Genomic DNA, 140,860 nt, shown 5'->3' with positions numbered 1-140,860 from the left:
TATAGGACTGGGCCTGTCCAAGGTGAGTTTACTCATGACCAGTCTCCGTGCTCTTGGGTAGCCCCTTCCCAGGGCATGACAGCGGAGTTTCAGACCTGGAGGAGGGTCCGATTCCTCCAGGCCAGTATAATAGACGGCCCCAGAAAACTTTAAAGCGCCTGATGCCGGGACCGTGATGGCACATGCCTGTAACTATAGCACTCAGGACTTTAAACCTAGCCTTGGCTGCATAATATCCTATTTAAAAAAAACAAAAACAAACAAACAAAAAACCTGCTGAGCATGGTGTCACATGCCTTTAATCCCAGCACTGGGAAGACAGAGGTAGGAGGATCACCGTGAGTCCGAGGCCACTCTGAGACTACATGGTGAATTACAAGTCAGCCTGGGTCAGAGGAGACCTGACCCAAACAAAACAAAACAACAACAACAAAAAACACCACAGGAAACATGGTGGCACATGCCTTTAATCCCAGCACTTGGGAGGTTGAGGTTGGAGGATCATGGTGAGTTTGAGATCAGTCTGGACTACAGTGAGTTCCAGGAAAGCCTAGGCTAGAGTGAGACCCTACCTTGAAAAAACAAGCAAGCAAGAGAACAAACAACAACAAAATTTTAAAATGCCAGGCACGGGCAGGAGAGATGGCTTAGCCGTTGAGGCGCTTGCCCGCAAAGCCAAAGGATCCCAGTTCAATTCTCCAGGACCCATGCAAGCCAGATGCACAAGGTGGCACATCCATCTGAAGTTCGTTTGCAGTGGTTGGAGGCCCTGGTGCTCCCATTCTCTCCCTCTCTCAAATAAATAAATAAAATATATAATTTTTTAAAAATGCCAGGCACAGGGCTGGAGAGATGGCTTAGCGGTTAAGCGCTTGCCTGTGAAGCCTAAGGACCCCGGTTCGAGGCTCGGTTCCCCAGGTCCCACGTTAGCCAGATGCACAAGAGGGCGCACGTGTCTGGAGTTCGTTTGCAGAGGCTGGAAGCCCTGGCGCGCCCATTCTCTCTCTCTCCCTCTATCTGTCTTTCTCTCTGTGTCTGTCACTCTCAAATAAATAAATAAAAAATGAACAAAAAAATATTTTAAAAAAAATGCCAGGCACAAAGAAACAGATTTGTAATCTCAGTGCTGGGGAGACAGATATAGGAGGATCCCCAGGGCTTGCTGACCAACCAACCTAGCCTAACTAGAAAGCTTTAGCCAAGAAGAGACCTTGTTTCAAAAAGAGATGGTTGGGCTGGAGAGATGGCTTAGTGGTTAAGCGCTTGCCTGTGAAGCCTAAGGACCCCGGTTCAAGGTTCGATTCCCTAAGACCCACATTAGCCAGATGCACAAGGGGGCACACGCGTCTGGAGTTCGTTTGCAGAGGCTGGAAGCCCTGGCGCACCCATTCTCTCTCTTTCCCTCTATCTGTCTTTCTCTCTATGTCTGTCGCTCTCAAATAAATAAATAAAAATAAACAAAAAAAATCTCAAAAAGAGATGGTTGGCGCATTCCTGAGGTTGACACCCAAGGTTGTCCTCTGGTATCCACACACATGAGCACAAATACATGTTTTCTACATACACACCACACACACGCAAAATAAATAAATAAACAAAAAATAAAGAACTTGAAAAGGCTGCTGAGAGGCAGCAGTGTGGGGCCTTCAGGCCACCAGGCGTGGGAAGCTCTCCACCATTCCCACAGAGCAGGTACCTGGCTGGAGGAGAGGAGGGTGCCTGCCCTTCGGGAGCTTCTCCCTCTCACCAGGGGAAGAGCCACCCGGCCTAGGAAAGATGCTCCAGCTGATCCTTCCTACTGGTTTGGCCTGTTTATCAGGCCAGTGGCAGGCTCAGTGACTCACGGTTGGCCAATGGCCCACTGTCCTACACCTCTGCCCCAGGTGAAGTGAGAAGCAGATGGGAAACCCAGGCCTAGGGCCTGAGGCAGGACAGGTGTGGCCAGCCACAGCCTCCCTCCCACACCCACGCAGGCCTCAGGCCAGTGTCTGGGCCCAGCTTGGCTGGCTCCCTGCTTCTGAAACACCAGCTGTCTCTCGCCAGGCCCAGAACCAACCTCAGGTGCTGATCTCAGGCTCCTCCTCCCCTGTGAGCACCTGCTTTTGAGTCTGGCAGAGGAACTGGGCCTCCAGCCATCTCCACAGCGCATGTGCCCTCCCTGGACCTCCAGCCACCTCCACAGCGCATGTGCCCTCCCAGGACCTCCAGCCACCTCCACAGCGCATGTGCCCTCCCTGGACCTCCAGCCACCTCCACAGCGCATGTGCCTTCCCTGGGCCTCCTCATCTTGCCACAGAATGGTCTATTAGCTCCATAAGCATCTGAGCGCTCCTGATTCTCTTCTCCTGCCCCAAAGCCCAAGCACAAGCCATGCCTCCCTTACCTGGAGCACAGGGTCCAAAGAACCAGGTGACCCTAGCTCGCCTTCCATGGTGGAGTGTCAGAAACACTCTCAGGAGTAGAGCCCTCTCTTTTCTGCAGCACCCTGCCATGGAGGCTGCTTCAGAGTGCAGTGTGCCCCAGAAGACACCACAGCCCTGTTATGTCCTTTCCTCCTCATTCATCCCACAAATCCTCAGGAAAGGAGACAGTGGTAGCAGTGGGGAGGGCCTTGAAACATTAGAATATCCAGGGTTCAGAGAGCCACGAGCATCAAAGGAAAAGTGGGACAAGGAACAAGTTCCCACAGAGCAAGAGCACAGGACTGGGACCTGGGCCTGCTGCGGGGATCAGGGTGCCGGTGGTCCGGTCCATGGTCAGTGCCTGGCGGCTTGTCTTTGTCCGGCACCTGCCTACCTTCCCTCCTCCCAGAATGCTCTCATTCTTGGGACGGCCAGTGATGTGGTGTTATCAGTTCTGACGGAGAGGGAGGCAGGACCCAGAGGCTGGGGGGTAGAGAAATGTCTCCACCTCCCACCCCCCTATGCAGAAAGTCCTGCTGACAGGTGCCACCAGCACCTGTGCTGAGGCAGGTTCAGGGCATCTGGGTTCTCTGGAGTGATGGACACTCCAGACGAACACAAGTTCTTGTCCTGAGCCTGTTGGCAGCTGCCAGGGGACACGCTAATGAAGAGGTCTTTTGGGTTTTGATGCCTGGGAATAGCCGCACATCCACAGGAATGTTCTAGAGCCCCTAGCAGGACATTCCTGGGACCTGGTGACTCCCCTTGGTGTGGCTATGCTCCCAAGTGGGCAGGCTTGGGGCTAAGGCCTGCAGAACAGGACTTGGCTCCACTCTCTGGCTGGGAGGCCTGGGGCACAATGTCTACCTTCCTGACACTTCAACCTTCTCACTTTCTCATCTATGAAATGGGAATAATTACAATATCACAGATGGTTGAGATGGAGGGTGTGAAAGTAGTGTACACTTAGAAGCTGTGCTCTGAGTTTTGATGTCTTCCTGAGCATTCATTAAGAGGTCAAAGCCTCCGGATGCTGGGCAGTGCCAGTGAGCCAGTGACCGCTCCCAAGCAGCCACACCATCATGAGTGAAAATAGTAGCTCTCAACTGTGTTCTGTACGGCTGAGCTAGGAAGGCTGGTAAGTGTATATTCAAAGTTGTTTTTTGTTTTTTGTTTTTTTTTTTATTTTTCTGCTTGCAATGGGTTTACCGGGACATGCCATCATCAATTGAGCAGTATCTGCAAAAGGTCCCAGTTTTGTGGCCCTGTGCACAGGAAAAGTTATGTGGCCTTGGAGGGAGGACCTTGCAGACAGGTGTGCTTTTGAGGACCTGCCATGGGCCACAGCCCTCTACCACATGAGCCCAGCAAGCCTTTCTTCGAATTGGAATGTCTAGTAGAGAAGTGGTCCTGACGTCCATCCTGGGGCTGTTGCCGTGGAAACCAGCACCGCACCCTCACCTTTCCATCTGTAAGTCCCAAGTACTTGCTGGTGTGGGTTAAGTTAGAGCTCATGTCTGGTGACTGCAGTCTAAATTTAAAAAAAAAAAAAAAAAGTTTTTTTTCAGGGTAGGTTCTCACTCTAGCCCAGGCTGATCTGGAACTCTAGGTGGGCCTCGAATTGACAGCAATACTCCTACCTCTGCTTCCTGAGTTCTGGGATTAAAGGTGTGTACCACCATGTCCAGCTCCAAAAATAATTTTAAACATTTTATAAATATTTTTATTTATTTATTTAAAAGGAGGGAGGCAAAGAATGGCATGTCAGGACTTCTAGCCACTTCCAAATGAACTTCAGATGCATGTGTGGTTGTGTATGCCTTTAATTTCAGCACTCAGGAGGCAGAGATGGAAGATCACCACAAGTTCAAGGCCACCCTAAGACTACAGAGTGAATTTCAGGACAGCTTGGGGTACAGAAAGACCCTACCTTGAAAACAAAACAAAGAACTCCAGATGCATGTGTCACTTTGTGCATTTAGCTTTATGTGGGTACTGGGGAATTGAAGCCAAGCCCACAGACTTTGCAAGCAAGTGCTTTTAACAACTGATCCATCTATCCAGCCCAACACTGTCTTTTGTTTGTTTGTTTGTTGTTTTGTTTTCAAGGTAGGGTCTCACTCTAGCACAGGTTGACCTGGCACGCACTCTGTCTGGCTTTGAACTCATGGTGATCATCCCATCTCTGCCTCCCCAATGCTGGTATTACAGGTATGAGTCACAATGCCTGGCTATCATGGACGTTTTCGAAGCTTCCAGAGCGGAGCAGAGGGATGGGAGAATGCAAGACAGCCTGAGATGTGGAACTCTGCCAGCTTGTCTGATCTACCTCTATCCTCGCACCAAGGGGCATGGGTTCAGGCTGGGCTCCTGTACTTCCAGGAAACACCAACAGAACCAGCCTTTCTTTTCCTAAGAAGATGCTCAAAGAAGATGGAAAGGTCCTGGCTGAGGTTCCTTGGGGCACACTGTGGCTGAGGTCCAGGAGTGGGGTGGGACCTTCCCTTGTTCCACAGCATCCGGAAGGTCTGGGAGGCATCTGCTGCTTCCAAGGTAGGGGATCACAGGATGGGAAAGTGGCATTGAGGGACCTGTCAGTGCCATGACGGGCTGAAGAGCAACTGAGGAGCCTTTAAGTGGCTTCCTGGGAGCCGTCTTCAGTACAGTGGGTCCATGCTTCCCAGTGGAGTTCTGCTATCCAGTGGCCAAGTGGCCTGGTTCTATCAGGACCCAGCAGGCCCACTTAACTGGCTTGCTGAAAGACCCTATGTGGTGTTAGAGGTAGACCCAAGAGCCACAGTGTGAAGAGAGAGGTGTCATGGCATGTCATGTGATGGTAAGATCTGTCATGCCTCTACACAGAAAAGCAAGAAAGCAGCACTGAGTGTCTTGTGCCACAGCAGGGTGCCACACATGCCCTCCTTGTCCCTCTTTTCTTGGGACCTCCTGACCCTACCTGTGCAAATGCTACCTGAGAAGCTCTTAAATGCAGGCTTCAGAGGCCCAACCTGAGTGGTCCACCAGGGTCTCCTGTCTGGCATACAGGAACACATTCCATTGTGGTGAAAGCATTACTAAAGAGCCTATTCCCAAACCCCAGGACTCGGTCCATTGCCAACTCTGAGAACCCAGGGCTGCGCCTGCTCAGGCACCTGTCAGCATCTGCGCTGGTGGAGCAAGAAAGCTGCGTGCTGGCCTCAGCTCCCAGATTTCCCAATAGGCCGACACTGCCCTTCCGAACATCTCCCGGTGCTGCCGGGTGAGAAAGCTATCCTCTGTCAGAGGTGGGGCAGTCAGGCCAGAGAGGGCCTGGGACTGGCAACATGTAAAAGTTTGGGGGGGTGTTTTGTAGCTGTCTGGATTGTCCAGCAGTATGGGGGTCTGGAATAAAGGAGTCAGGAGAGAAAGCCCAGGAAGCCAGAACCAGGGTGAGGTACTGACTCCATGAGGCATGAGACCAGGTGAAAAGATGACCTTGAACAGAAAAGACGCATCACAGGCAGGACCAAGGGTTGCATGGGAGGCCTGATTCAGAAAAGGCTGTTCCCATGTCTTCTGTACCAGGGTCCTACATCCCATGTCTGGGGGTCCTACAAGGGCCCTGGCTAGGACAACTGCACCTACACAATGCCTGTGAGTCCAGTGTCCTTTTTTTTTAAAATTATTTATTTATTTATTTGAGAGCGACAGACACAGAGAGAAAGACAGATAGAGGGAGAGAGAGAGAATGGGCGCGCCAGGGCTTCCAGCCTCTGCAAACGAACTCCAGACGCGTGCGCCCCCTTGTGCATCTGGCTAACGTGGGACCTGGGGAACCGAGCCTTGAACCGGGGTCCTTAGGCTTCACAGGCAAGCGCTTAACCGCTAAGCCATCTCTCCAGCCCTGGTGTCCTTTTTTTTAAAAAAAGGTATTTTATTTATTTATTTGAGAGAGAGAGAGAGAAAATGGGCAAAACAGGGTCTCCAGCCACTGCAAATGAACCCAGATGCATACGCCCCCTCGTGCATCTGGCTTACATGGGTCCTAGAGAATCGAATCGGGTTCCTTTGGCTTTGCAAGCCAACACCTTAATGGCTAACCCATCTTGCCAGCCCCTCCAGTGTCCTTTTGAGATCCAGGTCCTCTGCATGGAGGTCTCTAGTCATCCAGGGCAAAGGATAGGTGAGAGAAGAAAACAGACTAAGGTCTCTGGGGCACTGGAGAGATAACTTAGCAGTTAAAAGCACTTTGCCCACGTAAAGTCAGATGCATAAAGTAGTGCACGCATCTGGAATTCATTTGCAGGGGCAGAAGGCCCTGGTGCATCCATTCTCTCTCTCTCCCTCCCTTAAATAAATAAATAAAATTTTAAGTCCCCTGAGACTACGGTGGTCATACATTCCTAAAGTCTCTGGGGACTTGAGCCAGCATGCAAAGGACCCACCAGATAGGGAGGTCCTATTTGGATCTAACCAGTACACAGCATGGCCCTAAGGAAGGGAAGTGGTTAGAATGCCCATTCCACCAGGAGCTCCACAGCTGCAGGGTGAGGCTCTCCTCTCGGGCTCCTTGAGGGAGGGGCACCTGCCCCACCCAAACCTTTGCCAAACACCCCCCTTTCTGGCTTGCTGGTGCTGGAAGGGGCTTTTCTGAGTCAGTGAGAGCCTGCTAGACACACCCAAGTGGACCTGCTGGACCAGAGAACTGGCAGTCTTGCTACAGGGGCAGAAATGGTTTGACTCCTTCCCAAGTACCCCACCCCTAGCCGCGTGTGGTGGCACATGCCTTTAATTCCAGCACTCAGGAGGCAGAGGTAGGAGGATCACCATGAGTTCGAGGGCACCCTGAGACTACGTAGAGAATTCCAGGTCAGCCTGGGATACAGTGAGACTCTACCTCGAAAAAGAAAAAAAAGAAAGAAAAACCAAGTACCCCTAATGCTACTACGCCTGACACTGAAGTTGCACAACTGCTAAATTGCATGAGGACCCTCACCCCTGGAAGACCTTGTTTGTACGGATGCTTTTCCAGGGCCCTCTGATACACCCAGGCCCCCTCCTCCCAGCTGGCCTGATTAGCAATGAGTGTGACACTGGGAAAATTATTAATTTCCAACTCTCAAGTTTACTTCTGGGAAAGTTTGCCAATTAACTCAGCACGCCAAGATTCCCAGAATGAACGGGAGAAGGAGGCAGAGGCCCAGGCTGGTCCCAGGTGGAGGATCCATCTTTGATTGCCTGGAGTGTGAGACAAAGCCAAGGCCATAGGCCAGAAGAGGAGTTGGGAGGCTGCCCTGCCCACCTAGGGCACATAGCAGCAAGCAGGGCAAGGTTGCCCATGTCCTGGCTCTCCAGGGCTCTGTCGCATTCTGCAAACTTGAAGGGGGGCTCAGGGCAGGGAAATAGGCTGGGCTGGGAGTACTGGCTCTGACGGCATCCAGATACTGCCAAAGAGAAATCTGGTATAGGAGTGAGTCACGAGTCAGAACTGCTGGGGCTGATGGCTATAATGCTGTGACCTCCAGGGCCTGGGTGTTTCTGGGTTCTCAATAGTCTCTAACTCCGGCCCCCTCACCCTTACACATTTTCATTTTTCTTTCTTTCTTTCTTCCTTCCTTCCTTTCTTTTTTTTTGTTGAGGTAGGGTCTCTCTAGCCCAGGCTGACCTGGAATTCACTATGTAGTCTCAGAGTGGCCTTGAACTCATGGCGATCCTCCTACCTCTGCCTCCCCGAGTGCTGGGATTAAAGATGTGTGCCACCATGCCCGCCTCTCTTTTTTGTGTGTTTTGTTGTGTGTGTTTGGTAGTGCTAGGGATAGAACCCGGAGCCTCATCCAGCCAGGCTCACACTCAACATGAGCCACACTCTCAGCACCATCCTCTGTTTTTTTTTAAAGCTCTCTTTCATTAAAGCTCTAAGCTATAATCAAATCTTTCTTTTTTAAAAAATTGTTTATTTATTTATTTGGGGGGGGAGAGAGAGGGAGGGAGAGGGAGAGAATGTGCGCGCCAGGGCCTCCAGCCTCTGCAAATGAATTCCAGGTGAGTGCACCACCTTGTGCATCTGGCTTATGTGGTCCTGGGGAATAGAACTTGGGTCCTTTGGCTTTGCAGTTAAGTGTGTTAACCGCTAACCCATTGCTCCAGCCCCCAAATCTTTCTTTATAAAATTCATTTTATTTTTATTTATTTATGTGAAAGCGACAGAGAAGAGTCAGAGAGAGAGAACTGGCGTGCCAGGGCCTCCAGCTACTGCAAATGAACTCCAGCTGCATGCACCACCTCATGTGTCTGATTTACAGGGGTCCTGGGGAATCAAACCTTGAACCAGGGTCCTTAGGCTTCACAGGCAAGTGCTTAACCACTAAGCCACCTCTCCAGCACTCTCAGGTTCTTTTGAGCAAAGCCAGACTCCTGCCTCCAGCGTCAGGCTCAGCTCTCCTCAGTGGCTCCTCACCTCTGACCTGCATGAGGGGCAGGGGGCTTAGGTTTAGTTGCTGGAGTTGAAATGTTGCTACTACCACCAGAGTTCTTGCTGGGCCCTGAGGTCTGTGCGTGAGGAGGGGTCAGAGATGTGGTGCTCCCTTCCTAACATGGGATCCAAAGAGTGGCCCTGGCACAAAGTGAGGGAGCTGGAGGCTTCACAAAGGCAGGCCCACATGTGAGAGGAGACCACGGTTACCCCAGAAGAGGCCATCTGGGGTAACCAGCCTCAGCATTGCATTGGGTATCCTGGGCAGGTAAGAGCCCCTGGAGGGGACACGGAATTTTCTGGAAGGCTGTGGGAGAAATAAAGAATCCAGTTTACACAAGAAGGTAACCACATGGCTGGGCAAAGCAGCTGTCCCCTCCTCCTCCCCGTCTGGCACCAGACCCAAGAGGGTTCTCACATAATGGGTGTGGACTCCAGCTGTTGAGGGACCTACCCAGCAGACTATTGGGTAAGGGAAGGGGTAAAGGAAGCCACCTTGACCAAGGTCCTAGGGTCCTTGGGGAGCTGTCCTCTCCAGCCAGCTTCTGGATGAGCGGCTGAGGAAAACTCCCCCAGGTCTGCCAGGCAGCGACCCACAGAGAGGGCAAGGCCAAGGAGCGGCCTTTGAAAGCCAACCCGTAACTGTCCCCTCCTGGGCTCAGTCAGGTCCAGAGCTGCCCTTCAAGTCCTCAGCACAATCTGCTACTCTGGTGACCTCTCTTCTGGTCCCTCCTGTCATGCCCCAAGTCCTACTAAGCTTCAATATTCAGAGATGGAACTTAAATGCAAGCTACGCTTTAAATTGCAAATTGGGGCCTTTTAATCTTTTTGTTACCACATAACAATAGTCAGCATCATCTTCCTGACCATCATTCCAGGAAAAGACACATGCCCAAGCAGACCACCATGGACAAGACAAGCCAGTCCATGAAACACAGGTGGGAATAAGCTTATGGGCAAGATGAGGGGCCTGAAAAGACCTGGCCGCTGACAGGCAATGTGAGGAGCTGATGGGCCAGGGTCATAGAATCCTGGGGACACAAAGAGGACTCTTCACTGGGATGAACAGATATCTCTTCCTAGCCATACAGGGAGGACAGAGAGACACAGCCTGGGCTTGGTTGTGTGAGGATCACCAGAAGCCCTTGCACACATACACACCCTGCCCAGAGACCAACCAGCCAGGGCACTCATGGACCCTGGCTTTCCAGGGCCCTTCCACTTTCCTGGTCCCACTGGGGGAACAGCCAGGAAAGCCAGTCCTTCTTTCCACAAGATGTACATGCTGGAGTCCCCAAGGGGTGGACTGAGCCAGAAGCTAGGGTCTGCGCTTAGGAACTAGGGCTGCCAAATTCCGTCAAGAGACAGGGGCCAGCAACTGTCCTCCTGGACCCACTGCTCAGCCCTGCAGGTGGGGACAGCAGCAACACTGGTCAAAGGGGGGAGCTGTGGACAAGAGGCCTGGCTTCTCAGGGAAGGATCTGGGGAGGGGCCAAAAGCTGAGCCAAAGTCCCAGGAAGGGCCCAGCTCCCCTCCCCCAGGCCTCTTAATCTTTAACTGCCTCACAGCTAACCCTGACCCCCAAACAAACATGGGCCGGGAGGGAACGAAGCTTCTCTTTTCCAAAGAGCTCCCCTGGGATGAAGGTTGGAAAGAGATGTCTTTTAAAAGAGGGCTGTGGTAGGGGTCACCTGGAATGGGTTTGGGATAGGGTGTACCCACAGATGCTGGAGGTCACTGCTAACTTCTCCCCCATCTTCCAATTGAAAGCTTCCACCCAGGAATGGTCAAAGGCCAGCAGGCAAGAGTGCCCTGCAGGACAAAGTGGATTTAGGTCCCTGACCTGGTTCCGAAGGTTCTAGCAGCAGAGGCTCTAAATTCGGACATCATGGACCCTGGGCCAAGCATGGGTGGGGCTTCCTCTGGGCCATTGTTGCACTTTGCAAAGCCAGGGTATGTTTCCAGGAGGCTGTGACAACCCCAAATAATAATAATAATGCCCCTCCCCCAGCAGCAGAAATTCTGGAAAAAACAGCTGCTGCCGTTATCGCCCCAGGAAAAAACAAGGTCAGGCTCCGAGAAGATTTAATTTAAGGTGCGCCCCCGCGGTCCTGGGCCACGCATCAACACGCACGCGTCTTTGGGGTCGAGGCTTGTGGGGACCAAGAGGCACCCAGACGGTCTCTGTAGTGGCAGCAGGGCACACCAGGCCTGGCTCTAGACGTCGCAGGCGGTGTGGGAGGGGGGTTTTCAGGCTTGCCTTGGGCAGGAGCAAACCTCTCCCAGGCTGCCTTCTGTCCCCAGCTTCTGGGGGGCTAAACAAGTCTCCAAACAAAGCACCCTTAAATGGGCCGTGTTATCAGAAGAATGGAGCCCGACCTTAATCAGAAGTGACGGGCAGTGTGGGCCTTGGGCGCTGGTTGGCGGGGGCAAAAGACCCTTGTCCTTGTCATGCCGCAGTTTGGAGGGCTGCCTCCGGTCCTGCGAAGGGGGGCTGGAGAGCTCTTGGTGCCGATGCCCACTCCACACGGGTCACACCACACTCGCCATAGGTGGAAGAGGCGCTCCTGGGATGGGGCCCACAGTGCGGCCAAGGCCAGCTCTGGTCACCACTGCCCGCTGAGCCCTGGTGGTGGCCGCAGATGTGCGTGCAGGGCGCCTCCCCAGTACACCGCTGGGCCGAGAGGCCTGGTAGTTACCAGGCTGGGCAGTGGCTTCAGGCTCCTTGGGTACCCTGAGACTCCTGGGCCTGGCGCTGGTATTCCTAATGTTCCTGACTACCAAAGGCGAGAGCCCGGTATGGGCAGCCAGCCGGGCATCGTGCACCCAGCCCCCGCCTGGTGAGCGGCCCTCCCAGGAAGTAACCTACCAACACTAAAGATCCGGGTGTTTCCCAAACTGGGGAGCACAGGGTAAGGAGGGGAGAAGGGAGAGGACGGGGTCGAACACGTTGATTTTTTTTTTTACTTTGAAATTATATATTTTATGTCACAATCACTTTTCGTTAAGACCACAAACATCCAATTTGGCTTGGCGTAATAAAATCAGCCGGAGCTCCTTTAAACGGAGCCATTGCAGAGAATTAAGTTGTGAAATCTAATCTATTATATCCATAAAGGAGAATGCTTTCATTGTAAATTCAGGTTATAAAGAAACTATACCTGGGCCGCCAGCCTTCCTTTCGGATTTGCTACTTGAAGGCTTATCAAATTACTTCAAAATGTTGGGCTCCCCTCTCCATATCTCATGGCAACAAAAATTAAACGTGGCAACATTTCTTAATACCTAAGGTCAGAAACAACTGGCACAATGGGATATAATTTTTAAAAGAGACACCCCCTCTTCTCGACGTTGGGAAGTACCCTATTTCCCCAATTTTTTTTTTTTTTAATTCAAAATGCTCCAAGATTTCCTTATTCTCTCCTACTCCGCGAAGGAGGTGTCTGGAGCGCAATCCCGGGTGGATCGCACGTGGACCCCCACACCCGCAGAGCCGCGGCGAGCGGCTTGCCGCACACCTTGCGCAGTGGGCGCGGTGGAGGGGGAGGAAAGTCGTCTCCAGCACCCTAGCCCCGGCCCGGGCACCCCACTGGCCCGCGATGGCTGAACCAGACAAAGGAGCCGCCAACCAGGGGTTAAGCCGCCCTCACCCTTCCCCAACCAAGCACACCCTCGCGGGCGGCTGGGGGCAGAGGAAACGCAGTGCCCTATACTTACTTGGTTTTAGGGATACCTGCAGTCCTTCCTCGGGTGGGGGGTTGGGCCCAGACCGTCCCCTGTGCCTCCATCACCTGAAGCCTAGTTCCGAAAATTAACTCACTCAGGGCTTGGGCTGGGGAGTCTTGGACTTAGCCAGAGGCGAGGTCACCAAGGACTCACCCTCGCTCCCAAAGAGGGGTTTGGTGGGGCACGTGGAGGAGAGAGATATGTTTCTGAATTCCCAAGGAACCGGAGGACACGGCTTTTGTCAGGCCTGCGAAAAAGATTTACGAGGCGCCGGCGGAGTGTTGGGCCGGCTTCGCCCGGCGGCCAGCGCACCCCGTCTAATCTTTGATTTCCATCTAATTATTATTTTTTTCCCTGCCACTTCCAACTCAGTGTCCGAAGACAAAGGATGGGGCCCCCAGGCAGCAGTGGTTTGGGGACCCCCTTCAGCAAGGGGCTCCACTACGTCCCAGGCGCTAGCTGGGTGCCCGCCCTGGGAGGCCGAGGAGGGCTTAGAGCACTGGGGCTGGGGATCCGCCCCGCCGCGGGACCCAAGTGGGCGCCACGACCCACGACCATCGGGTGCGGCTCAGAGCCCAAGCCCCGTAGGGCTTCTAAGGAGGGCTGCATAGAAACAACCTAGAATGGTAGGAAGGGGGTGGCCAGCTTTCCCTTAAATTGAAATTAAGGGGGGAGGCGCCCTTGGCAGAGATGGCACACACAAGCCAGATTTTTCTTCACCCACGAAAAAAAAATCTGCGCAAGCGGGTGAGAGAGGAGAGAAACTTCCATTTTTCATGTGTGTGGGGGGGGAATCCAAAATGGAAAATGATTTTATTGGTCACTACCCATAAGTCAACTAAAAACAGAGATAATTAGAGAATGGGGAATTCGTGGGACCATAAATCTGCGGCGACTTCTCCATTGGCTTCGGGAGCCTTTATGGCTTGTTGAGTTTTATTTTGAGCGAAACGAAATCCAGGACTTTGGTGGAAGCGGGTCTACCGGCTGGTTGCCACGAGCTGAAACTCAGGACTGGCTTTACCCCAAAGAGGGCCTTCCCAGCATCAGGACCCTGCCCTCCCCAGCCTGGAAACCACTTGAGCCAGGCAGAGGAAGATCCTCGTGGCCATCGGTACCCAGCCTAAATCTAGATGGGGGAAATCACTTTCTTTCCCGCCCAAACTACGATGAGCTAGATATTTGGGGTACGAAGGGTTGGTCTGAGGCGAGAAATCTTTAATAAAACCTGATCCACTCCACTCGGGCCTTTCCGATCCCTTGGTGGCTTTTTGTTCTAATTTATGAAAGGGGGGGAAACGACGACACAAAATCACTCCTACACACACACAGCCACTAAATCTCTTAGTTTCTAATTTAATGGCTGGGAATAGTTTTCACTCCATAGGGGTTTCTGCCCCACCGACCCGAGGCCCATTTCCCACGTAGCTGAGACTCTTCTGAAACGGTCTTCCCACGAAACCACCCATGTAAAACTCCATTAATCAGGCAAGAAAGTGGGGACATTTCTGGCTCAGATGCCTCTAATTTGGGGGGGAGAAAAATTCTTTTAAGAAACTCCAAAATGAAAGCCTTTTTCCCTTTAGGTCTCGCCAATCCTCTCCTTTATTGTAAAGGGGGATTAAAAAAAATCCCTAGGAACAGAGCTGCAGGTCCGCATGCAGAAGCGCTTTCCCTGGCAAAACTAATCTCAGAGGAGTTCTTTTGTTTGAAGTGGGCATGGGGGAGGGGAAGGCGCCCGCTTCAGGCCGGCGACCAGCTAGCTCTGACCCGGAAAAAAAAAAATACCCCAAAGCCCGTGGGCCTTTCCGAACCGTGCAAGACGGGGCTGCCGAGGCAGGAGGGGCTCGCTCCGAGGCAGCTTACTCACCCAGCAGGGGCCACGGTCCGACTTCCTCACGGCGAGATTCCTCCGCCTGGGGCCTCCTAATCCCAAAGTGGGAACCCCAGATCCCAAGAGCGACCCGGGAAACAAAGGCCTGGCCGTCCCCCATACAGCAGCGCTCAGTCTCAAAGGTGGATCCCTTGGGATCGGAGGAAAAGCGACACGCGTTTCCGAGGGGTGAAGGTAGAGGATCGCAGGAGAGGGGGAGTCCCAGGACGTCTTTATGCAGGGTCCACCCCCACTTAGGTTCTAGCACCCCGCATAGAGACACGTTTGCAGCGAAAATCTCTTACACACCAGCCGGGTTTTTATTCGTTCCCTCCCCCAGAGCGCGCTCTGGGCGCACGGGAAACAAGAAAAACGCACGTACCTGGAGGCGCTCCGCGGGCGGCTTCGCGGGCCCTCCGCCGGTGAGGGCCCCCCCAAAAGCCACTCCCCTCCCGGCTGCTAGCCCCTCGGCCGGTCCCTCCCTCACTCCCCGGCAACCTCTCGGCCTAGCCAATTCTCCAGGAAACACGGGTAACCGGAGACCCGGCCCGTCTTTCCGGGCGCTGCATCCATTTTCTGATATTGGGGCCTGCGCCAACTCCCCGCGGTGCAGCCCGCCGTCTGCGCCCCGGGTCCCCGCAGGTCAGGAGCGGGCCCCGAGGCCAGGGCGCGGGGCTGTGACTCCGGCTCCGAAGCGGCCTTCTCCGACCAAGCTCCGGCGTGTCTCGGTACCCAGCCGCTACACGGAACGAACACGGGGCCCTCCGGGAAGGTGAAGCTGCAGCCGCGGTCCGGGCTGGAGCCCCGGGGAGGGAGGGGTGCAGGGAGGAGAGGCGAGGCCGGCGGGTTTCCCGCGCCCCGCGGCCGCCGCCCTCCGGGGGCGCCCGGCCCCACCCACGTGGAGGCGCCCCGCCTCCGGAGGGACGGGATCCCGCCCCGCGCGACACCCCCCAGCGCAGTCGCCCGCGGCCCGCGAGCTCCGCCCAATCGCCGCCCGCTGCCTCGGCTCCCTTTGTCTGGGCTGCAGGCGCCGACCAATGGGATCGCGCAGGGGCGCGCGGCTCGACCAATGGGCGTGTCCGGGGGTGTGGCGCAAGGGGGAGCACTGCGGCCGGGAGGATCCCGCAGACCCTCTGCCTGCCGGAGCCGGGCACGCGGTTTCTACAGTTTGGAGCCGGCGGCCTTGGGATTCTGCGTTTCTGCATCCCCTGCACTGTCAAAAAGACGCCTCAGATGCCGGAGGGAAGTGGGAGGGAACGACGCGCTGCTGGGCTGTGCGGGGAGCTGGAGGACGGCTGAGGCACCGTCAGTCCCGATGTCCCGTAAGATTAGCCTCCGAACCTCGCGCCTGGGTAGTGCCCGGTCACTTAGAAAAGCAGGCCCTAGTGAAGGCCGCTGCTGGCCTTCCCCAAGGTGGCATAGCACCCAGACAGAGGAACTACAGGAAAGATCTCACCTGCGCCCTCCGCCCAGCCCTGAGTGACCGAGAAGCCCAGAGCTGAGCTGGTGCCTTCTATAACGTGCCTACCCAGGCAGGGGCGCTCATCTGCAGTGGCACGGAAGGGCTGTTGACTGCCGACCTGTCCTCCAGGGATGAGTAACAGCACAGTCCTGACTCAGGAAAGTCAGTCACCTGCCTCCATGTCCTGATCCCAGATCTGGGGAACGTTATATCCCAACTTTTCCTTGGCTCCAAGTGAAATCACAAAGCAAAATAAAAACGCCAGTGTGGATACCTCTGCCCGAGGGCCTATGGGAGGACCCAATCTGGTGTGATCTGGTGGCCTCGGGGACACTAGGACAGTCTGGACACAAATAGTCCAGGATCTACTGGGCTCCACCTTCATCGGTCCCTATTATTTCTTTTCTTTTTTTTTTCTTTTTTTCGAGGTAAGGTTTCACCCATCCCAGGCTGACCTAGAATTCACTATGTAGTCAGGGTGGCCTTGAACTCACAGCTGACCTCCTACCTTTGTCTCCTAAGTGCTGGGATTAAAGGCATGCACCACCACACCCTGTTGGTCCTCATATTTCTGATACTGTTGTCACCAAACTCATCATCCAATTCCTTGTTGCTAAAGCTACCAGACGACCAACTCTAAGGCTTCACCTTCTCCAGAGTCCAGGGATTCCAAGGTGCATGTGGCTGTAGTCCAAGAGGCTGAAAGGCAGGCTGCACCTCTCAGGAGTAGCGTCTCATCTAACAACCATGGTTGCAAACCACAGACCTGATCAATATGGCCTTGAAGTTCAGCTCCTGGGGATTAAGCATCCCAGGCTGAAGACCTGAGCTGGTTTTAGAGGCTGAGAGGGATTGAAACAAGATAGTCATCTAAACAATTCATAGCAGCCTCCCTTCCCACCTTCAATCTCTGGAAATGTCCAAAAAAAAAAAAAAAAAAACATTTACAACCAGAGAACAGGGAGGCCTAGGGAGAGGAGTGAAGGGCTTGCTTTTGCTGGAGAGAGCATCTAGAATGAGGAGCGAAAACTGCTCACTAGGATGGTGGTTCCAAGGGCAGCAGCGTTCAGAGGTGGCAGCAGCAGTGTCCCAGGGCAGCTGTCAGGGTGATGGGTGACATCTCTGGGGTGGGGGCTAGCCTCACCCGGACTAGGCTCAGCCAATGCACAGTCTGCAGAGCTGACTGCTTGCTGGCGGGCACACATGACCTCTTACAAGAAGAGGAGTGGAGGGCAGAACCACCACCAGGAGAAGCACCAAAGACGCTGAGCCTGCAGCCTTCCACCCTTTCCTCTTCCTCCTGGTGAGCCAGACTACTCTTCCATCTGCAACGGGTGTGGTCACATAGCTAGATCTTCCCAGTAAGGAAATGATTGGCCACCTCCAGAGAGACCTCACAAGCCTCATGTGGAAGGCAGAGCCACCACCAGTCTGGGGCCCCCAGTGACCTCCAGAGTTGAGACCGAACAGGACCTTGGACACAGTTCTCAATAGAGATCCCCTTGGTTTTTGTTTGGGATGTTACCCCAGGTCTGTCCATTAATACAATTAAAATTATAACAGCTAGCTTAGGTGTATCTTCAGTTAAGTACCTGGCCTTGTTGTTTTGTGTGTGTGGTGTATGATGTGTGTGCACGTCTTCATGGCAAATGCAGGCATCATGTGCACATACGGCAGTCAGAAGATAAACTTAGGGCATCAGTCCACACTGTCTACCTTGTTGGAGGCACGGTCTTTCTTTCTCATTGTTCGCTGCCACGCTGGCCAGGCTAGCTGGCCCATAGGATTCCCGGAAATTCTGTTTCTCTCTCCTTTCTTACCTTAGGCGTACTGGGATTACGGACACCAACAACAGCATCTGCCATTTATGTGGGTTCTGGGTATCCAAGCGCTGTACCCACTGGGCCTTCGCCCCAGACCCTGATCCTCGTTCTTGGCTCTCATGTCCGCATCTTTGCCTCAGGAGTGGAAGGCTCTGCCCCTCCACTTGACTTTGGGTTTGACAGCATGGTGATTAGACGTTACTGGATGCAAAGTGCACGTGGTTTGCAGTGTGCTAGCAAGGTCAGCCTTGTTCCCTTGCATGTTAGGGATCTTGCACGAGGAGACTGTCCCATGCAAAAATGAAGCACAAACCATATGCCAGTGGGACGATAGGCCCAAGCTGAGATCAGCCAGCCTAGGGCCTGTGAGTGTTTCTTCTGCCTCTGACATCAGAAGAAAAGATTGTTGTAAACCACTTTGGGTGGCTCCCTAAGTAGCATTGTTGTGGTGGCAGCTGACTAAGTCGCCTGCCCTGACTACTGCCGAAGCCGGCTCTGGGCAGACGGAACCCTAGCATACAAGGCATCAGCTTGGGATGCCTAGCGGTTGGGCTGGGATGGCTGGGAACCGGAGGAAGCGAGCTGGAAATAATGATATGTTTTCTTTGTTACCCTGTGGTAAACTGGGGCAAACTGGGCAAGGGGAGGGAAGGGCCCGAAGGTTAGCACTGTGGTGCCCCTTGTAGCTTTAAAGTGGTATTTCAGGAAAGCAAGGCCAGTGTGCAACCAGAGGCACCCAGGAACAGTGGGCTCACAGCATGGAAGAGCCACTGTTGATGCCTCAAACAACAGAAGCAAAGATTGTTATCACTCCCAGTCCTCTGCAAGTCAGCTCAGTCCAGGACGAGGGTGAGAGGGCTCGGGCCTGTGGAAGCTCATGGTGAGGATCTGATTGCAGAGGAAGGCAGTGGGTAATTGAATGTGTCCCCTGTCAGCTGGAGTGGCTCCATGCACTCTAGTACACCCAGGCTTTGAGCTGGGAAACAGAGTGAACTATTGCTATGTGCAGACACTCACAGGTATCTGGAGGCCAGAGGGCAGATTGGAAGATGTTTAGCTGTCTGCTCAAAGCTGCCACCCCTTCTTATGGGACCTCTGCTGCACACAAATTCTCTTTCTCTCTCTATCTGTCTCTTCCTCTCTCTCTCTCAAATAAACACCTAAATATATATATATATATATATATATATATATATATATATATATATATTTTGGTTTTCAAGGTAGGCTCTTGCTCTAGCCCAGGCTGACCTATTCACTATGTAGTCTCAAGCTGGCCTCCCACGCGTGACAATCCTCCTACTTCAGCCTCCCAAGTGCTGGGACTAAGGACATGCACAACCACGCCCGGCTTAAAAAAGGTTTTTTTAAAAAAGGAAAGAAAGAAAAGAAAAGTTGTTAGAGCCAGGTGTGGTGGCACACGCCTCTAATCCCAACACTCTGGGAGGCAGAAGTAGGAGGATCACTCTAATTGAGTTCAAGGCAACCCTGAGGCTACATAGAGAATTCCAGGTCAGCCTGGGCTAGAGCAAGACCCTACCTCGAAAACTAAACCAACCAATCAAACAAAAAGGCTGGAGAGATGGCTTAGCAATTAAGGCATTTGCCTGCAAAGCCAAAGGACCCAAGTTCGATTCCCCAGGACCCACGTAAGCCAAATGCCCATGGTAGCACATGTGTTTGGAATTTGTTTACAGTAGCTGAAGGCCCTGGTGCACTCATTCTCTCTCTCCCTCTGTCTGTCTCTATCTGCCTGTCTCAAATGAATATATAATATATAAAAATAAAAAAATATTTTTTTAAAAAGGAATGTGGCCAGCCTAAGTGTTGCATGTCTATAAAGCCTAGGATCATTACTTCAAAGCCAGTCAGTGCTATATAGTGAGTGCCAGGCAAGCCTTGGCTACATAGCAAGACCCTGCCTGAAATACATTAAATAAATAAATAGGGGCTGAGAGTATAACTCAGGTATAGGTAGCATGTGAGGCCTGGGTTCAATCCCTAGCACCAAAGGGGAAAACAATATAAAAAGAATAAAAGAATCTGTACAATTGAATATTCAGGTGATATTTCACTTCCTTCTTTACAAAAAAATCTATTATTTAAAAATTTACAATATATTATTTATATATTCAAAAAAGCAAACCACAAAACCATGTTCAGGTGAGAAGATAAAAATAAGCTTAAAAAAGACACATCTCACAAGTCAGCTAGGTATCTTGGGAAATAAATTTCAGCATCAAAATAAAAATCGCTACTAGTGGGTCACAGAATGGGATAGCCAGAGCCGAGCTGTGGGCCAGTGAGGGAGGAGGACAACTGATGAATTCTCTAGAACGCACAGTGACAGACAAAAGAAGAAGAAGGATGAGGGAAAAGCTGAGCAACATGGAAAATGGGCCCATTGTTGACTGCAGCTGCTTAAAGGGGACACCAGGGAAAGGAAAGAAGGGAAGGGAGTCTCCAAGGAAATAATGAAAACTGCCCAGAGCCAAAGGAGACACACTATGAAACATTACAGCACACAGAGAAGAAAGGTGAAAGTTCCCAGTGGGGAAGACATGCTGTGTGTGTGTGTGTGTGTGTGTGTGTGTGTGTGTGTGTAAGAGAGAGAGCCATGTAAGAAAGGAGCCAGCATCCACATTGGCAACTTGAGATTCAGAGACAGCCCAGTCACCTTCACCATGCAGAGGGAAGGCAGCTGAGCCTATCTAGAACTCAAGGCCTGGCCTAACAGTGGGAAGGAAAAACAGACACATTTTTTGGTTGTGCCACATGTTCAGAGAACTTTTTTCTAGCAAATACTACCTGAAATCATTGCTAGATTATATACTTCAGCAAACAAAGTAAATAATAAATCCAGGAGGAAAGCAAGGGATACAGGAGCTATGGAGACCTATTTTTTAAAAATATTTTATTTATTTATTTGAGAGAGAGAGAAAGAGGAAGAGGCAGATAGAAAGAGAATGAGCGAGCCAGGGCCTCCAGCCAGCAAACGAACTCCAGACACATGTGCCCCCTTGTGCATCTGGCTTATGTGGGTCCTTGGGAATTGAACCAGGGTCCCTAGGCTTCACAGGCAAACAACTTAACTGCTAAGCCATTTCCCAAACCCAAGGCCCACTTTTTTTGTCCATTTTTATTTATTTATTTGAGAGTGACAGAGAGAGAGAGGCAGAGAGAGAGAGAGAGAGAATGGGCACGCCAGGGCTTCCAGCCACTGCAAACGAACTCCAGATGCATGGCCCCCTTGTGCATCTAGCTAACGTGGGTCCTGGGGAATTGAGCCTAGAAACAGGGTCCTTAGGCTTCACAGGCAAGCACTTAACCGCTAAGCCATCTCTCCAGCCCACCAAGACCTATTTTTATCAGAGGAGCTAGATGGAAAAATGTTCCTAGTGGTCTGTGGATGATGTCAGGGGACAAAGTGGACAATGAAACTTTCCACCATGGATTATATAGATTTGATGCAACTCAGGCATGACGGCTCACACGTATAATCCCAACACTCAAGAGGCTGAGGCAGGAGCATCACCTATGAGTTCCAGGCCAGCCTGAACTATAAAGTCAGACCCTGGCTCAAAAAAAAAAAAAAAAAGTTGAGCGTGGTGGTGCACGCCTTTAGTCCCAGTGCTCGGGAGGCAGAGGTAGGAGGATACCAGTGAGTTTGAGACCACCCTGAGAATACATAGTGAATTCCAGGTCAGCCTGGGCCAGAGTGAGACCTTACCTCAAAAAAACAAAAAAATCAGGGCTGGAAGGATGGCTTAGCAGTTAAGGCATTTGCCTGCAAAGCCAAAGGACCCTGGTTTGATTCCCCAGGACCCGCGTTAGCCAGATGCACAAGGGGGCGCATGTATCTGTAGTTCCTTTGCCCTGGATCCCCTTGGATCTGGGTATTAGAAATAAAAATATGATGGGCCAGGCACAGTGGCGCATGCCTTCAATCCTAGCACTCACAAGGCAGAGGAGGCAGATCACTGCCAACCTGAATCTACATAGGTCAGCCTGGCCTAGAATGAGACTCTACATCAAAACAATTGCAACAATATACGCATTATACACACACACACGGTGGTTCATTTCCTTTTTCTTTTATTTTTTAATTTTTAATTTTTTTGGTTTTTCAAAGTAGGGTCTCACTAGCTCAGGCTGACTTGGAATTCACCATGTAGTCTCAGGGTGGCCTTGAACTCATGGCAGTCCTCCTACCTCTGCCTCCCAAGTGCTGAGATTAAAGGCAAACGTCACCACACCCAGCTTTTTCTTTTATTTTATTGACAGCTTCCATAATTCTACACAATAAACCACAGTAATCCCCCCCCCCCCCGACACACACACTTTTCCTTTGAAACTTCATTCTCCATCATATCCGCTCCCCCACCCCAATCACTCTCTCTTTTATTTTGATGTCATCATCTTTTCCTCTTATTATGATGGTCTTGTGTAGGTAGTGTCTGGCACTGAGAGGTCATGGATATCCAGGTCATTTGGTGTGTGGAAGAGTGTATTGTAAGCAGTCTTACTGTTCCCTTTGGCTCTTACATTCTTTCTGCCACCGCCTCTGAAATGGACCCTGAGCCTTGGAAGGTGTGATTGTGGTATTTCAGTGTTGAGCACTCCTCTGTCACTTCTCAGCACCACGGTGCCCTCTGAGTCATCCCAAGGTCACTACCATCTGAAAAGAGAAGTTTCTCTAACCAAAAGTGAGAGTAGCATTAATACATAGGTACGAACATTAAGAAAAGTGCTTACTGGGCAGTTTGGTGAGCATAGTATATACATTTAACCAGACACCAGCAGATGTTACACCCCTAGGGTTCATGACTTCCCTCATCATAGGTTTTCAGTATCAGGAATGTATTCACTCCCATGGGGCAGGCCTCCAGTCCAATTAGAAGGTGGTTGGTTTCCCCTATAACAGACATGCCACTATTGCACCCGTTGACTCATTTGGCCTGACTGGCCAAATTTAAGGCTTGCAGTGCCCGCTGTTGTTTATCTCCATTGGTTATTTCTTCCTCTCCCATGGAACTGCATGCAACAAAGCTTTTTCCAACTTTCTGTCAGCTGGTTTACACAGAGGAGGTTTTCAACTCAGCGCCAGCAGGATTTCTCAGTGATGGCTCATTTTCAATGTAAATATATAAATACTTCACATAAGACTATAGTTTACAAGGGCTGGAGAGATGTCTCAGTGGTTAAAGGCACTTGCTTGCAAAACCAGACAGCCTAGGTTCAATTTCCTAGTACTCACATAAAGCCAAATACACATAATGGAGCTGCCTCCAGAGCTGGTTCTAGTGTACCCATTGTGATGGTTTGATTCAGGGGTCCCCCATAAACTTAGGTGGTTAGAATGCTAGGTTCCCAGCTGATGGAGATCTGGGAATTAGCACCTCCTGGAGGATTGTATTGTTGGGGGTGGGCTTTGGGTGTTATAGCCAGTGTCCCTTTGCCAGTGTTTGGCACACTCTCCTGTTCCTGTTGTCCACCTTATGTGGGTCAGGGGATGATGTCCACCCTCTGCTCATGCCATCGTTTTCCCTGTCATCATGGAACTTCTCCTCGAGCCTGTAAGCTAAAATCAACTTCTTTTTCCCACAATCTGCTCTTGGTTGGGTGATTTCTACCACCAATGCAAACCTGACTGCAACACCCATACTTCTCTCTCCCTCTCTGGTAGTTTGAATGTAAATGTATATCCCCCATAGCCTGAGGTATTTTTTTGTTTTGTTTTGTTTTTAAATATATATAGTTTCAAAGTAGGGTCTCACTCTAGCCCAGGCTGACCTGGAATTCACTATGTAGACTCAGGATGGCCTCGAACTCATGGTGATTCTACTGCCTCTGCCTCCTGCCAACTACTGGGAATTAAAGGCATATGCCACCATGCCCTGCTTTTTAAAATATTTTTAAGAATTATTTTTATTTATTTATTTCAGAGAGGGAGAGAGAGTGAGAGGGTGTGCCAGGGCCTCTAGTCACTGCAAATGAACTCCAGACATATGTACCACCATGTGCATCTAGCTTACATGGGACCTGGAAAATCAAACCTGGCTCCTTAGGCTTCATAGGCAAATGCCTTAACAGGTAAATCATCTTTCCAGCCCTAAGAGAGAGAGAGAGAGAGAAAAGAAGCAGACAGAGGGAGAATGGGCACGTCAGGGCATCCAGCCACTGCAAACAAATTCTAGACATATGCACCATCTTGTGCATTTGGCTTACATGGGTCCTGAGCAATTAAACCTGGGGCCTTTGGCTTTGCAAGCAAGTGCCTTAACTGCTAAGCCATCTCTGCAGCCCTGGTTTTGTTTTTTGGGTAAGGTCTCTAGCCCAGGCTGACCTGAAATTTACTCTGTAGTCTCAGGCTGACCTGGAATTCATGGTGATCCTCCTACCTCTGCCTCCCCAGTGTTGGGATCAAAGACATGTGCCATCACACCCTCCTGGCTAGGACTTAATTTTTTTTTTTTTGAGGTAAGGTTTCACTCTAGTCCAGACTGACATGGAATTCACTATATAGTCTCAGGCTGGCCTAAACTCATGGTGATCCTCCTACCTCTGCCTCCCAACTGCTGAGGTGAAAGGTGTGCAACACCATGCCTGCCCAGGCTAGGACATTTTTGATTGAGCTTTCAATGGAGGAATTGTCACTGGGGGCGGATCTTAAGTCTAGCTCTAAAGTGTCAAAAGGAAGGTTTGTGCTCTGCTTGGCTCGGGTTTGCTGGCTGTTTGGTGGCGTCTCTCTGCTACGATCTAGGAAGCCAGCCAGCTTCTTCCACCATCGGTGGTATTCCCTGGACTCTGTAAACCTGAAATAAACTCTTTCCTCCTCTAAGCTGTTCTGGTCAGATGCTGTCTAGCAACTTGAAGGTAACTGCAACACTCTCTCCTCGCAAATAACTAAAAGTATTCGAAGCCAGGCATGGTGGCACACACTTTTAATCCCAGTCCCTGGAAGGCAGAGGTAGGAGGATCACTGTGAGATCACTGTGAGGCCAGCCTGGAACCACAGAGTAAGTTTCAGGTCAGCTTGGTCTAGAGAGAGACCCTTCTGTGTGCAGAAGGGCCACCTTTTTCTGGGCTGTGCCTGAGATAGAAAACAAATTGCCTCCCTTTCACTGCCTAGAGTCTCAGTCTCCTCATGAAGAGAGGCAGAGCTTCCTTACACGGGGAGGGTACCTACAGCTACCCATGGGCCTCTTGCCCAGCCCCAGGGCAGAGCTGACTCCCTTCAGTATCTAAAGGAGCCAAGAAGCTAGCACAAGCCTTTAATCCCAGCACTCGGGAGGCAGAAGTAGGAGGATGGCCATGAGTTCAAGGCCACCCTGAGATTCCATAGTGAATTCCAGGTCAGCTTGGGCTAGAGCGAGACCCTACCTTGAAAAACCAAAATAAATAAATACATAAATAATAAGTAAGGGAGCCAAGAGATGGAACGACCCTGGGTGTAGGAGATGCTGCTCCACCTCTGGGTGCCAACTATGGCATCTGCCCAGTATTGTACAAACACTGAGCTTTGTCACCACCAGTGCCACTTGGAAGTGAAGTCTCTGCTCCTGGCATGCCTACTACAAAGAAAGTGGCACAGGTGTGGGTCCAAGCAGATTTGGTTCCTTCACTTGGCTGTTCACCTACAGCATGTTCACTATGTGAGTCTGCACGGAAGGGTGCCCTTCAAGTAGGTGCACATTGGGGGGCTGGACATGGCTCTGTGGTAGAGCACTTGCCTAGCACCCTTGAAACCCTGGCCCCATCATCAGCCCCAAAAACGAAACAAACAAAAAGTGCTTTGATGTATGTATGCCATACATCAATAAAAAGCTATGCCACACGAATGCTAACAAAAAAGATTAGCTTTAGTAATATTATAACAGATCAAAGGAAATGGAGACAAAAACATGGGAGGGTCAAATAACCTATATATTCATTTATAACCATCACAGAGATAGGCCGGCTGTGTCAGGCATGTCTAGATATGCAGCTGCAAGTAATAGAACACTTAACAGATGGTGAGCTGCAGAAGTTAATGAGGGACGGAACATGGGAGATCGGAGCAGGGGTTGTCATGAGTTTCAGGCCAGCTGGGGCTACATACTAAGTGTGCATGGGTTGCAGAGTGTAACCTTGTCTCAGGAAACAAAAACTGGAGCTGGGTGTGGGTGGTGCAGAAGTAGGAGGATTGCCATGAGTTTGAGGCCACCCTGAGAATACATAGTGAATAATTCCAACTCAGCCTGGGCGAGAGCAAGACTCTACCTCGAAAAACCAAAAAAAAAAAAAAAAAAAAAAAAAAAAAAAACCAAACCTGGGCTGGGTGTGGTTATACACACCTTTAATCCCAGCACTCAGGAGGCAGAGGTAGGAGGATCACTGTGAGTCCAAGGCCGCCCTGAGACTACAGAGTGAATTCAGCCTGGGCTACAATGAAACCTTACCTCAAAAAACAAAACAGAAAGAAAAAGAGAAAGGAAGGAAGGAAGGAAAGAAGGAAGGAAGGAAGCAAGAAAGGAAGGAGAAAGAAAGAAAGAAAGAAAGAAAGAAAGAAAGAAAGAAAGAAAGAAAGAAAGAAAGAAAGAAAGAAAGAAAGAAGGAAAAAGAAAAAACAGGCTGGGGAGATGGCTCAGTGGTTAAAGGTGCTTGCTTGCAAAACCTGATGGCCTGGGTTTGACTCCCCGTTGCCCACATAAGCCAGATGCACAAAGTGGCATATGCATCTGAAATTTGCTTACAGTGGCAAGAGGCCCTAGTGCATCTATTCTTTCTCTCTCTCAAATAAATAATAAATAAATAAAACATTAAAAAACAAAAAAGGGCTGAAAAGATGGCTTAGTGGTTAAGGCACTGTGGTGGTTTGATTCAGGTGTCCCCCATAAACTTAGGTGTTCTGAATGCTAGGTTCCCAGCTGAGATAGGGTCTTACTCCAGCTCAGGCTGACCTGAAATTCATCAGGTAGTCTCAGGGTGGCCATGAACTTACGGCAATCCTCCTACCTTTGCCTCCTGAGTGTTGGGATTAAAGGCGTGGGCCACCACACCCAACCCTAAAAAATATTTTAATTTAATTTAATTTATTTATTTGAGTGAGAGAGAGAGACGGAGAGAGAATGGATGCTCCAGGGCCTCCAGCAAACACACTGCAACAAACTCCAGACACATGCGCCCCTTGTGCATCTGGTTTACATGGGTTCTGAAGAGTCGATCTGGGATCCTTTGGCTTTGCAAGCAAATGCCTTAACTGCTAAGCCATCTCTCCAGCCCCTAAAAAATATTTTTATTGGGCTGAGGAAACGGCTCCAGTCTTTGTTCCCCTGTGAGACTGGCGTTATAGGAGCATGTGGCCACAGCCAGCTGCTTACAAGGGACCTAAGGATTAGAACTCAGGAAGTCTCAGCTCAGGCCCTTATGCTTGTGCAGGAAGTGCTCTTAGCCACTGAGCCACCTCTCCAGCTCAGAGACTATATGAATCTCACCCTTACGGGTGTTTTTCCAAGTTGAACATGATTGGAATGCAAGAGAGGTCTCAGCAGTTTAGAAGAAGCCAAAACCATGCAGCTCACATTGCCCGATACAGTGAGGTCACTTGGAATTGAAAATAAGAAGACACGCTGAGTGAGTCACCTGAATAGTTTACCAGCACTCTCCCAGGTAATTCTCAGTGAGAAAGAAATCAAACCATTTATTTCACTAAATAAAAACATGTTGTGGGGCTGGAGAGATTGCTCAGTGGTTAAGGCACTTGCCTGTAAAGCCTTGCAGCAGGACCCAGGTAAAGCCAGGTACATTGCACAAAATGGCACATGCATCTGGAGGTCCTTTGCAGCAGCTAGAGGCCTTGGTGTGCCCATTCTCTCTGTGTATCTCACTTTTCTCTCTCTTCTTGCAAATAAATAAATATAAATAAAGCAGAAAAGATGGAAAAGAATTAACTGAATTTCAACTAAAGAAAGGAGAGCAAGCAGCAGACAACTCTCGGGTTAGGGTTTGCAGCTGTGCCCATGACAGGGATGGCGCAGAGGTGCCCTTTCTGTCCTTCCTCCTCTAGTTTTGTAGCCAGGCTGAGAAGAGACTCTCCTTTCCCTATGGTTTTGACCAACAGACATACTATGTTACTTGTTCCTGAGAACCAGGTGTGACTTGCTTTAATGCTCTCTGTGCTTAGTGACCTTGGTACGGGGTGACCTTGACCTCACCTCTATGGAGACATTTCTTCTAAAGTCAATTTTTTTTTTTGGTGGGGGGGGTTCAATGTAGAGTCTCACTCTAGCCCAAGTGGACTGCAAACTCACAGGGATGCTCCTTCCTCAGCTTCCTGAGTGCTGAGATTATAGGCATGAGCCATCATATCTGGCTCAGTTTTATCACCTTTTATCCTAGAAAATACTCTGCACTGGGCTGGAGAGATGGCTTAGTGGTTAAGGCACTTGCCTGCAAAACCTAAGGACACATGTCCGGCTCTCCAGATCCCACATAAGCCAGATGCACAAGGTGAGACAAGCACCCAGGGTTGCACATGCGCATAAGGTGGCACACATGTCTGGAGTTTGAATACAGTGGCTGAAGGCTCTGGCATGCCAATTCTCCCACCCTCTCTCATTTAAAAAAAAATACAAAAAGAAGAGAATACTCTGCATATTTTTTTATTTTGTTGACACAGATTTGTACCTTATGTTCTTGTAACTTAAAAATCGTAAGTCTGGGGCTGAAGAGATGGCTTACCAGTTAGGTCACTTGCCTGCAAAGCCTAAGGACCCAAGTATAATTCCCCAGGACCCATGTAAACCAGATGCATAAGGTGGTACATGCATCTGTAGTTTGTTTGCAGTGACTACAGGCCCTGGCATACCCATTCTCTCTTTTCCTGTCTGCCTCTTTCTCTCATACTCTCTCAAATAAATATATCAATATTTTTAAACAATCACAAGTCTGGGGATGGGGATACTGCTCAATGACAGAGTGCTTGAGTAGCAGACATGGGCCCTGGGTTAAATCCCCAGCACCCCAGAACACCCTCCTAAGTTTATTTATAAAGACATATATGTATATACATATATATATATATATATATATATATATCTTTATGGTTTATTTACTTATTTATTTGAGAGAGAGAGAGAAAGAGAGTGGAAGTACACCAAGGCCTCTTACCACTGCAAACAAACTTCAGACGTGTGTTTACTTTTGTGTGTCTGGCGTTACATGGGTGGCTGGGGAATTGAACCTGGGCCAGCAGGCTTTGCAAGCAGGTACCTTCAACCTCTAAGCCATCTCTCCAGCCCAGTAATTTTAGTCTTCTTTGTTAGTCCCATTCACACCAAGTGGGTAAGCATGTGTAGATAGGCCTAGGTGTGCACGGACATGCACACAGGTATGTATCCGTGTGTGTGTATGGGTGTGTGCCTGCATTGGTGTGTGTACACACTTGCATGTGCTATCTCTTCCTTCCTCTTGTTTTTGCTTCTGTTCACAGCTCAGGAGATGAGTCTACTCCACCAGTTATTTCTTCTCTCTGCTGCGCCCTGTCATCTCTCTCTCAGTCGGCTTTTTTTTTCCCCCTCATCTTATAAACATGTCCAAATGTCTTGGGTCCTCAAAGTAAATAGCACCACCACAAACAACAGCAAACTGGCTAACCCAAAATACCTCCCTTCTCACCCAGCGTCCCTCTGGTTAACGCCTGTCCCTGGCGTTCTGTCTCAGAAAAACATCTGGAAAGAATAGTGTACGCTCAGCTTCTGTTTTGTTTTGTTTTGTTCCCAATCCATTGCAAATACTCTTGTAAAATAAAATGAAAAGAATTACTAGAAAATGGAAGAAAATCCCCAAAAGACATCCAAAGTGCAAGCCCTAATTTTTTATTATTAGATTCAACGAGCATAATTCACTCTGTCACAGCGCCATAAAAGTGCTAACCGTGCGCTCAGTTCCTGCACTTATCTTGACATGGACAAGGAACCAGCAGCTTGGGTGGGCACAGGTCTGAGTCCACACAGCACCAGAGTTGCTCTGTACAACCACGCATGCTGGGCACAAAGCACGTGGCATACCAGGCACATGCTCTGCCACTGAGCTGCACCCTGGTCCCATGCCCACACCCTGCTGGATCCATGGCTGCCTGACTTCTTCACCTGCCTTGCTCTGGTAAACGTCCCTACTGCTGACCCACGACTCCTCAGCTTCCAGCCCCTAGCCCCCTTTTGCTAGTTTCTACTCCTTGCTTCCCCTCAGTTGCTCCCCTCAGTTCACTTCCTGTTGCTTTCATAAAATACCTGCAACTTGATAATTCACGATGTGTATTTAGCACCTGGTCCTGGAGGCTGGCAAGTCCCAAAGCAGAGTGCTGGCATCGGATGAGGCCTTCTCACCGCATATAGAGCAACAAGGGCATCACTCGATGAGACAGGGCAAGCGCAATGGTTTCCTTCTCATTGCTGGGACCGCTGGGTGTGGCGCACACACCTTTAATCCCAGCACTTGGGAGGCTGAGGCAGGGGGATTGCCATGGTTTTGACACCACCGAGACTGCAGAGTGAATTCCAGAAAAGATGTGATGCTCACATCAGTTTGTGTATCTGGCTTTACGTGGGTACTGGGGAATCAAACCCAGGACATTAGACTTTGCAAACAAGCACCTTTAACCACTGAGCCATCTCTCCAGCCCAGGTTTATGTTTTTATTTATTTATTTATGAGAGTGAGAGAGGGAAAGAGGGAGGGAGGGAGAGAGAGAGAGAGAAAGAATGGGCAAGCCAGGGCCTCCAGCCACTCCATATGCATGTGCTCCCTGCAAATCTGGCTTACATGGGTCCTGGGGAATCGAACCAAGGTCCTTTGGCTTTGCAGGCAAACGCCTTAACAACTAGGCTACCTCTCCAGCCCTTGTGGTACATATAAATAGTAGCACCTCATCTGCCTGTCTTTCTGCTTTCCTTAGTGGCTTCCTCTTTCTCCATCCAGCCTTTGCCACAGTGTCCATGGCATCACAAGTCCCTCTCCACAAACCTTTCCTGGAAGATTGCTCTGTGGGATACGTCACCACTCTTATGTGCTGAGAACTTGCAAATTGCTGGCCACAGCTTCTTTCCTTCCTTCTCTGTCCTTTAGTCACCCCCACTGGGACATCCACAGTGTTTGGGGCCAACCCAAGTGTCGTCAGGATTCCTGAGGTTGACATGGGAGGACCTGGGCTGGTTCATAGGTCCGAGGGAGTGCTGCTTACGCAGGTGTCTCACAGACAGGAAGCAGGCATAGTTCTGAAGCCAGGGCATCCTGCTTGAGCTGCACCAAGCTATATACCTTCTGTGTTTGTTCTAGTGCTGTGTAGAAACAATCCCAGGGCTGGAGAGATGGCTTAGCCGTTAAGTCGCTTGCCTGCGAAGCTTAAGGACCCAAGTTCAATTCTCCAGATCCCATGTAAGCAAGACTCACAAGGTGACGCAAGCATGCAAGGTCACACATGCGCATAAGGTGGCGCATGTGTCTGGAGTTCAATTGCAGTGGCTGCAGGCTCTGATGTGCCAGTGTTTTCTCTTTCTCACTCTCATAAACAAATACCAAAAAAGGAAGGAAGGAAGGAAGGAAGGAAGGGAGGGAGGGAGGGAGGGAGGGAGGGAGGGAGGGAGGGAGGGAGGGAGGGAGGGAAGAAGAAAGAAAGATAGCAAGAAACCAACCGCAAACTAAAACTTATGTTGTGTGGCCAGGAGCTTGGGTGAGACCATGCAAGGTTTATCTTCCCTCCAGCCACTGGGAAAGTGACTAGAGACCGGAGCCATCTGGAAACACTCTCACAGCTTCCACGGGGGACCCGGGCCTGGCCTTCCTCACAGTGTAGTGGCTTGACTGGGCTTTGGCCCAGAGCTCTGGAGCTATAGTCTGATTTTCTTTCTTCTTCTTTTTTTAGTTTTATTTATTTGAGAGAGAGAGAGACAGAGAGACAGAGAGAGAATGGGGGTGTCAAGGTCTCCAGCCACTGCAAACAGACTCCAGACACAAGTACTGCATCTGGCTTACGTGGGTCCTGGGGAATCAAACCTCAGTCCTTTGGCATTACAGGCAAGTGCCTTAACTGCTAAGCCATCTCTTCATGCCTATAGTCTGATTTTCATGCAACTATGCCAGCCACTTTGGCTACCTCAAATTCAAGGGAAAAGGACAGACCCATCCCTGAAGTGGAGCACCAGAGAATGGGTGACCCCTGTTTGTTTTCAAAGCTCTGCTGACAGGAAATGTTTTGCAGATTCCCCTCCCTCTGTCACAACCCCAGGGAGGATGGATTCCTGTCACGCATGGGCTTATCTCCAGGAATGCTCCTTTTAAATTCCAGTGTCTGGCCAAGAGATCTGGGTGCTTACCTTGGGGAGCATCCAAAGAGCTTACAGAATATTCCCTGTTCACTGGGTGAGTTGGGTGTTGGTTCCTAGGGTCACCCTACTTAAGAAACATCTTGAGCCAGGTGTGGTGACGCACGCTATTAATCTCAGAACTCGAGAGGCAGAGGGAGGAGGATTGCTGTGAGTTCGAGGCCACCCTGAGACTACATAGTGTATTCCAGATCAGCCTGAGCTAGAGTGAGATCCTACCTCAAAAAACAAAAAAAAAAAGGGGGGGGGAGCTCTCTCTCTCTCTCTCTCTCTCTCTCTCTCTCTCTGCCTCAAGTAAGTAAATAAATAAATCTTTAATTTTTTCTTTCTTTCTGGTTTTTCAAGGTAGGATCTCACCCTAGACCACCTGGAAATCACTGTATAGTCTCAGAGTAGCCTCAAACTCATGGCAATCCTCCTACCTCTGCCTCCTGAGTGCTAGGATTAAAGGTGTATATCACCATGCCCAGCTAAAATTTTTTTTTAATGTTTATTTATTTATTTGTGTGTGTGTGAGAGAGAAGGGGTGTGTGAGGACCCCTCGCCACTGCAAATGAACTCCAGATGTATGCGGCACCGTGGGCATCTGGTTTATGTGGGTTCTGGGGAATTGAACCTGGATCCGTAGGGTTCATAGGCAAGTACCTTAACCCCTAAGCCAACCCTCCAGCCCTAAAAAAATATTAAAAGAAAAAGAAATCTAGTCTAAGCCCTGATTTTGCTCATTGCCTGACCAGTCCATCCCTGATGACATGAGAGGGACTGTAGTGACGTATGACTTGGTAGGGGTCAGGGGCCAGAGGAACTATGGGTCTTCCCTGCAGAGCTGGGGTTCTCCTGGGGGTCTGTCTGTCATGTACTTGCAAGTCAGTCGGGAAATTTGCTGAATGCAGAATCCTGGCATCAGTATTTCTAATTGAGAGGTTCTGGGGGAATCCCAGGAAGCAACTATTTTTTTGTTTTGTTTTGTTTTGGTTTGGTTTGGTTTTGGTTTTTCGAGGTAGGTCTCGCTATAGCCCAGGCTGACCTGAAATTCACTATGTAGTCTCAGGCTGGCCTCAAACTCACAGAGATCCTCCTATATCTGTCTCTTGAGTGCTGGGATTAAAGGCGTGTGCCACCACACCCGGCTGACTTTTTTTTTTTATTATTTATAATTTTAAAGTGTGTTCAAATGTATGGAATAGCAATATATTCAGAAATTACATAAAATCACACACACACACACACACACACACACACACACATATATGCATTTACATGCCATATTTACTTTAAAATAACTGTAGAATCACACTCAGTTGTCAGAAATAGCACAGAAATTTCACGTGCACTTGACTTGATGTCCATCACCACCTCAGCATTGACATAATTCCCTGCAAAATTGCCAACATTTCAGCTACCAGCTGAGAATCTTCTGTGCTACCCTTTACAGCCATTCCCTCCTGCCTCCCTACTTAGCTCCTGACAACCACTATTCTGTACTCATCTATGATTTTGTCATTTCAAGGATATTAAATAAATGGCCATATAGAATATGTGACCTCTTGCTCTTCAAAATATTTGTATTTATTTGTAAGCAGAAGGAGAGAGAGTGTATGCATGGCAGAGCCTTTTGCCCCTGCAAAAGAACTCCTGACTCATGTGCCAATCTGTGCATCTGGCTTTACATGGGTGCTGGGGGATTGAACCAGGGCTAGTGGGCTTTGCAAGAAAGTGACTGTAATCACTGAACCATCTCCCCAAACCCCCTTCTCTTTTTTTACTTTCTTTTTTATTTTTCGAGGTAGTGTCTCACTCTAGCCCAGGGGATCTGACCTGGGATTCCCTATGTAGTCTCAAGGTGGCCTTGAACTCACAGTGATCCTCCTAGCTCTGCCTCCTGAGTGCTGGAGTTAAAAAGGTATGCCACAATGCCCAGCTTCACAGTGATCCTCTTAACGCAGCTTCCTCCTGAGTGTGGGGATTACAGAAACGCACTCTCATGTCCACTCAGCATGTAACCTTTGGGGAGTAGCTTTTTCCTCTTGGTGTCTGGCTCTTCATTCAAGTGAGTCGATGGCTTATTTTCTTCTTTAGTGGTGACATGGAACCCTGGGTATCATTACACGCTAAGCATATGTTGGTCTGAGCTGCTCCTCAGTCAGCCCTAGCTGGTCCCTTTCTTTTGCTCATAGGGACCAGGCACTATGCACCTGTAGAAGGTTGTCTGAATTGTTCCCTCGTTTGACTGTTAGGAGTAAAACTTCTGTGTGTGAGTGTGGGGGGGTGGAGGTTGGTTGGCTAGTTGGTTCAGCATTTTGTGTGAGCATAAGTCATCACACCCATAGGATAGATTTCCAGGAAAGCCATCATGTGGTCATTTCATAGCTGTGTCTGTTTTCAAGGAATCAGTCAAACTGTTCTCCACAGTTATGTCATTTTACATTCCCAGAGCAATGAATAGCTAATTCAGTATCTCCATATCCTCACCAGCATATAGTTTTGTGAGCTTTTAAAAACTGTTTGAGGTAGCCTGGCGTGGGGGCACACGCCTTTAATCCCAGCACTCGGGAGGCAGAGGTAGAAGGATCACTGTGAGTTTGAGGCCACCCTGAGACTACATAGCGAATTCTAGGTCAGCCTGAGCTAGAGTGAGACCCTACCTCGGAAAACCAAAAAAATATTTAAAAAATAAAAAAAGTTTTAGGGCTGGAGAGATGGCTTAGCATTTAAAGCATTTGTCTGCAAAGCCAAAAGACCCAGGTTTGATTCCCTAGGACCCACATAAGCCAGAAGCACAAGGTGACACATGTGTCTGGAGTTTGTTTGCAGTGGCTGGAGGCTCTGGCACACCCATAAATATTTATTTATTTATTTATTTATTTATTTATTTATGAGGCTGAGAAAGAGGGAGAGAGAGACAGAGGGAGAGAGGGAGAGGGAGAGAAGAATGGACATGCCAGGGCCTCTAGCCACTGCAAACAAACTCCAGACACATGCACCCCCTTGTGCATCTGGCTAACGTGGGACCTGGGGAATCTAACCTGGTCCTTTGGCTTTGCAGGCAAACACCTTAACAGCTAAGCCATAACCTCCAGCCCATTTAAAAAATATTTTAAAAGCCAGGCATGGTGGCCTACACCTTTAACCCCAACACTTGGGAGGCAGAGGTAGAAGGATAGCCATGAGTTCTAGGTCACCCTGAGACTACATAGTGAATTCCAGATCAGCTTGGACTAGATTGAAACCCTACCTCAACAAACATACATATACATATACATATACATATACATATACACATACACATACACATACACATACACATACACATACACATATACATATACATATACATATGTATATATATATATACATTTCAGAGCTGGAGAGATGGCTCAGCAGATAAAGCTCTTGCCTGCAAAGCTTGGCAACCCCAGTTCTATTTCCTAGTGCCCATGTAAAGCCAGATTCCCAAAGTAGCACATGCATCTGGAGTTTGTTTGCAGTGGCTTGAGGGTCTGCCATGTCCTCTTTGCCTATCTTTTCTCTCTCTCTATTTGCATAAAACATATATATTTAGAAAATATTTTCTTTATTTGCAAGCAAAGAGTAGGTGTAGATATAAATGGGCATTCCAGGGCCTCTTACTGCTGCAAAGGAACTCCAGATGCATGGCAATTTTGTATATATGGCTTTATATGGGTGCTGGGGAATTGAGCTGGGGCTATCAGGCCTTGCAAGCAAGCACATTTACCCACTGAGCCATCTCTCTAGCCCATTGTTAACATTTTTAAAAATTTATTTATTTATTTATTTATTTTCAAGATAGGGTCTCACACTAGTCCAGGCTGACCTGGAATTCATTATGTAGTCTCAGGGTGGCCTCGAACTCACAGTGATCCTCCTACTTCTGCCTCCCAAGTGCTGGTATTAAAGGCATGAGCACCATGCCTGGCTATTTATTTATTTGAGAAAGATAGAAAGAGAAAGAGAGGCAGAATGGGCATGCCAAGGCCTCTAGCAGTTGCAAACTAACTCCAGACACATGTGCCACCTTCTGCATCTGGCTTATGTGGGTACTGGGAAATTGAACCTGAGTCCTTTGGCTTTGTAGGCAAATGCCTTAACCACTAAGCTATCTCTCCAGACCACCATTTGTTATTTTAATCAATCTGATAGGAATGTGCTGATATACTGCAGTGGTTTTTTTTGTTCATTTGTTTGTTTTTGGGTTTTTGAAGTAGAGTTTCAAACTAGCCCAGGCTGACCTGGAACTCACTATGTAGTCTCAGGATGGCCTCAAAATCATGGTGATCCTCCTCCCTCTGCCTCCCAAGTCCTGGGATTAAAGGTGCATGCCGCCACTCCAGGCCTGCAGTGGTTTTAATTTGCATTTCCCCAGCAAGGGATGTGCTCATCTGCCCAGTGCATAGACTAAAGTAATGTCTTTGCTCATTGTCTAAATTTGCATCTTGTTTTGTTTGAGGCAAGGTCTTGTCATGTAGTCCAGGCTGGCCTCGAACTTGTGAGTCATTCTTTTGTTTCAGCCTCCTGCTAGAACTCGGGGTATCACTGAAAACTGATAAGACAGCCAAACAGGGTCAAAGGGCCTCATATAACTTTCTAATCTGGAAAACAGTTAAATTAGAGGCTGCAGCTCAGCAGGAGAGGGATTACCTAGCAGATATGAGGCCCTGGCTTTGATCCTCAGAAGTAGAGAAAAAAATATGGTAAATAAGTTATTATTATTGTTATCACTCTTACTTTGAGACTCTGTCTGCAGCCCTGACCGGATTCAGAGTTACCACGTAGCTGAGGCTGGCTGTGAACTCCCCAGCCTCCCGCCGCACTTCCTGAGTGCTGCTGGTATTGTAGGCATGAGCCACCACACCCAGCTTGGCAAATCCATTTTTACTTTTTGTGTGCGTGTGTCGTGTATGTTGCGTGTGTGTGTTCACGCGTGTAAATGCAGGTGTGCGCACGCCGTGGCTCACGTGCGTAGGTCAGGGGATTGCAATGGGTGGCAGTCCTTGGCTTCCCCTTGCTGGAGGCAGGGTCTCTCACCCCGTTCACACCCGTTCATGGCTACATTTGCCAAGCTAGCTAGCCGTGAGCTTTTGGGAGCTTTCTCTGTCCCCCCTCCCTTCTTGCCCTAAGTATGTGGGGATGACCATGACCGACGCCTCTGGCTTTGCGTGAGATCTGGGGACCTGAACCCAGGTACTCATGCCTGTGTGGCACGTACTTTAGCCCATCGAGCCTCATTTTACTTTTGAACTTGTCTTTTGGTGTGTCTCACCCCGTGACACTTCTGAGGGCCACGAGCAGGTGATGTGAAACACCCTGAGCTCGGCCAGCCCGCCTCTTCCTCCCCTCAGCTCCTGTTTCTCTCCCGGAGGTGGTGTTATATGCCCCTGCCGCTTGTCAGGAGACCCTGGGTGCCTGCTCCTCCTCACTGGTGATACAAATATTTGCCACTTGGCTGAAGGTGATGTCTGCCAGGTTCCTCCATGGTGCAGTTAATTAATTAGTATTTTAAACTTACTAATTACCAAGTAATAATTAGCAAGTGCTTTGAGAGCAGATATGCAAGGCTAAGTAAATAGCCTCTTTCCTTCGACCTTTCACCAGTAGTTGGAGCATCCGCTGTTGATTCTTCCCTTAATCAATTATTAATATGCTGGTTGCCAAATGGAAGTTCTCTAATCCCATTATTCCTCCTACATTTAAGAGTCAGCTTTCTCTCCATTCACGTATTCAATCATTTATTTTTTACCATGAATTATTTATATGGTAAATAAAGATAGCAATCTATTACTATACTGGGTTGCTCAGATTGTCCCAGGTCTGGTCAGAGGGAAGCCCTTCCAGCCAGTTCCTGCCTTTTTATGCAACTCCATTATACCTTAGGCCCTTCCCAACTTTCTGGCACAAGGAAGCATTCCAGGCTCATCCCCAACATCCTGAGCCTTGCCCTGGGCTTAGCTTCCCTGACAGACCTAGTTTCCTGTTAGCCCAGAATGGGATTTACAAGGCAGGTCCTGGGTACTCGTTTTTCTTGCTACTGGGGTTTCACTGTTCCTGGGCTAGACCTAGACACACAAACCCCATGTCTATTTCTAGATCTGTCTATATTAAGAAACCCTTGCTCACTCCAGTGCCACAGCTGCAACCCAGTACTGCAGGGCTGATCCCAACACTGTCTTCCTGTTGCTATCCATGCTCCTTCTCCAAGGGGGCAGGGGACAGGGGCCTCCATTATCCTGAGTCACTCACTGACAACCAGCTGCCCGTGTAAAACCCTCTCCAAGGCTTGCTATTTCTTCCCATCACTTAGCACATACTGGCTGCTTCCTGAGCTCCATAAAAGAGAAGGGACTTTCTTGGGAGCACAAGTTGGGAGTGAGGTGTAGACAGGGTGGGCTCCTTTGGGAATGGTTTAGAGAGTGCCCACTCTGTGCCCTCTCCAACCTTTGGGTGTAGGAGATGATTCCTGGTGTTCTTGTCTGGCATTCTCAACGCTCCATCTCCATGCGTCGTCCTGAAGCCACTCTTCTTAGTGTGCAAACTGCTATAGCCTTCTGAGGACTCCAATCACAGGACTGGCCCATGGTTCTAACACCAACCAGTTGGTCTGGTGCAGTTTGCAACAGTACCTTCCAGCACTCGGGAGACAGAGGTAGGAGGATCACTGCGAGTTTGAGGCCAGCCTGAGACTACATAATGAATTTCATGTCAGCCTGCACTAAACAGAGACCCTACTTAAAAAAAGACAAAAACCAAACCAAAACAACAACAAAATAACAGTACCACCGTGACTTAGTCATATCACAAAGACCCTGTTTCAAAATAAGGCCAAGTCATAGGTACTGAGGGTCAGCACTTCAACCTTTGTCCATATATATACATATGTATTTCTCAGGTTTTAGTGAGTGAACTTGCTACACAGCTTAGGCTGGTCTCAAACTTGTGACAATCCTCCTGCCTCTGCTTCTTGAGTGTTAGGATGATAGATGTGAGCCACCATACTCAGATATCACTTTATAGCAGTTACTTTCTTGTTACTGAGACAACCCACCCAACCATAAGATGCAGCTTATGAAATGAAATGGTTTGTTTCTGGCTTATGATTTATTTATTTATTTATTTATTTATTTATTTATTTCAGAGAGAGAAAGACACAGGGAGAGAGAGAGAGAGAGAGAGAGAATGGGTGCACCAGGGCCTCCAGCCACTGCAGACGAACTCCAGATGCTTGTGCCCCCTTGTGCATCTGCCTTACTTGAGTCCTGGAGAGTCAAACCAGGATCCTATGGCTTTGCAAGCAAATGCCTTAACTGCAAAGCCATTTCTCCAGCACTGGCTTATGGTGTTTTGTTTTGTTTTGGTTTGGCTTGGTTTTTCAAGGTAGGGTCTTGCTTTAGCCCAGGCTGACCTGGAATTCACTATGTAGTCTCAGGCTGACCTGAATTCACAGTGATCCTCCTATTTATGCCTCCCAAGTGCTGGGATTAAAGGTGTGCACCCCCACACGTGGCTAAAACCTTTTTGTTTTTGAGGCAAGCCCAACAGATTGGCCTTGTTTTAAAATGAGGGGTAGCGAAAGAATTGACACACCAGGGCCTCCAGCCACTGCAATCAAACTCTAGAGGCATGCGCCCCCTTGTGTGCATATGTGACCTTGTTTGCTTCCATCACTTTGTGCATCTGGCTTACATGGGACCTGAAGAATGGAACATGAGTCCTTAGATCTGTGTGCCACCTTGTGCGCATGAGCGACCTTGTGCACTTGCATCACTTTGTTTGTCTGGCTGGAGAGTGGAACATGGGTCCTTAGGCTTCACAGGCAAGCACCTTAACTGCTAAGCCATCTCTCCAGCCTCTGGCTAAAAACTTTAAAAATATTATTTATTTATTTATTTGCAAAAAGAAAATAAGAATGGGGCACTCTAGGGCCTCTTGCCTCTGCATATGAACTCTTTGTGTATCTGGCTTTATGTGGGTACTGGGGAATGGAATCTAGGCTGTCAGGTTTTGTAAGCAAGTGCCTTGATCACTGAGCAGCCTCTCCATTGCTGGCATAAGGTTTTGAGGGGAAGCTTCCTCATGGAAGGAAAAGGGCAGCAGAAGCTGGCGACACGTCTCCCGTCAGTGAGGGGAAGTAGAGCACACAGAAGTGTCTCACCGGGTGAGAACATGACCTCCCAAGACCCAACCCAGGGACACGCCTCCTCTAGCCCCACTTCCCGAGGGCTCCACAAACTTTCAAAACAGCCTCATTATGCTCGCTTAGGCAGCACATATACTAAAAGTGGAATGCTACAGAGAGGATTAGCATGTCCCCTGCGCAAAACAGCACCACCAATGGGGGATTGGGACTCAAACATATGAGTCTATGGGGGACATTTTAAACTCAAATCACCATACACTTCAATAAATCTTCTGGGGGACACTGTAGTCGGGGCTCCTTTTCTGTGGTGAGACCTCAGGGCTTGCAACTGTTGCCTTGTAGGACACCTGGGCTTGGAATCCAGGTCCAACTAGGAAGGGGGAGGCTGTGGGAAAAACCACAGGCAGGTGTCCTCTGAAGGGCAGGAAGGACTGCGGTGCACACTGGCCTCAGAGGCTCTGGAAATAAGCTAATTGGATGATAAGGAACATGGGAGCTCTGTCCAAGGACTTGTCTGCTTATCCAGGGAATGCTGTCTTGGGAACCCTCCTTCATCATGTTTCTGGGTTACCCATTTTATTTTTCCCTTCTTTTCTTTTCTTTTCTTTTCTTTTCTTTTCTTTTCTTTTCTTTTCTTTTCTTTTCTTTTCTTTTCTTTTCTTTTCTTTTCTTTTCGAGGTAGGGTCTTGCTCTAGCCCAGGATGACCTGGAATTCACTATGTAGTCTCAGGGTGGCCTTGAGCTTACGGTGAGCCTCCTACCTCTGCCTCCTGAGTGCTTGGAATAAATGTGTGCACCACAGGCCCAGGCTGGTCTTGAACTCAGGATCATCCTGACTCAGCTTCCCTTGTGCTGGGATTACAGGCCATCTCCATGCCTAGCTTTTAGGCCATCTTAAAACCTGTCCCAGGCCTAAATCTTAAAGAACAGCCTCAGTATGATGGGCAGAGGACCTGCATAATCATGTCGGGCTTGTCCCTCGAGTGCAGACAGGGTTGCTGTGCACTACCACCCCGGAAGAACGTGGGGGTTCCAGAACATGCTCTTGACCCAGCCAGGACCTGAGGGGTTTCAGCAGCTTAAATTGAGCTTGGCATCTGGAAGTCAAGAGGAAACAGATGGTGCAGGGCTCATCTTAGAGGTGGCCTCTCATGATGGAGATGAGGAAACAGCCCCAGAGAGACACAGGAAGCCACCAGGCAATCCACCTCCCCATCAGGGTCTGCAGTAGGCCAGCCCTAGCATCTGCCCAGCATAGTTCTGTTTGGGGCCTGGACTCAAGGAAAAGACTAGAAAGGGCTTGGTTCCCCGGGCTGCAGCGGATGCTCTGACAAAGCACACGGAGGCAAGGCACTGCTCTGTTTGCAGGGTCATGTGTTTGATGAATCTGTCATAACTTGAAAGGAATCGGTTTCTACACTAACTTCCTGTTCCAGTTCAGTTGCCAGCATAACCACAGGCGGGTTAATTGAGTGTCCATCAGCAAGCTCAGCAAGCTCACAGAGCCCTTCCGCCACCATGAGCATGCATTCTTGCAGCCTGGGCACCCTGCTCCCCCATTCCTCTGGGAGGAAGGCCTAGTGTGTGCCTCAGCCTGCAGGAAGCCCACAGCAGAGGGCTGTGCGAGTGACCAGCTAGGCCATTATGAGGGAGCCACTGCCAGTGGTCTTCCTTGAGCTCTAGGTCCCCATTTAGTCCTCTCTTTGGATTGCCCAGACGTGCATGAGGGGCACACTGTTCTCTGGATAGCATGGGAGTTGGCAAGGCTTCTCAGGTTCTTCTAGCAGCATTCATCCAAGAGCAGGAGCAGCCTTACCCAGCAGCTACACTTCTAGGATGTACCCTATGCCATGCCCCACTAAGACCACAAGGGATGGACGAAGGCACTCAGGGACTGGTTAATCACACATGGCCTGGAATCCAACATGGAATCCCAGAGAGATGCTTGCTTGCAAAGCCTGCTAGCCTGGGTTTGATTCCTCAATACCTACATAAAGCCAGATAGGCAAAGTGGCACATGTATCTGGGCTATATTTGCAGTGGCATGAGGCCCTGACATGCCCATCCTCTCTCTCTCCCTCACTCATAAATAAATAATATTTTTAAAGAGTGAGAAAGAGGGGCTGGAGAGATGGCTTAGCGGTTAAGTGCTCGCCTGTGAAGCCTAAGGACCCCGGTTCGAGGCTCGGTTCCCCAGGTCCCACGTTAGCCAGATGCACAAGGGGGCGCACGCGTCTGGAGTTCGTTTGCAGAGGCTGGAAGCCCTGGCGCGCCCATTCTCTCTCCCTCTCCCTCTATCTAGCTTTCTCTCTGTCTCTGTCGCTCTCAAATAAATAAATAAAATATTTAAAAAAAAAAAGAGTGAGAAAGAGGGCTGGAGAGATGACTTAGCTATTAAGGCATTTGCATGCAAAGCCAAAGAACCCAGGTTCAATTCCCCAAGACCCATGTAAGCCAGATGAACAAGGTGGTGCATGTGTCTGGAGCTTGTTTGCAGTGGCTGGAGGCCCTAGTGCACCCATTCTCTCTCTCTCTCATATATATATATATATATATGGTTGTTTGTTTGTTTTGTTTTTCGAGGTAGGGTTTCACTCTAGCCCAGACTGACCTGGAATTTACTATGTAGTCTCAGGATGGCCTTGAAGTCACGGTGATCCTCTTACCTTAGCCTCCCTAGTGCTGGGATTAAAGGCATGTGCCACTACACCAGGCATAAAATTTTTTAAAAAGAGAGAGAAAGAGAATACATGTCCTTTATCCCAGCACTTGGAAGGCAGAAATAGGAGACTCACCATGAGTTTGAGGCCAGTCTGGGCTAGAGAGTGAGACCTTACCTCGAAAAACCAAGAGATGGGCTGGAGAGATGGCCTAGTGGTTAAGCGCTTGCCTGTGAAGCCTAAGGACCCCGGTTTAAAGCTTGATTCCCCAGGACCCACGTTAGCCAGATGCACAAGGGGGCGCACGCGTCTGGAGTTCGTTTGCAGTGGCTGGAGGCCCTGGCACACCTATTCTCTCTTTCGCTCTTTGCCTGCCTCCCTCCCCCTCTCTCTCTCTGTCACTCTTAAATAAATAAATTAAAAAAATTTAAAAATAAAAACCAAGAGAGAGAGAGAGAGAGAGGGAGGGAGAGAGGAAACCCTGCCTCAAATGTATGGAAGGCAAGGACAGACTGGAAAGTTGTACTCCAAACTCCACATGTGCACCTGCATTCTCGTCATGAACATGCACACACCAAAAAAATATTTAAAAAGGAAGAGAAAAGGAAGAGTTAAAGGAAGACAGGAATAAGGGAAGAGCTTAGAACCTGAGTCCTGAGGCTTCATAGGCAAGCACCTTAACCACTAAGTCATCTCTCCAGCCCCTCCTCCTAATTTTTTAAAATTTATTTATTTATTTGAGATAGAGAGAGGAAGGCAGAAAGAGTGAGAATGGGTGCACCAGGGCCTCCAGCCGCTGCATACTAACTCCAGACACATGTACCACCTTGGCTTACATGGGACCTGGAGAATTGAACCTGGGTTCTTAGGCTTTACAGACATATACCTTAACCACTAAGCCATCTCTCCAGCACCACTCCTCCTAATTTTTTGAGACAGGATCTTTCACTAAACCTGGAACTCACCAATTTGGCTTGACTACCTAGTCAGCAAACCTTAGGGATCCTCCTGTGTCTGCATCCTAAGCACTGGTATTACAGGCACATGCCACTACACTGAGCCTTATTCCAGGTCCCCATGTTTGCGTAGCAAGCATGTTACTTACTGAGCCATTTCTCCAGCCATGGAATGAGCACTGGTGCCCTGAGGGCTATTGATCTACCCTATGGGGAATGGAAGGGTTCTGGGGAAGCTGGCGTACAAGCAGCCCTTGTATCCAGGAGCAGTCCCTCAGCAGGCTTAGCAAGGACACTGGGGAGAGAAAGAGATGTACAGTAGCCCTGGGCTTGGGCAGTTGTACAGCCAGTGCCTCCACAGGCAGGGTTCCCCAGGTCTCCAGCAGGCAGATGGAACACCCCACATCCCAGTCACTTGCTCAGGGGTGGGGAGGCTGCATCCTGCTTCATGCTCTGGAGCCTAGAGAAGTCATAGAGGCATAGGTCATGGAGGGTGACAGGAGCTCTTGGCTCACTGGGATGAGGACTTACCTGGAAAAAGTGCTGAATGATGTCTCAGAGCCTATCTGACCTCTTGTCCTCTAAACCTCCAGCTTTGCATCTTTTCTCCATTTCCCTGAAGGCTTTTGCCTTGTTCTACTTGCTGGGGCAGCTGGGCTTCTGTGTGGTGAGAGTAGACAGGCCTGAGCGGACAGAATCCAGCAACCTTGTCCACGCTGGACCTAGGAAGTTTGCAGTGTCTCTCCACCTTATCAAAACAGCCGATGGGCTGGAGAGATTGTTTAGCAGTTAAGGTTAAGGACCCAGGTTCGATTCCCCAGGACCCAAGTAGGCCAGATGCACAAGGTGGCGCAAACATCTGGAGCTCCTTTGCAGTGGCTGTATGCCCTGGCACACCCATTCTCTCTCTCTCCTTCTCTCTTCCTCTCTCTGCCCCCCCTTAAATAAATAAATAAAAATTTAGAATATTTAAAAAATTATAAAGACAAGAGCCCACAGCGTAAGGGACCGGGAGAGGCCACAAGTGACCTTCCCATTCACTGGTTGTGCCCACACATCTCCACTGGGAAAGGTATGTGTCAGTCCTGACTCCTGATGCCGGTGAAAACAAGACCCTTAGATGAAAGCAGGGTGGTACAGGTCTGTAGTTTCAGCTCCTCAGGAGACTTACACAGGAAAATTGCAAGCTCAAAGTTTGTCTGGGCTACAGAGTGAGTTCAAGGCTAGCCTGGATAACCTACTGACACCCTATCTTTGAGCAAATCAAAGGGGACAGGAATGTGGCTCAGTGGCAGAGTGCTTGCCTAGCACGTGTGAGACTCTGGGTTCAACACCCAGCATCTCATAGATCCAGTGCAGTGCTATATGCTTATAACCCCGAACTCAGGATGTGAAGGCAGGAGGATCGGAAGCTCAAGAGCACCCTCAAGTATATGGGGATTGGAGGCCAGCCTGGGCTACGGAAGGCTCTGTCTCTAAATAAGTACACAAACAAACACCAAGAGCAGCGGTGTATAATATCTGTAACACAATGTGTCAAATCAGGTATGGTGGCACATGCCTTTAATCCCAGTACTCAGAAGGCTGAGGTAGGAGGAGTACCATGAGTTCAATCAAGGCCAGCCTATGTTAGAGCAAGACTCTACCTCAAAAAAAAAACAAAACAGGCTTGGTGGCTCATGCCTTTAATCCCAGAACTCGGGAAGCAGAGGTAGGAGGATCGCTGTGAGTTTGAGGCCACCCTGAGATTACATAGTGAATTCTAGGTCAGCCTGAGCTAGAGTGAGACCCTACCTCAAAAAAACAAAACACAGGGCTGGAGAGATGGCTTAGCGGTTAAGCGCTTGCCTGTGAAGCCTAAGGACCCCAGTTTGAGGCTCGGTTCCCCAGGTCCCACGTTAGCCAGATGCACAAGGGGGCGCATGCATCTGGAGTTCGTTTGCAGAGGCTGGAGGCCCTGGCGCGCCCATTCTCTCTCTCTCCCTCTATCTGTCTTTCTCTCTGTGTCTGTCGCTCTCAAATAAATAAATAAAAATTAAAAAAAAAAATAAAACCAAAACACACACACACACACACACACATATATATATACACATACATACATACACATACAATCTGGGGAGATGGCTCAGCAGTTAAAGACACTTGCTTGTAATACTTGACAGCCCAGGATCAATTCCCCAGTACCTTCCTAAAGCCAGATGCACAAAGTGGTGTATGCATATGGAGTTTATTTGCCGTGGCTGGAGGCCCTGGTGCACCCATAACACACACACTCTCTCTTTCTCTGTCTCTGGTTCAAGTAAGCAAATAAAAAATTTTTAAGGGCTGGAGAAATGGCTTAGTGGTTAAGGAGCTTGCCTACAAAGCTAAAGGACCCAGGTTCAACTCCCCAGGACCCACATAAGCCAGATGCACAAGGGGGTGCACGCATCTGGAGTTCATTTGCAGTGGCTGGAGGCCCTTGACATGCTCATTCTTTCTCTCTCTCTCTACTTGCCTATTTCTGTATATCTCCTTTCTCTCAAATAAATAAATAAAAATAAAATATTTCAAAAGAAAAATGGGGCTGGAAAGATGGCTTAGCAGTTAAGCACTTGCCTGTGAAGCCTGAGGACCCCAGTTCGAGGCTCGATTCTCCAGGACCCATGTTAGCCAGATGCACAAAGGGGTGCACATGTCTGGAGTTTGGTTTGCAGTGTCTGGAGGTCCTGGCATGCTCATTCTCCCTCTCTGTCTGCCTCTTTCTCTCCCTGTCTGTTGCTCTCAAATAAGCAAAAATAAACAGCAAAACTTTAAAAAAAATAAATAAAAGAAAAATGGTAAATGTCACTTAAGGCGTTTGCCTGCAAAACCAAAGAACCTTGGTTGGACTCCCCAGGACCCACATAAGCCAGATGCACAAAGTAGCACATGTCTAGAGTTCATTTGAAGTGGCTGGAGGCCCTGGTGCACCCATTCTCTCTCTGTCTGCCTCTTTCTCTCTCACTCTCTCAAGTAAATAAATAAATAAATTAATTAATTAAAAAAGAACAATGGCTAAATGCAATTTTAGGGACGTAACATTATGTGAGGTGTGTACAGTATGACCTGCCAACAGGTCTCATTGGCACATGGGCACAGAGGGAGGGGGAAAGCAAAAACTGTCATGCTCTAAGGTAAGTGCAGATTTGATTGCACAGCACTTAATTTAAATGGATCACAATTCAATATGGGCTCTTGCTACCAAGTAAGTTATTCAATTCTGCTTCCACATCTGATAATATAAACTTTCAGAAAGTATATGGGGAAATTCCAAGTGAGGCAGAGGGCCATCTGTGATGGAGACTGGAGAGGAGAAGCTGCATGAAGGCAGAGCAAGGATGGAGTGAGGCTGCCACCTGCCAAGGACACCGGAGACGCTGGAGATCTCATCTTCTCCTCCTATCTTGTGCTCAGGGTGCTGGAATTGCAGAAGCTTGCCTTAGCTTCAGACTTTTCTACATGGGGTCTGCGCTCACACTTACACAGCAAGTGCTTTATCCATTGGGTCATCTGCCTAGCCCATGAAAATGATTTCTTGTCAGCTGTTTCCACAGCCCAGGAGTAAGCTGGCAATATGGTGAAGATGGGGGACATTCATGGTTCCAGGACTGTGTGGCCTGATGATCAAGCAGAGGAGACATAGGCCATTCTATCCTTCTTGGGCACACCTGGGTCTCAGAAGCTCCACAGCCAGAGATCCAGTCTGAGCATTCAGGCCTTGGTAAGCAGCTTGGCGCTCAGTGGCCATAAGCTGAGGATGGAAGGGGTCAGTCCCACGTGCTGGCACTTAGCCTGAGGCAGGGAGGGGAGGAGCAGAGACAAGATCCTGTGCAGTTCACCACAGCCACCATAGCACCAGAAGCAAGGATCACTGCTCAGGTCTCCTCTGGGGACTCCCTGAGGCTCCTGGGAGGAAACTTCCTTCTCCAGGTTTCAGGCCGCCACCCTTACCTGTCTCATGCCTCCTGATGTCCTCCAGGACCTCCTCATGCCCAAGGCTTTGTGCCCTTGCCACAACCCCAGCTACACTCCTGTTTTCTATTCCCTCTTACACTTCTGACTCTGCATCCCTGGCAAGAAGGGTGTCTCTCGCACCCATCAGAGTGAACCAGTGCCTGACCATCGCCATCTCCCACAGACATCCACACACAGCCCAGGTCTCCTGGAAACTGTTTCTAGTCTTTGGCTCAGTGAAGCGCCCACAAGGGATTAGGCACAAGGCTGCAGGCATGGGTGACTCTGCTGCCCATCAACCTCCACCCACATCCTGAGGTCTCCAGAATATATGCAAAATCCACTCTCAGGCCTTCCCCGGCTCAGCGCCTGTTCCTTTCCCTGGCCTGCCGCCTTCCTCTCTGCTGTCTAGTGTGATCCCTCCTCTCTACTCCCAGTGTGTGTGTGTGTGTGGGGGGGACTTTGGTGGCCTGCAAAGACTTTTGGAACTCAGCCCCTGCCCTTGCCAGGCCTTCCCTTCCTCCCTCCTTTCCCATTCCTGTCCTGCAGAAAGGACCCTGGCTTCCTTCTGTCGTGGAAACCTCAAGGCCTTTGCTCCTCCCAAAGTGCTCCCCGTACTGTAGGATCGCTTGCGGCTGTCCTCCCATGTCTGTGTGACCTCCTAGGTTAACATGACAGTGCCCTGTGGCTGCTCTGACATCTGTGCTTTGTTCATGATCAGAACCACACTTCCTGGTAAGCCACACCCACCCCCGCCGTGTCTGCCTCCATGTGGTGACTCCCTGCTCCCCGCACCCGCCCACATGTGCCAGGTCTACACTGGTCCTAGGAGTCCGTGTGGCAGCTGACCCACGGGACTGGCTGTGAAACAGTTTGGTGTGCTGGAGGGCGGGGGAGGCTTTCCCACCAGTGTCTAATTCCTACAGCTCCCCCCTCCTTTACCCCCAGGCTCCTCGGGACTGGTCTGCGATGGCCTTGTCTAGGACAGGCCAAGGCTGGGGGTCCTGTCCGGTTAAGGCCTGCGGTCAGGGAAGTGGGGGAGCGGCGCAGAGATAAAGTGGACACCGGAGGGGCAGAGAGAAAATGGGCACCAGTGGGGCCAGGAGGCAGAGGTGAGCTCCATGGCTCACCCCGCAGCCCATCCTGAGGCCCCTCTGCCTAAGCCCTGGGTGGGCTTTGAGCAATCCGCAAAGGCACATGAACAGTCAAACAGGCCAGCAGGTGGACAGGAGGGCGGATCCAGGAAGCCGCCCCTCCCCCACCACTGATTTATAACAAAGGCCACCGCAGTGCAGCAGGCAGCATGGCCCTTCATTCCAGGGTGCCACGTCAGCTGGACGGTGACAGAAAAATCTGCCCTTGATCCTGCATTGCACCCTATATAAAAATTAATTAAGAGCAGGTCATATACCAAAAAGTGAAAAATAAACCCCAAAGCTCCTAGCATAAAACACAGGAGATGCTCTTCAAGACATCATGGTCAGCAAAGATTTCTGACATAGTATATACCAAGGACTCTAGCTATGAAAAAAGACTGGACTTGGTTAAAATTAAGAACTTAGAGCCAGACATATTGGTGTAAGCCTGTGATTCTAACATATAGGAAGCTAAGGCAGGAGGACTGAGTTTAAGGCCATCTTGGGCTATATAGTGTGTTCAAGGACAGACTGAGCTACCAGTGACACAGTGACACACTCTCAAGGAGTGGGGGAGGAGCTAGGTGTGTGGCTCAGTAGCACAGTGCTTACCTAGCACACACAGACCACGGGTTTGATTCTCAACCCCACCCCCCCTCCCCACACACCGGGCCCAGTGACATGCCTAAATCCCAGAACTGGGGAGGCTGAGGTAAGATCTCTGGGAGTTTGAGGCTACCCTGGGTGAGTTCCAGTTCAGCCCATACTAGAGTGAGACTCTGCCTCAAAAAAAAGGGGAGCTGAGGAAATAGCTCAGCAAGTAGAGCACTTGGTGTGTCAGCACAAGGGCCCGAGAGACCTGAGTGTAATCCTGGCACCCATGTAGCCACATCCACCTGGGACCCCATGCTGAAGTGGAGACAGGCAAACCACGGCTCGCCGCTCAGCCAGTCTTACCAAACATGGCAGCTTTTGGCTCAGTGAGAGATTGTCTCGTGGAAGCGGTGCAGAACAATAGAAAGGACACCGACATGCTCCTCTGGGCAGTACACGTTCGCACATGTGGAATGCATGCATGTGCACGCACGCACACACTGCATACACACCATGCATACTACACACACATGCCAAAACAAGCATAACTTTAGGAACATGGAGATGCCACTAAGGTAAGCCACGAACTCTATCCTACCTCTCTTTATCTTGATAGGTAGACAGAATGATGCCTCATTAAGAGCTTGTGTCTAGAAAACGTCAAGAACTCCTAAAAACTAGTAAAAATAGAAAAAACAACCAGGTCTTTAAAAAATTGGTCCAACAGCTACCTCACAGACCCAAAGGGCATTAAAATGGCCAGCTTTGGGCTGGAGAGATATCTTAGCAGTTAAGGCATTTGTCTGCAAAGCCTAAGGCCCCAGGTTTGAGTCTTTAGCCCCCACGTAAGTACCACAAGGTGGCACATGCATCTGGAGTTCAGTTCATTTGCAGTGGCTAGAAGCCCTGGAGTACCCATTCTCTAGCTCTCTCTATCTGCCTCTTTCTCTGTCTGAAATAAGTAAATAAACAAGTAATAAAAATATATTTAAAAAATGGCCAACTTAGCTGGCCATGGAGGTGTACTCCTTTAATCCCAGTACTTGGGGAGCAGAGGTAGGTGGATGACTGAGTTCAAGGCCTCCTTGAGACTGCATAGTGAACTCCAGGTCAGCCTGGGCTAGAGTAAGACCCTACCTCAAAAAAAAAAAAAAAAAAAAAAAAAAGCTGGGCATGGTGGCACATGTCTTTAGTCCCAGCACTCGGGAGGCAGAGGTAGAAGGATCGCCGTGAGTTCAAGGCCACTCTAAGACTACATAGTGAATTCCAGGTCAGCCTGAGCTAGAGTGAGACTCTACCTCAAAAGCCAAAACAAAACAAAACAAAAAAGCTAACTTCATTAGTCACCAGGGAAATAGGGATTTAAACCACCAAGGACACTACTCCATACCTACTAGAAGGGTTAAGCCAGGAAAAATTGCATCTTTAGTATTTATTTATTTACTTGTGTGTATGTATGGGTGTGCCAAGGTCTCTTGCCACTACAAATGAACATCAGGTTCATGTGCTACTTTTTGCATCTGGCTTTATGTGAGTGCTGGGGAATTGAATCCTGGGCTGGCAGGCTTTGCAAGTAAGCACCTTAAATTGCTGATCTGTTTCCTCAGCCCCACGATTGATAGTTCTGAAGAACAACTGGGTTTTCCCTCAGCCAGAGTGCAGAGGCATGGACACGTCTGAAAGCCACTTGGCCACCTTTACACATTTTTATTCATGCTGATGAATTGGCCACTCCACTCCTAGCAGGAGTTAACTTGCAATGGCTCATTTTACATGTCAAGTTGACTGGGCCACAAGGTGCCCAGATATTCAGCCAGACATGATGCTTGGGTGTGCCTCTGAGGGTGTGCCTGGATGAAGTTAGCCCTTGACCGAGTAGATGTACGCTGAAAGAGCCTCATCCAGTCAGTTTAAAAAAGAAATAACTATAAAAAAAAATACTGATCCTCCCAAGAGTCGGGGTTTGCCTCTTCCTTGATTAAACTGCAATATGATTTACATCGTTGGCTGGTCTGGGCTTCTTGCTGCACTTGTCTGACCTACAATCATGTAGGTCAATTCCTGCTAATAAGTCTCTTTAGATGGGTATCAGCATAGATGTAGGCACACCTCCTATTAGTTCTGTCTGTCTGGAGAACCCCAAGACTAGCCCCAAGACCAGTAAGGGCTTATAACTGACCAAAGGGCGTGAGCAAGAGTATGCCTAGTGACTTCATTCCAGAGCCAAGAGCTCCACAGAAAGAGGGAGACGTGGCTCAGTTGACAGAGTACTTGCCTAGCATGCAGGAATTCCTGGGTTCGGCCCCCGCACCACATAAATTGGGCATAATAGTGTAGACCTGTCATCCCAGCACTCAGGAGGGTAGAGACAAAAAGGATCAAAAGTTCAAGGTCATCCTAAACTACATAGTTGGAGGCCAGCTTGTGATATACGAGACCCTGGCTCAAAATAAATAAATAATAGGGCTGGGGAGATGGTTTAGCAGTTAAGGCACTTGCTAGCAAAGTCAAGGGACCCAGGTTCAATTCCCCAGTACCCACATAAAGCCAGACTCACAAAGTGGCACATGCATCTGGAGTTTGTTTGCAGCAGCTAGAGGCCCTGTTATGCCCATTCTCTCTCTCTCTCTCATATATCTCTGCTTGTAAATAAATAAATGAAATATTTTAAAATAAAATGCCAGGTGTGGTGGCACAAGCCTTTAATCCTAGCATTTGAGAGGCAAGGGTAGAAGGATTGTTGTGAGTTCAAGGTCACCCTGAGACTACATAGTGAATTCCAGGTCAGCCTAGGCTAGAGTGAGACCCTACCAAAAATAAATAACTAAATAATAGCCAGAGTAGACCAAAGCCTAGTTGTCCCTCACAGACTGACTGGGAACAGGTCACTCTACTGTCCCGGGACCCAGTGTCCTCCCGGTGCTCAGTAGAGGGAGCTTCTCTACACCTTGCATCTCAGCCTGGGCAAGTTCTCAAGAACCCCAGAAGTGCCTGCGGTGTAAGGAAAATACTCAGTTCTTCTTCCCTGTTGAAGAAGGTGACTCCACTACACCTGGCTGAAAGGCAGTAATTTATTTGAGAGACAGGGAGGGAGGGAAGGAGAGGGAATGAATGAATGTGGGTGTGCCAGGGCTTTCTGCCACTGCAAACACACATGCAAACAAACACACACAGAGAAGCTGGAGATATGGCTTAGCAGTAGCAAGTAAGGCACTTGCCTGCAAAGTCTAAGGACCCAGGTTTGATCCCTCAGTATCCATGTAAGCCAGAGGCACAAGGTGGCACATGCATCTGGAGTTCCTTTGCAGTGGTTAAAGGCTCCCTGGTGCACCCATCCTCTCTATCTGTGCCCCCTCAAAATAAGTAAATAAATTAAATTAAATATTTATAAAACAAACAATAAAACGCCCCCAGACTTATCTGCCACTTTGTGTATCTGGCTTTACGTGGGTGCTGGGGAATTGAGCCTGGGTCGGCACCTTTAACTGCTCAGCCATCTCCCCAGCCCTTGACAGGAGGTAGGAGGTAGTTTAAAGAGCAGGGGTGACACAGGCACAGGCTGCAGGCCACAGCAAATCCGGTCAGGCCTTTCTGCCTTCTTTGCAGCCTGGCAGAACAATGCCCCACCTCATGGGCAAGGGGAGTTAAGGAGTTATCTGGTGGTACCTGGGGAAACCATGTGGCATGGGCACTCAGCTTCCTCCTCAAAGCAGTTTCCCTATGAAGACACAGCATTCAATGACGTGGAAGGAAGGAGGGCAGACTTCGCAGCTCCCCGCGTCCATCAGTTTTTGTGGTCTCTTTTTAGTCGTTTGTTTATGATGTGTGTGTGTGTGTGTGTGTGTGTGTGTGCGCGCGCGCGCATGCGTGTGTGCTTCTGTGTGTAAGTGCAAGTATCTGTGTGCCATGGTGTACATGTGGAGGTCAGAGGACAGCCTCCAGTGTCCTCCCTTGCCTTCCACCTTGTTTGCGAGACAGGGTCTGTTTTTTTTTTTTTGCCACTGGGAACAGGCTCCCTGGCTTGCCTGCTTTCGGGAGCTGCCATCTCTTGTTGCAGGAGCGCTGGGTTCTTGGCTCTAGAGATCTGAGCTCAGGTCCTCTTGCTTGCACAACAAGTGACTTAACCACTCAGCCTTCTCCCTGGGCTTCTCTGTGGTTCTTTCTGGAGGGAGACAGAAACCTCTACCTGAAACCAGCTTGAACTGACAGCATTCCAACCTAGAGACCTGCAAAGGCTCCCAGGCCTCTCCTGTGCTGAAATCTCCCCTGTCCACCTGCTGGGCCGGTCCTTCCCTGACCAGTTGGTAGCTATGCCCCTCTGTAGTGTGAGGCTTCCCTTTGCTCACAGCACTAATCTTCTGGATCTTTTTAGGGAGACACACCCACATCTTCAACCAGGGAGAGGCCAGCTGTCCTGTGAACCAGAGTGGGTCAGCGTCCTGGCTCCTAACAAAGCATAAACCACAAGGCTTTGCACAGCGAGGTCACCCTCTCTGGTTCTGTCGTGCTTCATACCAAGCGGACAGGTCAACACGACCATTCTCCCCAAAGTGCCCCCTCCCAGGGTTCTAGCACAGGGTCTTTCCTGCTTCTTCTGGCTTCTGGAGCTCCGGGCTGTGGCTACATGACTCCACATTCCACCTCCATCCACACATGGGCTTTTTCTTCTTCCAAGTTTACTGCCTCTGTCTTAAACAGATTCCTGTCCTTGGACTTAGGACACCCCCAAAATCAAACTTCCCCCAAATACTCATCAAGAGCCTTACTTATCTGAATATATCTGAAATAAACCCCTTTCCAACAAAAGTCATAGTCCAGTAGATTTAGCTGCTTTTGTCTATGGTCATTGGGGTCCAAGGGCTATGGGCAAGTCACCAGGAGCCAGAGAGGAACCAGCCTGAACAGGAGCTGGGAAAGAAGACAGAGGGTGAGGACTCAGCCAGGCCTCCGGACACGGGATAGTAGTTCTTACCAAGACGGGAGTGAGTGTCCTGGTCAGACATGCCTGGCTTCTCTGTGCTAGCCAGGACTGTCCCTCCACCCTCTGTGTTTCTTTACTCCCTGTGGAGTGCGTTTTCCGGACACTGAGGGCAAGATGAGGTGACAAGCCCCGCTGTTCCTTGCAGGCCTGTGGCTTTGGGCTTTCTCCTGCTGATGCACACGTGAGCCCTAGTCAACGTCCCTGTGGGTGGGCTGAAGACAGGGAAGGGGCTCAGCCAGGTCTCAAGGAGGCTTGAGAAATGGGAGGAGTTGCCATGTGGGACAGGGCTGGGAAGAAGAGACATCCCTTACATGACCCTGGCCTCTGGGGTCCAGGTGGTATCAAGGGTCTGTGGGTATCTGATATAGGCTCTGGGTGTGGCTTTGGGCAGTATGTGAGGAGGAACAAGGTCACGGGTGAGGAAAAGAATGGGGGGACAGGCCAACACAATGGGATTTATGGTGCTGACCTCTCCATAAGACAGGTTTAGCTAGGGCCTCACAATGGGTCTGACTCCTTGCCCCAGTGCAGGAAGCACAGGCCAGCAGTCTTACCTCCAGGCTCTCCTTAGCCGCTCACTCACTTTTCTGTCTCCGATTTTCCACCCAGATCTCTGAACTTTGCACCTGAGGTGTTATTGATAATGGGAGTTACCCAGCAGAAGGAAAGCATAGGAACTGGCAGGGGAGGACACCTATCTGCCCTTCTCCCTCCCCGTGGGTACAGCCCGAGGACTCCTCTGGGCTCAGCCCCTCCCTGCCTCAGCCTGTAGCCTACTCTTGGGCAGACCTTTCACGGGTGAGGAAAGGGGTGCTCATTGGGTGGCATGAAGGACCCATCAGCCTCCCACTTGTATTTGGGGTGTGGGGTGTGCTTCATGGCATGACAAGACACCCCTATCCAGACAGTCCTTGGCACTAGCAAAGTCACCACCTGTCTGTTTAGCGCCCTTGGGGCAGTGCTGGCCAACCTGAGCCAGTGACCACCAGGATTCCTCTGAGGTTTGCTTGCAGAGCCCAAATCCCAAGCTTCTCAGGGTTCATATGGCTAGGGTTGGATGCCCTGGGTCCATGTTCATCTGGGTTTCCTCTGTCCTGCCTAAGTAGCCTTGTGGGAGTGGACACTCCTGGGGCTGGGCCTTAGCTCTTTCCCAGAGAACACTGGAGGCAGTGGTCAGGAGGGTTGGAGCCTTGTGTTTAGCACTTCCTCTTGGCCAGCAGAGAAGAGTGAGGGTCTCCTGGGAGAGTGACAGTGGGCCATGTGTCCGTGTCTTCTCTGGTCTTTTCCTCTGATGGCTCCTTCTTTGCTTCTAGGAGCCTTCCCTCCCTTTCCTGGGACTTGAGGGTCCTAGGCCCCCACCAAGAACTCCAAGGCACCATGCATACTGAGTCAGCAACCCCTGAAGCCTACCTCCCACCCCCAGGCCCCATCCTAGGTGGACCTGCAGCCTAGGTGCCACAAGTCATAAGACAGGCTTGGTGAATCGGGCACAGGAAGGGGCCACAGCATGGGGACTACTGTAAGAGGGCAGGGACGGGTCTGCACAAGGCTCTGGAAGAGAGCCCAGCCTTGCTGAGGATATAGCATCTGGTGGCTCCTTGCCTGCACTCTCTTCTGTACCTTCAAGGATGGGGCTCCAAATTGCTGGGACTGCTCCCCCTCCTCAGTGCTCTGGGGGACTCCAGGCCCAGTCTGCAGGACCAGACCCCAAAGTCCCACCCTAGCTCAGTACCCAGTACCTTCGGCCACACCATGGCATACTCCTGGGTTGATGGACCTCCCTCCCCAAAGACCTTGGACCTCTCATGGCCAAGGACCACCAGGTTGGGGAGCCTCCCTATGTGTGTTCAGCAAACAACCTCTTCGTCACCAGCTTCACCGGCTTTGTGGGGGAAAAGGATTTCTGGGGGGTGTTTTGCACCTCCCTGAGCAATTCAGACAGCCTATAGAAGCATGTGGGCAAACAAGCACTCCAGAGGTGGGAATGGGACCGATGGAGCTTGGCTTCCAGAAGACTCAACAGTGTGGCCTAGGCACAGGACATACCTTGCATGAACGAGTAGGTCTGAAGATTTTTGAAGGAATTTTTGGTTGTTTCTGCTTACAAAATGCATGTATTTCAGGAGAACTAAGTTATACAAGTGATAGAATCCACCCATCTTGCCATTATCACAGTATATAGTTCCTTGGGTTCCTGTACTGCTGACCCAGGAGTAGACCATTTGCTGTGTGAGGGGTTCTATGGGTCCCACTGCTCTTGTCACCTCAATCTTTCACTAAAAATACAAGGAGGACTCCACTTCTCAGCCCAGACCAACTGCCGCCATTTAAGACATCAGGACTCCAGATGGCTCTCGCTAACCACTTCCGGATTCCAAGAAGCCCTCCAGGACTGATCTACCACCCACCTGCTCCCAGCCACAGTGGCAAGGCTTCCAGCTTCCAGCCTCACTCCCACCTGAGCCAAAGGTCTCTGGGCTTCTCTCTGCAGCTGAGTCTCCAGTTGGGACCCAGACCTGCCAGGCTCTGGATGACAAGCTCGCTACATGCCCAGCCAGATGAGCGCTGGTCGGTTGATACTAGGCTTCCTTTGCCAGCTGGGGCTGGATGAGAGCAAGAATGTTGGGGAAGCCAAGTCTATGTCCCAAGCACGCCATAGGGGGGTCACCATGCCACCTCTCTGAAAGACTGAAGACATCATAACAGAAAAACTGAGGTATTTCAGACCTTAGACTTAAAGCTGGTTTTGACCCTCTTCCGCAGGCCCCCAGGCTCCACAGCAGTAGGCACATGGCTGGGAAGCTTACATCCAACACCTATCGAAGGGTTAACTAAGGCCAAAAAGCAAGCAGCTCTTATTCTGAGACCGCTGATCCCCTTGGTCCCGTGGTCACCACGGGGTGTGGGTGAGGACAAAGCCGTGTTCATTGAAGCCCTGGGCCTGATGACAGTGGCACAAGGACCCCATTCTCTGCTGTCCCCAGCTGCGTCCCCTCCTCCAGAGGGCCTGACATCAGAGGCTCAGGGTCAGACATCCTGGGAGCCCCCAGCCCCCCGGGGCCAGGCTCAGCTGTTGGCACTCAAGGAAATTCACAAGGGGGCTGGCTGGGGAGCAGACGTGTGCTCTGTGTGTGTGTGTGTCTCTCTCTCTCCCGTGCGCGCACACACCCACATGCATGTGCCCGTGTCCTGCCTGAATAGTGAGGCAGCTGCAGTTGGCTCATCCTGTCCTCACTTGGAAGCTGCCTGCATTTTTACAACCGATTTTTGAACTTAAGAGTGGAGGTCCACATCTAGCCTGTTAAATGTAACTAACCTTGTAGGTTGCAGGCCAACCTGACCCTTTGGAATCTGGCTTCCAGATTCCTGCTATCCATTAGCAGCTCCTCCAGCTGCAGTCAGAGACCTACCCTGTTGTGCTTCATCCTGGTGATGAAGAGGCTGCCTGGCTGTGGCCTGCAGAGGGGCCTGGCAGGGAAAATGGCCCCTTGCTTACCCTTCTGTGGGTGTTGTGGTCCAAAACACCCGCTAGTTGCAAGGCCTGCACTGGCCTTCAAATTATGACTCTAGTAATCTTCTTGGTTTTGGAAGAACCCAGGCCCAGGTGAGAAAGGGACAAGTCATCATTCTGCCTCAGTTTCCTGACTGCAAAATAGGCATCATCCTCCGGCCGCTGGCCTGGCAGATCCAGAGGTTGTTTCTAGCGTCGTATCTTATTTCTCAGATGGGTCAGAGGGGCTGAGGGCATGAGCTGGCCCAAACCTCAACCCCTGGACTCCACACCAGGGCTCTACTCACGCCTGGGGCTGCCCTTTCATGGGACATGTCCCTTGGGTACCTGTGATCTTGAGCACGTGGGTTTTGGACAAGGCAGACTTTTCCCCAAGCAGCCCTAACAGGGCCGCCCTCCCTCTCTTCCGAAGAGTCATTATTCCTACCCACCTGCTTGCTGAAAGCCCAGTCCTGGGCAGATGGTGCACCTCACAACCCATGGGTGCAACACCACCTACCCTGGGGCGTCTAGGTATCATGCGGCAGGAGCTGAATAATCCAGAATGCCTGCTCAGTGCATTGTCGCTACCCCAGTGTCCCCTGACGTGACCTTCGCTTCAGGTCTAACAAAGGCTGGCAGAAGAGGCGCCTTTAGGCGGCGCAGTGGGTTCGGTGGTGCCTGGAGGCGCCGGGCGCACCCCGGGGGAACAGCGTCGCGGAGCTGGTGCAGGGCCCCCAGCCCAGACCGGCGGGCCCGCCCCTTCTCCTCCGCGCCGTGGGGGCGGGGGCGCGCCGGGGACCCCCGGCTAGGCCTCCGTGAGGGTGGGGTCCTCGGACGACCCCACCTGTGGTCGCCACCAGCCCAAGCCCCGGCGACCGCTGTCTTCCTTCCAGCCCCGACCCCCTCCCCAGAAAAGTGCGAAGGGCCGTCGTGGAGTGGAGATTAGATTTCGCTCCCCTCTCATCAATTTTCTGTTTAATGTCACCCGGCCCCATTGTGGGAGAGGGAAGCACGTCACCCAGGCCATAAATTTGTAGTTATGGCGCCTCCGGCCGCCTGCTGGCCCTAGGGACAGAGCCGCGAGCAGGTGGGGCCGCGGTCGCTTCTCCCCACGCGGGTCGGGCGCTGCGTTCTGCTCCGCTCCGCCACTCCAGAGCGCCTTTGTTTCCGGCTTGGATGGAGGGGCTTTGGGGGTCGTTTGCTTTTTCACTTCTTAATGACCACTTACCTCGGGAGGCTTTTTTGTTTGTTTGTTTCCTTGGCATCAAAAAGTCCCGCTACTTTAAACGAGTAGGAAGACAACTCACTATTTTTCTCGCGCAGGGAAGCCAGTGGCCGCCGGATGGACTCGGTGGCATATTGGGACGGACCCGGGGGGGGGGGAAACATGGAGGAAGGCGGAGAGCTCAGAGCGTGTCCAAACAGAATTCGCGCAAGTGGCCCAGGAGGGCAGCGGAGCTTTCTGTGAAGTCTCCCTTTGGATCACTTCCGGAAATGTCCTTTTGGCTGGGCATTAGCACCCAGGGTGTATGGATGCCTGTGAATAAGGGTGGAACATGTATTTGCACAGGTCAGGGAAAAAATGATCTACTGGACAATATTTAATTTAATGGATCAACTGTCCTGTTAACTAGAGGCGGTGGCCACACTCCACATCAGCCAGGAGCCAGCAGTCTGGCTGCAGCTCGGCATCAAGGATTTGCCATAGGCCCTGCCATTGTGGGAACTGCGAAGGAAATCATGTGTTTATGGTCCATGAATGCTGAAGGGAACCAGTATAAGGACACAAATCCCCCCAGAAATAAAGGGCTGGGGGTTTCAAGTGTGGGGCTGAAGAAACCAGAACAGCAAAGGACACAGGCACAGCAGGGGGTAAAGAGAAGCCTGCCCTCACTGGCAGCACGGGCTCTGTTGAGGATGCTGGATGAACTGAGCTGGGAAGATGGGTTGGTGGCTGTGGCCTCCACAGAACCTGAGGCTAGTGAGGCTGGATCAGAGAAAGCCTGACATGCAGTCTATGTCCGTCCCCCAGGGTCTGGGAGAGGTTGGAGCCTTTCCTGGTTTGCCTGCCAGTGTGAGATAAGGGAGTCTGGCTCCAGAGGCTCAGTCAAGACTGCACATAGCTGAAAGCCCACAGCCCCAAGGCTCTGCTTCCTCCAAGGCCAGCAGTGGAGGCAGGTGTCCTTGAGAGAAGACCTGACACCTGTTCTGCTTTGGGGATATATCTGGAAATGCCACCATAGATTGTCCTGATTGGGATCTAGCAGGGGAGCTTTAGCCACTCAGCCCACAACTCATGCCTCATGGTTGGTGCTGGTCATAGGGGCTTTCTCCCCAGGTGGTTTCTGTCACAAGGTCCCTCTTGACCACCAAGAGAGATGACTGGATCAGCTTCCTACCAGGAAAGTCAGTCATTCCTTATTCAGGTAGCCCCCAAAGTAATTGTCCTATTCCTGAAGAGCCTGCTGGATGGAAGACAGGCCCATGTTGAGTGGAGACAGGCCAGGAAGCTCTCTCCTCAGTCCTGGGGTTGCAGGCTCCTCCCCACCTTTCTTGATCCCTGTAGTACTAGTAACAATCACAGTGTCACTAGTAAAAAGGCCAGGAGAAACCTGGCAATGGCTGCCTCTGCCCTTTATGAAAATCACTTTAATTTAACCCAGATGGGTCTCCTCACTGATAACCTCATGCAATGAGCACCCTGAATTATGTGTTCCGTGTGAACACACTGGGTTATATTTAGCCACAAATTACGACTGTATTTAACAAGCACCTTTCCTACACAGGGAGGGGGCTGGGCAGCCTCCTGACCTGGTTGGAGGAAACCAAAAACAACAGAATTTGAACCTTCATATGAGGGAGCAGCAGTGACTGGGGAAGCTGTTTATCTGTCTTCAAAGTCTGACTTTTTAAGAGAGAAGCCGGACCTGAGATCTGTCTTGGAGACTGTCTATGGCCTTATAAGGACAACCTGTATCTTTCCTAGGGGTCTCTGGGACTGGAAGCCCTTGGCTTAGTTGGGAGATAGGGCAGTAGGGGAAATGTCCTGTAAAGGATGAGGCCAGGGGCACAGCCAGGCTTCCAGAAGGAAGAATTCCCTCAGCTCAGCCAGGATCTGGCAATCCTTCAAGCACATAGGAGGTGAGGACTTTCCTAGCCACACTTGCCCCTCACATTTCCTCTAATGCCTCACCAATAAGACCCCAGGGTGGGGAAGAACTTTCTTCAGGGAAAGGTGGGAGCCCCAGACCTTCTCTACCCAGAGTAATACTAGGGCACTGCCCATGTATACATATCTCCACTCTTATTTGAGAAGAATACAACCTCCTGATCCCCCAGTTATCTTTTGAAACACGCATTCTAGGATGGAGTTGTACTCCCACTGAGGGAGAAACAGGTGCTCTGGGATACCTTGGCCCTACCCGCACTGAGCTCACCCCTCCTACCCCTTCCTGCCTGAGCCCAAGTCCAACCTGTATACTTTTGCATGCTGCCCAGGCTCCAGCCACCAGCCTTTGGCCTGGCCTCTGGACTTGTCCCCTGCGTCTCTGGTGGGAAGAATTAAGAGTCAATTTTTGTCGTCAAGAAATTGTTTCTAATTTGCCCTTTGACTAATGGTCCAGAGAACAATGAAGACACCCAACACACAATTACCCCGCAGCGCAGCTCCACGGATCTCTGGCCCAGGCAGGCATTTATTTGGAGCAAGACTAATTCACAATTTTATGTAACTTGCCTGACACCCTCCACCCTCTTGTATTAAAAAGTGATTATTTATTCGATGATTTCAGACACTAGGCTCTTGGTCATTTGGAGGTTGGGAGACCTAGGCCCGCTGCCAGACTGGCAGTGTGGGGGGCAGGAGGGAGTGCTGGGGGGGCTCCAACAGGTTTCGGAGTGATGGTCTAGGCTTTGTACATGTCTAAGCACCTTTGCATGTTCTGTTCACATGCTGACATAGGAGTGTGACATGAAATGCATATGTGTGCCAACACTAAGGTGGGTTTGTGTACATGTATACAAGATTTGCGAGCACATAGAATGTGTGTAAAATGGGTGCACACTCAGAACTGAACATGAGCATAGTGTGCCATGAAGTGGGCTGAGGGAGTGGCCATGTCAGGTTGCCAGAGAACTGCTGACTATGTGGGGCGTCTGCTACCTTCTCCTCTGTCCACAGGGAACTCTGAAGGGTGTCTGCCAGGCTGTGGAGGCAGCTTATGCTCTAGTTAGGGAGCATCGTGGCTGAGGGGACTCAAAGGGATCCTGGGAGGATTCCATCCAGGTCCCTGGGCAGTGGGCTGGAGACTGAACATCGCTAGGTAAAAGGGCAGGCGACTGTGGAGACCTGGACAGTCCAAGGTAGAGACTGACCTCAAATTTATTATCCTCTCTTCTCTCTGCCCCTCCCTGTGGAAGGCATCTGCAGATCCCCACACCATGTTCCTCTAAAATTAAAAACATTTGTTAGCTCTGGACGGTGGGAAGTTAAGAAGGAAACCGGGAAAGCAGATAGCGAGCTAAGCCAAACATGCTCAGGCCCGCCCGCCCAGGAGGCCGAGCACAGCACGGGGAACACGGGAGCTTTATTTTGGTCTTTCGGAGCTATGGGGGGGTGGGGGGACGCCCATTCTGGGCAGCTGCCAGCCGCTGGCCGCATCTAGAGGCCCTTCGGCAGCTATTTGCTGTAACAACTGTTTTGAAACAGTATTGAGGGATGGGGGTGGGGGAAGCCCACTAGATTTAAGTGAACACTGGGGGAGAAGCCACAGAAGTGGGGAAAGGGGCTAGGAGCCGCGCGCCCACAAGGCGCAGGAGGGTCAAAGAGACTGCACTTGGGGGGTTTGGAACCAGCCCTCATTCCCTACGTTCGAATAGGGAGATGAGGAGCCTCAAGGTTCTCAACCCGCTTGCTGAGGGAAAGAAGCCCCACACTCACGTGCTGTTCTCACCCTCCTGGAGGGTCGACTTGAAGCCTCGGGGGTCTCTTCAGTTCGCCCCATCAGCGTACCTAGGAGACGGGGGACCTGGGAGTTGGAGGCCTACCCCTCCCCCACTGGCCTTCCGGGTCCCTGCGGCGCAAGGACATCTCAGCTCGCCATGCTTTTGTTCCGGTTGGATCCCGTATTTTTTTCCCCTATATTCTTTTACTTTAATAGAGCTTCAAAATTAACTTCAAAAGAAGGTTCCTGGGCCAGTAAACAAGATCAATGGAGAAATAACAAAGAATCTGGCTTCCAAACGCGCTCAGGAAACGCACCATTTGCAAGGGCATCCCAACACAGACTGGGGAACACCGGAGCACGCCCCGGGCTTCCCCTTCGCGAGAGCTCGAACCCGGGGGTCTCCCGCCGCTCCTCCCGGAAGCGATTTCTCCCGACCGGGGCCGGCTCTCCTCGGTGTGCGCGGGAAGCGGGCAGCACGCTAGTGCAGCACCAGGCGGGCTTCGGAGCAGCCCTATTTCACACAGTCCCAGCCGCTGCTCGCCTTCGGGTCCTCCCGGTGCCACCCAGCCCGGAGGTGCGCGTCCTCAGCCGGCGCCTAGCCTTCATAGCCCGGGGGGCCGCACTGGGGAACCTAATTCAATCTCCGGGGCCTAATGAATCGCTGCGCTAATCGGATCTGGGAGGGCTTCACGCGACTTATGGCCCGCGCCTCTCCACCGGCCCGTGCGCCCCGGCTCCGAGAGGCCACCGCGCATTCTAGGGAGCCGGCCGCGGGACTCTCGGGTGCCGCTGCGGACCGCACTGGGCTGGAATCCCGTGCGGGTCGGGCAGGCCACGTACCTCGACCTGCGCTCCAGCGCGGGCCGTGGAGTCCCGGGCTTACCTGGAGCTCCTCCCGGCCGTGCTGCCCGAAGCGGGCACCGGCGCAAGCCCCGTCCGGGCGTGCGGGAGATCCCGGTGTCCCCGCCCGCGGTCCCCACCCCAGGTCAGCGCGGCCCGCGGGGGGCCAGGCCGTCCCGGCCGACGGCCCGTTTCCCCTTTCTCTTCAGATTTCTTTGATCCGCGGGCTCTCCGCCGCACCTCGGCTCCTGGGCAGCCAGGGTCGGCCCGCGGGGATCCTGGAAACGGTCCCCGGCATATCTCCTTTCATCAAGCGGCCTTGGGCCGCCTTGAAACCGCGGAGCCAGTAATTGCTTTTTTCAGGAGGCCCTGTGCGGACTGGACAACAGCCAATCAGCGCCTTGTTTACACTCGGTGATTGACAGTCCGCTGGCTGAGTGCCAACCAATCCTGACGATCCTCCAGATGTGGGGGGGGCGCAGAGAAAGAGAGGAAACAACAGATCTTCAGTTTAACTCCTTCGTGTTCGCGCCGGAAACAGAGGAGAAATTTTATGGCATCTCTGTCGGCTCGCAACTAGTTTAAACATCCTTTTTTCACATAGAAAAATAATAAAAATAATGTATTAATCGCCTCTGCTTCTGGAGAACATATACCATTTGAATAGGCAACCAAATTCTAACCGAAATATTTGCTTGTAGAATGTTTTAAAAAGTGATTTGATTCTGATTAGGATAAAGAGAATTGTTCAGAGCCTGTTCTGCATTGTACAACTGGAGGATAGGCAGAATACAGGCGCCGAGAAATGCTATATACGGCTTTCACACCATGACAACCACCCCTAAAATTATCAACTGAGTGTGTTTTAAAAATCTAAAATCAGCCGGGCATGGTGGTGCACGCCTTTAATCCCAACAGAGGCAGAGGTAGGATAGCCATGAGTTCGAGGCCAATCTGAGACTACATAGTGAATTCCAGGTCAGGCTGGGCTAGATAGAGTGAGACCCTACCTCGAAAAACCAAAATTAAAAAAAAATCTAAAATTAAATTTAAAAAGTGTAGTCCCTGTCTTAGCAACAGAGCTTCGGGTTTTGTTTGGGTTGTTGCTTGGTTACGAAGTGTAGCAGGAGATAAAATTCAGAGTCAACAGATAGATGGTTGGAGAGGAAGAAACATCCCCAAGCATGGGGGCAGAGGGAGGGCAGGGCCAGTCAGGCTTTGCTGCAGCCTGTGTGGCCAAGGCTCGGCAAGGGGTGCATATCTCGACACAGGTCCGAGTGGGTGGCAGCCTATAGGACTGGGCAACACGAGGAAGCCTTGGTGTTTGGAGCTGGGTCTACCTGAGCCTAGATTCTGCACCTGACACACATCCCTCGTGTGAAGACAGCATCAGCGTTACGAAGTGTTTCTGCTTCTTCGGCATTCTGTGTACCAAAACCCAAACGTTAGACTAGCTGAATTGAAATTTAAAAAAAAAAATGAAAACTAAAAACAGGTCTCCCCCTGGTTGCGGATACGCGCTGTCCAAGCCCCAGCTCCCTCTCCCGCCCAGCGCCACCACATTCCCATTCAGTAGCTATGATCTGCGCAGAGGAGCTGCGCAGTTGCCGGGCTTGAATTAGGCGCCATCAGGCTTGGTAGTAGCCCTGCTGCTCCCTGATTGGCAGCTCCCTGGCCTGGCGCCAGCCTATTGGGAGGCCTGTTTACGCCGAATGAGTGGCACGAGCTCAGGGCCGTGGAGGGCCGCGCGACCAATCAGCGCGCGGGCAGCTCGGGGCTGAGTGGCACGAGCTTATTAGTATGCAGGGCCCGTGGCTCGCCGCGCCGGGCTGCAGGTTTGAGAGCCGCTCTGGATGGGCTCGCTAGAGTCGTTGTGGAAGCGGTGCATTTACAGTGCAACAGTCAGCACATTGAAAATACCAATAGGAATACAAAACAAAGTCACATTTACTGATTTAATTGTATTGCATTCAATTGTATCCAGGAAACAGCCTCCAGTAAGTAACTGAAATTGCTTTCATTTTTTTGTGCTTTTTTTGTATTTTTATTATTATTTTATATTTTTATTTTGGCTTTGGGGATTTACATTTTTTAGCAAGAGAAATTCAGGAGTGTGATGTTGAGAAATATCTTCCCTTTAAAAACCGTTATAATGTTGAAAAGGCTTTTTTTTTTAAAAAAAATGGATGGACTATATGTGAGTACGATTTTTTTGTATGAAAAATTTATCGATCGGTTTAAAATTCTCCCCGTAATGTGTCCTTGCTTTGCTCTGAGCGCTTGTTGTCTCGATCGACACCCAACATTGAAAATAAATAATCGAGACAGGACAGTCTGCCAGGCTGCGTCGTGCGAAAGCCCGGCGGGTAGCTACGAATGGACAGTAAGCAAGTGCCCAGCTCTGGAGGACCCCTGAGCGAACCCCAGTTATCTGCCACCCCATTCTACTCCCCTCCCCCAGCAGTCTTGGATGGGCCCCGCCCGGTCGCTCCGCACCGCAGCGTAGAGAACGGTGGGTTCTTGGTGGCTACAGCCGCTGTCCAGAGGACTTTCTTGGCCTTAGCTAGTGGACAGAGAGGGGAGGAGTAATGGCGAGGTATTCGGGTTTCGCTTCCCAGAGATTAAGTCTTTTCAGCACATTTCAGGTTTTTTTTTTTTCTCCCGGAGGAGTTGGGGGTGGAGGAGGGGGACCGAATAACCGGGCGTTTTCACTGCGTGCGTTCTAGGCAGCGTGCGGTCTCCGACCTCGGTCCGCACGGCGTGGTCTGCAGGCGGGTGCATCACCCCGCGTGGGGATCCGGTATCACCCAGCTCTCGTTCCTCTCCGGGGTGGGTGGGTGGGCGTTTCGCAGGGAGCGGGATCTGCCAAGGCGCCCGAGCCACCCGCGCCCTCCCTCTGCCTGGCCTGCAGGCCCCACGGCGCCCGCGCTCGCGTGAGACCCGGCGGGAGGGAAGTGGACAGACCTCAGTGCCGGTCCTCAGTTGCAGGCCACAGGGAGACCGGGTTTTTAGACGCAAGAGTTGGAACATAAAGCAAACCCGAAGAAGCCCCCAGATCTCAGAGCATGAGCCACGCTACTAGCTGCATGGGGAGAGGAAAGGTGTCTCCGGGGGTTACGCCCTGCCACCCCGAGGAGGTTTCCCTGGGATCGGTTGGTTGCGAAGTACCCGGGTCCGCGACTCTGGCCGACTCGCGGCCCAGTGCCCGCCGCCACTTTCTGTTTCGTCCTGGGTTAAACCCTGCCTGGGGCCGCGGCGCCGTCCTTCGGGTCCTCTGCGGGTTGGTCTGGGTTTGGGGCGTGGGGAGGTTTCGGAGCCCCGGCACTCGGCGGGTGGTGGCGCCACACTTCCGGGGCCGCGGGTCTCCGAGCTGCTGTCGCGGTGGCTGTGGGTCCTTGTCGCTTCCTGGCTGGCCGGCAGGACTCTCAGGCCCCGGGTGCGCGCAGACCAGACGCGGCGCGGCCGCTCGCCCGCGGGAGTGAACACAAAGAAAAGTCCCTTCCAGTCCAATAAGAAGCGCGGTGGCCGATACCGGCCACATAATCCTCCCCTAGTTTGCTTAAAAATTCTAGCGGGTTACCGAGGAAGGGACAATCGAGCCAGCGATCGGCCCGCAGGGGGTGGAAGAGTAAAACTGCTGCGCGATCTTAAAGCCCGCGTCGCGAGAATCACGACCAGTTCCCACTTTCTCTCCAACTTTGAAATGCCTTACTGGGGTTGGGGGTGTGTGGGGGGGGGGTGGACAAAACAAAAGCACGGCACACACGACTCCCCGGAGGCCGTCGGGAAGTCTTGTACCTCGCTCCCAGCCCCCGACCCCACTCCGGCCCCCGGCGCCTTTGAAGCTGCAGGTTCCTGACCTCCCTCCCCTTCCTTCTCTTCCTTTGTCCTCCGCGGCGCCCTCCGGGGTTCGGGAGGCGCCGTCCTGGGCCAGGGCGCGTAACTCCCCAGCTCGGCCCGGGCGGCCCCTCCCCTGACCCCCAAGCGCCAGCGTCGTTGCAGCCCTGCGCTCTCCCAGCCCCTGCTGCCTGGTGCTCGCTAGGCCGCCAGGCTAGTGATTTGTTGGATCCGGGGAGAGTGACGATCCCGAGGGAAGGGAGCCTCAGACCCCATTGTATGCAGTTTGGAGACAAAGAGAACTCTTTGTGTAGTCCCTTTTATTTACAATGCAAAAGCTCTTCGAATAAATATTAAAAAAAAAGCTTATCAGCTGAGCAAATATGTATTCACTTAATACATTATGTTTTCGGTTATAGATTAAATCAGACACAAAATAGTCTGCAAACACGACATTGTAGGACCCAAAGCATAAAATATAGCAATTTAAAATGGTATTTACGAAATAGAAAACATCTTAATCGCTTTGTTGTCACGGTGGGGTGGCTAAAAAAACCACGTCATTTTCTGCAAAGTTCACAATTGAGAATATCCAGTCTATGCATCTCCCTTCTGTTGGAATTGATACCAAACATTAAAACAATGCTCGTTTAGGAAATTAGTAGGAGACCTATGTGAAATGAAGTAGAGTGAGAGCCTTTGATGGCACGTGCATTGTGGTGAACAGTTTATATCGCTTGCTCCGTTGCTCCTTGCAGAGTTTGAAATTGTCTCCGATTTCGTCTGGGAGTGGATGCTCCTTGGTGGGTGGGGGTAGAAGACAAGGAAGAGGAGGGTTACTTTTAGGCAATCCTGCCAGAGTTGAGGATGAATGATGTAGGACCAGGGTCTGCTGGGACACGGGTAAGGGAGAAGGCTGCTCTGGGCCGGGCCAGGTCCAACCTCCTTCGCTGCAGTGCCGGCCTGAGTGCCACGCGGAAACCAGCTCTAGCTGTGCGATCTCGAGCAGACTCTGAATGGAGAAAATGTCGTGGCCGATTTGAGAGGCCAAGAGAGAACAATTTCTGACTCTCAGAGCCCCCTCCCCCAAAGTCCCCAATCCGAAAGGAAGATCCTGGGCGAATTTGATTGGGGGGCGGGGTGATTGTTTCAGCCTCACCAGGAAGCTCCCAGCTCGGGGACAGCAGGCCAGGCACTGCGGCGTAGCGGCCCAGGTGATGCCCGTGGCGGTTGCGGGACACCTTAGGTTCCTGGGAGCTGGCTTGGGGTTCTGACACAATGCTGGGGGCGGGGGGGCCAGTCCCGTTGGGGCAGCCGGAGGGGGGAGAGAGAAATTCAAAAGAATGGACTGAAAGACGCATGGGGGGATGGGAGAGGGAAGAAAAGGAAGGTTATAAAAAAAAACTCTTGAGTTACAATCAATAAAATTACTCGCTTAATTAGCATGGTTATTCGGTTAAGCGGAATGCAGTAAAAAGATGGACCTCAAAAAGACAGAGAAAAAAAGAGAGCAGGACCCCAGGCCTTTTCCTCCTAGACACCTTTGGGCAGCGGGGGAGGGGAGGGGAGAGGGTGTGCGTGTGAGTGTGTGTGTGTGTGTGTGTGTGCGCGCGCGAGTGTGCGTGATGGCTTCGCAGATTTGGGTTTTTATCACCCAGCGGAGCCAGAAGCCTCTTCGCCACGGCGTCCTCGCCGCAGGGACCCGCAGAGACGAGAAAGAGAAGCTGCGCGCTGCGCGGCCGGGTTGCTTCTGGCTCCTGCACGCCAAGCGTGGCCGGGACGGTGCGTGTGTGCGCGGGGACCCGGGTGCAGGGCGGCCCGACGCGTCAGCGTGTGCGGCACGGAGTCGCGCCGAGCGCTCTCGGACCCGCTGTCCGGTCTGGTCACCGCGCGTTCGGTAGGCGGGGGGCATTCAGCGAGTAGGGCGGGGACCCCCAGGCGAGCCGAGCCCCCGAGTCACCGAGTCTCTTCTACTTGCCTCCGCAGACCATGGACCTGCACGGCGGCCGCCAGCTCGGTGCGCGGCCGCCCGCCGAGAAGCCCAGTCCGCCGGTGTGCTGACGAGCCCCGCCGCCCCTACCACCGGTGAGCCCAGACGCCGCCTCCTCCGCGCCGATCGCGCGCCGCCGGCGCACCGAGCCGCCCCCAGGCCCCGGCCACGCTGCTCCCGGGAGGCGGCGGCGGGCCGGGGCCGGGGCCCGGCATGGATGGCCGCGACTTCGCGCCGCCGCCGCATCTGCTGTCGGAGCGCGGGAGTCTGGGCCACCGCAGCGCCGCGGCCGCCGCGCGCCTCGCCCAGACCGGCCCTGCGGCTCAGCCAGCCGCGCATTTCCAGCCGGGGAAGTACTTCCCGTCGCCGCTGCCCATGGCTTCGCACACAGGTCAGTCCGTGCCCGGCCGGGGAGGGTGCGGGACGTGAGAGTGGAGGGAGCGCCCGCCCGCTCGCCCCTCCGCTCCTGGAACTAGCGGCCGAGCTTTGCTTTCATTTCCTCGCTAGCGGCCGTCTGGAGGCCCGCGCGTCCTGCCCGCGCGCAAGCGGTGCTGGCTGTTCACAGCAGCCTTCCGCGGGTCCCCCGGGGTCTCGTAGGGCAGCCCGAGCCGTCTCCAAAAGCAGCCACCTTCCGCTCCTGGCTACCCTCCCCCCACCCATTCCTGCAGAAGCAAATGCTGTGGAAACCTCTTCTCTGCATTCTGCATTCACCTCGTTAGGACGTTCTGTGGCCGGGACCGCGTGGCGCTTTCTGCGGGGACAGAATGGGTGTGTGGCTGGGGGAGGGGGCCCAGGGTGCGCCCGGTCTGTCCGCGGATTAGTGCTGAGTGCACGGGGCGAGTGCTAATGGGAACCGCTGGTGTAAAACGAGCAAATCCTGTTTCTATATAAAGCCTTGAAGTGTCAGGGCGAGAATGGGTTTGCAGAGGATGTATTTGCTTTAACAAGTGCCTCTGGTATCCTGCTAACGTTAGCCGGACGGAGCGTGGCCGGAATGCAGTCCGCGCTGCCCGTACCCGGGAAGCGCCGCGCACCGCCCCGCTCGGGATTTCGGTGCAGGCGAGTCCGCGCGCTTTTGCTCCAAGAGGAGAGAGTCTGGGTTGTCTCAGCAGGCCCGGACGCCCTCCCGCGTGCAGTCCCCTCCTGTGCCCACCCCGAGGGTCTGTCCTTGGTAAAGTTGACCCAGCCTCTGAAACGTAGATATTAACCACGACGGAGGTCGCGGGAGAAGCGGCAGCCCCCCTGGGGAAGTCACTGGCTGACCGAGGGCGGAGCTGAAGGAACCCGAGGGGACTGCGTGTGGACCTGCTGGGTCACCCTCGCAGGTCGGCTTGCTTTTGTTTATAGTTTATTCTAAACATTAGAAATATTGTTTGCCACTTTTTTTAAGTTTGGCAGTAACAGTTATTATTGCTAGTTTGATGAACTGTGAATACTAATAAAATTATATCTGCTTTAATGGGATTACAATTAGTGTGTGGATTAAAACGGATGGCAAATACGAGGCTAGCAGAGAAAATGTCGGAAGGGAGGGCAGTCAAAAAGAAAAAGCACATTTCCTTAAAAAAAAAAAAACAAAAAAAAACTTGAAATTGCTTAATTACTGAAGAGCCTCCAGCGTTTATTGCCAGAGTGCGCAGCCCTGGGCCTGGGCCTGGGCAACCGGCTCCCTGCGGGGTCAGCCCCACTCTGCCTACTGCCTTCCAGTTGCCACCCTTTCCTCTCTCTTGTCCTTTCTTTTTTCTTCCTCTGTCTTTTTTTTTTTCTCCTCTAAATTTATAACTAGAAAGAGAAAAAGTACTTGCCTGAGCAATTGGTGATTTTAAGATATTTTTCCTTCCTGTGCCTGTAGTTATTAAATGTTTCTTCCCACATCTGCCCTGAGATGCTGCCCACCCAGCTCAGACCCACTGGGGTTCAAGGGAGGGCTCCCCGGGGGCAGAAGCAGTTCCTCAGCTTCCCAACCAGCTCCAGCTTCTGGCAGCAGGCATGTGGCCCCTGCTGGGGTGGGGGGTGGTGCGGCTGAGCTACAGGGTAAGAAATGGAGCCTCTACCTTACCCTCCAATATGCAGTTGCCCTCCAGCCTTGTAGGTCACAGCGGACAGAGAGCAGCGTCTCTGGCTGTGAAGTGTTCGCTGTAGTACCCAGGCTGGCTGGGGCCATCTCTCTCCCGCCCTAGGGAGGCTAGGTCAGACCAGGCCCAATTCTCATCAGTTCACGTCACTGCTGCCTCCTGACCCCACTTACTAGCCCAGGGTCTGGCTAGCTCTCAGCCAGCCGCCATTTCCCCTTTCTGCACTTATTTCCAGACCTAGGTAATACCCAGTCAGGTGGGGACATAGTGAGGTGGCCCAGACCTTTGTCTTGCTCATTCTAACTTGGACCACGTGGTTCTTGGAGAGCAGGCACAGAGGGCTGTGAGAAACTGTACCAGGCCCTGGTCAGTGACAGCAGGCCCTCCCTGTCTTACCCCCTACACACACTGGAGGTTTTAGAGGATGCAGGAGGTCCTTGGGGCTCTCTCTTTTGGGACTGGAGGGCCATGTATACTCTGTTCCTGGAGGCCCCGTTTCCAGCCACCCCCCCCCCAGGACCCAAAAGACCTATTGTGCTTGGAGATGCTGGACCCATCGGTGATGGGAAACCTGCCCAGCCATGTGTGGCGGGAAGCCTTTGCAGTCACTGAGGGCTTGGGTATTAAATTTGTACTTTTTAAAAAGGAATTCTATCTAGGATCCCTGAATAGAGTCTCATTTAGAAAGAAAAAGGTGTGATGATAATAAAGAGTTTGTCTTTGGTTCTCATGTGCACATTTCCAAATGGCCACCTTGGTGGACTCTGTGCCCCTCTCTATGAATGGCCTTGGGCTTGCAGCAGTCCATCTGCCCCTCCCGCCCTGTGATGGAGACTGCCAGGCTGAGAGCAAAATTACTCTCGGGAAGATTCTTCCGGTGCCGGGCATAGGATGCAGCCATCCCAGCCCCAATCCTCAGCTTCCTAGGAGCTTCCTCCTCTTGTGTGGCTGTGGAGCACTCTCCCTGCCTGCCTGGCCAGGCATAGCCTCCTGGGTTGAGGCTCTCCCACTCTGCTCCTCCTTCATTCCCACCCGGTGCTTTCAGTGTCAGCCTGCAGGACCCCAGTGGGGAGGCTGGGCTCCAGGGCTTCTTCCATTGTTTTCCAAAAATGAAAGTGCTGCTAGCTTCACATGCGGGCTGCAGGGTTTTATGGTAAAGTACTGTTCCCTTAACCTTGTCACCAAGAGGTGCCATTAAACTGTTTGGAACCATTATTTTTAGTGCAGTGTTAAATTTTGTCTCTAATACAGATGGTCTGAAGGAGAAGCTGTGAAATTTGGGGGGGGGGGCACAAAAAAAAAGGAAAATCAACATAAACCTACCCAAGATTTCTCATCAGTGTTACTGCCTAAAGCAACTGGGAATCTCGCCTGTCGGCCTCTCCCCTCTCCATGGGAGTGGGTTTAATCAGGAGGCAATGGGGCCTGGGGAGAAGCCCTGGAACCGCTCACACAGCCGCCCTTCCCCCTTTCCGGCTGGGTCAGCTCCTGTCCTGTCCTCCAAGCGTCCCCCCCTAGGGCCAGGGCTCCACCATAGGGGCTATTTTCACATCTTGGTTGGAATTATCTTTTTGATTCCCCTCTGCCCCTTTTGGTCTTGGGGTGTGTGAATCGGCCTGGCCTAGGCTGCCAGGTGCCTGGGCTGAGGGTGTTGGGTTATTCAGGCCTTTTCGGGTGGAAAAATGCCAACCTCCTTCCTGTTAAAAGTGCTGGGAATGGCCAGTCTCAAAAATAAAATAAAATTAAATTAAATTAAAATAAATCACCTAAAACTCCACCCAACCTCATAGATTAAAAAAAAAAAAAAGACAATTTCCTGTGTGAAAAGACCCCATCAAAGGTCCTCCCCCATCATGTAGGTTTTTTGTGTGCGAAGAAAAAAAATACATTTTCGTAAATACCTCATTAACTCCACGGCACGATGGAGTGTCTGCAGCAGTTACCAACATTAAGTAGGTGTGAAAAGAGTTACTTTCTGAGCTTCTACCCATCCTGTTCCATAAGTGACAGAGCTAGACATCAAAGCTGCCGCCGTGCCCAGCGGAGCCGCGGGAATCCGGGAATCTGGCCGCCGCATAGACTGGGCCGGCTGCTGCGGCTGCCCCACCAAAGCTGTTTTTGGAATGTGGGTTTTTCTCAGTGGGGCCTGTGCTGCCACCACGCTGGTTATTCCTATAGGGAGATGCCGAGTTCTCTAGAGGAGTATCCAGGTCACGTGAGCAGTAAGGCACGTTGGTGACCAAGGCTGGAGCAAGCGGGCATGGTGCAGAGAGCACTTCTCCCCCGGAAAACACGGCACCCCCAAACACTCCTCGGCTATTCTTGGAAATCTCCCTCGGCTCCCTGTGAGACAGGGTTCAACAGCCCGCACAGACAGGACAAAACGCATGGGAGGTTGTAAGAATTACATGGATGAGGCTAAAAATACCCCTCAGAAACACACATAAAAAAGCCAAATCCAACAACAGAACGAGCTAAAAATATTCCAGGCTTTGGCAAAGAGCACTGAGTTAAATAAATTATACAAGAGCCATTCATGGGAGCAAGTTGACTTTCTCTCTTACGGGAACTTGGTTCAAGCTAATAAAAATAATAATTTACTAGCCACTGAGCTTTGCGTGAGTTTAAATTTAATTGGTGGGGCTTCTGGCATTTGTCACTTCTTGGCGATTAGTGGGCTTGCCCTGGCCTGGGGTAGTTTGGGGAGGGGGTGCCAAGGCCTTGGGGTCCCAGACAGCAGAGGCATGGACCCCAAGGATCGGGGCTCAGTACTAGGGCAGGATGCCCAGGAGGCCAGAAGAGGAGGGAGGCTGCTGGGGGTTCTTCCAGGAAGACAGAAGGAACAAGCAAAGCTTGGCTATTTTAATTTGATAAATGATCGTACACCTTTAAGAGTGTGTTTTAACAATCGAGATACACTCCAGCAAGTTGATAGGATGTTCGCTGTCAACTTACATATGTCATCAGAGCAGGCTGTGAGCATAAATAACGTGGGAGCTCCAGGGTACTCGCAGCCTCGGAGGGGAGGCAGCAAGCAGGTAGCACCCCTCACCTCACACCCACTCTCGGTCAGTGTCCAGAAGCCCGAGCTAGAGGACAGGGAGGGAGGCGTGGATGTTCCTTTCAACTTGGTGACTGGGTTGGGACCCCTCTTCTCTGAGGAGATCTCCCCACCAAAATGAAAGAACTGGGCTTTTTGTTCGGAAAAAGAACTATGAATACACAGCGAGAGGCTAGAATTAGGCAGCAGACTTTATTGAAATGTAGTTGTTTCCCAGGCATTGTAACCTGCTCTGACATTGGGAACAGTTAGACCCCTTAGCTTTCTCCTTCCCCTTGGCTGTTCTCTAACTTAATACCCCCCTCATCTTGCTGATCTTCCTAACACCCCAAGAACTACATTTCCCAGAATGCCTTAGTTTAGGTACAGAGTCTGAGCCTGGAACCCTCTGAGTCTCTGCACTGGGAATTCCTAAGTACAGATGATAAAGTTTAGCCAGTGCCACTGGGAATCAGTGCTTTCCGGGCAACGGAAAGGAGCTTTGGTGGTCACCCCAGTGCCCCTTTGCCCTTTCTCCTTTGAGGCCTCTGGGCCCTGCCTAGCTTCCTCCCTACCATAAATATCTGAATATAGGTCCCCAGCAATGGATCTGCCTGAACCCTATGCAATGGCTGCCTTGACTATGGAGGCCAAAGTCCTAGGGGAGACTCTTGTACCAACCCCCAGCTTATCTTGCGGCCATGCCCTCCTTCAGAATCACCTTCTTTTTTTGGGAGGATGAGTTTCGAGGTAGGGTCTCACTCTAGCCAGGCTGATCAGGAATTCACTATGTAGTCTCAGGGTGGCCTCGAACTCTGCGATCCTCCTACCTCTGCCTCCTGGGTGCTGGGATTAAAGGCGTGCGCCACCACGCCCGTCTCCAGAATCACCTTCTTGGGGGGTCTCATGTTCCCAACCAAGTCCTGGTGTGGAAGGGAGGGCTCTTGTCTGTGGCACCCTTGGAGAAAGCACCTCCCAGCCTTTCAAGCTGTGGCCCCATTCTGGGCTCCTGATGCCCCCAAGGTTGGCATCTGGAGAGTTCTCAAAGGGATCCAAGCCAGAGCTGCCTCCGGCCCTCTGGTAGTGAGGCTGCTGTCCACCAAAGGCTCTGAAACTCCAGCTCCTAGAAGGGAGGAGGTCTGCTCAGGGTGCTCCTAAGGGGGGCCCAGGTCTCCAGAATGGGTGTGTGTCTCCACACTTTGCAGGCATGCTGTGGCTGGGAACCGGCTTCAGGATTCAGAGCACGTGCCCTGTCTCTTTTGCAAATAGGTGGCTTGCTCTATCTGATGTCCATCCTTTTCTCCTGCCAGGGAACGCCTCCTCTGGGGTTCCAGGTCCCCATTAACCTATGGGACCTCATTCCCCTCCCCCATAGACACAGTGTAACAAACAAACAGAAAAAAAAAAAAAAAAAAAAACAAAATCACAAGCAATATGCAATGCCTAGAAAATCACCTCACAGTCTGGCCTCAAAGGGCCTCCAACATGGGACGGCGCTCCGCTTTGGCTCCGACGCTCTGCCCGCTGACGTTTTTATGGGATAATATACCGTTTAGATCACGCAGGCCTATTTGTCAGTGGGCTGCCCCTGTTTGTCGTAATATATAATATCACTGCCTCCCATGGCCCTGCAAGCAGCTGCCACCGCAGGCACGGGGCATGGGTTCAAAGGGGGTGATGCTAGGTTGGAGGGTACCTAGGCACGAGTTTCAGGGTCAGCCCTGGATATGCAGTGGACCTCAGGCCTGGAGAAGAGATGTATAGTGGCTGTGCTTGGAGCCAGGAGGCTGGCATCCATAGGCAGCGGCTGCTGCAGCTGTCCACACAATTAGGTTCCAGATTCTCTGGAAGGAAGCGTTTCCTTCATTCTGACCTGGGGGAGTGAACAGGTGGGTTGAGCTCCTGCCCCTTCTCCCCTCCCCCACTCTCAACAATGAATCCAGTGTCTGCTGGCAAAGGCTTTGAGGCTGGCTGGAGGTGCTGCCCCTTCTCATGTGTTGGTGGAGGAGCCGCTGTCTGCCTGGAACTGGAAGGAAGGACAATGGAAGCAAGCAGTCCCCCCTTCCACCCTCAGGACTGGGACTCGATTTTCCAGGGGAAAATTCTAGAAACAATGGAGGGCAGTGAGGAATAGGCATGCCTCCAATAGAGGACTCTGAGCAAGCAGGCTGGGACTCTTGAGTGTAAAGAGGGCATGCTTTCTGAGGTGCCCCACCCAGGAGAATGCTTAGCCCTACTAATCAATCAACTAACTGCTATTATTGTGAAGAACCAGGTCCTGCTGGACTTCTTTCTCCCTTTGTTGTTGTTGTTGTTGTTTATACATAGTTCTATTAATTTAGAGACTGAGTACGGGTTGCACCAGGGCCTCCTGCACAGCAGACTCCTGATACACGCACCGCTTTATGCATCTGGCTTTATGTGGGTATTGGGAAATGGAACCTGGGCCATCAGGCTTTGCAAACAAGTGACTTTAACCGCTGGACCATCTCTCTAGCCCTCCCCCTGTTGTTCTGGGGTGGTTCTGGGGTTTGTTTTTCTTGTCCTCTGCAAAGGTTTCTGGGGAGGGGCTACAGGCACTCAGTCTCAGAGCCAGGCCAGGCCCCTCAGCTGCAGCAGCCCTATTAAACAGAGGGGCATGTATGCTGAGGACCAGGGCACTGAGGGAAGAAGGGGGCTGGCAGAGGTGAGTCCAAGAAACCCAATTTTGGGGAGGGGGCACCATGGTGGGCATTGGAGAAGAAGCTGCCCTGTAGGCGGGGGCCACTCTTGGCTTGGTAAGTGTTTCTTGACTCTACAGATAGCTGTGGCACAGCCCCGTCCTTGGCCAGAGACCCGTCAGACTTCATACCTTGATATGTCTTCCCAGTGGTGAACATGGGAGGCACACATGTGCCCACCATGAACAGACAGACGTGGCAGTTCTCACCTGCTTACTGTGTGCACAGTTTGGGCAGGTCCTCCTACCCACACTCAGAGATGTGAGTGTGCACTCACACTGGCGCTGGCTCTCTGTGTCCTTCAGAGAGCCACACTTCCACAGCTCTCGCAGAGCTGCTCAAGCGCAACGGAATGGGGACTCCTCCTTAGGGTCTCTCCTATCACCCGCTCTGCCCTCTGGCTCCTGGCACCTGATGGAGGGAGCAGAGCTGCAGGCCCCACGACCCTCTGTGGCACCAATCAGGGCTTCCCCAAGCGTGCCTTGGGAGCTGCTACCTCTTCAGTATGCTGTGCATCTCCCATGAGCTTTCCCTGAACGTGGCCTTGCCCTTTCCTCAGTTCCTGCTTTACACAAAGATGTTCCCTCATTGAGTTCAGTCCAAACACACCGAGCCAGTCTGTGCCCTGCATCAAGTGTCTGATCACTACTGGACCTGGAAACACTATCCAAGGCCTAGCTCAGCTTTACCCCCCCCCCCTTGGGGTTTCTACCCCAGCCCCTCAGGCCAGCTCTCTTTGGCTGTGGCCACTGGACAACTCCTTGTACCCCTGCCTCCCCACCCTTTTTTTCGAAGTAAGGTCTCACTCTATCTCAGACTGACCTGGCATTCATTCTGTAGTTTCAGGCTGGCCTCCAACTCACAGAAATCCTCCTACATCTGCCTCCTGAGTGCTGGGATTAAAGGCATGTGCTACCATGCCCGGCCGCCTGCCGTCTTGTTTCTCCTATCCCTAAAGGTTCCAAATACTCAGCCACCTGCACCCCCTTCTCGGCTGTACCTAAATGTCTTCTTTGTCTTACGTCTGTCCCTCCTGAGGCCACCTCCCTTTCTAGGTGGTCCTAAGCCAGTATCCTGGCCCATATCCAGAGGTTCTGATTCACAGTGGGTCCCAAGTTCTGATGACACACACTTTCAGAGCCCGCCCGTGGTTTGGATATAGAACTAGGTGGAGTATGGCAGACCTCAGGCCTCCTGACCTTCACCATGTGTGCCACCTTCCCACAAGGAGACCTCCCTCACCTTCCAGGTCCTCTGCCCAGCTAAAGATTTCCTGGGCAGCGGGGCCTCCTGGACTAGCCAAAATTCCCACCCCGTTCATCATCAACATTATTATTTTTGTGTTTTTGTTTTGTTTTGTTTTTTTTCACAGTAGGGTTTCACTCTAGCTCAGGCTGACCTGGAATTCACTATGTGGTCTCAGATGGCCTCGAACTCAGGGTGATCCTCCTACCTCTGCCTCCCGAGTGCTGGGATTAAAGGGGTGCGCCACCACGCCCGGATACTATTTTTGGTTTTTGAGGTAGGGTCTCATTCTAGCCTAGAGTTGACCTAGAATTCGCTCTGTAGTCAGGCTGGCCCGGAACTCAAGCGATCCTCCTTACCGCTTTCTCCCAAGTGCTGGGATTAAAGGCTTGCGCCACCATGTTCGGACTCATGACTGTTGCACCCTGACTCCCTACTCAGCGCGGGTAGGCCAGTGCTGAGCTTCCTACCTCCTGTACCTCCCAGGACTGGGCCACACCATCTACTGATATTTCTTTTCCTCAAGTCACCAAGGGTACAGAGGCGGAGCTTTCCATGTGTGATTCTATATGCTTGGCTGTGAGGGTTGCACAGCTGAGGGGAGCTTTTCCCTTACTGGAAAAGAAGGAAGATACATGACAAAAACAGAAAACTTAAGTCAGAAGAAAAGTCAAGAGTCCAGGGCTCAAATTGGCCTCCAATTCTGGCCCCACTGTTAAAGATCCAGGGAACATGTGACTTCTTGCTGGCAGTGTCCTGTGGAGGTACCCTCCTGCCTGGGGCCAGGTCAGTGTCCTCCTTTACCTTATAAGCATCTCCAGTGGCTTTCAGAGGTTCCTAGATCAGGTGCCTAAGCAGGTTGTCAGATCCCACAGTGTTGTCCTGTTGGAGCCTCTCAGAGGCTGGGGACGGGGGGGGGGGGGGGGGGGGGGGGGGGGCAGTACAGCCCAACAACATAGGCTGGAGCCCAGAAAAGGACCCTGGAGAGACACACCCCACTGTGCTGCCACCAAAGAGGGGTGTGGTAGGGGAACACTTCCTACTTCCTATCTGTCTCCAGTCCCAGCAGGCACTTCAGGTGGCTCCCTAAAGGTCCCATGGCATTCTATGTAGACCAGGACTCCAAAGTTAGGGGGGGAAATACAGTGTAGGCAAGTAAGGATGTACCCTGGGAAGAGCTGCACCCCTTTTCCATGGTGGCCAGCATGTTATGGCAAGTTTGATATGACTGGCATGGGTGGGGGAACACAACTTGCCCTGGGACTCTGGTTAGTGTGGGATGTTCCAGGCGGTGACCTGGGGGAAATCTCTGTACCTGTAGGTGGACCTCAGGGTATGGGGGCCCTTTGTGGACTGCAGGGAAATGTCACCCTAGGATCTTGGGACAGGAGGGGCCCAATGTCCCAGACTCAAGGCAGGCTTGCTTTCTGGGATGGGGGAGGCTGAAAATCAAACCTGGGCTTCCCGAGACCCAGGGTGGATATGGCCTGGGCACAAGTCTTCAGTGTAGATCAGTGTAGGACACTTTCAGAGCCTGTATCTCATCTTACCTTGCTGGTGTGCATGTGGACAGAGCCAGTGGGGTTGTGAGCCTTCCCTCAATGCCTAGGAGTGAGCATGGGTTCCCTAGGCTAAGTGTGCACAGTAAAGTTTCAGCTTGCAATGAGTGTGCCCAGTGCGCCCAAGGAGGACTTCCTGGCCCCAGGGTGAGCAGCCCTCGGCCCGCTCCCCTTCTCTGCAGCCCCCGTGTCCGACCGTGGCAGACAGCAGCATGACACCTCTGGGCAGTCCAGGCCACTGAGGGTGAGGCTTAGGGAGGACATGTGGGCTAAAAGACCCTCAAGACCGTGGGTAGAGTCGAGTCACCCAGCCTCCAAGAATTGTCGCCTAGTGGGGAGGAAGGTTCTTTGAAGTCAGTGGCCAACTGGCCGGCCTTCCCTCCTTCCTTCATTCCTGGAGACTCTTCCCCACTCAGCCCATCACCATGTAACCTATGACTATCCCTAAACCTCAGAACAAGGGGTGCTTCTAGCTATTCAGAAAAGATGCATGGTGGCCTAGGGTGATGGCGGGTTTGGCTGGGATGCCAAGCATCCTAGACTTCAGGCTCTTGCTTTGCAGAGTCTCATCCCCAGCTTACACATCTCAGCAAGGTCCTTTCCAACAAATCCCTTCACTACCCTTTCCCCTGCAGGCCTAGTTACTCTTCCCTTCCATGTTAGCTGTCACCGTCACTGTCTTGGAACCTGTACTCAAGGCCGGTCCAGTGCAGGAAGGACTTGCACTCAACCTGCTGTGGCCCAGACCCATTGCCTGATCCATCTCTCTTGGCTCCCAGGGCAGGTAGGAGGTAGCGCTGAGGCCCTTGTGTGGCCCTAGTGAGGACTAGACAAGAAGTCTTAGGAGGAAGGATAGCATGCCCCCTCGCCCCTGTCCTTGGCTTGTGAGCCAGCTCTGGAGTACGTGACCTGCTTGCCCTATACCCCCAGGAGAAGAGGCCTGACTCCGTGACCCTCAGGCTCTGCCAGGCCACACAACAAGTCAATCGCTCTTGTCCAGTGAGTCTTACTGTGCACTCCGTCACCCCAGGCCAGCAGCTCACCTCATGGGTAGTTTGCCTGGAAGCCAATCCCCTTCTTCAGACTTTTTACATTCCTTTGAGTATCCTAAAAATAAACTTTTAATTTGCTTTAAATTGATATTAAAATTAAATCTCAATTAAATTATGATGCATCTTTAGGCTAACCCTGAAAAAACCCTTAACGTGTCTGAACTTAGATAAAACTAGGAAAATTGGAAAACCATACACAAGGCCACTCCGGTCCTTCATAACACATAGCAGATCTGGTAGCAAGTAGTAAGAACCCAGGGTCGCTGAAGGGAGGTGAGCAGGGGAAAATCTCCATCACATGGGAGCCCACAAAGGCAGGGCTTCGAGGATGTCAGGGACCCTGAGGACTTGCTGGCTGGGGCAGGATTCAGAGTGGCTTCACACCTAAATCTGCACTTCTGACTTCTTTTTTGTTTTGTTTGTTTTTTGAGGTAGGGTCTCACTCTGGCGCAGACTGACCAGAAATTCACTATGTAGTCTCAGGATATCCTCGAACTCACAGCAATCCTCCTATCTCTGGCTCCCTAGTGCTGGGATTAAAGACGCGTGCCACCACACCCGGCTTGCACTTCTGACTTCTAAATAGGTCTGTCCCCCTGGGCCTCCCTTTTCCTTCCACGTCTGCTCTGGGCCTCCCCATCAACACTGAACTATCGCCACGGGTCTCTCTCTTCTCTGTGTGTTCATTAGCTATTGCGAGGTGTCAGATTATCCTCAAAGTCGGCAAGTATTTAATATTTCGGATTCTGTGGGTCAGGAATCTGGGACGTGGAGTGGGATAGAGCCACAGGCTTCACTTTGTTTCTCACCTCCAGGCCATCAGACAACACTCAGCCCACAGTGGTTTTGCTCAGAGTAGGCAAGAGAGGGCGAGTGTGATGGAACCCACAGTCCTTCTGCCAACGCCCTGGCGGCTCCTTGCTTTTGCCACCTCCTAGCTATACAAGCAGTCTGGATCCCGACTGTGCTCAGAGAGGGGAGTTACAAAAGGGCAAAAGCCAGGCGCCACTGGGGGCCATCCCATGGCGGTAGCTGCCCAGTGTTCCTGCAGCCTGAACTTCTCTGGCCTCTGGCTGCTGGCCGGGCAGAGACCTCATCTTAGGGGTTCGTTCCTCTGATCTTCCTCCTAGCTAAGTCCAAGCCCCAGCATTACCAAACCTCCCTTCCTCTCTCTCAGCCTTGTCCCTTCTTGTGTCCAGCTCTGTCCCTGGACACAATCGCCAGAGCTAAGCCATACACATCCTTCTCTCGGCTTTTCTGCCCCAGTCTCCAGACCTGCTGCACAGTCCAGTGGGGTTGCTGTGCAGGCTCCCCCACCACCCCCGACATGTGTGGTCCTGCCATTGGTAGGACACCACTTCCCCCTGCAGAGCCAGAAGTCTGAGCCCCATGGGAAGCCCACTCTTAGCTGTGCCTTCAGCTCATGGAGTAGGTTGGCTGCATCACCACTTAGGGGGCTGTGTGGGGTCCAGTGAGAGCCGAGGCTTCCGGTTAGGGAGCTTGGGCTACTGATGGATTCCTGGACCTGCAGGGTGGTCCTGGGGAAAATGGCTGGCTCCGGTGCTGTATGGGCGTTCAGAAACTAATGAGAGCTGGAGAGATGGCTTAGCAGTTAGAGCACTTGCCTGCAAAGCCAAAGGACCCAAGTTTGATTCCCCAGAACCCACATAAGCCAGATTCACAAGGTGACACATGCTTCTGGAGTTCATTAACAGTGGCTGAAGGCCCTGGATTGATTTCTCTCTCCCTCTCCCTCTCTCTCTCTCTCTCTCTCTCTCTCTTCCCCACTCTCAAATAAAACTAATAGAATAAATTCTAAAAAAGAAAAACATTGTCTAATGAATGAGCTGAGGTAGGATTTCACTTTCTGGAAGGTGTGCAGGGCTTGCTTTGTGGAGTGGACAGCAAGGGTTCACACCCTCTGATCTGGTCACTGTTTCCTCTAGCCTTCCCTGTGCCAACTGTATGCCCAAGTGGGGTCAGTGGGTACCTGGCCTGGCCCACCCAACCTGGGTGCTCTCCGAGCCTCCACAGAGTAGGCAGCTGGCTGTCATCTGGGGCTAGACCAGGCTGGTCTGAGAGTCACCATCATCTGGGTCGTGGGGGGTCCAAGAACTTATTCTGACTAGCAGTCCCCGCTGAAGACCAGCTGTGTGCCTTCACCCTCCAGGGACAGGGCATAGATCTGCCCTGGAGCAGCTCTGGCCCAGGATGGCAGGGGCTTAGTGAGATCATTTGCTTGCCTGGTACTCATATCTGGGGCAAGGAGGAAGCTCCTCTTGCTGTCCTAACTCTGGTCACCTTTTATTCAGCTTGCATTTGTCTGCTGAGGGTGGGGCCCAGTACATGGATGAGCCACCAGCCTTTCTGCTGGTGTGTTTGTGTGTGCGTGCGTGTGTGTGTGTGTGTGCATGGAAAGACCAGAGGTCAATGTCAAGTATCTAATTATAGGTGTGCGCTGCCAGACCCAGCTTTTTTGTTTGTTTTTTGAGGTAGGGTCTTGCTTTAGCTCAGGCTGACCTGGAATTCACTATGGAGTCTCAGGCTGGCCTCGAACTCACAGCAATCCTCCTACCTCAGCCTCCCGAGTGCTGGGACTAAAGGTGTGCGCCACCACGCCCAGCAACACCCAGCTTTTTTACATGGGTTCTGGGGATCTGAACTCAGCTCTTCATGCTTTTGCAACAGGTTCTTTACCCGCTGAGCCATCTCCTCAGCCCCCTGCTGGATCTTCTCTCTATCAGGTCTCCTGCTGGAGTCCACCAAGCCTCTCAGGCTGGTACCCTCACCTGGCTATCCTGGGACTGCCTTTCAGTGGGGTACAACATCCCTGCCCCAGAAACCCCCTCACTTGTCTCCCCAGAGTCCTAAGAACCACTGTATTTCTACCTTGCATTGGGGTCTGCTTTTCCCTCATGGCTGTCCTCAGGTTACGCTGAGGCACTGAAGGAGCAAGAGCAGGTGGTCTACCACTGAGATGCTCCCAGAGAATGTCCCCTGCCCCAGAAAGCAACGACCTGAGGACACCCCTCCCCTTGGGGTGGGAAAGATCAAGGCAGGGAACACAGCCTGGACGCTTTAATCCTTAGCTTCACTGTGTTTCCCTGGCCTCACCAGGCCCCTGTGTCCCCATTAGAAGCCATTGCAAGACATCCTGGGCCTCTGAGAAAGGGCTCATTTTGGGCTTACAGACTGCCACAATGTCCCCAGGGGTGGAGCAGTCCCCACCTCTCCTTGGCTCCTTGGCACAGTGATGCAATCTTGCTGAGAAATGGCCATCATTTCATGGTGATTGGATCTCCAAGCCCCTATATGTCCCTTCCTTCCAAGCCAGTCAAGTTCCACAAAGTGTTTCAGCCTTTAATATGTACATGTTCATATACATACATATATGTATACATATACATATGTATACGTAACCCAGCTCTTGTCCTGGGTGTGCTTACTACTCTGTACTTTGGCAGGAGCTCTGTCCTTCCCTCCTCAGGCCTCACCTTCCAGGGAACCCAGGTGTGCAGGCACCCAAGGCTGGGAGGACTTTTCTGGAAGTCATGACCTGTCCCTGAGGAGAAAGAGTACTAGAGTCAGGCTGCCTCAGTTTCCCTCTGGCCTTCTACTATCTGGGTAGGGTACAAGGTACCCAAATTTCCTATTCTTTCCCAACTCTCTCCTGCTCCCCTCTTCAACCAAATCTTGGGGTCCTTATACCCTGGACCTAATAGCTACCAGTGGACCAAGTGTCGTAAGAGACAGATCCAGCCTGGTCTCCTGGATGTGCAATGGAGGACTGAGTGGAGAGTCCCACAATGGTGGGAAATTCCAGGGAAGGGCCCTTTTTAAAAATAGTTTTTATTTTTATTTATTTATTTATTTATTTATTTATTTATTTATTTATTTATTTATTTATTTATGAGAAGAGAGGGCTGGAGCGATGGCTTAGCAGTTAAGGCATTTGCCTGCAAAGCCAAAGGACCTTGGTTCAATTCCCCAGGACCCATGTAAGCCAGATGCACAAGGTGGCAGATGCATCTGGAGTTTGTTTGCAGTGGCTGGAGGCCCTGGTGTGCCCATTATCTCTCTCTCCCTCTCCCTGCCCCTTTCTCTCTGACTCTCTCATATAAATAAATTAAATTAAAAAAAAAGAAGAGGCAGATAGAGAATAGATATGCCAGGGCCTCCAGCCACTGCATACAAACTCCAGATATGTGTGCCACCTTGTGCATCTGGCTTACTTGGGCACTGGGGACTCAAACCTGGGTCCTTACTTAGGCTTTGCAGGCAGGCACCTTAACTAATAAGTCATCTCTCCAGCCTGAAGGGCCCTTTTTTAGGAAGGGGCCAAGTGGGGCTTTTCAGAGGGGGCTGGGCTGGACGTGAAGTGGGCCTTTAGAAACTGAGTGTGGGAAGGGTGCCCTTGAGCTCCCTCCAAAAGCACGGCACACCGAGACACAGCATGCTGGGAGCCAACCTCACCTAAAGCATTTAGCTGGGAAATGATGGGATGCTGGCTCTAGGCAGAGGGGCTCAGGGTGCCTTTGTGTCCCTGCAAGACCCAGTGTCCCTTAAGCCCCAAGAGTGCTATAACAGTGCCAGGCCGGGTACTTTCCTTTTCAGGGAACAGGACAGCCAAGTCCTGTGGCCAGCTGGAGCCCTCCCAGCCCAGCATGGCAGCTAACTCAGGGCCACAGGCAGTGGCCGCCATGTGTCTGGCTGTCCTTGCTGCTATACTGCCTGCTTAAGCCTGCTGACACAGGGCAGGTGTACCCCGCAGGGGTGCCAGGGGCCGGGGGGGGGGGTGCGGCCTGTGGGCCTGAGCCTTGTTAGATGTTGTAGGTCCTCAGCTCCTCCAGGCACAGGCAAGACATCAAGCTCTCAGCCTTACTGCTTGACCTGGGGCATCACGGGAGGGCACTACTTAGAGGCGACAGCTGCCCTTCCTCATCTCTAGTAAACGTGGTGCTTCCCATTCTTGAAGTCACTGGCAGCGGCCCGGGGAGGAGTCATGCGCTCACTTTGCTGCTGCGGTAAAGGGGTTTGGGGGCCTGACCTGGGCAGGAAGGCCGGGGTCGGGGTGTGTACCCAGCTCTAAGTGCCCTGGAAACAACCTCTGCGCCCACAGGACTGTGATGCTGGCAAGAGGGCCCATCCAGGGGGAGGTATAGCACAAAATACCCGCTGCTCCCGGGCCAGGCATGGGTGGACACCCAGTGGGGACAAGGGGTGGCAGGAGAGGCGCTGGGAGATGAAGACCGAAGCTGACGTTGGCAGCAGGGACGTAGAGTGCCCCTTTGTCCCCGCAGCGCTGTGGGCCTGGGGTTGTGGCTACCCACAGAACCATTACAGGCTGGCAGTGGGCCAAGGTGCCAGGCTTGTGTCACAGAGACTGTGGGCCTCACACCTCCGGGCAGGCCAGGTCAGGAAATGTGGGGTGGAGGAACCATAAGGGAGGGGGTCATGTAGAGGGATGGGGGCTGCCCCTAGGTAGCCTCAGGCCTTTGTTTCCCTCCACTTCTTTAAGTTCTGTCTTCCCTGTCCCTCGAGCCTCCACCCTGTGAAGCCTATGTGGGGATGAGGGAGGGGAGGCTGAAGGTGCTATGGCTGGTCCATCTGGCAGGCAAGGAAGTCCAGCCAGCAGGGTGAGGTCCCTACCCGCAACGTTGAGCTAGGGCGCGTGAAAGTCTCCATGGACTCAGTTCCACCGAGGTCCATCCTGCAGGTAGCACTGCCGAGAGAGGGCCTCTGTCCTATTCAGCTCTCCTTAGTCCTTCTCCCTGCCCACAACTGAGGCAGGGCACAGCTGGAGGCCTAGATGAGGGGCCAGATGTAGGAGAGTAGAGTGGATGCCCATAGCTAAGACTAAAGCCCACCAGCTCTGCCCATGGGGCCAACTGCTTCTCTGAAGAGACTCCCAGGCTGATGTGTGTGTGTGTGCACACTGGTACGTGTGTGTATAGATCCCTAGTGTTAGTGTACACGTTTGCATGTGTGTGAGTGTGTAAGTGGGCATGCACGTGTGACCCTGTGTGGGAATGTTCATGACTGCGTATTGTATGTGTACAGGGCCTGACGTCTGTACCAAGGCGGCTCAGTTCCAAGCAGTGGGCAGGGAAGCGCCTTCAGCATGTGCGTGGGGGGCTGTCAGAGTGGTGCTGACCAGCTCTGGTCACCTTCCCACGCCCTGCCGTACATCCCAGCGCTCTCGGAGGTCCTGGCCACCCTCCTGAAGGTTTAGAAGGTGTGAAAAATAGGAAGAGAGGGAAGGTGCCCCTGCCCCTTCTGCAGCCTCAATACCCGTCTGCCTGCCCGCCCCGGGACATTCTGAGTCACTCTGGGAAGGAGTCCAGGGCCTCCCCAGTAGGGAGCCTTAGCCACCCCACCCCTTATCCTAGCCAAAGGGCTAAATTTACTTTTTTAATAAGAACCAGACTTATATCCGATTTTCCTTTTCTTTTATTAGTTCTGGGCTGTCGGTTGGGCCTGTCCCCTGTCATCATTGCCTCCCAGCCTTTTCCATGGTTGCCTGGTGAGTGGCTCAGCAACCACAGAGCTTTCCTATTATGGCCTGAGAGTGGCTTCCTTTGGGCCAGTGGGGACTTCCGGAAGGTTCTCTTGGACCAGCCAAGGGGCTTCCCGGGTGAGGTGATCTTCCCAGGCCACCCACCCCACTATGTCCCAGGGAAGGGCCAAGCCCAACGCCCACTGCTCAGCATTCTTGGCTTCCCCTCCAGCCCTCACTCCAGGCTATGCTTCCAGGCCCTTCCGCCCTGCTTCACTCCCCTCCTTCCCCCTGTTCCTTTCCCTGGGTCTGCTTTCGCCTCCACTTTTCCCGCAGCTGCCTTCACAGAGCTGGGCCATGGCTCTCAGGGTGTGATGGACCCATGGGGGTTCGGTGCCCTCAGACACTGCCAGGACTATGAGGGCAGAAGGGGTGGCTCAGAGATGCCAGGAACAGAGCTGCAGACTGACACCTGCTGGCAGTGGATTTGAAGTTGGGGTGGGTACTCCCCAGACTGGGCTGGCCCATGGCCAGCAGGATTAGAAAAGAGGAGATTGGAGTCTGAGGAGGGCCAGGTCCTGCTTCTCCAGAAAAGAAGGCTCTCCAGAGTCCTCCTGAGTCCAGAGACTGCCTTCAGGGCTGGGGTCTTCCTAACCCAGGAGACATGGCTGGAAAGCCATGCTGGTCAAAGGTCTTGGAGCTATATAGTCTGAGACCCACTTGACTTGAATCTAGAGCTTGGTGGTCTTCCCTACCACAAGCAGCACAGCCTGATGCGCCCCTCCTCCAGGAGCTTGGACCAGTCATGCTTGACTCTTAAGCAGCTTTTTGGAGAACCTGCCCAATCTGTGTGCCTGAGAGATTGCTAAGGCTTGTATGCCCATAGCCACACACCCTAGACATGTGTGCACATTCGTGGCCATAGATGACACACACTTAGAGACACACCCTGAATGTGTTCTCATACGATCCATGTGCTCTACCAGGTTTGCAGCACACCTTCCCCACATCATCTGGTGCTGGGGCAACCGAGTGACCCCAGCAGATGGGAGCTCAGTGGTCTGGGAATGTTCACAGCGCACCCTGCGGTAGCCTGTGGTAAGGCTCCTAAGCCCCATTCTCCAGCAGTTTCCAGTTTCCTAGTGGGTAGAGGGTCTGAGTGGCTGTTTGCACGAGCACTGGGCATCTCCATCCTTGGCTCCTCCTTCTCCTCCACTTGGCCAACTAGAGGGTCAGATACCATCCAGCCTCCCACAGACTGCCCTAGAGCCTTACCCTCGCCCCCTATCTAAAGTCCTTGCTGGAAGATCAGCCTGGAAGATCGGTTCTCCCTGGGGTTCCTGGAATGAGAGGAATGTGGGGTGGGGCAAAGGGGCTGTCTTTCCTTCCTCCTCTACTCCCTCTGGGCTTTGGCTTTGTATGGGAGGGGAGCACCCCCTCTCCACACACACACCCAGCCAGGATGTCCAACACTCCATTCTCAGCCACTCTTGGTGTCCCTTGGGGGGAGGCTAAGGGCCAGTTTCTGGGCCAAGCATCCCCACTGCTGGGGCAGCCTTTCAGGGGCCCGGGGGAGGCAAAGCCGGAAGCGGGTGCCGGGGGAAGAGGGGAGCCTGAATAGTTGTAAGCTGGAGGGTGGGAGCTGGTGCAGGCAGTGGGTGCAGCCGCCAGACACAAAGCCAAGGAGGTCCGTGCCAGGAGCCCGTCAGCTGGGCTTCCGGAAGCGACAGGAGCGCTGAGAGCCTGGGAAGGGACTTTCTTTTCGGGAGCTTGCCGCCATCTCAGTGAGCCATGTTTTTTTTTTTTTTTTTTTAACAACCCATTTCACAGTTTCCAGAAAAGGAGGACGCTGTCTGAGTGGCTCACTTAACTCAAAACAAATGCTTGTTCCCTGCAGCTCTGTTCTCTCCTATCCTGCTGGCTCAGGCCGGTGTCTGTGCTGAGCTGGGACAGCCTCGCAGAAGAGCCAGGTGCTCAAACATGGCCAGCACTGGACTGTCCAACCAGCCAGGCCTGGCCTCTGGTGTGCCAGGTCCTTGGTGAGGGGGTCCTTGGCAGAGGTACTAGACAGCCATTCAGACATATAAGGAGCTTTTCTTCAGGAGTACAAGCTGGTAGCTTCCCTAAACAATACCCAGGCACCTAGGCACATTAGTGCCCTTAGGCTGCCCTATGTCTCACTTGTGGACCACCCTGGCCACCACAAACAAGTGAGTCTGGCATGCAGGTGGGTGGGAGGAGAGCCCCCACCAGCTGTATCTGGCTACACAGGCCTCCTTTGCATCGTCCCTTGCAACTTGCTGCCATTCCTAAGAGCCACACCATAGCCTCGGGGTAAGGGCCCAGCTCCGCGATCAGAGATCCCCAAGTGTCGTAGGAATCCAGCTCCTAACACCCCAAGTGCCAGGTGCAGTGGGCTTGTTGTTCACTGCAAGGCTACCCTTGACCAGTCAGCCCTCTGAGGAACATGGACAGGTCAGGGCCCCTTTGACTAGTCACAGAGGTTTTGTATCTCGCCAGGAAGTGACCTGAAAGCTATAGGGCTCCTAGCAGCCTCCAAGGCATGCCGTTCTGGGCCCACCTGTGTGCTAGCAGCCTTGGAGCAGCCAGGATCCAGGTGTGGCACATCACCCTGTGCAGGTCGCCGGTCTTGGCATGGGGACCGACTGGCCTCCCAGATATGGGGGCCATGTCTTAGGCGCTCATCAACTGAACCTGCCATGCTGGCTTCCGAAGTGATTTTCTCAGCCAGCTGGGCATCTGGGCCAGGACTCCATGGTGTCCTGGGCAGAGCTGAGGTGGCCTTGGAACTGGGACTAGAGCCCACCCTGTATCTAGAGCTCCAGGCCAAGCAGTGGAGCGTCCAGTGGGGACTGGTACATGGAGTAGCCTGCCCATGGCCCTCTGGTGCATTAGTGTTCAGATCCCCCCGGGAAGAAGCGCCATGTACCACACCTCTGTGACGCGTGGAGTGGCCTGTCCAGGCCCCTTAGAGGACTGGCTGGGGGGGGAGGGGGCAGGGGTGATTTTAGAGTGAACAGGCCCATTCAACCTGGCACTTGGACCTGTGGGGCTAGCTAGGGTCAACCATTCGGCGTCAGTCATGCCCTATACCTCAGGACCTGGGAACCCTGGTGGCACTGAGCCATATGGGTCTGTAAAGCTACTGGCAGGGGAGGTGCCAACATGGTTGGTGTGAGGATTTGGGTGCCTGGCCAAAGAGGGCCCTTGTCAGGAAATCCTCTGGGCCTCTGCACTGTTCTGGGCTCCCCACTGCCCATCCTAGCCTAGGCTGGTGACCAGAGCAATCTGTAGGCAGGGAGGGACCTAGCCAAGCCGAAAGGGCCTGCAGCCTAGATCCTGGCCGGGCTTGGCCTGTGGTGCTGGCTCTGGCAGTGGCCCAGGCTGAACTGGGCTCCCAGACAGCCACTGCACCGGCTCTGTCTGGGTTGGCTACTGGTCAGCAGGCGGGGGCTGGGACACGGTTGCCAGGTCTGCCCACAGCTCTGCTGGCCTGGCCTGGTGCCATTGCTGAAGTCCTCTGAGGTGGAGGTGACAATAGGAGCGCAGAGGCTTTGTCCTGGGGTTCCCTAGGCTGCCTGGGAGCTGGGTGGATGTGGGGAGGGTTTCCGGGAGCTAACGGCCTCCTCCCCCAGCGTTGCTGCCCTCTGTGAGAGCACTTGCCTGGCAGGGGTCTGTGGGATTCACTGCCAGGTTTGCTGCCAGGCTCAGGGTGGGGAGGCGCTCACCCTTTCCAAGCCAGAGTGAGGGTCACGGTCTTGTGTGGGCCATGCTGGTGAAGAGGGGTGTAAGACAAGGTGCCTGCCTGGACCAATCTGAGCTGCTGGCCTGCTGGCCAGGAGGCTGGCTTCCGGACTCCCAGTATGGAGATGTTAGGGCTGTCAGGCTGTACTTCAGCTGAGGTCACCATCACCTGAAAAGGGGGTGCCAGAAACACTCCGTGTCAGTAACCTCAGAGAAGGAGCTCTCTGGTAGTCTTACTGCTTGAACTGTAGTGAAAGTCACTGTGGCATTTGTATAATGAGGACATAGCACCCAGCCCCTTAACTACCATCAAAGAAGAGAAAGGAGGGCAGGTGCCAGCCAGCCCAGCAGCCAGAACCTTGGGGTCAGGAAACAGCTGGTCAGAGCAGCCCTGTCCCCAGCCCCTCATTTCCCACACTCTGGGGCATGAGTCTGTTTTAAGAGAAAGCAGCAACCAAGGATTGCCCCCCCGCCACCCACCCCGCCAAATTGGGAAACAATCTGGTGCAGGGTGATGAGGCACTAGGCACAGGTAGGCTAGTGTGTCGTTGGGGTGTCCTCGGCCCTCACTCAGCGAGGGGTGGGAGCTGGCCAGGCGCAGTGTTGTTTGCCCCCAAGGCCTCCGGGCAGAGCGGCCGGCTTCTGGGACAGCGTTGGAGCAAGATGTCAGCCAGAGTCCCTGAGGGCCATCGGTCTCCCTCACCCTGGGATCTGGCTTGCTGGTCCAGTTGTTCAAATTCCCCACTGGACTGCCGCCCCTCAGCTGCCCAGTGCATCCCATAAGGTGGCCCTTGGGGGGCAGTAGGGTTTTGGATGGCGAGATTTTCTGCTGCTCCCTTTTCTTGCGAGGTGACTGTGAGGGAGCTCTTGCCTTGCCTCAGTTTCCCTGGGTCTGTGGGCCCTGTGAGACCCTGGCTGCAGCTGCAGCTGGCTGAGAGCCATGCCAGCGTCGTGGTGAGAGCCATGCCAGCGTCGTGGTGTGGGGGAACTCAAGGCGCAAGGTTCCCAGGCCAAGATGTTGAAGAATTTTTTTCTCCAGACCCAACGTTTGGACTCTGTTGCTTCCCACTGTCCTGGGGAGGAAGGGGTAGGTGGAGCTCCGTGGGATGGAATGGGGGTGAGAAGGCCTAGGGGACTTGGAGTGAGCCAGGGCAGGGCAGAAAATTTGCAGCTGGGGCGGCCACACTCATCCCACAGGCATGCCCCCCCCTCCAGGGTCCCTGGAGTAGGACAGGGAGGCCAGCATTTATTTTCCTTCCCAGTCTGGAAGTCCCTACCCGTGGCTGGACAAGCCAATAGTCTGGCTGGGGCCCCTGACAATCCTGGCCCTGTGGTCTGGGAAGTCCCTGGCTCCTGGGCACCTCAGCCTGCTTTCCTTAGCTCTGAGCAGAGGCTTGTCTTAGAGCTCTACCCGACCAGCAATCTCAGACCCTTCCTTCGGCCGTATCTGGGAGGAGCCCCCCTACTGCAAGCCCCATCCCCTCCCTACACAGCCTGTCCCTCATGCCAGAAGAGGAAGAAACCAAATGGTCTTCCCCCTGCCCTGGGCTAGAAGCTGGCAGGGCACAGGGTGGCTGCCAGGGTCTCCTGGGCAATCCCGCTCTCCGAGCCTGGCTGCCTCTCTGCTGAGTCACCGTGTCTGGGAAGCTCCCAGGGCCAAGCCTGGTGGGATGAGGCATTACCAATTTACCAATTCCCCTGGCTACCGGGCAGGAAGCTACTGCCCTGACTCACCTTGGGCTGGCCTCCTCCCTCCTAGGCCCAGAGCCCTACACCCCTCTCTGCCCTGGGATGGTCCCATACCAGGTTCACTTCCCAGGGACAGGTGGCAAAGTGCCAGGGCACCCTGCCCAGGTAGGGGCCAGTCTTGCAGTCCAGACCACCCACTGAGTGGCCCCATGTACAGAGGCTCTGTGTGCATGTGTGTCATGCTTGGACAAGAGCTAGTAGCCATGACAACCAGGGAAGCTTATTCCCCCTGGCATAGCCCGTGACAGTGACAGGGAGGGTGGGTTGGCAGGCTGTGGGTGCTGCCCTGGGGTCAGGAGCAGCTCACCATCTACTTTGCCCTCAGGCCACCAGTGAAAATGCAAGGGTGCTGGGCCCATCTTGGAAACCTCCGGCTCCTGACACCTGACCACTGTTGGCTGGTTGGTGCCAGCCCAGTAGAGGCCTGATTCTGCATAACCCAGAGGGCACTTTGAGATTTGACCCTTATCGTTCGGTCCTCTTTCCCTCTCATCTCCGTCTTTCTTCGGACTCAGTTCTGCCTTGCTTTTCTGGGACCGTGACACAGCCCTGTCCCACAGCCTTTGGCTGCAGCCCTGCTAGTTCCAGGCATATCACCTGAGCCCCTTCTTTCAGGATAATGTGGGCAAAGCATACTGTCAAATCCACCACAACTGAGAGGCCTTTAGGTGCCAACTGCCATTCCTGAGAACATCAGGTGATGGGCCTCCAAGAAGGCCCGAAAGGCACTTTGTCTACCACAAGGCCTAAATGTTTACGTGGCATGCCGCCCTCTCTGTGATGGTGGCGGAAGACGTGATGGGGGTTAGGTGACGTGGGTGGTGAATGTAGGTAGCAAGGTGGCGTGGTTGGCGGTGATATCGTTGGCCGTGGTAACATGGAATGGTGGTGGCGGCGGCGGCTAAGTTACGTGGACCGGGATGGTGGTGGTGCTGCAGTTGCTGTTCGTGGTGCTGTGGCTTTGGGTGGTGGTGGTGATGTGCTTGTTGCTGAAGATGTGGGAGGTGATGTGGACAGTGGTGGTGGCGATGTGGGCTGATTGATGATGTGCAGAGGGTGTTAACCTTGGTTCCACAGTAACAGGAGGGTAATCAGTCCTAATACACCTGAGGCACTAGGAGGCTCAAGTGTGATTGTCAGTGCCTGTGTGGGCAGCTTTTCCTACCACAGGCTTCTTGGATAGTTTGATGACAGGGGTCCTATGGGAGCTGGGAGGGCCTGAGATGCACCCGGAAGGAGGACTTCTGGGGCAGGCTGCTGTCCCTGTCCCCCCAGAGCTGTGCCATGGAGCCGCCGCCAGATTCATTCTTACCCTTTGTCCACAGCCAGCAGCCGCCTGATGGGAAATTCCCCAGCCTCCTCTTTCATGGGCAGCTTCCTCACCAGCAGCCTGGGCTCGCCAGCTTCCACGCACCCCAGTGGCCCCACCTCCTCCCCCTCTGAGCAGGCCTATCGTGGCTCCCACCCCGCTACCTCCCAGATCTGGCTGTCCCACTCCCACGAAGGTAAGTCCGGTCTGAGCTGTGGATTGACCGTGGCAAAGCCCAGCCAGCGGGCCCTGCCAAGCATGCTGGGTGGGGAGGGGGGCCTCCCTGCTGAGGAAGCCCCTCAGGGGAGGTGGTAATTGGTTGGAAATGGGGTGGCCCCTGCTAGGCACTGGGCCTAACCAGATGTGTACTCCAGATGTGGGCAAGGAGGACTCTGGGGGAGCTGAGGAAATGTGGAACACAGCTGGGCCAGCCGGATTGGGCTGTGCCCTGTGTCGTTAGCTGCCCCCATCTCCCAACCTCGAGGAGGTGTGAGCTCCAGATATGCCAGCTGGGAAGGAGAGGTGGGGAGAGGGCGCTATCAGCAGCCCAGGCTTGCCCCCTGGACTCTCCCAAGCCTCTTGTGTCTCACGAATTAATACCTGTCGCTCTCAGGTGTCACGGAGGGCAGGAGGATCCCCAGAGACTTGCCGAGACCCCAGGCTCCCCTGCCCTGCCCAGCCGCCTAGGGTTTGCTGGGCACCTGGGTGCTGTGACAGGGATGGTGGTCCTGGGACACAACGGCCTCGGGCTACGATGGCCCAGGCTCCTGATGTTGCTGACGTACCCTTGGCTGTTTGTACTTCACGGTGTGGGAAGGGTTAACAACCCCCCCACACACACCCCGCTGGCACACAGGAGGTGATTGCAGTTGGCAGCGGGCACATAGGGCTCGCGCTCCTGGCACCCGGCGTTGCAGTAACTCAATGACCGCCGTGCTCAGCGTCGTGTTTACAGAGCGCAGTGGACCCACACACAGCGCATGGCCCCGCCAGTGTTCCAGGCAGAGAGATTAGCGCCCAGCACTGCTGGAAGCTGGAGAAACCTCTCTTTGTGCAACAAGAAGGGGCTGTTTTCCAAACAGGACAGGTGACGAGTGAGGGACAGTTGTTAAAGTAATCTCGGCTTTAGGCGCCACTCGGAGCACACATGTTGGGCAGGTGATAAGGAATACGGCTCTCCCGATGGAGGGACGCCAGCAGGGTCCTGAGGACAAATGGGCAGAGTGGGGTCCTTGGCCCAAACCCACCTGTGCTCTGCTTCCCACCCGCTTCAGCCCCAAAGACTGTGCCGACAGAGCCAGGCCCTAGCGCATTGCTCCCAACCAAGCCATGGGTGGCCCCAGGCCCCGCCGAGGCTGTGCCCCATAGCCAGCCCCCATCCAGCCTTCTGTGAATGCTGGGCGTCTCCCAGCTGGCCACAGCATCTGGTTCCCAGGATGTCTGTGAGAGGGAGAAGAGTAGACAAGCAGGAGGAGCAGACAGACAGGAGGCCACTCACAAGGACTGCTCCTCGTTGGCATGGCCGCAGGTGCACAGGGCCACCCTGAGCTGGCTGACTTGACTTCCCTCCTTGCCGTCCACACTGCGTCCTGTCAGGCCCCAGGCATGGCAGCCCACGCCCAGCTATGTATAGACACGTAGATGCCTGCTTCCTCTCCATCTTACACTGGATGCCGCACCAACCAGAACAGTTTGGGGGTGTCACCACTTGCTCTGCAGCCCCGTCCTACCCCTCACTGGGCTACTCAGAGGGTGGGTGGGTGGTTGGAGGCCCACGGATAGTGCTCCCAATGGCTGTCCTGATGGAACTGCTTATGGGCTGTTCTGTGGACCCCCAACCTTTAGCCCCTCACACAATGCCCTGTGCTGGCGGATTGCGTATTCCTGCCCCGGCCTCAGGGATGTCCACCTGGTTGAGGAAAGCCTGCATCCAGGTGATAGGCTGCCTTTGTCCTAGGCCATCTTTCCCCAGCCCCATTCTGAGTCCTGCATTTAAGGCAAAAAGTGGGTCTGGTACATCCCAAAGCTCGGCTGTGTCGCGAAGAGAAGGTTCTTTGAAACCAGCCCCAAGGGCAACAGCCATCTCTGCCCACTTCTGAGCAACCCCTGTACCCAGTCCCAAACGCAGCATAAGAAGTGGGCTATGTAGGACTCCAGAGCAGGACACAGGGCCCACTTGGGGCAGGAGACAAAAAGGTGGGGGTGGGGGAGGCAGCCGTCCTGGAGCCGGTGTCAGCCCCCCCACAACCTGCTAAGCTCCACCTGAAAGTGGACGTAAGTCCACATCCGTCTGGGAATCATGTAACGGCACACACCTCCCAGGCCTGTGCCTCAGTTTCCCCACATCTGCTGCCCCGGGCTGACCCCTCTGCAGGGGTTCCCCTGTCCTCTACGTCTGCAGCCTTACTCCCCAACAGGCCACGTGGTGCAGCCGACTTAGCATGGTCTACGCAGAGGCCAGGGCAGGCGGGGCGGGAGCGAGTGGCAGGCTGGCTGGCTGCCCTGGCAGTGTGCCTGGCTGCTAGTCTGACGAGGTGCCAGCTGGCTCCACGTGCCGGAGCCTGTTTCTCGGCCGTGTGTGTTCAGGAGGGGGGGCGAGGCAGGCAGAGGGCACGCGACATAGCCAGAGTGGGGGCTGTCCAGCGTGGGGGCTGCCTGGGAGGTCAGCCCAGAGGCCTGGCCTCCCCCTTGTCCTGCTTCCCTCCACCACCTCCAGGATGGGCGGGGGGGGGCAGGCGCTTAGCACTGCCCACTCATCATCCCCTGCATCCAGGGCAAGCGTGTAGAACCCCAGGTGGGGTTGGTCACAGGTGCCACCCTCACTGTAGGCAGGGCCTCTGAACCAGCCGGAAGATGTCCCCTCCTCCACCATCTGCAGGGCAGCTGCTCGAACCAGGCTGGGCTTCCTGTGTCCCTGGAACAGCTGGGGGTGCAGGGGAGGCACCCCAGTGTTGGAGGAACCGCCCTAGAACATCTGGCCCTGGGCAGGGCCTGCTTGCTCAGCCCCAGGCCTGTTGGCCTTTTGGCTCACCCAAGACGAGGGTCTCATTAGAAGCGGACCCTCAAGGGACTGGGGTGGGGTGGACAGCAGAGCTAGCCTGGGGCAGAGGTGAGGGACTGTCTGCCAACCTGCCTTGGGTGGGTCAGGACAAGGGTGTGGGTGCAGCACAGCTGGCCCTATTCTCAGTGAGCCTGCCCCCACCCCAGCTGCCTGCCCAGGACCACCCACAGGGCCATGAAAGGGGATGCCATTGCGGGCGGGGGTGGGGAGGGGGGGAGGGGTATGGCATGAGCTTGGAGCAGCCACAGCCAGACTCGTCGTGGTCTCTTGTGCCACCTGGAGGGGGAGTCACGGGCACACGTGCCAGTACTGGCTGTTCGCCTAGCCAGCCTCTGACAAAGACAGACCCACCCTGGTGGCCATTTCTCCATCCGGGCCTGGCTGGATTCCAGGGACAGGAGCCACACACAGAAGCCACCAAGTGTGCCCTGCTGTTGCAGACCCCACAGCCTCTTCCATGCCACCAGCTGCTCTCATCTCCCTTAGTACCTTGTGAGGCCTCGGGACTTGTCAGGACTTCCGGAGCAAGCAGGAGCTGGAACGTGTCCAAAAAGGAAATGGGTCCACCCAGCACCCACTCACGTGGGTGGCCAAAAGCCTCCAGTGGGCCTTCAGGTGCCACCTCCTGGAATTCCCTCTGCCCCACTACCTTCTCTCCAGATGCTGGAAGCCCCATCCCATATTTTGTGGTTGGTTTTGTTTTCTTTTTCTTGACACACAGGGCTCATGATGTAGCCCTGGCTAGCCTGGAGCTTGCTTTTCAGACCAGGCTGGCCTTGAGCTTGCAATGATCCTCCCGTTCGCTGGGATCACAGGCTGCTCCACTAAGCCACGCAAGCCTCTCCCTTTCTTACACCTGTTGCCTCTGTGGCTAAAATGTCACCTTTATAGGCCCCTCCAGGCCCTGGCCTTTCCTCTTTGGCCCTCTCCCTCACCCCAGATGCTCCACATTTCATAGTGTCTCTACCCATGTCCATAGGAGCTGCAACCGGGATCTCGGGGAAAGAATGAGGGTGAGCTAAACCCTGTCCTGGAGCTCTGGGGGTCCACTAGCCCAGCTGGCCCCGGTGCAACCGGGAAGCCACTGCAAGGCCTCAGGCCCCGTCCCTCCGTGACCACAGCCCACAGCCTGAGAGCTCCATTAGCCTCAGGCTTGTCTGCTCGGCTGCAAGGGTTTTGAGCCTGTTTCGATACCTGTAAACCACACAAGTCAGCGTGGCTGTTTGGAGCCAGCAAGACACTGGACATATGTGGTACAGAGAGCAGCTTCCTCCTTCCCACGTCTCCGTCTCCTGTGGGGGCTGTCCATGGCTGGGGCCAGGGCCTTGGCCACCAGTGGGGTCTGACCAGGACAGGAACAGGTAGATGCCTGCCAGACGCCCCTGCACACCACCCGTGAATGAGTGACAACCAGGCACAGTGGCCTGCCTGAAAGGGGTGTGGAAAGGATGGGTGGCAGAGCCACTATGCCAGATGCACACAAAGTGTTGGGGGCAGACCTTGAATGCCCCTGCTGGTCTCCTGTGACTCGAGTTGCCTACTCAGCCCTTCTACCTGCCCACAGCCTGTCTTAAGCTCCTCCGTATGGTATGAGGGCCTGTCCAGGACTCCAGGATCCAGGGCATACTGCCCATGGGATCCTGGCCCCTTAGCCACTCCTCTAGGCCAAGGGACAGATGGAGCCTGCCAGGCCCTGTACCCGGGGTGCCAGTGGGACAGTATTCTACAGGCCTGTGGAGGAGATTGAGGGCATACCCGAAGGGCTGCCCTTCCAAGCTCCAGAGGACACCGTGGGTGGTCAGTTCTAGGAGCTGCACCTTGAAATCCTGGCTTGAATGGCAAGGAGCCTGACCATCTGGAGTGAGGAGAGCCTGAAGCGGGGAGGTTTGGATGTTTAGAGAACCTGGGCTGTTGCTAGGTTGCTCTCTTTAGCCACTAAAGCCGGGATGGCCAGTGACCTTGTCCATTCCCAGGGCAGACGCTCCTAGTCAGTTAGGTTGCCTCAGAATTTTTAGTCCAGCCTCTTTTGAATGAAAGGGGTGTCACCTGAGTGAGTGGGCTAGCTCCAGTCAGTGCTGGGCAGCCGTGTGTGGCAGCACCCTAAGTGACAAGAAGATGCCAGGCATCTCCACCAGGCCACTTCTGAGGGAAGTGGGAGGCTTGCAGTGAGGCTGGTTGGGCAGGAAAAGCCCCTGCCCCATGGCCGCCAAACCCGACTTCCCGTTTCCCTGCCGTCCTCACTGTGCTTCAAATGCTGCCCATAGGTTACCCCACCTTTAGCCACTCCTCTTTTTCTGCCCCCCTGGGCAGGTGTCCCCCACTCACCCTTCTCTGGCAGCCATAGAAGAGGATGAGATGTCCTCAGCAAGGCTTCCACACCCAGTCAGGGCCCCTTTCCCAAGTCAGCTAGAGGCTCTGAGGCAAGAAGTGGCCTTGGGTTTGTCACCTGCTGGTCACAGTGGCAGAGCAGGCTGAGGCTGTGGGAGGGAGTTCCTGGGGCCTTGAGGTCTTCCAGCAGGAGTGTGGGCTGGAAGATCTGGCTGTCAGAGGTGCACACTTGGCCTCCTGGGCCTGCCCTCCCAGCTGTCCCTTGCCACCCCCCACCAAGACCTTCCCCAGCACTCTGCGGCCCAGGCCATCTCCCCAGTCTCCCTGGCCCTTGCAGGGTGCCGCCGATCCCAAGTCTGGATTTTGGTCTCAGAGCAGTTGCTCTGATTCACAAAAGTCATTTTCTGCTTTCTTCTTCAGTTCAGAAAGTAGAGTCTTGAGGAAGAGAAAGAAGCCCTTCTGTTGCTGGACTGAGAGAACCCCTGTCCCCACCCTCCTTCCCAGGACTCCCTGCCCTGCCTCCACCCTGGGAGGTGGAGAGCCACTAAACTTCTGACTGGCCTGTAGATGTAGGCCTCATTCCCTGACCTGGCCACTGTCAACTCAGGGCCACCCGTCCTCACAGCCCTGTCAGTGCACAGGGCAGGGTGTCTGCCCCTCAGCCAGCCAAGTGCCTGCTGTCCCCAGAGAACTGTGAGAGACCCAGACCTCGTGAAGGGGCATGGAGTAGGGGTGTCCAAGCCTGGGAAACAGCGTCTGGGAAGAAGGAATTTACAGACTTCTGTTTACCAAAACGAGGCCCATAAAATATTTAACAGCAGCCAATTACGGGGGGACAGCTGCAGTGGTTTAACCCCCTTCCCCTGCCCCCCACCCCGGCTGCTCCCACCCTGGCCTCTCGGCTTTGTCAGGTCTTCCAGGAGCTGAGTTTAATCTGGCTAACATCTGCTGCAGATGTGTTCACATGCTCTAGGCCAATGTAACAAGCCTCACAGCCTCTGCCTACTCCTGGGGGGGGGGTAACGGGGGACAGTGAGGACAGGCCTGGAAGTGGGCACCTTGCCCAAGCCCTCCCATGTGGGCTGAGGGCATTCCCTCAGCACACAGCCAGCAGGTTCCCCTGTTGCAGCACTTCTCCGAGGCGCCTCAGGGCTCAGATGGGAGGCTGCACCTTCAGGGAGGCCAGAGCTTCACCCATGCAACAGCGCCAGGCTCCCACTGAGCCAGAGAATGCAGCCCTGGTGGCCGCATGTGGACCAGAGGTCCCTGCCTAGGCCTGAACAGGCTAGGAGCGAGCTATTTCCCAGCCCCTTGTCCTTTGCCTGAGCTGCGTGCCAGGGCTGCCTTGCATCGCCCCCCGCCAAACCAGCCCTCTCTCGGCACCAGGGCCATTTGTCCCCATGGACCCACAGAGGCCTCTTCTACTTCAGTGTCCAGGCAGGTCAGCTTTGGAGCTCCTGGGGACATGGGACAGAAAACAGACACATCCGGAGAGCTGTCCTGCACTTCTGGGGCTGCCTCTCTGGTGGTGACCTCCTGAGAGGTGGTCTCATGCCATGAACACGCGGCTGCCTGTGGTTCAAAGGAGCCCTGTCTCAGCAGCCCTGGGGCCCCATGGGAAAGGAAGCAAAGCATGCTGAGCGACACTGTCCTGCGGAACTTACCAGTGACTTCACCACAACACTTGAGGGCTGTGACTGCTTCCCTGTGTCCGTGAATCAAGGCACCCCTTTATCAAATGACAATAGTTGGGATGTTGCCTGCTCTAGGCTGTCCCTCTCCAGGGACTGTGGCTGCCCTTCATAACCAGCCTGCTCTCCTCTGCCTGTCCCTCTGGGGACACCCCAGAGACTCCTGCTCCCTTGTCACAGCCCATTGTAGCCTGAGATGTCAGACTATCAGAAGCTCTTGGGACAGCAATGAGGTAGGTCCCCAGGAGAAGCTCCTCTAGGGCCTGATCTCCATGGGGACATGTTCAGAGTGGCTCTGACCATGCAGAGAGCTGTGCTGTGTCCCAACCCAGCTGCTTTTTGTTCTGGTTTTTTCTTGGAAGGTGGGCAAGTGCCCACAAACCTAGCAGGATATCTCTGAGTTGATGCTCCAGGTATCCTGGCTCCCCCTAGGCCTCGGCCTGATGCTCATAGCGGGCGCTAGAATGCCCCAGCCCCACATATTCACAGATAGCTAGATTCATGCTGACAAAGATAGGCGTCGACTGAAGGCCCAGCCACTGGAAGATCGACCTCAGCCTGGCCCAGATCCCTCTTGGAGCTCTCAACCCATTTAACAAAGGCCTCTGGAATATGACCAGGAAAGCCAGCCACCTGGCCTGGATGCAAGCCAGGCTGGAGGAGACCCCAACTTCCCTCCCCTGTCCTAGCATCTTAACAGCTGCCAAGATGGTAGTAGTGAATAGGGATGGCTAGCCACCAACAGGCAAACCTCTCTGGTGGGTCCTCAGTCTCCCCTGTGAGACCTGATGGGAAGGGCCACCTCACAAACCACAATCCAGGTAGCTGCCAGTTCTGGGGAGCTGAGCAGTGCTAAAGCTTCTGTGCCCCACCCCCAGCAGGCTGCCAGCACCCAGTCCTGTAGGCTGTGACCAGTCCTGTAGGCTGAGACCTAATGGAGCAAGAGCCGTGTCTATTCTAGGTGACCAGAGGCACCGGAGACCCTGGGCCAACAGGGCAGCAGCAGCTCCAGGCAGTGGCTAGCATTCCTATAGACACAGCCCTACAGAGCTTTTGCTGCCTCAGAGGGATGGACCTCTTAGGTCTGAGAGTGGCCACTCAAAGTCCCCAGACAAGGGGCTGGGTTCTCTCACGCTAGGACACTGTGCCATGGCTAGGACCAGCTTCTTTGCAAACATGGGCATGAAAAAACCGGGCCTCGGTGCAGAGCTGAGTAGAGAAGAGACTTGTGGCTTCTCACAGATGGGAGCCTGAGCACCCAGCTGTACCGCCCAGGGGTGTGAATCACCCAAATAAACTCTGGCACACCACAATGCCGCCAGAGTTGTCTGCTTGCCCTGTGGAGGGCTCAGGCTGGAGGCTGTGTCTGGCCTGGCTCTCCCTTAGCTAAGAGCGTACAGGGATCTGCTCACTGCACAGCCTTCTCTCAAGACGCCTTCGCTCCAAGCCCCTTTGTTGCCTAGTCTGGAAGCTCCCACCACACCAAGTGCTGCTGGGAGGGAATCAGAAGCTGCCGCCCCCCTCTCCCCAGCCCATCAGCAATTCAATTTGTGCTGCACCGGAGGGATGGTATTAGTCGAGTCAGAGTTAATGTGATGTATTGATGGGTTGATTTCCCACTGGCGGGCTGTGCCCAGGCTCTGCCGGGTGTCACTCCTGGGCTGCCAGCCCGCTTCTCACCTATTTCAGGTCATGGTGGTCAAGAGCCACCTTGACAAGCCAGTCCTTTTGCTTCTCTAGCTCCTGCGTACCCCAGATTTTCGGGGAGTCTGGCATCTACCTTCCTACCAGTCAGCCACTTGGATCACCATGGAAACAGCAATGTTCTCTACGGGCAACATCGTTTCTATGGAACCCAAAAAGGCAAGTGCTGTGGAGCCTGTGTGGGGTGCAGTGTCCTGGGCATGAGTTTAAGAAGTACTGGTGAGCCCTCTTCACCAGGGATAGGGCCCATGGAGAATGTCCCAGGATCACCATCAGGCACAGACAGAGGGCCTTGTTAGAGGTCCTTGAAACAGCTATGCTATATACTTCAGGGTCTCAGTACTCATGTTTTGTTTTTTTTTAATTTGTTGTTATCGTCATTTATTTGAGAGGGGCCAGGAAGAGAATGGGCATGCCAGGGCCTCTGGCCACTTCAAAGGAATTCCAGATGCATGTGCCACCTTGTGCATCTGGCTTACATGGGGCCTGGGGAATTGAACCTGGGTCCTTTGGCTTTGTAGGCAAGCACCTTAATCACTAAGCCATCTCTCCAGCCCAGTATCCCTGTTTTGCTAAGCACCCCCAGCAGCTTACGGAATTCAGGAGTAGCTCAGTGCGAGAAGCCTTCAACTAGGGCAGGATCACAGAAGCTTGGTCCAGATCTTAGCTGTCAGGAGCCCTTGCTCTGGCACCAGCCCTTGGTTCCTCATGTTGGCACTGCAAGGGCAGTGGCAGTAGGTCCCACCCAGGAGCCTGTTGGGGAGGCCTGGCTGGAGGTAGCCAGGGGCGCACCCGAAGGCCATGGTTCCTATAAGCAGGTGGGGTTTGCAGGAAGAGGGGTACGACATCTTATTTGTGTTTTGGAAAGTCCTACCAGGGTGGTGGCCAGGGCTGGCATTGGGTTAGTGACCACATTTTAGGTTCAGATGACCCTATGACAGCACAGGACTCAGCCTCAGATTTGGGGTGTTACAAGGGCAGAATTGGTGGTGACAGGGGACATACTGGGGCAGGGGAGGGCAGAGGGTCTCAGGTGACCCCAGTTCCTGGTCTGGGTTATGGGGAGGGCCTATTCGTGCAGGCACAGTTGGAAAAGGTGAATCCAACTTAAATGCACCAAGGCAGGGGCCACCCAGGGGAGAGGTGCTGCACCTCCGTGGTTCTCCTATAGAGAGTGGGTGAGGATAAATCATCTCACCAAAGCCCCAAGGAGCCTCCCACAGCCGCCAGCAGAGACTGGAACACTGAGAGGTGCACCAGGGTACAAAGAGCACCCACAGTGGGTCCTTGGGCTACCCTGCACCTTTGGCCTCAGAAGAGTCTTGGAGCCACCAAAGCAAGCTCTGAAATGTCCTTGGCCTTGCTTAGGCTGGTTAGCTGGAATTGGTGCAGGCTGGGCTTTATTTGGGGTTCCTCCAGGAAGCCTCCCCAAGTCCCACTCAAGGGCCTAGCTCCATCCTAGAGAACCTTTCCACGTGCTCCCAGGAACCCACCCTGGGCTTAGGCCATGGGCTGGGCCCCCCAAGCCCTTAGTCACACATCCCCCATGCCTGCAGCTGTTTTGACAGCATCTGTCAGGAGTGGGCAGGTGGCTGGTTCCAGCCCCAGAAACCTGATCAGTGAACCTAGGCCCAGGGACTCCCTCTGGGCAGTAGGCCGGCTGGTGTCCCAGCGGCAGCCGCCGGCCCGCTGCTGGCCAGGCCTCTCGGCTTTCACAATATTGTGGTGGAGCCTCATCCAAGAACATTATTTGGTTTTGGAAATTGAGCTAATTAAGTTTCTCCCGGGTTACCCCCTTCCCGTTCTCCTTCCCCCTTGTTCCTAATTAGCAGGAAATTGTCAAGGAATTTACATGAATGAGGACAGTTTTACAAGATCCAAACATTCCTTTTGTTCCCCTTGTCTGCTCCCTCCCTCAACTAGGGCCTAGCCCTGCTGCCCACTCATCCAACGGAAGGGAGGAGGGGTACCCTTAAGGGTCCCCCAGAAGCATACATGTACCCAGGGCTGGTCCACAGAGCCTAGAGCAGACCCTTTCTGGGTAAGAAGGGTTTGTCCAGATCTAGTGCCCCAGCTGAGTAGCCAGTCCACTGGCCAGCAGAGGGAGCCCCCAGGACACTTACCACCCGACCAGGCTGGCTTGTCCCAAGCTTCTGAGGTTGGGGTGCAGGTGGGAACAGCTGTTCTCCACCAGAGACTCGTTTTCTATCCTCCCAGTTAAGATGTTGGGGGTTGAGAGACTGCCCAGGGTGTCCAGAGGTGTGCCTTCCACATTGTCCTTCAGTCTTGGTCCTGGCCTCCTCGCTTAGCATCACAACACTTGTGGCCATCCACAGCTTTCCACATTACATGAACCCTTGCAGAGGTTCACCCAGGTTTCCTACACAAATTTCTAGGACACTGGGCTGGCCAGGGAGAGACTGGGCCAGGTTTTGCAGCTGCAGACTTCTAAGGCAGAATGGGGTGAAGTGCTTAATATTAAAAAGCTTCAAATTAGGACCATAGAAAGGTTCCAGCTGTTGGATGGTGATGATAGTCAAACCATACTGTATGCACCTCGTGCCACTAACAACATACTTAAAGATGGTTTGCCATATATATATATATATATTTCTATGATTTCAAACATAACTATGAATAGACAGACAGACATATAAAGAAACAAATGCCTTCCCTAGCCCAGACCTCTAGGTAGGTACCTGCCAGGATTAGGAAGGTACCTGGTGCAGGTAAATCTGACTGTCCAGCACTCCTCTCCATTCCTGTTGACCTTGGCTTTGTCTCCCCACAGATAACTTCTACCTGCGCAACCTGCCCCCTCAGCCTGCAATCCTGCCCACCAACCACAACTTCCCTGGCGTGGCCCGGACCGCCCCTGCTCACCCCGTTGGTTCCTGTACCCGGGACCGGGTTGAGGCTGGCTCCCTGCCGAAAGGCCCCAAAGACTTCGACCGCTTCCTCATGGGCAAAGAGCTGGCTAAAGAGAAAGCTGGCAAGGTGGTGGAGGGCAGGGAGCGCCCAGTGGCAGAGGAGGATGACAGCAAAGCCCGGCATAAGCTGGTGCCACCCATGCCCACCGAGGGGCCCTGCAAGGAGGGGGGCCCTGCACCTCGGGGCTCCTGTGAGGGACGCCCCAAGCACCTCACCTCCTGTCTGCTCAACACCAAGGTGCTCAATGGTGACATGGGCAAGGCCACACTGGCCAGCTGTGCAGGGGGCATGCTGGGTCGGCCTGGCACAGGTGTGACAGCATCTGGACGCTGTGCCAAGGAGGTAGTGGGCCCCATGGAGCCTGGGCCAGCCTTTAGCGAGTGCCTAGAGCGGCGGCAGATGCTACACCATGCAGTATCCTATACGGTGCCCTCTGGCCTGCCCACTGGCCCACCTCCACCCTTAAGCACAGGTACCGGCTCTTTCCCCTGCCTGCAGTTGCATGGCAGTCCAGATGGACTCTGCCCACTGCAGGACAAAGTCCCTCGGGACCTAAAGGCCAGCGGGCCCACCTTCGTGCCTTCTGTGGGACACCTGGCTGACAAGAGCCGTCCCTTCCAGGCAGCTGAGGCTTGTGCTGCGGTGGTTGGCAGCAAGGAGCGGCATCTGGATGGGGCCATGGCCTCCGACCATGCTGTGCCCTATGGAGTTTCCTATGCCCACCTAAAGGCCGAGGGCAAGGGCGAGCGGCGATCTGGGAGCTTTGAGGCTGCCCTCCACCCCCGGCTAAAGGGCCTGGAGTATCTCAGTACAGGCCCTGAGGCTCCCTTCCCTGGACTCCCCAAAGGTGGTCTGGACAAGGGTGGCTACTTCGAGTTGCCTACACCCTCACAGGACTGTGCCCGGCCCACTCACCAGGACCCACTGGGAGGGAAGGCCGCCCAGACCTGCTGCACTTTAGACAAAGTGGCCAGCAAGGAGGGCCCTGCTGGTCCCCCAGGGGCCCAGAAGGTGGCCCGGATCCGACATCAACAGCACTTGGTGGCACCTGAGGTAGACCCAGTGGGAAGTGGGGCTGAGGCCAAGCGCAAGTCCCTGGAGCTGGCATCTCTGGGGTATAGTGGGCCCCACCTTCCCCCATGGGGTGTCCAGACAGGCCAGAGCAACCCGATGACCATCAGCGAGGAACGCAAGGGCAGTTCCTACCTGGACCCCTTCGGCAGTGGCCTGCAGCAAGCAGCTCTCCTGTCCCAGGAGCTGCCCACCCCACCCGACGAGGTATCGGCCATGAAGAGCTTGCTCAAGTACAGCAACCAGGCTCTAGCTGTGGGCCAGAAGGCACCCTTCGTGGGCCTGGGTAGCCTCAAAGCCAGCTGTGTTCAGCAGGAAGCCAAGCTCCCGGCCTCCAAGGGCCCAGGCCCGGTGGACAGACCCGACTGTGCCCGCAGCCGGGAGCATGAGACACAGCATGGCGATGGTGAGGCACGGCAACCGCCGGTGGGCATCGCAGTGGCCTTGGCCCGGCAAAAGGACACAGCAAGCCGACCTGATACAGCCTATGGCACCAACAGTGGGCGGCAGGGCAGGGCCGCCCCCACCTTCAAAGGTACGCCACCGGGCAGGGATGCAAGCTGGGTGGGGTCCATAGTGCTCAGGGTTGGTGATCCCGGCCCCTACCTACAAATCCTACTGGCCTCTACCTCTGAGGGCCAGGAACCCTCCTCTGTGTGTCAGCTTTCCCACTCAAGGCAAGGACATGATGTGCTTGGGTCATTGATTTCTCAGTTGCTACAGTCTGGTTTTTCTGCCATCTTGACCTTGTGCAGCTGGTGGGGGGCCACGCAGCGCCCACGTTCTAGACCTGGAGAGTGAGGAGGAAAGGACACGAATGTGTGAAGACCGCCTGGGGCTGCCTGGCCGTGAGCTGCTGTTACAGTAAGAGTTGAACTGTGGCCCTGTGGTGGGCTTGCCGATTCAGAGCCCTTGTGGGAGAGAGGGAGGTGTGGTGGCCAGGATGTCGGGCTCTGGTCTGTCAGGTGCAGGTAACCCGTGGCCACATTGCACTATTGGAGGAGGGCCTTGCTCATTCATACCCTGCCAGCAAAGCCATTGCTGAGAACTTGAGGTCTCCAGTGTGAGGCCCAGAGCCCGGGGTCTCCTGGGGACCTCCAACCTCCATGTCCTCTCCCAGCTTGGCAGTCTTTTGGGGGTGGGAGTATGCAGGGGGCGGGGACAGAGCTCACTGTGATAATCTACAGGGACAACAAAGACCTCGTGGAGTTTGCCCGGATCCACCCCGCAAGCAGCTGCCCTGGAGATATGGCTCCTCACCTCATGATGCAAGGAGGCCAGCTGAGTGGGGACCCAGCCCCCCACCCTGCTCACCCTCCCTGGCTGCCCCGCACCCGCAGCCCCTCCTTATGGATGGGGGGACATTCCTACGGTCAGTGCTCTGCGAGAAGTGAAGGGTGAGGGCACTGGCCTGGGACTAGTTGTCAACCTCTCTCCTGGCGAGGGCGCTGGCTTGACCTCTGTGCCTCTGCTCCCCAGGCCTCGGACACCCCGCCCTGCACCAGAACCTACCCCCTGGCTTCCCTGCCTCTGTGCCCGGCTCCATGCCCTCAGTGTTTCCCCTCCCCCAGGACGCGTCTGCACAGCTCGTCATCCTGCCCTCAGAGCCCACACCCCACAGTACCCCTCACACACTTGGTAAGGGTCTCCCCAGCCTGGATGTTGCAGTGGGTCTGAGGAGGACAGTAGTCCCTAGAGAGCAAGAGGGGAGCAATGCAGGTGCCTGACAGGGGGACAACTTATTTGGGTTCAGGAGTAGGGAGGGTTGAGGGGAGGGGAGGCTGGTGGACAAGGGAAAAGCAACTAGGGTGGGCCCTTCACTTCTGAGGCTGATGACCCTCTGGCCCTGCCTACAGCTGAAGTCATGGACCAGGCCTCACTGTGGCCACCCATGTATGGGGGCCGGGGCCCCGCCTCGCACATGCAACACCCTGGTCAGCTCCCCGTGTACTCGAGGTCTCAGCTGCTGCGGCAGCAAGAGCTGTATGCCCTCCAGCAGCAGCAGCAGCAACAGCAGCACCAGCAGCAGCAACAGCAGCAGCAGCAACAGCAGCAGCAGCGGGCCGCCCAGGTCCTGGAGCTGCAGCGAGCTGCCCACTTCCAGGTGCCACCCCCCAACAGCCCTCCCACCAGTCAAGACCCAGGTCCCGTGCCCCTGGCCTGAGAGCAGCCCTGCGTACCTCCCATGCAGCAGTGGGAGGCAGGGATGGGGCCACCTGAGTCTTTCCCCTCACTTGACAGCGCAAGCCTGAGGACCGCCACATGGAGCTGGAGGAGCATGCCCAGGAAAAGGCGCCCAAGTCCACTCATAAGCCAGTTGCCTTAACCCCGATGGCCAAGGGCACACCCTCCACCGCCACTGCAGGTCCAGTCAAGCTGTCACCCTGCTGCCACTCACCCACCCTGAAGACCCCCACCAGCTGCCCCACACCACCGCCTCGTCCCAGTGCCCCCAGCACTTTATCTGTCTGTCCCACTGGCAGCCCAGGACCTGGCTACAAGGTGCCCAGCACCGAGGACAAAAGTGGGGAGGGCCAGCAGGCTGGAACCAACCTTACTACGTTGGAACCAGGTGAGAATGGACAGCACTGGTCTGGCGCACCTACTCTATCCTGATGCCTTCCACCACCGCCTGGGGTGGGCAAGGGCTGCTCCTCTCTTGCTCTCTTGAAGGCCATAAGTCTTCCCTCTATAACCCTTCTATGATCTGTGGAGAAACTTACTGTCCCAGTTCTTGGCCCCTACTGGCTCTTGGCAGCGAGGACATGGGTAGCGCCTGATCTTGCTGGCCAGCTTGTTGGGACCTATAAGTGGTACATGACTCGCCACTGGAGTGACAGAGCCACAAGGCCTGTCTGCAGCCATGAGTTCGGGTTTTAGCAGAGCTGACCATGAGGATGTTGTTACCACTTGGGGTCAGAGAGGCAGCCTGACTTGGCCTGAGGTGAGGTGGGTGGGCCTGCCACCTGCCAGCTTCCCCAAAGCTCAGGATTCTCTGACTCAAGCTGAGGACTTTGGAAAACCATGTGGTGAACATACAGCCCGTCCCAATTCCACAGGAAGACAACTGAGCCAGCAGAGGTTTGGGGTTTTTGTTTTTTGGTTTACTTTATTTTATTAATTTTTTTCTCTTACGTTTTTTTTTTTTTTTCCTTTTATTACAGTTAATGGGGCATAATGCCTCTGACACATTGCCAGTTTGTTCCAATTCAGGGGAAAACCCTGATTCAGGCATCATGGTTTAAAATCCCCCTTTTTCTGGTTAGCCATACTAGAGATGGCTCTGAGTCTCCCTATCTAGAAGTGGCACTGCCTCTGATGCCTCACCCCCTGATGCCCCTCGTTATAACGTGACATGACCCCCATCCGTCCCTGCCTCTCCGGGTCTGCACGTTGAGGGGCCTGGCTGGGAAGCCTCCTTCCCCAGCCAGTTCCTGACCTGTGTCCTCTTTCACAGACCTGCCTCCAGGATTCACGCACTCCACAGCTGGCATGGGCTTCTCCTGCCTTCCCTCAGATGTGCACTCCTCTGACCTCCCAGACCCCAAAACTATGCAAACCGCTGCCCCAGGGGCCCGACCTGAACCCACGAGGCCATTCCTGCCCAGGGAGCCTTCCCCCTGTAGCCCCCGGAGCCTGGAGGAGCCTGGGCTGCTCTCAGGGGCCAGGGAGGCCACCCAGGACCTTACCGTCATACCCCACCCCGCTGAGCGGGGACCTGCAAGAAAGGCAGAGGACCCTAGCCCGCTTGAGGCGCTGCAAGCACTGAAATATAGAACCCTCCTCAAGGGAGGGGGCACCGACACCACTGGCCAGACTAATTTTACTCAGGGAGGGGTGCAAGAGGAGAGGACAGAGGAGGAGGGGGTGCCACGTCTCCCCTCAGGGGCCTCCCCTCAAGTGTTGGAACAGCGGGCAGGGAGCCCAGTTGCCCTGAATGAAGATGGGGTTGCACAGCAGGCCCCTGATGTGGCCCAGCTTCAGGAGGAGGAAGCCCAGCTGGAGGAGAGTGGGGGTGACTCAGAATTGGACTGGGGGACTCTCAGCTGCAGCCAACCACCCAGGGCACTGCCAGGCTTGGATGCCTTGGTGGCTGCCACCGTGGACCTAGGGGACCTGCCCAACATCAGTCTGCAAGATCCGCAGCCCTCAGCAGCCTCTGTGCCCCCCAGCACGGCCCCCCTACCCCATAGCTCAGGGATTCACGGGATCGCCCTGCTCAGTGAGCTGGCCGACCTGGAGACCCAGCGACAGAGGAGTGAACTTGCAGTACAAGGTAAGTCGCAGCCGCAGTCTCCCTCTAGAGCCAGGACTCTCGGATTGGCTTAGGGTCAGCTAACCGGACAGTAGCCTTTGCTGTGGTTTTGTTGTCCCTGAATTGAGGGGGGTCCCGAGAAGAGAGTCCTTCTAACCCCGTATGTCTTCCCCTGTGGAAACTAAAGGCAGGTGTGCCAGCCCATGCAGAGCCAACTAGTCCTGGGCAAGGCTTTCAGAACCAGGAGACCCTCCATGGAGGGTCAGATGGACCTTAAAGGCAGCACTCTGTGTACTGTCTCCTAAGGCAAAAGGCAGAGAGGCCTCCCAGCAGGAAATGGGCCTCCACCACTTAGCCCCCAGGGGAAGTGGCACCAGGCAGAAATCAGGGATCTCATGCAACCTGCCCCAGGCCAAGCTATGGAACAAGGAAACTCCAGGTGTCAGCCACTAGTCACCCAAAGGTCCCAAGGTCTACGCAACTGGGAGACCTCACAGGATCCCTGTGCTACAAGTCTCTTCACTGCCAGTGCAGCATCACTTTCCCTTGGGACCCCAGAGGAAGTCCCTCCCACTGAGGAGTACCCCCAACGAGCCATTGTGCAGCAGGATGTTTATAGCGAGAACTAACAAAGTCCTCATGGCTGGCTCAGCCTTGTTTTCCTGATGCATGAAACTCCCACCACCCCTGTGCCTTTGTGCTGCGTGGAGATAAGTGAACGGCTCTTGAAAAGCTCATGTCCCTCCCTGTGGCTTCCGTCTCCTCTGCTGGGGGTGGCAGGGCAGCCTGGCCTGCTCCTGGGCAGGAGTCACAGGGAAGGGGAGGGGAGGGGAGAGAAGGGGCACAGTGAGAAGTTTCAGGAAGTGCCAGTGATAGAAGCATGTGTACGGCTCCTCCGGAGCTTTTACTCGGTTGTGTAGAGGGGATCCTGCTGGTTCCTTCCAGGGGCCTCACTTGGTTCTCCAGGCCACATGTACAAGGGCAGTGTAAGGGCTGCCAGAGTTCCCCATGTGAGGGTTGCACAGAAGTGTTAAGGGGCTCACAGGGGCACCCATTTGATGCCCGATACACAGTCTGAATGCTGGCAGGACCAGAGTGCATTCATTGAGTAAATACCTTCAGAGCGGAAGTCCTAGGGAGAGCCCATTGCATAAGTTGTGTGACGGGCTGTGGCTGTGGTCCGAGTGTGTAGACACAAGATCAGAGTCCCGGCAGCTGCCCCATCCACCCTTCCTGGAGCAGCCATGCCCCAACACCTCCCCTGACCAGGTAGCCTAAGCTGGACCTAAGCCACTGCTGGAAGAGTAGCTGTCCTTACAAAGTACAGTGGCCACTGTGACCAAAATCAGACAAGATGCAGAAGGTCAAGTGGGTCAGAGCTCTAAGGCAGGATTCCAGGGGCACTTCAGTGACCTCAGGCCTGGCAGAGCCCTCTGTGCAAAGCCAGGTAGGGGCCCCAGCCCATGGCCACAAACGCACCCAGAGAAAGGAGATTAAGGGGGGGCTGCAACAGGCTGGTGGCTGGCCTTCTGATGGAGGAAGGAACACCCGCCCACCCTGAGAAGAAAGCCGGCCGGCCTCCTGCAGCCTGCCTCCTGTGCTGGAGATTGTAGCCAGACCCACAACTTGTGGCCCAAGGTTTGAGCATCTACCAGATGCCCCTTCAAGTGCTTCTTGGCACTGAGAAACAACCTTGAGGGAACTATACCTTGGTACCCTGGCCTTGCCCTGTGTTGGACATCGCCCTCCTTCAGCCCTGTACTTGACAAGGGTGCTGGCTTGTCACTTTGATGGGGTAGGTGGGGGTGGGGGGCTTTGGCTGAGGTCTGCTGCTTTCTCTTCTGAATTAGATTCAGGGGTGCATCTTTGTCAGGGTTCCCAGAGCAAGGCTACATCTTCTCCAAGGCACTAGTCAGCTGTCAGGAGGTTTGAGGTTTTATTGGTCTTCTTTTAATTTTTTATTTATTTATTTGTGTGAATGGGTGTTCCAGGGTCCCTTGCTGCTACAAATAAATGCCGTTGGCTTTTTACATAGGTGGCTGAGGAATTTAACCTGAGCTGGCAAGCTTTGTAAGCAAATATTATTAACCCATGAGCCATCTTCCCAGCACCCAGGTTTAAGGCTTGATTGGCTGTAGATGAGCTGTGTTCCCTCTGTCCAGGCATTGCTCCGTCCCTCCCTGTGGCCCACCAGTTGTTCAGTCAAGGCACTGAGGAGCAGCAGGGTTCCCTTCCTCTCCACACCCCCACACTCTGTTTCTCTGTGGACCTCATTGCTTCTCCTAGATATGGATGGAGTCTTGCCTTCCGGCTAACATTGTCCATTGTCTCTAGTTTAGTGGTGGAATTGACCCAGGTTTGGCTAGTAAGGAGGCCCTTGGGCCAGCCCTGTGTGCTTTCCACATATCCCTGTCACTCTTTGAGCACATCCTTGCTTCCTGCTGTCACCCTCAAGTCCTCTGACCCAAGACTGGGATCAGCCCTGTGTCTGAAGAGCCTCATTTCCTGCCAGTGGGTAATGGTGTTAGTCCAGCTGGTGTGTTGTTGTGCTCATTGCCACAGGGATGTTGTCACTTTTCTCAGGTACCCTCAGAGGACACTGTGGCATGCGCTCAGACCCTTCCCCATCCCAGGACACCTGACTCTTCATGGATGTTCTTGTTAGAGCAGCCTGCGCATGTCCAGTCCTCGCCTCCACAGCTCCCCTGACTGGTGAATGTGTTCCAGGCCTCTTGAATGGACTTCAGCTTCTGCTGGCTGGAGCTCTGACTCCACACTGGGCCACCCCTCCCTGGCCCCACCCCAGGCTTTCCTTACTTCTGTGGTCTTCCATCTCTGTGGGGATAGTTTGTGGCACACCTGACTGTCACCTGCTTTTGAATCCCCAAATGACCCTTCCATGTTCACTTCCTTACCTTTGGTCAGCCAACACCCTCTACTATCTACCCCAGGACCAGAGCATCTTGGGAGTTTCTCTGCCTGGGAAAGTGCCATGGGAAAGAAAGAGCTAGGAATGGTCCTCTGGTGCCTTAGGATCTAGTCTGGGTGCCAAGGAGAGCAAAGCAGGGATTTGATACTCAGAAAACTGGAGGAACTAGATGGCCCTCTAAAAAGAGCAGGTGGGCTAGGTAAATGGCTTAGCAGTTAAGGCACTTCCCTGCAAAGCCAAAGGACCCAGGTTCGAGTCCCCAGGACCCATGTAAGCCAGCTGCACAAGGTGGCACATGCATCTGGAGTTTGTTTGAAGTGGCTGGAGGCCTTGGTGCTCCCATTCTATCTCTCCATCTCTCTCTCTCTCTCTCTCTCTCTCTCTCTGTTTCTTTCTGTCTTAGGTAGGTAGGTAGGTAGATAGATAAACTTAAAAAGAATGGTGAAGAGCAGGATGCTACATCTTGGGCCAGGGCCAGCCTCTGCTACCCAGAAACCCCTGGCTCTCCTCAAAAGGAATCATGGGGCTTCCCCAACCCTTGCATTGATCATACATCTTCCTGCAGCCCCAGTTGCCTAGATATCACACTTGCTGGAAGGAGAGTGGATAGACCACTGGATAGACAGGCAGTGGGTAGCATTTAGCTTGAGGCCTCAGAGCACAGCTCAGTGTTAAGGCCCTGCAGTTTAAGACGCATTGGTCTGCCTGAGTATTGGCTCATGCAGGGAACCTCAGTGTCTTCAGTCTGTTGATAACTGGTATCCTGAGTGTGAGGACATACCCACTGACAGTAGCTGCTGTAGCTATAGCTAGCAACTGGCTTTTACATCAGCTATTCTGGAAAGGGGAGACCCTACATGACCCTCCTGCCCAGCCCTATAGCTTAAGGCTAGCTCTCCTTCCCTGTGGCATGACTCTGCCATTGATCCTTACATCCTGGGCAGCTGGACAGCTTGGTGCTGAGGTTGTGCTGGGATCTAAAGAGCCTCTTTGAGGAGTAGTGTGTAACCCAGGCTGACCTGTCTGTCCCCCAGCAGAAGATGAGGATGTGTTAGTCTTCAACCTGCAACACCTCGCCACACTGGCCACAGCTTGGTCCCTGGTGGAGGCCGCCAGCCTGGACAACACAGTCACCTCAGCCCCGCCCCCAGTGGCTGACCAGGACAGTGGCCCCAGACTCACCCCCCGCATGCAGATCCTGCAACGCAAGGACACCTGGGCCCCCAAGACCAAGCCCGTAAGCTGGAATCCTGCTACCACAGTGCCTCCCTTTGTGTCTAAGGCTGGGGAGACGCTCCACTCCCCGGAAACCTTGGGCTGCTGCTTGTCAGCCCATACCAGGTCCCTGGCACTATCTTTAGTTTTCTGTATCCCTGCACCCAGGTATGCCCCCTGAAGGCTGCCATTGACCAGCTGGACACACAGGAAGTGGAAATGCGCATGCAGTTGGCCGAGCTGCAGCGGCGCTACAAGGAGAAGCAGCGGGAGCTGGTGCGCCTGCAGCGCAGGCATGACCACGAGTATGTCTGGGCAGGCGGCGCCCTCGCTCCTCCCCGACAGCCCTGCACCTGTGGAGGCTGCCCAGGGCTGTTGTGGGGGAAGGGGGGTGGCTGCTCACATCTTGGAAGCTAGTGATGGAGGCTCCCCAGAGTAGGTGGTTCCCATGAGACCTGGGGGATGGAGAAAACAGAGAGAGAGAGAGAGAGAGAGAGGATCTGTGAGAAGGAACAAGTCAGCCAGCAGAGGCCAGTGCTGGGAGAGGCCCATCCGCAGAGTGGTGGGGCGAGGGGTACAGTGGCCACAGGGAATCTGGGTGTGGCTAGAGGCCCTTGTACGAGCTGGGAGCTGGCAAAGGAAAGCCCATCGCTATGGCTGGGCGGCCGGAGCTCCGGGGCACAGAGCAAGGAGAGACGGAACTGAGCAGCTAGAGCTACCGGCAGTGGGCAGCAAGCTCCTGCCCGAGCCTTGCCCTTGGGCCTGCCAACCCGACTCCCCAGTACACACTTGGGGAATACCATCCCTGTCCCCCGGGTCCCTCTGAAGGTAGTGCCCTCTGCTGGGCTTGTCTGACCAGGGGAACCACAAGCTTCTGACAGCCCTTTCTCTGGCCTCCAGGAGGGAAGAGAGCTCTCGGAGCCCCGCACGGCGGGGGCCTGGGCGGCCAAGGAAACGCAAACACTCCAGCTCGCTGCCCACCCTACGTCCCGGGGGCCAGCTCTCCAGGAATGATGGCAAGAAAGCCAGGTCAGTCTTGGTGCAGGCATAGTTGGATGGGCCTGGCACTTGAACCATGGAAGGTCTCAATTTCCCTCTGGTGCCTAGGGCATGTCCAAAGGCCCAGCCTGTCACCTCTCAGAGCCTGGGTTCTTGACAAGCGTCCAGTGGACAGAGCCCTGCTGGGGGCTCTCACCACCCAGTGTAGACACCCATCCCCATGTGGGACCATCATATCCATGCCCTCTCCTAAGGAGCCTCGGTCTTGAACTCTTCCATACTGGGGAACCCTGAGCCTGGCCAAGGCTGTGGCATCACTGCACCGGAACCACCGGCCAGCCATGGCCCCTTGCATGCGAGGCGGCGTTGCGTAAAAGGCTCTTTATCTGCACTGTATAAAGTCGTTGGTCACGCTGCGCTGCTGCTCACTGCTGCCGCGCAATGTTATTATCCATTACCCGCCCGGCGCAGTCGTTGGCGCACTCCCGGGCCGGGTATAATTGTCCTTCTCGGCTACAAATTGCCTCTCCCGGCAGGCCCATTTGCATAAATCCTCCGAGCTCCTCCAAACACGATTGGCGCGCACGCGTGTGCACTGCATCAATCCTGATGATTTGGTAATAATAGTTAAATCGGCACTAAATGGTTCCTTCAATTAAGACAGAGGCAAAAAATTAATCTCAGGGCTTTATGTCACAAAACATTAGCAAATGCAGGGAAGGTTACAGGGCGGGGGAGCTTGCGTGGGCTGCCGGGCGACGAAAGAGATTCGCCATATGGCTGGGGGCCTCACCGAGCTGTCCCTCCACCCTGCCCAGGTGTCACTCGGCAGGGGCTCCAGGAGGCTCCCTTGAGAACCAGCCAGCAGAACAGGGGCTTCGGGGCAGGGACAGGGCAGGACCGCCGAAAGCTGGGGACTGGTGGGGGCCTTAGGGAGTCTTCCAGGAAGCAGTGTATGACCCCAACCTCACCCTAGGTGGCCCCAGCTGGGAAGCTTGACCTGTGACCACTTAGCAGTCCATCCACTCTGACCCAGAGAAGCTAGCAGCTTTAAGGCAAGGGACGGACCCAAGACCAGCACCATCGCTTCCCAAAGATGAGGTGTCCTATCTTTACCCACCTCCAGCTCCTGTCCCCCACACACTCTAGCCATTTTCTAGGACCCCATGGGGGCAGCAAGTCTTGGGTCCAAGGAGTTGGGCCTTCTCTGCTCAGAAAGTGGGAGTCCAGGCAGGGTAACAGGAAGCTGGGGTCAGGAAGGCTCCCAGAGCCTCAGGGGCTTCCTGCCCGGCCTCCTCCTTCAGAGGCCCAGCCGCATCGCTGGACAGGAAAGTAGACAGTAGCCCCTGACCAGGGCAGGACCTCAGTCCCCATTTGCCACTCATTTTCATGAGCAGCTCCTTTCTACATCCTGTGGGGGGAGGGGCTGGCAAGGGGAGGGCAGCTCTGCATCCCCTGTACAGCCACAGCGAGACAGATAGTCCTAGCCTTGGTTTGTCATTGAAAAGGGGCTGGGAAGGAAACCAAACCACATGCCATGCACACGGGTGTCTGTGAGGTGTGAGTCTGTCCACACAGCATGTTGTCTAACAGTCTCAGTGTCTGACAGGAGCTGCTAAGCCATGTTGAGCCTAACCTAGCTTCCAGCCTGGAGGAAACAATTCTGCTGTAGAGCATAAGGAAGCTGAGGCCAGGCCTCAGCAGCTGCCTCGATCCCATGTGGCCAGTGGACAGTACAGCACTGGTTCCCTCTTCAGCACCCCAAATCCTGAGCGTAGCCCCACGGTGGACCTTGGATGTCTAGAAGGGACAGTCTGCCTTTTTCTACCTACTTCCCTTTTGGGGAGTATACCCTGTTCCTAGGCAGGTATCCCGCTCCTCATTGCTCCTAGTCTTGGTAGTACCAAGCTGTTTGGAGGGCAACGGGCAGGGAGGTTGGTTTTTTTTTGAGACGGTGTCTGGCCAAATAGTTCAGGTTGGCCTCAGACTGTCCATTCTTCTGCCTCAGCCTCCTGAGTGCTTGGATTACAGGTGCGAGCCACCACACCAGGCTTAGCACCTGGTCTTGGACCCAGACGTGAGTCCCGACCTCGACCCCAAAGCTGGGCCAGGTAGCTGCACAGCCCTGGCTCTCTAGCACTGGACAGCCTCTGGGAAGCCAGGGTCCTCAACAGTTCCCAGCCCACTGCTGCCTGGGCTTTGGATCACTGGTTATATATGGCACCCTAAGGGCATTCTACCCCAGCAGGGAAGAAGGACAAGTGAAGGAAGGGAAGAAATGGCCCATTCCCTGTCTTGTGGCCTCGAGGATGAGGGCAGACATGGAGCCCCAGGACCACCGAGGGTTGTGAGGAAGTGGGTGCCCAGGGCAGTTCAGTAGTGGCCTCGACCACAGGAGACAGGAGGCCATTTCCAGCATCAGGGCTGCTGCTCTTTGTGACTCATCACAGAAACTGCTGGTGGGGGGGCTCTGATCCTTGGGTTCCACTGCTTCTGTGCCCATGTCTGCCGCATACCCACAACCACCTCTCCCCCAGGGCCGTGCGTGCCAGCCTGAGCCTGCTGTGCGCCGAACTGCGAGGTGATGAGCCCGCCAGGAAGCGTAGCAAACTGGAAAAGAGTGTCTATGCAGGCCTGCAGACAGCCGCTGCGGTGAGTGTGAGGCCTCCACTCTCACATGGGTGGTGGCCATGCATGAGATGTTAGGGCCAGGTACCAGGTATGGAGCTCTGGTAAGCCAACCAGGGGTTAATGAGCTTCTAGTGCCTCCGACAGAGAAGGAGGAGCCCCCAAACCTGCAGGTGCAGACGAGCGCTGTTACTTCAGCACACCTGGTCTGCCTGTGTGGCCTTGCCTGCCACTTGCCCCCTGATGTTCCTCACCCCTGGACTCACCCCAGCAGAAGGAAAACTGTACGGGTAGCACACTGGGAATGAGGGGGGAACATTCCCAGAGTAGTGCTGTGGCCCTTCTGTGCTAGCCGTGAAGGACACCACATCTGTAGTGCCAGGTATGATCCTGGTGGGTCCTCATACCCTTTCAACTTTCCAGGGATGGGTTGGTAAGAGGCCAGCCCAATCCTGTTGTCCCTGGGCCTGGCCAGGCCCCTTTCACGTCAGGAGGAAGAGGGAGAAAAGAGTACAGGTGTGCCTGCCAGAACCTTTTTTTTTTTTTTTTTTTTTTTTTTTTTTTTTTTGGTTTTTCAAAGCAGGGTTTCACTCTAGCCCAGGCTGACCTGGAATTCTGGAATTCACTATGTAGTCTCAGGGTGGTCTCAAACTCGGTGATCCTCCTACCTCTGCCTCCTGAGTGCTGGGATTAAAGGTGTGTGCCACCACGCCCAACCTCCAGACCATTTTTTAAATATATTTTATTTATTTATTTGAGAGAAAGAGAGGATGGACACAGCAGGGCCTCCAGCCACTGCAAACAAACTCCAGACACATGTGCCACCTTGTGCATCTGGCTTACATGGGTCCTGGGGAATCAAACCAAGATCCTTTGACTTTGCAGGCAAACGGAACCACTAAGCCATCTCTTCAGCCCCCAGACCTTTTTTTTTTTTTTTTTTAACTCACTATGTCAGCCTCCCTGGCCTAGAATGTGCTATATAGACCAGGATGGCCTCCTTTGCCTCCTGAGTGCTGAAATTACAGGCATGGGTCACGATACCCAGCAGGAAGCTGGTCCTTCTGCCCAAAGCATTTTCTTTTTATCCCTCTATTTTAGGAAAGTAGACAACCTCTACCCAGAGCACCCATAGCCTGCTAGTCCTTGGCCTCCCCTGCTCCACCATCCTCACCTGAACAGGAGAGGCAGAGTGGACAGGCACATTGTCAGCCCCAGTGGGAAGCCCTGTGACCACAGGCCAGATGTCCTCAGTGTCTTTTCAGGGCAAGTCCCAGGGGTGCCACCTTCTGCCCCCCCTCCCCCCCCCCCCCCCGCTGGCAGAAGGGAGCTAAAGGGCCAGGGGCACTAGATCAGGCCCGAGGGTGAAGCTCCCACCTCCTGTTCCAGGAGAAGGCACGGAGCAAGAAGAGCAGCGGCCAGGCCGAGCTGTCAACCTCAGTGGCCCACAAGGTAGCCCAGCTGAAGGCGAAGGTCAAGAGCAAGGGCCCGCCTGTTGGCCTGGGCCCCTTCCAGCGGAAAGAAGCCACTCCAGGTGGACGCATCCGGAAGAAGCTGTCTCGAGCCAAGAGTGCCAAAGCTTCGGGGGCATCGCGACACCTACACCCCGATGCAGATGGTGGCAGGGAGATTCCCAAGTTCTCAGCCCAACCAACAATAGCTGTAGCACACGAGGCAGGCAAGTTGTTGGTGTGTGTGACCCCAATCAGGACCCCCAGGCCTTGTTCACCAGGGCCTGAGAGATGGGTAGACAAAGGCACGGGCACTGACAGAGCCAGGTAAGGCTCCTGGAGTAGGAAGGATCCAAGGACAACCTCTCGCTGGGACAGATTGGGGAAGGCTCCCTTGTCCCAAAAACAGAGGTTAGTGGGTTCCTGCTCAGAATTAAGAGTCCTTGGACATACCCGGACAACCAGTTTAAAATAGCCACCAGCCCCACGCCCCCCACACACACCTTAGCCTTACAGTATCCGGCAGGCTGGTGGGGTATCTCTTCCTTCCCTGGCAGACAAGTCCAGAAACAGCCTGGAAAAATAGACACTTCCTTCTGCCCAGCCTTTCCTCCAGAGAAAGAACAAAGGTTCTGCTGGGAGGGCGGGTGGCAGGAAGCATAAGGCCAGCTGGGCCAGAGGATGCAGAAAGGGGAGCAGGGCTCCCTAGGGAGGGGCCCAGCCCTGCAAGGTGGAAGAAAACTTCCAACCATTTCCTGCCAGACACGCTCAGCCAGGACCCCCAGAGCATCCCAGAAGATGGCAGTGTCTTCCCCCCGGCCATGCCTCGCAGATCCATTCCAAGTGACCACGCTCAGTACCCGATAATCAAGTCCCTGTTTCTGTCCCCCAGGCAGCGGTTATGACAGTGAAGACTGCCAGGCACTCCTGGGGACCGAGGCGGCTCCCAGGGAGCCAGGGCTGGTGCTACAGCCGGGGGCCAGTGTGGCAGTGCTGGGCCCCTCACCCTCCTCCGTGGTCAAGATGGAGGCCAACCAGAAAGCCAAGAAGAAGAAAGAGAGGCAGGGCCTGCTAGGTAACAAGAAGGCCTGGTGGGCTGAGGGCAGGGCCCCACCCAGTCAGGACCCCGGTTGACAAGCTCCCTTCCTCCCTTAGGGGCCTGTCGTTTGTCCAGCCCTGAGAGTGAGGTGAAGATCAAGAGGCGGACAGTGAAGGCCAAGGCGGGTGCTAAGTTGGAGCAGGCCCCAGGGCGGAGGCCACCAAGCGCACCTGGCAAGAAGAAAGCCAAAGGCAAGGCCAAGGGAGGCCTGCGTGCAGAACCAGGGACTGCCAGCAGCAAGGATGCCCTTTTCAGCTCCAGCCGGACCTTTTCCTGCCATGAGGAGGGCAGCAAGCTGGCCAGTGAGCGCCTCAAGAGAGCCACACGCAAGAGCGCCATGTTGCAGCCAGCACTACGGGTACGACAGGCAGGGCCAGCGGGCACTGGGGTGGTCAGTGGGCATCCTGAGAAGTAGGGCACGGATTAGGAAAGACCTTTCAGGGTCCACACACTCCCCTCCTTCCCCCACTCAAGCCCCTGAGTCACAGGTCAGCCTGACCGCGCTGGCCAGCAAGGGAGGTCATTGCCACCCTCACTTCTGTCCTTCCCTCTCTACCCTCCTTGAGCAGAGGAAGAACGGGGCCCTGTCCATCGCCCTGTCAGCCCGCAATGCCAAGGCCATCCTGGGGAAGGGCCGGAAGCTGGCAAAAGTGAAGAGTGAAACTGTCGGCAAGCAGGTAACAGCCCACACAGGCCAGGGACCCAGAGAGGTCACAGCCCTTCCCAGCTCCTCCCTGACCCCTGTGACCCACCCAGGGCCAGGGCCGGGCCGTGAGCCGGCTGCTGGAGAGCTTCGCCGTGGAGGACGACTTCGAGTTTGACGATGGTAGCAGCTTCTCAGACGAGGAGGAGGAAGAGGAGGCCAGTGTCCAGCTGAGCGTGGAACAGAGTGCCGCCCTGGGTGAGCAGTGCTGGGGGAGTGCCAGCCACCTGGGGCAGCGGGCAGCAGCGTGGGGGCGCAGCCACATTGACGCCTCCCCCTGCAGCGCACTCCTGCACCATCCACAAGGAGGACCTGCAGGACGGACTGCCCGTGCTGATCCCCAAAGAGGACAGCCTGCTCTACGCCGGCAGTGTCAGGACCCTGCAGCCCCCTGACATGTGAGGCCTGGGCCTGGGCGGGAGGGAGGCCGGCACGGGCTGGGACCTCATGGGTGACGAGACGCCCACAGGTCCCTCACACCCCCTCCTCCGTGCCCTCAGCTACAGCATTGTCATCGAAGGTGAGAGAGGCAACAGGCAGCGCATCTACTCACTGGAGCAGCTGCTCCAGGAGGCGGTGAGGACGGCACCTGCTGGGGAAAGTGGGCCTGAGAGGGTCTTGGTCTTGGTCTGGCCTTGCAATGAGCCTAAGCCCCGTGGCCACACCCTACTGCTCACAAGCCGCTGCCCCCATGCCCCCCCCGCAGGTTCTTGATGTCCGACCACAATCCAGCCGGTACCTCCCACCCGGCACCAGGGTCTGTGCCTACTGGAGCCAGAAGTCTCGGTGCCTATATCCAGGCAATGTGGTTCGAGGTAAGCTAAGCAGAAGAAACAGAGCAAGGGCAAAACCCAGAGCCCCGGTGCCAGTGTCACCAAATGCACCGCATGTGCCATCAGCGCCCCTGGGCGAAACCTTCTGACTCCAGGGCGGGGCGTGTGGGACCCTTGGGGCAGGTGCGAGGGTGGGCAGGTAGACAAGAGGCCTGCTGGACTCTCCTGGGAGGGATCCCCTCCAGGTGTGTCCTAGCACCGAGGTGAGCTTGCCAGCCGTGCTTGTGTGGGGGATCAGGGGGCAGCAGCACCCGCGCCGGGCTCCAGCGGCTGTAATACCAGGAGTTCCAGGTTGCCAGTGTCCAATCACAGACACCCCCCAGCGTGGCACCCTGTCATCCTCCCTCCTCCGCTGTCTCCCCGCTCTGAGGGCTGGCCAGGTACTGAGCCGTCCCCCGTTGCAGGTGCCTCCAGTGACGAGGAAGAGGACCTGGACTCCGTGGTGGTGGAGTTCGACGACGGCGACACGGGCCACATTGCCGTCTCTAACATCAGGCTTTTGCCTCCAGACTTCAAGATCCAGTGTGAGAACCCCGAGAGCACCTTGGGTGGGAGACCCTCCCCCCTTACCTCCCTACCCTCCCCACCCTCCCTGCCCACGTCAGCTCCCTGAGACCCCCACCAACTCTGGAAAGGTTCAGGGAGTGCCCATCACACTCCGGCAGGCCCATGCTGAGCCCCTTCATCCACTCTGCAGGTACAGAGCCCTCTCCGGCCCTGCTAGTCTCCAGCAGCTGCCGGAGGACCAAAAAAAGGTCCAGCGAAGCCCCCCCAGTCGGCGATGCCCCCACCTCCAGCCTGTCCCCTAAAATGCAGGATGGCCCCGAAGCTTCCAAGACCCCTGGGAAGAAATCCGTCAGCAGAGACAAAGCTGGTATTTGCAGGACCGCCAAGAAACCGGGCTGGACGGTCGGGTCCTTGGGGGTGGGGGTATCCAAAGCACATGGGACCTGGTGGGGTCTGGGAGGGGTGGGTGGAGACAGCCTGGCGGGCTCAGCAGGTAGAGCTGACTCCATCTGGCTTCCCCACCCCCACCCCCCGCAGGCAAAGTCGACCTCCTAACCTCAGGTGCCAAGCCCCCTACGGGGGCCTCAGACCACTTCCTAGGCCGCAGAGGCAGCCCCCTGCTGAGCTGGTCAGCAGTGGCCCAGACCAAGCGGAAGGCAGTGGCTGCGGTGGGCAGCAAAGGACCTGGGGTGCTGCAGAACCTCTTCCAGCTCAACGGCAGCGCCAAGAAACTCCGGGCTCGCGAGGCCCTGTTTCCTGTGCACAGCACAGCCGCGCCAGTGTTCGGCAATGGCTTTCGGGCGGACTCCTTCAGCAGCCTGGCCAGCTCCTGCGCACCCTTCGTTGGGGCGGCTGGAGCCGGCCTGCCCGGGGGCGCCCACAAGCTGCTGCGAGCCAAGAAGGCCGAGCGGGCCGAGGCCGAGAAGGGCGGGCGGCGGCGGGCAGGTAGTGAGTTCCTGGTTAAGCTGGACCACGAGGGTGTGACCTCTCCCAAGAACAAGAACTGCAAGGCGCTGCTCATGGATGACAAGGACTTTGGCTCCAAGCTGGGGCGACCCCTGCCCAGCCCCAGCTACACGCACCCAGCCCTCATGGGCAAGGACAAAAAGGGACGGGCACCCGTGCACCCGCTGCCCATGGGGCTGGCTCTGCGCAAGTACGCGGGCCAGGCCGAGTACCCACTGCCCTGCGACAGTGACTGCCCCAGCTCCTACTCAGATGAGGATGAGGACGGGCCAGGGCTGGCCTCCAGCATGCCCTCCCGTTTCCTCTCACGCCTGTCCATGTCCTCCTCCTCCTCTGGCTCATCCACCTCGTCCTCCTCAGGCTCCGTGTCCACCTCCAGCCTCTGCTCCTCGGATAATGAGGACTCCTCCTACAGCTCAGACGATGAGGACCCAGCCTTGCTGCTGCAGACCTGCCTCACCCGACCCGTGCCCACCCTCCTAGCCCCACCAGAGGCCCTGCGTTCCAAAGGGAGTGGGCCCCATGCCCATGCCCAGCGCTGCTTCTTATCCAGGGCCCCGGTGGCCAGCACTGGTGGAGGCGCCGGCCCCAGCAGCGGTAAATCCAAGCCCAAGCGCAAGGAGGCCCTGAGCTTCTCCAAAGCCAAAGAGCTCTCGCGGAGGCAGCGGCTGCCCTCCGTGGAAAACCGGCCAAAGATTTCGGCCTTTCTGCCTGCCCGGCAGCTCTGGAAGTGGTCCGGGAACCCCACGCAGGTAGGTGGCCCATCTTCCTGGTGCATGAGGGTCCAGAGGAGCTCATGTCCTCAAAGAAACGGGTGTATTCTCATTCTCCCAGGCCCCATGCCTCAGGTTGGGTTTCCTCTTCACTTGACAATAAACCATTTGAAAACCTCCAGGAAAGAACAAAAACCCACCTATGACCTAACAAGGCAAATAACCAGTGTTGCAATCTGCCCTTCTGCGGCCCCTGGCTCACCTGTGTGGTCGCACAGATGATCCTCACCCCTGGTATTACAGCGGCCTTTGTTTTCCATGTCCTTGTGTCTCTTGGCAGTGCTGCCTGAGCAACTTTTCCTATCGATAAACAGTCAGCTTTGGAGGGCTGCAGAAGACTCCTTTTCAAGAACATGCAAACAGGGCTGGAGAGGCTCAAGTGGTTAATGGCGCTTGCTTGCCAAGCCTGTGGGCCTGGGTTCAGTTCCCCAGTACCCATGTACAGCCAAATGCACAGAGTGGCACGTGCATCTGGAGTTCCTTTGCAGTGGCTAGAGACCCTGGTGTGTCTCTACTCTCTTTTTTTCTTTCTCTCCTTCCCTCTCTACTTGGAAAATATATATATATATATATATATATATATATATACACATATATATACATACATATACATACACACATATATTTAAAAGAAGCCAGGCATGGTGGCACATGCCTTTAATCCTAGTACTCAGGAGGTAGAGGTAGGTGGATTGCCTTGAGTTCAAGGCCACCCTAACACTACATAGTAAATTCCAGGTCAGCCTGGGCTAGAGTGAGACCCTACCTCAACTCCCCCCAAAAAATATATGTATATATTTACTTATTTAAAAGAAAAGAACAGGGCTGGAGAGATGGCTCAGCAGTGAAGGTGTTTGCCTACAAAGCCTAACAACCTGGGTTCAATTCCCCAGTACCCATATAAAGCCAGATGCACAAAGTGATGCATGTATCTGGATTGTTGCCAATGGCTAGAGGCCCTGGCGTGTGTGTCTCCTCTCTTTCTCTCTCTCTCTCTGTGCTTGCAATCAAACAAGAAAAGAAACCCACGCTTTCCTTTTTCTATTTTATTTGTGTGCCCGTGATGCATGTGTGGAGAGGAGAGGACAACCTTGAGGCGATGACCCTCTGCCTCCACCCTGTGTGAGCAAGGTCTGTCGTGTTGCTATGCTGCCGGGCCTAGCTGGTTCGTGAGGTTCCCGTGGATACACCTGATTCCACTTCCCATTGCCATTGCTATAGGCGAAATTACAGACCCATGGGCCGCTTTGTGTCCGGCTCTCTGTGGATGTTGGAGAGCTGAACTCCAGTGGTCTTGCTGGCAGAGTAGGCCCCAAGCTTCCCAAACCTTTTTTTTTTTTTTTTGAGGTAGGGTCTCGCTGTAGCCCAGGCTGACCTGGAATTGACTATGGAGTCTTAGGGTGGCCTCAAACTCATGGCGATCCTCCTACCTCTGCCTCCCAAGTGCTGGGATTAAATGTGTGTGCCACCATGCACAGCCTTTTATTTTTACTTTTTTTTAGGTAGAGTCTCACTCTAGCCCAGGCTGACCTGGAATTCACTGTGTAGTCACAGGGTGGTCTCAAACTCAAACCATCCTCCTACCTCTGCCTCCCGAATGCTGGGATTAAAGATATGTGCCACCACGTCCGGCTACATTTTATTTTCTTCTCTTTATTTAATAATTTTTATTTTATTTATTATTTATTTGAGAGAAAGATGCAGGTTGAAAGACAGAAAATGGGTGCCCCAGGGCCTCCAGCCACTGTAAACAAACTCCAGAAGCATGTGCCACTTTGTGCATCTGGTTTATGTGGGTCCTGGGGAATCAAACCTGAGTCCTTAGTTTCACAGTCAAGCACTAAGCCATTTCTCCAGCCCTTATTTATTTATTTGAGGGAAAGAGGCAGAAAGAAAAGAGAATGGGCATGCCAGGGGCCTTCAGCCACTGCAAATGAATTCCAGACACATTTGCCACCTTGTACATCTGGTTTACATGAGTCCTGAGGAATTGAACCTGGGTCCTTTGGCTTAGCAGGTAGGGTCTCACTCTAGCCCAGGCTGTCCTGGAACTCACTCTGTAGGTCTCGAACTCATTGTAATCCTCCTATCTCTACCTCCTGAGTGCTGGAATTATAGGCATGTGCCACCAAACCCTGCTACAGGTTTTTGCTTTGTTTTTGAAGTAGGGTCTCGCTCTATCTCAGGCTGACCATTTTTCTCTTTTCTTTTTTTTAAAATATATTTTCTGGGCTGGAGAGATGGCTTAGTGGTTAAGCGCTTGCCTGTGAAGCCTAAGGACCCTGGTTCGAGGCCCGATTGCCCAGGACCCACGTTAGCCAGATGCACAAGGGGGCGCACGCATCTGGAATTCATCGGTAGTGGCTGGAAGCCCTGGTGCGCCTATTCTCTCTCTCTTTCTCTGCCTCTTTCTCAGTTTGTCACTCTCAAATAAATAAATAAAAATAAACCAAAAAATTTTTAAGATATATTTTTTTTTCTTTATTTGAGAGGAGATTGCAAATGGGCACACAAGGACCTGTAGCCACTGCAAATAAACTCCGGATGCATGTGCCACCTTGTGCACATGAAGAATAGAACCTGGGTCCTTAGGCTGCACAGGCAAACACCTTAAGCACTGAGCCACCTCTCCAGCCCCATTTTTCTTTTTCAAAAATATTTTTAGAACTGGAGAGATGGCTTAGCAGTTAAGGTGTTTGCCTGCAAGGCCAAAGGACCTCAGCTTGATTTCCCAGGATCCATGTAAGGCCAATGCACAAGGTGGCCCATGCGTCTAGAGTTCATTTGCAGTGGCTAGAGGCCCTGGCATACCAATTCTCCCTCTCTCTCTCTTCTTCTATGTGTCTGCATCTTTCCCTCTTTCAAATAAATAAATGAATAAAATTAAAAAATGTATTTTTAGAGCTGTGCATGATGGCACACACCTTTAATCCCAGCACTCAGGAGGGAGGCAGAGGTAGGAGGATTGCCATGAGTTTGAGGCCACCCTGAGACTATGTAGTGAATTCCAGGTCAGCCTGAGTTAGAGTGAGACCCTACCTCAAAAACCAAAAAGAGTATGGACAAGCCAGGGCCTCCCACCACTGCAAACAAACTCCAGACACATGTACCACTTTATGCAGGTGCCTTTATGTGGGTCCTGGGAAATCACACCTGGGTGGTCAGGCCTCGCAAGCAAGTGCCTTGAACCACTGAGCCATCTCTCCATCCCACAAACATTTTCCTTTACTGGTGTTTGCTCTGTGGGTGTACCTGTGGTGGTTTTGTTGTTGTTATAACCAAAACTGTAGCAAATGTCTGCCAATTCTTTGCTCTCATGACCACTACTGTGAACACACATGTCTGCCCCCAAAGCACCTTGAGTCATAACAAGTGTATAAGGCAAATCCAGGTGTGGCCCACTTCATCTGGGACCCCTGGCTTAGGTAGCCTCTTTCTGTCCTTCCACACACACACAGAAGATACACCATCCCTTCTGCAAGCTGTCTCTCAGTCTCCTGGCCACCACCTGCCTGTGAAGTCCCCGGGCCTCAATATCCTCTGACTTTGTCCTCTGCAGAGGCGGGGCATGAAGGGGAAGGCCAGAAAGCTGTTCTATAAGGCCATCGTCCGAGGCAAGGAGACACTGCGCATCGGAGACTGTGCGGTCTTCCTGTCGGCTGGGCGGCCCAACCTACCCTACATTGGCCGCATTGAGAGCCTGTGGGAGTCATGGGGCAGCAACATGGTGGTCAAGGTCAAGTGGTTCTATCACCCTGAGGAGACCAAGCTGGGAAAGCGGCAGAGTGACGGGAAGGTAAGGGGCTGGGGAACACAGGCAGGTGCAGTGGAGCCTAGCACACCTCCCAGAGCTCACCATGCAGCCCTGGGCCCTCGCAGGAGGTGTGGCTGCAGCTAATCCTGGAGCGGGCCGCCCGCCTCCCTCCCAGCTGCACCTCCATAGCTCCGTGTTCGGAGCGGAGGTGATCGTGTCCCCTTCGCGGCACTGTGCAAGGAGCGGCTGACGTCACTCCCGGGCATCATGGCAGCCCTCCCTGTCCAGCAGGCCCTCTGCTTTGGGATCAGCCTGAGACAGAAATCCCAGCAGCCATATGCTTCCTGGAGATGGAAGCCTGTTTCCAGGCAGCCAGGGCAAGCCCATCTTTAATGAAGCAAGCCTTTCTCCAACTCTGAAGGCCTAGGAGGCCCCAGCCCAGGTTCCCTGACCCCAGGGAAGGTGACCTTGTCAAGGGTGACACCTACCGAGCACAGGGTCTCCCCCAGTTTTGAGGGCGTGGGGGTTGAAGCCGGCCTAACACTGCGTACCGTTGCTCGGCAGAATGCGTTATACCAGTCCTGTCATGAGGACGAGAATGACGTGCAGACCATCTCCCACAAGTGCCAGGTGGTGGGGCGCGAGCAGTACGAGCAGATGACCCGGAACCGCAAGTACCAAGACCGGCAGGATCTCTACTACTTGGCAGGCACCTACGACCCCACCACTGGGCGCCTGGTGACAGCTGACGGTGTGCCTATCCTGTGCTGAGCTGCCTGCCCCTTGTACCCATGCTAGCCGGCCAGTGGAGCCAAGCGGTCGGCGAGCCTGGGGCAGGTCTGAGCAAATATGCAAACCCCCCCATGGCAGGATTGGGTTTCTCCTGTATGTTCCCTGAAGGGAACTCTTAGGCAGGACCCCAATCCCATCCTGGCTGCTCGGGAGGAAGGGCCTGACTGGCCCTACGGAACCTGCCTCTCTGCCTCTGCACCACAGTTCTCGAGAGATTAGAATCCAAGCCATATTTCCCTAGTACCTCCGACTGTCTCCCACCAGGGAAAGCAGAAATCAGGTGTGTTGTCTATTTATTTCTTTATGTAAATATTGTATTTCTTTGGGAAGTTTTATGGAAAAAAATGGAAAGGGATTTTTTTTTTCCCACCCACGTTATGAGGGTGGGCGTGTGTGTGTGTGTGTGTGTGTACGTGTGTGTACATGTGTGTGAGTGCGTGTGTGTAGGGATTTTGTTCTCAGCCTAGCTGAGCTCTGACAGGGGGTGCATCTGTGATGACAAAGGCTGCTGGGTGCTGGAGTGGGGCGAGGCCAAAGGCCATGAGAGAGGTCAGATGGGACCCCTGTCACCCCGTCCAGTTTCTTGGAGACCAACTTCATTTCAATAGATCTTCTACATTTAAAAAAAAAAGTATTAGGGCTGGAGGTTGGTGATGGGGGTCCCTGGTAGGAAAGAGATTTTTAACAACAAGATAAAAGCCAGGATCAGCCTGTCCCCCATCCCAGGAATGTGGCCACAGCCATGTGTATCTTACCTCTGTTTTAAACAAAACAAACGAACAAATATTTTGAAGTATCCAAAAGAAAAATAGGTGTTTAGATTTTACTTCCTGAATATTCCAAGTTATTTCTGATTTCTGTTTCCATGCCAGTTTGTCACAGGAAGATAAGTCTGGCCTCATTCACAGCAGGGTGTAACCAGCCCTCAGCCCCCCTCCATCCTCCCACTTGAGCCCCTTCCTCACTCCTCAGGGCCCCAACTTCCACCTCCTAAGAGCAGAAGGGCTAGCACACTGGAACCACTCCCTACTTGGCCCAGAACTCGGGGCCCACCTGGGGCTGGACCACAGTTCCACCCAAGTCTCCCCTCACCACGAAGATTCCCCTTTCCCACCAGAAACCTTTGCTGAGGCCCCACCACCATGGCTGACCTTAGAGGTCAGGAAGAGAAAAAGAAAAGTCCGGTGCTGCTCACCCAAGCAGGGAAAGGCCCATCCAGCTCCTCCACACTCCTCAAGCCAGACAATGGCCCGTGGGCCCCTCTGGCCATCCCATCCCCATGGCAGTTTCTGGGCCTTTTCCACAGCTACCTGACAGAGCAGACATATGGCAGGCTCATACCTGGGGTATAGAACAGAGTCCCTTCTGGCCTCCAGTGGCCACACGCTGGCCCCAAGTATCTGAGAAGCCCGGTGGCTCTTCTCCCACGACAGCAGAGCAGGCCAGACCTATAGCCCAAAGGCCCTTCTTCTCAGAAATACCTTGGGGGCCACACACTACCCATGTTCCACCTCACCAAGGCTCCCTGGCTCGACAGGGAGGGACAGAGAAGCCCTGGGAAGCAGTGGGTGTCAGTGGGCACCCATCCTTTTCTTTGCCCAGCCCATGGGGAGGAGCCTGTTCCCATCTCAGGGGCTCTGTTTCCCTCACTGTTGCCTCGTTGGCCAAAGGGCCACTCCTGGTGGCCCACAGGATGCCCAAGGTACCCAACACCCAGCTGTCCCATCACACCACGTCTCCCATGACTCTGCACGAGTGCAATATTTCATTCCCAGCAGTTGCGGGAGGGGCATGCTGTGAGGTCCTGCTTGCAGCTCGGGAATCAGAAAGATGGCAAGGGAGAGCATGCGCAGTGGCGGGCGCCAGCGAAGCCTGCTTGGAGCCACTCTGTGGGTTGCCTTTTGGATGTTTCCTTCCCCCTTTGCTGGGCTGTCTTGTCTTTCTTTCCGTTCTTCTTTTTCTTTTCTGTGTGTGCACGCGCACGTGGACAGCGTGACTCCCTCCCCACAACCATGGTGAACCGTGGCAAAAACACGTTCTGTAAATGTGTAAACTAAGAGACTGGTTGGTTTTTTTTTCAATGTAAACACTAAAAACAAAAACAAAACACAAAGGTTTTATGAACAGTAAACTATGTAAAGGCATTTTAGTATTAAATTTTTTATTGATAACTTGCTTAAGAATAAATATATGAACTATTGTACAGGTTCTCAGTAGTCCAGATTGTGACTATGCCTCATTCCTGTGTACATGTCACATGGTCACTCCCAAGAGCCCTCTGAATCTCATTGACATGTCCTTATCCCCAAAATGGGATGTCTGGCCTGACCCTCCTTACTTGTCCCTCATGTGAAGCCAAGTGGAGCCCTCAGGACACTAAGCCTGGACCAGAAGAGTGACTGACTGAAGTGGGTTTGGGTGGCTTTAGGCTTGGACACCCCCTCCTCAGGTATGGACCCCTCAGGCTCGAACCAGTCAACAAGTTAGTCACCCATCCACATGAACACGGTGGGTACCCCCAGAGGGGAACAAGGTGGCAGGCCCCCAAAAACACAAGATGAGGAGGAAGGGTGGCCTCAAAGCCCACTTAGCACTGTGGACTCTGTGCTGAAGATAATATGTAAACAGTTGTAATTGTTAAGCTGAGGATTCCATTCCCAAGAGGTTAGCAGCAGGAGCAGGGGTGTTGGGACAGGGAGAACCATGTGTCCTTGGGCTGGGAGATCCCCACTCAGGAGTCTGCAGACCCAAAGGAAACTGGCAACCTCCCCAATGATGGAAACCTTGGCCAGGCTACACTTTATGCCCTGGAGAGGGGCCCAGGGAAGACCGGTATGCAAGGGGGGTAGGGCCTGGGATGGATGCTAGCCTGTGGATCACCGTGAGGGCTCTGGACAGAGGGTCCACAGACTGACAAATGATTCTGCTTCAAGGCAAAGGCTCTAATTTGGGACACAGGGACACAGGGAGAGGGACTGGCTGCATGGGTACCTCACATGCTCGGATGGAGCTAGTGACCCTCGGGCACAGTGGGCTCAGGTAAGCCCTCACCTCCAGGTTCTTTCCTGAGGATCTCTGTTGGTAATATGCTAGGCACAGAAGTAGGACGCAGCATAGCCAGAGATGGACCCCCAGTCTGGCTCTACAACCCCAGGGTCCTCACACCTGCCTCCTCTCCTCTGCCCTGCCCTCCAGTTGCCTCCCTACCCATCTCCTCACACCTTACCTCAGACAGAGTGATCCTGGTCTTCTAGAACCTGCTGCCCACAGAACAGGTCCTAGCCAAGGACAGGGCGGGCATGGAGGGAAGGACAGCGGCCGCGGAGCCCCAGAGGTTAAACATGCAAGACTATTCTTTGATCAAGACAAACGAGCCATTCTGTGAAATGCTGAAGCAAGATAAATGATGGCACTGGGTGAGTGGGATCAATAACAGTGATGTTTTATCAGGTAGAAATGACAACCCGGCCATCGCAATTCGTTTTTAATACTACAAACCAATTGGAGACGAGAGGCTTTAATTGCCGGGCGTCAGCCCTGACAAGGTTGCCGGAGGGCTGGCTGGGCAGTGAGGCTCCATCCAGGCAATGCATGGGGAGCCTGCTGTGGCTCTCGGACTAGGGCTGCACAGAGTCCTTAGTTGGCTTCCCAGTCTGCAGCGGCAAGGGGAAGAAACTGGTAAGGAGGGGCCACCCCTGACAAAGTGCCAGCTAAAACAGCAGCTGGAAAGTGGCGGCCGGGAGAACGACCTTCAATGGCCCCTTACCATCACTCCTTCCACACAACCTTGCCGCTCTGCTGTCAAGGCCCCGTCAGGACTGAGGAAGAGACCTTGGCCTCCGCTTCCCCTCCTGCTGCTTCCTCAGCCCCAGAAACCCTGGGAAGTCACCCTCCTTTCCCTTCTGACATCCAGAGACTCAGCGGTGACCTTTGGTGCCTTCCCTGGGCATCACGTCCCCTCCATGCAGCCTTAAGCCACCTGTTCAACGTCCAGCCTCTTCCTAGACAGGCAGGCCCAGCCCCCATGCTGCCCAGCCACCCCAGCACCAGAGTGTAGCTGGCAGGAGATCAGGGGTCCAGTGAGCCAGCCTATCCCCAGTGCTGGGGGAAATGGGCACAGCAAGAGAGCCAGGGGCAGGTGGGGCAGGGGCCAGGCCTGGGGGTGCTGCCAAGCTCCCTCTTGTCTCGGGCCTCAGTGCCCTTGCCTGTGAAATAGAGAATTTGCTTTTCTTGCCCCTACCTGCCATGCCACCAGAGCGAGGGTTGAAGCAGGTAGCTAAAGGGGCTCCCAGCACGCAGGCAGGGCCCCACAAACTTGGATGCACCTTAGCTCTTCCAGCTCATTGTCTCCTCAACACATCCTGGCAGAACTGACTTGAGCTCAGGCACAGTGACATGGCAAAAGCTGAATGCTGAAAAAAGGGGTTCCATGTGCTGTGTCCCAGCTGCCTTACCAGCAGTTCCTCAGGGAGCAGGTGGCAAAAAATATCCCAGGGGTGTGGCCCTGGATTGACTGGACCCTTATCTGAGGAATTTGCTCCTGGGATGAACATGGGAAGCCCTGAATTCACTCAGCTACTCAGAGAGCCACACTAAGAAGTAGCACCATCCACTTGCTCTGCCCACATAAAAGAACCACACAAGGCAAGCCTCTCCCTCCACACTCATTGGGGCCCCCAAAAGGAAGCTTGGTGTGAGAATGGAGGCCCCTGAAAGCTATGAGGAAGCAAGGGGCTGGCTCCAGGAAGAACGTGCAAAGGGCAAGTGAGCTGTGGGCAGAACCTTGGAGGCAGGGACAGCGGCCCCCTCAGCCCACCTGAGAGGAAGGAGGGCTCACACAGTCCTTACCCAACCTGTGCACCCCTCACCCGCCAATTTCCACCAGATTTAGCTGAGGCCCATACCTTGGGAGGTCTGTGGCCCTCATGGACAGTCCTGGGGTCCCGCCCCCACACACATTCACAGTCCTTTACCCTCCTTGCCAGGAGCCTGGACCATCTCCAGTAGCAACAAAAAGCCGGGTTGGTGACTCAAGGTATGGGATTCCAATATAGTCTGGCCCTGGAGAAGAGTAGGTGTCAGGAACTATCTTGGCATAAACGGGATTGGGGGAGAGACTGCGCCCTCTGAGAAACCCCCAGGCTGTGCTTTCCACAAGCCCTGCCCCCTCCACAGGGGCTCAGGACCCCACCCCCATCCAGCCTGAGAGCACCCAGCCCACGGAATCAAAGGACAGGTCTGACCTCTTCACCACCACTGGTTGCGTTCACTTTCAGGGCAGTTGTGTCAGTTCTGGAATCCAGACACATTTAACCTCTGTGCGGTCCACTGGATTCCTAAGGGTCTGGGGGAAGGGCCTTCCCCGAGCTGGAGGAGCTGAAGAGCGAGGCTGGCAGGGAGCCTCTGGCATGCTGCAGAGCTGAGCTGCTGTGTTAGATCCTGTTCCCCCGTCACGTCTCTGGCCTCCTGCCTTTGCTACGATTGAGCTTCCAGGGACACATTCCTCATGTCCCAGCCCAGCTGTAGAATCCATAAGACACCCTGAAGGGTGCTTCCTGTCTGCTCCCAAGGCAGGAATCACCCATCCATAGCAAGTGAAGGCCAGCACTGTACACTGGGCCGCCACCTGCAGCTCAGTCCTGTCGTCCTCAGGCAGAGGACACAGGGCCTCTGATACCAGCCAGGGCTGGTGGGGAAGTGGCCAGTATCCCGATATCCTAGAACTGGCCATCCTGCCAGAAGGAGCTTATGACAGGCTGAAGAGATGGCTTAGTGGTTAAGGCACTTGCTTGCAAAGTCTAACGACCCAAGTTTGAGTCCTCATTACCCACATAAGCCAGAGGCACAAGGTGACACAAGCATCTGGAGTTTATAGTGGCTAGAGGGCCTGGCACACCCTTTCCCCCCACACACACTCACTCTCTCTCTCAAATAAATAAAATATTAAAAAGAGAGAGGGCTGGAAGGATGGCTTAGCGGTTAAGGCGTTTGCCTGCAAAGCTAAAGGACCCAGGTTCAATTCCCCAGGACCCACGTTAGCCAGATGTACAAGGGGGCGCACATGTCTGGAGTTTGTTTGCAATGGCTGGAGGCCCTGGTGCACCCATTTTCTCTCCATTCTCTCTCTCTCTCTTCCCCCTTTCTCTGAAAATAAATAAATAAATAATTTCTTTTTTTTAAAGAGAGAAAGAAAAAGTAACCCTATGACACACATTGCTCCTGGGACCCAGGGCAGTGACCTACCCCTCCTCAGTCATCTGTCCTTCAGTCCTGTGTAGCTACTCCAGAGCCCACCCGAGGCCCTACCTTGCTTATGCTTCCAAAAAGCCCACCTCATAGCACTGTGGCCTTCTCACAATGTGGTTTGCTGAGAAGGAGAAGTTAGGACCACCCTTTTCTCTGGGAGCCTCTGAACAAGTCTATGATCATGCCCCCTGATCAGGACATCTGTTTCCACTTAATGTGAAACAGGCTGGGGGCTGGGTAAGCAGGACAGGTGAGGAGCTTGCACTGGGGAGCAATGACATGTTCCCCACCAGCCTCTCGGGTAAAGCACTCCGGCCTGGGACTCCCTGGGAGACCTCCGCAGGGGTTCCCCTTCTTAGCGAGCTGGAGCAGAACGTCCCATGCCAAAGGGGCAGTGCAGAGGGTTGCAGGTGAGGACCTGTGTCCAAGGACAAGCGCAAGTCACTGTCACCAACACTAAGGCTGCCCCCAGTCAGGGCCACCCATGCATTCTGTGGGAAAGAAGGGGACTCTGGGGTTCTTCAGCAGAATACCTGAAAGTCTTCCGAGACCACTGTCCCAGAGCCCTACACCCCAGAAATCAAGTTGCTACAAAGCGCTTCCCGGAGAGTCTACTGGGCCAGCGGTGCCCAGCCCAACCTTGCTCCAGGCCCATGACTTAGGCCAGGCCAATCACAGCATCTCAGCACCCCTCCAGCCATGGTGATTGGTTTTGCTATAGGCACATGACCCTGCATGAACCAGTCAGGGCCGCCTACCTCTGGGACCCATGGGATAAACACCCTTTGACGTGAACATGGAAAAGTACTGTGAACTTGGAACCTGAGTAGTCAAGTCTAGCGATGATCCCCCCAACCACGCATGGTAGCGGGCTCTGGCAGTGACTAGACTCGCAGATGGGTTGCTGAATAAAATGCAGGACACAGTTTAGCTTGACCTTCAGAAAAAGTGCAAATACTAGAAATTATAATTATTCTTTTTTTTTTTTTTGGTTTTTCGAGGTAGGGTCTCTCTAGCCCAGGCGGACCTAGAATTCACTATGTAGTCTCAGGGTGGCCTCGAACTCACAGCGGTCCTCCTACCTCAGCCTCCCAGGTGCTGAGGTTAAAGGCATGAGCCATCACACCCTGAAAATTTTTCATTCTTTAAGTTTAAATATAACCTGATATTATATTTTTATTGGCAATGTTTTCATAATATTTACTTGGAGAGAGAAAGAGTGGGCACACAGGGCCTCCTACTACTGCAAGCTTACTCCAGATGCATGTGCCACCTTGTGCATGGGGCTTAGGTGAGTGTTGGGAAATTGAACCCAGGCCATCAGGCTTTGCAGGAAAGTGGCTTTAACCACTGAGCAATCTCTTCAGACCCTTCGTTGGCAATCTTGAAATCCAGCTTTCCAGTCCAAGCCGGGAATTCCCCAACCCACCTGGCCGTGAACAGGTTGCCCAGCTGTCCCCCGTCGGAGAGAAGAGATCAAACAGGCATGCTGGCTATTCGTCACTAATGTCAGGGTGCCCTGGCCTGCTACCCGAGAATGTAGCAGCCCAACTTTGCCGACAGCTGCTTGCAGGGTGCCAGCCCAGCCTCAAGTGGACAGTTAAACCTTTACAGCCCTGCCTTGCAGAAAAAAAGAAAAAGAAAAATCTTGTCTTGCAGAAAAAAAGTACAAAACATTGAGCAGACCAGATGTCTCAGTGTCTGAAGCTACAGGAGCCTTGAGACATAGAAGGTGGAAGACATGTTGGCCTGTGCCAGGCTGTGTCCACCCATATAAGCATCACTAGAGGTCCATGCTGGAGAGTTCTGACTTGTCAAGAGGGCCCATGACTAAGCCAGCGACACCAGGGCTTGCTTGATGGGCAAGTACGATGGGTGGCCTGGATGCCCATTGGCAAATAGCAGAAGCAAGAATGGATCTTGAGGACCAGGTGTGGTGGCACACGCCTTTAATCCCAGCACTCAGAAGGCAGAGGCAGGAAGATCACCATGAGTTCAAGGCCACTCTGAGACTACATAGTGAATTCCAGGTTAGCCTGAGCTATAGTGAGAACCTACCTTGAAAAACCAAAATAATAATAATAATGATAATAATAAAAGGGCTGTAGAGATTGCTTACTGGTTAAAGGTACTTGCTCGCAAAGCCTGTCAGCCTAGGTCCAGGATTCAGTTCCTTAGTATCCACGTAAAGGCACATGCACAAAATGGCACATGGGTCTACAGTTCATTTGCAGTAACAAAAAGCCATGGCACCCCCATACTTCAGTCTCTCTTGCTCACAAATAAAATATTAAAAGAACTACTCTGGGGCTGGAGAGATGGCTTAGCAGTTAAGGCGTTTGCCTGTAAAGCCTAAAGACCTATGTTTGACTCTCCAGATCCCACATTAGCCTGATGCACAAAGGTGAGGCAAGCGCAAGGTCACATATGCCCACAAGGTGGCGCAAGCATCTGGAGTTCAATTGCAGTGGCTGAGGCCCTGATACACCAATTCTCTCTCTCCGTCCCTCCCACACACACACACACACACACACATTCTCTCTAAAGTAAATAAATACAAGAACAACTACTCTAAATACTCTAAATGTGTCATTAAGACAGTGAGCACCGGGCTGGAGAGATGGCTTAGCGGTTAAGCGCTTGCCTGTGAAGCCTAAGGTCCCCGGTTCGAGGCTCAGTTCCCCAGGTCCCACGTTAGCCAGATGCACAAGGGGGCGCACATGTCTGGAGTTCGTTTGCAGAGGCTGGAAGCCCTGGCGCGCCCATTCTCCCTCTCTGCCTCTATCTGTCTTTCTCTCTGTCTGTCACTCTCAAGTAAATAAATAAATAAAAATTTTAAAAAAAGACAGTGAGCACCACTTGGCTCCACCAGAGCTGCCAAGGCAGACACAACCTTCTGAACCTCTGAGAACTCAGACATCAGTGTCCCCTTGGTCCTCCATACCATGTTTCTGTCCATGGCTGGACTTCCCTTCTGTGTTTGGCACAGGACTGAAGGATCAGCCCATGAGCATTTGCTTCCTCATCTCTGCCTGGACATCCAGCCTAGGGCGGTGTGCTGCCAGGAGGCAAGGACAGGGGGACAGCAATGGCCCTCATGGTCACACCAGTGTCCCGGGCTCTGCCTCTTGTCCTTCATCAGAGCCATGCCATCTGCAGTATGGTGCCCATAGCATGTCACCAGCTAGCCCATGGACTAGAGACTCAGCTGAAGCCCCAGACAAATGAGAGACGGGATGTGGGCTGGGAGGCTGGCCTACAATCGGGTGGGGGACATGGGTGGCACTGAGGTCCTCAGGAACATTTCTCCATGATGTGATGACAGACTGCATCTTTGGAAGAGTAAGAGCCAGGGAAAAGGGTCTGCCACCCAGAAGTAAGGCTGGGTCACCCCACCAAGAGTGAATCCCCTGAGGCTTGGCCCAGGTTACAGGCCATGTGAAAAGTCAGACGAAAGGTGGCTCAAGAAAGGAGTTAGCCGGGCGTGGTGGCACACACCTTTAATCCCAGCATTTGGGAGGCAGAGATAGGAGGAGCGCCATGAGTTCGAGGCCACCTTGAGACTACATAGTGAATTCCAGGTCAGCCTAAGCTGGAGCAAGACCCCACCTTGAAAAAAAACAAAAAGAAAGAAAGAGAGAGAGAGAGAGAGAAAGGAAGGATGGAAGGAAGGAGAGCAGGGACCAGGCATGGCACACTGGAAGGCTGAGGTAAAAGGAGCTATGAGTTTGAGGCCAACCTGGGGCTCCAGAGTGAGTTCTAAGTCAGTCTGGGCAAGAATGAGCCTCTACCTTAAAAAAAGTGGGGAGGGCTGAAGAAATGGCTCGCCAGTTAAGATACTTGCCTGCAAAGTCTAACAACTTGGGTTCTATTCCACAAAAAGTGGCACATGCATCTGGAATTCCTTTGCAGGGGCTAGGGGCCTTAGGGCACCTATTTCTCTTTCTCTCTCTCCCCCCCCCCTCGTCTCTCCTGTCTCTCTCTGCTTTCAAATAAAATAAATAAATACTATTGGGGAGGTTCAAGGTAGGATTTCATTCTAGCTCAGGCTGACCTGGAATTCACTATGTAGTCTCAGGCTGGCCTTGAACTCATGGGTGAACCACCTACCTCTGCCTTCCATGTGCTGGGATTAAAGGCATGTGCTGCCATGCATAGCTTTAAAAAAATATTTAAAAAAAGAAAAGAGAGAGCCGGGGGGGGGGTATGCCTTTAATCCCAGCACTCAGAAGACAGAGATAGGAGATTCGCC

General features: G+C 53.5%; 1 protein-coding gene, 1 long non-coding RNA gene and 1 other non-coding gene across 4 annotated transcripts; 2 read left to right on the top strand and 1 right to left on the bottom strand.

Annotated features, from left to right (window-relative positions):
- Positions 1–40,362: 40,362 nt before the first annotated feature.
- On the top strand, positions 40,363–40,470 carry LOC123463815. Its single transcript, XR_006639192.1, has one exon. It is a non-coding gene; the product is annotated as a U6 spliceosomal RNA (small nuclear RNA).
- Positions 40,471–61,856: 21,386 nt separating this feature from the next.
- Positions 61,857–63,937, bottom strand: LOC123463481. Its single transcript, XR_006638960.1, has 3 exons — positions 63,879–63,937; positions 62,989–63,060; positions 61,857–62,497 (listed from the first exon to the last, which is right to left on the bottom strand). It is a non-coding gene; the product is annotated as an uncharacterized LOC123463481 (long non-coding RNA).
- A 5,938-nt stretch (positions 63,938–69,875) lies between these two features.
- On the top strand, positions 69,876–132,533 carry Bahcc1 (BAH domain and coiled-coil containing 1). Of its 2 annotated transcripts, none has more exons than XM_045158010.1 (27): positions 69,876–70,053; positions 94,689–94,868; positions 103,493–103,615; positions 106,248–107,993; positions 108,214–108,322; positions 108,646–108,830; positions 108,938–109,096; positions 109,315–109,562; positions 109,700–110,030; positions 110,916–111,734; positions 115,680–115,879; positions 116,026–116,162; positions 116,758–116,886; positions 119,394–119,508; positions 120,874–121,162; positions 121,828–122,010; positions 122,091–122,392; positions 122,604–122,711; positions 122,791–122,935; positions 123,021–123,135; positions 123,238–123,313; positions 123,444–123,552; positions 123,975–124,094; positions 124,268–124,444; positions 124,615–125,795; positions 129,376–129,612; positions 130,135–132,533. In XM_045158010.1, exons 1-27 carry the CDS (start codon positions 69,876–69,878, stop codon positions 130,339–130,341), a joined length of 7,908 nt encoding a protein of 2,635 aa, XP_045013945.1. In that variant the 3' UTR covers positions 130,342–132,533. The 2 variants fall into 2 exon arrangements, with proteins under 2 accessions (XP_045013945.1, XP_045013944.1); XM_045158009.1 differs by having other exon boundaries at positions 115,677–115,879.
- Positions 132,534–140,860: the final 8,327 nt, after the last annotated feature.

This window comes from Jaculus jaculus, chromosome 9 (assembly GCF_020740685.1).
Source record: "Jaculus jaculus isolate mJacJac1 chromosome 9, mJacJac1.mat.Y.cur, whole genome shotgun sequence".
Lineage (NCBI taxonomy): Eukaryota > Metazoa > Chordata > Mammalia > Rodentia > Dipodidae > Jaculus > Jaculus jaculus.
Note: the sequence above shows the minus strand (reverse complement) of the source record. Positions and strands in the feature narration are given on the sequence as shown.

Bases quoted from the DNA above. Each gene is read 5' to 3' on its own strand.
- Bahcc1 (XM_045158009.1), top strand. From the start codon at position 69,876: ATGGATGGCCGCGACTTCGCGCCGCCGCCGCATCTGCTGTCGGAGCGC. The intron at 108,831-108,937 runs GTCAGTGCTCTG...TCTGCTCCCCAG, and splicing joins GATGGGGGGACATTCCTACG to GCCTCGGACACCCCGCCCTG. The intron at 109,097-109,314 runs GTAAGGGTCTCC...CCCTGCCTACAG, and splicing joins CAGTACCCCTCACACACTTG to CTGAAGTCATGGACCAGGCC.